Below are 139,689 nucleotides of genomic sequence, written 5' to 3'. Positions count from 1 at the left end.
ACTCCAACTTTTTCTTGTTTACTGTGGTCCTTCCTTATGGGGGAGGTGAAAGGACTCAGGAACATCTGTAGAAAGGAAGTAAAAATAGAACAGGGGAAGAAGCCAAAATGTGTAGTGTGCCCTCACAGAGGACAGGGGCACATCCCTGTGTTCAACAAGTGTGGTTGATGAGCCTGTCTTCTAAGTACATGGTCTTCTTTTTTTTTTTTTTTTTTTTTTTTTTTTTTGACTTCTGGATCACGCCTGGCAGCACTCAGGGGTTACTCCTGGCTCTATGCTCAGAAATTGCTCCCGGCAGGCTCGGGACCATATGGGATGCCTTACCTCCATGCTATCTCTCTGGCCCCATTAACAACTTTTTAACTCTATCTCACAGTGATCCAATATCTTTTATAATTTTTTTTGTTTTGTTTTTGTTTTTGGGCCACACCCAGCAGTACTCAGAGGTCACTCCTGGCTGTCTGCTCAGAAATAGCTCCTGGCAGGCACGGGGGACCATATGGAACACCGGGATTCGAACCAACCACCTTTGGTCCTGGATCGGCTGCTTGCAAGGCAAACGCCGCTGTGCTATCTCTCCGGGCCCTATCTTTTATAATTTTAATAATCTTTTAAAGGTATATTGCTGGAGCTAGAGTGATAGGACATTGGGTAAGGTGCTTGCCTTGCTTGTGGCCGGCCTGGATTCAATCTCAAGCATCCCATATGGTCCCCTGAGCCTACCAGGAGTGATTACTGAGCGCAGAACCACGAGTAACCCCTGAGTGCCACAGGGTATGGCCCAAAAACAAACAAAAATAAAGGTATAATGCTGTCATCCTTCATTTTTACCAGGAGCTTGTCCGTCAACGAGGAGTCTTAGAACACACAGAGAAGATGGTAGACAAGATGGACCAAGATTTAAAGACAAGCCAAAAACATATTAACAGCATTAAGAGTGTGTTTGGGGGGATTGTCAACTATTTCAAACCCAAACCTGCAGAGACCCTGGCCCAGCAGAATGGCATGCTCCCCTCCCAGACCAATAAAAGGTGAGTGAGATTTCAGCTATCCACATAGAGATAACCACATAGAAAAGAGACTGTCTACAAATGGCCTAGACTTTCAGGTTGCATCTAGTGCCTGAAAGGGTCCAAGATATCAGTGTTACCCTATAATCTACACTATTCTAGAAATTATAATTTTTCAAATTAGGGAGCAGACAGTTAGTATAGGAGTTAAGGTACTTGCCTTGCACACATTCCCTGAACTGCTATGGTCCCCAATCTCTCCCAATCATCCATTGGGAAAGATCCCTGAGCACAGAGTTAGATATAAGTTCTGAGCACCACTGGCCTGAAAACAATAAAATAAAACAAAAAATCCACACAGCCATGCCAAGTATCACTGGAGTGACCCCTAGACCCCATGACTAGGAGGATCCCCTCAAAAAAGTCCTATATTCAAAGCTAAGAGTTGAGTTGGAATGATAGCATAATATGTGGGACACTTGCCTTGCACACAGGACCCTGGTTAAACACCCCATATTCCATATGGTCCCCTGAGCCCACTAGGAGTGTTTCTGAATGCAGAGCTAGGAGTAACCCCTAAGGTTCACCAAAAAAAAGTAAAAGAGTTACAGTTTCAGAAGCCTGAGTGATAGCACAGCTGTAGGGCATTTGCCTTGCATACAGCCAACCCAAACCGTCCCGGTTTCAATCCCCAGCATCCCATCTGATACCCCGAGCCTGCCAGGAGTGATTTCTTTGTTAGGGTTTTTTTTTTTTTTTTTTTTTTGGGTGTTATTTGTTTGTTTGTTTTTGGGTCACACCCGACAGCACTCAGGGGCTACTCCTGGCTCTATGCTCAGAAATCGCTCCTGGCAGGCTTGGGGGACCATATGAGATGCTGGGATTCAAACCACCATCCTTCTGCATGCAAGGCAAATGTATACCTCCATGCTATCTCTCCGGCCCACCAGGACCGATTTCTAAGAGCAGAACCAGGAGTAACCCAGGAGTGCCTCCAGGTGTGGTCAAAAAGAAAGTTACAGTTTCCACTAACATAGATAACTTCTATTCAAGTCTCAGAATGTGGTCTGGTTTTTTCACAAACTGATATAGCTGGATTGGAAATGTGACTCAAGTGAGACTAGAGCACAAACCCCGCATGCATGTGGGCCATGAGATTCTCAAAATAATGGGTGACAAGGTGGACCTGCTCCATGCAAGATCAGCAATTTCAGTCAGCAGGATGGTCAGTGCCTCCAGGAGAGTAGCAATCTCATCCTTATCTAGAAATCGGACTAGTGGACTTTTATATGGGTTTAATCCTAGATTAGAAAAAAATAAGGGAAAAAAAAAAAAAAAAAAAAAAAAAAAAAAAAAGAAAAAAATAAGGGGCCGGAGAGATAGCATGGAGGTAAGGCGTTTGCCTTTCATGCAGAAGGTCATCAGTTCAAATCCCGGCATCCCATATGGTCCCCTGTGCCTGCCAGGAGCAATTTCTGAGTCTGGAGCCAGGAATAACCCCTGAGCACTGCCGGGTGTGACCCAAAAACCACAACAACAACACAAAAAAAAAAAAAAAAGAAAAAAAGAAGTACATAAATCAATAAAATAAGCAGATAAATAAATCTGACCTTTATTGTCTTGGTTTGGTTTTTGGGCCACTCAGTGGCACCGCTCAGGGGTTACTTCTGGCTCTGTACTCATAAATTACTCCTGGTTGAGGCCCGGAGCGGTGACACAAGCAGTAGGGTGTTTGCCTTGCACGCAATAACCTAGGACAGACCGCGGTTTGATCCCCCGACGTCCCATGTGGTCTCCCAAGCCAGGAGCGATTTCTGAGCACATAGCCAGGAGTAACCCCTGAGCATCACCAGGTGTGGCCCAAAAAGAAAAATAAAAAAAAGAAAGAAATTACTCCTGATTGGTTTGTGGGAACATATGGGATATCAGGGATCAAATCCAGGTCTGCTATGTGCAAGGCAAAATGCCTTACCTGCTGTGCTAACACTCCAGTCCTCTGTCCTTTTTTTAGGAAAAAAAAAAGAAATTAACTTAGCACCCCTGGGAAATGTACCTTTTTGAAATTAACAAGTAGAAAGCATCCTTTTCATTACACCCGTGGTCACTACCATCCCCCTGGAACATTTCAGCCCCTTTGCGAAGCACTGGTCTAATCAGTTGTCAATAGTTGTTTGTAAAATCCAGTCTCTGCTTCTCCTGTACAGAATCCAGTAGTGGCCCAGATTTGCTCCATGGGTAACAGTCATAATCTGTTTGGTCTCTGTTGCTTTCTTCCACTGGCCTTAATATTTCTATTTCTTGCTAATAGATAGGGGAAAGGTAGGATCATGTCCCAAAGATGCTAATGGAACCCCTGCTTTGCACAGAGGAAGCATTTTATTTTTCTCATCCAGGAATGATGTGAAAAAGACTGCTCTCTAACAGGTGATTTTTCCTTCTTTAAATTTTTTTTTTTCAATCTTTAGCCAAAGATTGCAAGAAGCCATCAGTACAAGTAAAGAACAGGAAGCAGCGTACCAGGCCAGCCACCCAAATCTCAGGAAGTTGAATGACTCAGGTCAGTGGCCACCCTGCTCCCAGACCATACTTGGATTCTCTGGAGGACTTCTGGGTATATTGAAACCACAGTGGGTAGGAGGCAGTGGAGACTCGGTGTGTTTAGGGAAGACAAGGTCAGGGGATTAGGGGAAACAGGATGTGTGCTCTGGGTACTAAAATCGGGTATGTGCTTAAGGTGATTAGCTACATCTCCCCCTTTTCTGTTAAACAAGATTTGAGACAGTTTGTTAAACTTACAAAAAAATAGAGAAGGGGGCCAGAGCGGTGGTGCAAGTGGTAGGGCGTTTGCCTTGCCTGTGCTAACCTAGGATGGACTGCATTTTGATCCCCCGCTCTCCACATCCTATATGGTCCCCCAAGGAAGGAGTGATTTCTGAGCGCATAGCCAGGAGTAACCCCTAAGCGTCACCCAGTGTGCCCCCCCAAAAAAAGAGAAGGGCTAGATAAATTGTGCTAGATTGTCTTCTGCTAGAGGCAGGAACCCCATATCAGAACTTACAGCAAAGTATTAAAAGTAGCTGTTATTTTGCATAGATGCAGTAAAAGCTGGGATAAAACCTTTTAAACTAGATTAGATTTAGAGCAGAGGGGTCTTTCTCAGGAACCACCAGCTCATACATTTTAATGCAGACCTCAGACCAGTTTTCAGTTTGCATAACCCCAGAGGGTTCTTCTAGGTATCAGGTAATGTAGGAGTTCTCTCTTCTTCATCTCTGATGGCTCTTGCTGTTAGGCATTGCACTAGAGTCCTTTAGGCTCTCACAAGTGTTAAGTCATTGCCAGGGCATCATAAAGAATACCCAGGTTTGGGGCCAGAGAGATAGCATGGAGTAAGGCGTTTGCCTTTCATGCAGAAGGTCGGTGGTTCAAATCTCGGCATCCCATACGGTCCCCTGAGCCTGCCAGGAGCAATTTCTGAGCATATAGTCAGGAGTAACCCCTGAGCACTGCCAGGTGTGACCCAAAAAGCAAACAAAAAAATACCCAGGTTTACAAGTCATTGACTATGTCATGAAGGATGCTTGGGTTTGCAAGTTATTGTCAGGATGACTTGGAGCCTGTCCTTGATTCCAGTGATGGGACCCAAAGTTCAAGGTTGTGCACTCAAAGCAACTGAAGCTTAAGTCAAGTCAATATGACAAATGTTTAGGAGAAAATACCCACCTAAAGCATATAAATTTTGGAGTTCCAGAGCAATACCACTGCAGTAGGACATTTGCCTTGCACATAGCCAACCTGGGACAGACCCACGTTCGATCCCCTGCATCCCATATGGTCCCCTGAGCCTGCCAGGAGCAATTTCTGAGTGCAGAGCCAGGAGTAACCCCTGAGGGCTACCAGGTGTGGCCCAGAACAAACAAACAAAAAATTTGGATTTCCTATTCCTAATAGGAACTCTGCCTTACTTAAGATTTTCCCATTTGGGGCTGGAGAGATAGCATGGAGGTAAGGCTTTGCCTTTCATGCAGAAGGACCGTGGTTCGAATCCCGGCATCCCATATGGACCCCCGTGCCTGCCAGGAGCAATTTCTGAGCGTGGATCCAGGAGTGACCCCTGAGCACTGCCGGGTGTGACCAAAAAAAAAAAAAGATTTCCCCATTTTACTGGGTCTATACAAAAATGAAAAAGGATAATGCCACCACCTGCTCGCTCGCTGCTTCCAGCAGTGAAAATGTAGGAAAACTCCGGTAGCATGTTGAACAGTGCTCCTTTAGAAGTGTTCATGTTCTCACCTCACATGCTGTGAGTAGGGCAGATTAGATGACCAAAGGAGAATTAAGAGTTACAGAAGCGGAGCCAGAGAGATAGCATGGAGGTAGGGCATTTGCCTTGCATGCAGAAGGACAGCGGTTCAAATTCCGGCATCCCATATGGACCCCCAAGCCTGCCAGGAACGATTTCTGAGCGTAGAGCCAGGAGTAACCCCTGAGCACTGCCAGGTGTGACCCAAAAACCAAAAAAAAAAAAAAAAAAAAAAAAGAGTTAAAAATGGAGGGCTGGAGCGATAGCACAGTGGCAAGGTCTTTGCTTTGCTCTCGGCTAACCCAGTACAGTTCAATTCCTGGCATCCCATATGGTCTCCCAAGCCTGCCAGGAGTGATTTCTGAGTACAGAGCCAAAAACAAAAAAACCAACAATAAAAAAGTAACAGATGGATTTGTAGTTGTTAACTAGCTGACCTTGAGATGAAATTTTGGGGTTATTTCCATGCACTAAGTGTAATCCAGGAAAGGGAGACCGAAGAGTACCAAAGTTAGACTTTTGCACATACTCTGCTGCTGACTTTGAAGTGGGAAAGGCAAAGTGATCTCTAATGGCTCAGAGATGCTAAGGATTTTGGACTCCATAAGAGCCCTGGAAGATATACAATCCTATTGATCATATCCCTGTTAAACACACAACACTTTTGCCTTCCAGAATTGCAGGTTTCATTTATGGCATTTGTGGTAGCCTATTACAGCAGCAATTAGAAACAAATACAGCCCCAAGCCCAAGCGAGTAGGGAAATGACATTGCATACTAGGAATTTGAGAGAATGTGGTTTTTTTTGTTTATTTGTTTGTTTGTTTGTTTGTTTGATTAATTTTGGGCCACACCCTGTAACACTTAGGGGTTACTCCTGGCTCTGCAATCAGAAATCACTCCTGGCTTGGGGGCCCATTTGGGAAGCCAGGGAATCAAACCTTGGTTCATCCTAAGCAAATGCCTTACCACTGCGCCACTGCTCCAGCCCCGAGAATGTGGTGGGGTTTTTTGGGGTGTTTTTTTTTTTGTTTTTTTTTTTTTTTTGGTTTTTGGTTTTTGGGTCACACCTGGCGGTGCTCAGGGGTTACTCCTGGCTGTCTGCTCAGAAATAGCTCCTGGAAGGCACGGGGGACCATATGGGACACCGGGATTCGAACCAACCACCTTTGGTCCTGGATCAGCTGCTTGCAAGACAAACACCGCTGTGCTATCTCTCCAGGCCCGGTTTATTTTTTTTTATTTATTTATTTTTTTTGAGAATGTGTTTTTTTGGGGTTTTTTTTTTTTGTTGTTTTTTTTTTGGTGTGGCTTTGGGTCACACCCGGCAGTGCTCAGGGGTTATTCCTGGCTCCATGCTCAGAAATTGCTCCTGGCAGGCACGGGGGACCATATGGGACGCCGGGATTCGAACCGATGACCTTCTGCATGAAAGGCAAACGCCTTACCTCCATGCTATCTCTCCGGTCCCAAGAATGTGTTTTTATGTCAACTCACCCCATTCCTGTTGAATGATGGACCCAGAAATACCACTTCTTTTAAAATGAGGCTCAAGCCTCCTGCTCAGCCTTACAGAATCCAACTCATCGACAGGGTGCTGAAAATCTGTGGTTTCTCTTTTGCCTAGGGGGACACAGATCACATCCTGGTTACATCAGATCCTGCCTGCCAGTGGTCAAACAGGCACACGACTCTGACAAGAGAGGTTTTTCTAGAGACCGGGTTTTTGTTTTTTTTGGTTTTTTGGTTTTTTGTTGTTTTTTTTCCCCACCCCCAAGACCAGGTTTTTTTTTTTTTTGTTTGTTTTTTTTTTTTGTGGTTTTTGGGTCACACCCGGCAGTGCTCAGGGGTTATTCCTGGCTCCAGGCTCAGAAATTGCTCCTGGCAGGCACGGGAGGACCATATATGGGACGCCGGGATTCGAACCGATGACCTCCTGCATGAGAGGCAAACGCCTTACCTCCATGCTATCTCTCCGGCCCCCAAGACCAGGTTTAATGGGGGAATAGGTAGGGTAGGGAAGTCAGGGGCTCTACAGCCAAACCCAAGGGCTTGGGGAAAAAGAGAGAAGTGAGAGAAAGCTGGGTTGGGAACCAGGGCAAAAACTCAATCAGATAAAGGATCACGGAAGAGGAAAAGGCAGGAGAAGCAACAGGGCAGTCCAGCCAGTAGTGTTTCCAGTAAATTCATCTGGGAAAAACACCTAGGAAAAAAGCACCAGGAAAAACAGTAGCAGCGCTAGCAATCACTCACCTCACTCGAGCTGGGAATTTATATCTTCCCCCCTGCCAATATACCAACTACCACTAAATGACAGTTACAGGGGGAGGGAGGCATATTAAAAGGACAGACTCTTTTATGGCCGTTTTGGCAATGTAATCCAAGATTGCCACTGTTAAGGGACACAGCCAAGGCCACAATTGACGGTGGAGCTAACGTCAGGAAAATCATTATACATAGTGACCTGTAATGGCAGCCAAGATCTGGAGCGACATGCCGCTGGGAACACTGCATCCCAAAGGCTTACCTAGAGAGAACTAAAGGGAGCTTGACTCACTGACACATAACTTGGACTTTGAAAAAGAAGGCGATTGGGGCTGGAAAGATAGCATGGAGGTAAGGCATTTGCCTTTCATGCAGAAGGTTCAAATCCCAGCATCCCATATGGTCCCCCAAGCCTGCCAGGAACGATTTCTGAGCAGAATCAGGAGTAACACCTGAACATGGCCAGGTGTGACCCAAAAACCAAAAAAAGAAAAAGAAGGAGATTGAGGTAGGCCCATGACAAAACCCCAAATTTGTTCCCAGTGCTTGAACACTATCTAGACAGCTCTGCTGTCTAGCACCCCCAGAAGTTCATCAATATGCAGTCCCTCAGCACACAGCCAGGTGGGCTCCCCAACTAAAGACTGCAACCGGGCCCGGAGAGATAGCACAGCGGTGCTTGCCTTGCAAGCAGCCAATCCAGGACCAAAGGTAGTTGGTTGGAATCCCGGTGTCCCATATGGTCCCCCGTGCCTGCCAGGAGCTATTTCTGAGCAGACAGCCAGGAGTAACCCCTGAGCACCGCCGGGTGTGACCCAAAAACCAAAAAAAAAAAAAAAAGAAAAAATAGACTGCAACCACAGTGAGCACCACAGCCAAGTGTGTGTGACCCATGGCTATGGCAGCGCAAACGGAGCAGAGGGGTCCAAAGAAAACACGGTGTTTTATGTCCAGTGGGCTGTGCTGGAGAAAATGTGCTTTTGCCAAACAGTCTTTCCCCAAACAGAGTCTTTCCCCAAAAGATGTAGCGGAGTGGCAAGTGGCTCTATTTTTAGACTCTGCATTTGGACACTTTATCTTTCTACATTTTAACCTGTTTTGTTTTCTTTGAAGTGAAAAGATAGTATGGAAAGGTTTTGAAAAAATAATTAGCCATTATCCATTTTTATAACCTCATTTTGATTGTAAAACCTTGTGTTAACTTATCACAAGCCTGTGTAGTTTTTCATTATCTTTGTTCTGCTATGTGAATCTCTCTTTCCTAAGTCTGCATACCACTCTTTGGCCAGGGTACCTATTACAAGTTAAGGGTCTTATGTTTTTTGGAGAGAAACCTCCCTATTACAGCAGAGAATTTTATGTGGCAGTGTTAAGGAAGACATTCCACGATTGTTGTAGATCACAGTCTTGAGAAGAAAAATGTCTGCCATAGAGGCAGGCAGGGGGAAGGGTAGGAGGGAAACTGAGGACACTAGTGATGGGAAATGTGCACTGGTGAAAGGTGTTATATTGGATGACTGAAGCTCAATCGTGAACAACTTTGTAACAAAGAAAAATAAAAGGCAACTGATCCATTTAATCCGGGGATTAAATTCAGCACCCTCTGCCTGCCAGCATGTGCTCCCGCCCTGTGAGCTATCTCTCAAGTCCCTAAGCTGAGGTCTTTGGTTTCCAGAGAGCTATCCTGCTCAGACAATATCTCTCCCTCCCCAGTTTCACAATTCTTGCTGGACTTCTCCCCTCCTGCATCCTCAGCAATTGTCTTTTGCGTGGTCTCAGAACTGACCACCACCTACCTTCCTTCCACCCATTTGCCAAATTAAGATTGCTTTGGAGGGCCGGAGAGATAGCATGGAAGTAAGGCATTTGCCTTGCATGCAGAAGGACAGTGGTCCAAATTCCGGCATCTCATAGGGTCCCCCGAGCCTGCCAGGAGCTTAGAGGCAGGAGGAACCCCGAGCGCTGCCAGGTGTGACCCAAAAATAAAAACAAGCAAAAAAAAAAAGATTGCTTTTGGCCAGAGAAACAACTCAGAGGGCTGATGCACACATGCTCTGCCTGCTGGAGTCCCAGGTTTGATCCTTAACACCACCTATTGCCTAAGAACCATTCAGTGTGCCCCACGAACAATAACAACAAAAAGATAACTTTTGTGAGGCAGCATTTCAAGCAATGTCAGCTAACCAGCCTGCTCTTTCTATCCTTAGACTCTGTCCCTGCCGGGACTAGTTCTGCAACGAGTTCCGAAACTTACCCAAAAAATGCTCAACTCCGTGCCTATCATCAGAAGATCGACAGCAATCTAGGTAAGACTGAGAGCTGCACAGCAACCTCCACTGAGCAGAACACTGGGCAAGCCCAAACTATCATATCTCCTTAGACCAGGGGCCGGCAACCTGCGGCTCTTTTGGGGGTTTATTTGTTTGGTTTTTGTTTTTGTTTTTTTGGGTCACACCCGGCAGCACTCAGGGTTACTCCTAACTCTGCGCTCTGAAATTGTTCCTGACAGGCCCAGGGGATCATATGGGATGCCAGGATTCGAACCACCATTTATCCTGGATCGGCTACTTGCAAGGCAAACGCCCTACTGCTGTGCTATCTCCCTGGCCCCCAATATATTTTACATTGTTAAGTGAAAAAAATTCGCTTTTTCTTCAGATGACAGCTAACCTCTGGATCCTGTATATAGATAGCATTAAGATAAGAAACAATGTATGCAGTGCTATATTTGTTTTATTTTAAATGTCGCAATGGTTTTGTGGCTCCCAGGTGTTTCTTTTTTCCTTTGGAAACGAGTCCAAGTGACTCTTTATGTCTTAAAGGTTGTAGACTCCTGCCCTAGACCCAAGTCCAGTCTACATGATGAGTCCCACTCTCTAGAGTCTGTCCACTTCACTGTCCTTGTCTCAGCTGGATCAGGATAGCATTGTGCAAGAACCTCTCAGAGGGGCCGTGCGGCACACTCTGCTCTCTCCACCTGTCACCTTGCCACCTGGAGCCTAGCTTTCCTCCTCCAGATATTGAGAACAGGGAAACAGAAGCCAACACTTCTGTATGAGTGACTACTGCTGCAAGCCTATAGTTTTTTTTGGTTTTTTTTTTGTTGTTGTTGTTGTTTTTGGTTTTTGGGCCACACCCGTTTGATGCTCAGGGGTTACTCCTGGCTCTGTGCTCAGAAGTCGCTCCTGGCTTGGGGGGACCATATGGGACGCCCAGGGATCGAACCGCAGTCCTTCCTCCACTAGCGCTTGCAAGGCAGACACCTTACCTCTAGCGCCACCTTCCCGGCCCCTATAGTTTTTTTAAGGAAGGTAATTTTTTGTTTTGTTTTTTTTTTGGGGGGGGGTCACACCCAGCGGCGCTCAGGCATTACTCCTGGCTCTGCACTTAGAAATCGCTCCTGACAGGCTCAGGGGACCATACAGAATGCTGGGAATCTATAGAACCAGGGTCTATCCTGTGTTGGCCACATGCAAGGCAAACGCCCTGTCGCTGTGCTATTGCTCTGGCCCTCTGCAAGCCTATTCTCCTGTGGCCACATGGCCAGGTCTTCACAGTTCTGCTCTACCCCAGCCTCTGACCCCACCTGCCTTCATCATTATGTCAGTCCTGTCCCTGTAGGCCTGCCCTGTCCTTGCTCCTTTGCTCTTGGCAGGCTACTGCTCACTTCACTTACTGACCCCCGAGAGTGCCACATTCCGCTGCAGTGACCAGCCGACTATGATAGTGTCTGTTCTCTTCATTACCAGACTGTGAGCATCAGGCCCACAAGAGTCTTTCTGTGCACACTTAAGCACTCTGAGCACTTTCTGAGTATAGAGAGAGGAATCAGTTATTTGAAGTTCAGGTGTAGCAGTGAGTGTCGGCAGTGGGCATGCCTGTGAATGGGTCCCTGAGTCTAGATAGAGTCTCAGTGGCTCCCTTCTCTGATCTTTGTTCCTACCTCTTCCTGGCTGCCTAGGACTTGTACCCTGTTAGGAGATAGCAGGATGGATGAGACAGAAGATCAGATCCTGTAGCAAGTCAGCCCCTGAAGAGGTTGACTGATGGTGGGATGGAGGATGAGGCCTTTCTCTTCCAGCTCGGAGCACGCGTCTGCCACCCTGTCTAGCCGACGGTTCTGAGGTGAAACGGCGCGTAAACAGGGTAAACAGCTCGCAGACAGTCAGGCTCGTGGAAATATTCGCTTTATTCGGTGGACAAGACTGAAGTCCAAAGACTCAGCTTCAGTTCCAGCCAAAAAGCCTCGGCCTTCCACAGACCCTTGTTTTTATCCCCCAGAGTCAGGTACCACCCCATGGTGGGATCAGATACCAACCAATGGTGGAAGCAGAATCAGGTCCTACCCTAGGGTGGGGGCAGAATGCCAGGTCACACCCTAGGGTAGGGCACAATCACCAATCAGTTTAGGGTGAGTAACATAATAATCCCCCAAAATATTTACATACACAACAAGATCCCCTTCTCCCTCTCTAAAAGAAGCCACTAGCGATAGAGCTGGAGTTTAGGATTCTGTGTGTAGGGTTCCTGTGTTCTTCACCTTTTGGGAGAAATCAAACCCTAGCCTTGGACTGCTCCCCCAAATTCCCCTCACTGTCCACGCCACAGCCTACAGCCTCCTTTTTTTTTGCTAACAATATGAACCCTTGCTCTGAGCACATTAATTCATCATATTAGATGATGGAGGTTAGGTAAGTGTTATGTCAAAATGGATACCCTTAACCCTCCTGTCCAGAAGCAGGCATCTTTTGGGTATCACTCTTGGAAATGCATGCATGGTCACTTGGTATATGCACATCTGTCACCTGACTTTTCCTTACATCCCAAGCACGTTTTTTTCCAAAAATTTCTTCAAAAAGTGCTACTTTAACATCTCCATCCTCGGGACTGGAGAGAGATAGCATGGAGGTAAGGCATTTGCCTTGCATGCAGAAGGACGGTGGTTCGAATCCCGGCATCCCACATGGTCCCCTGTGCCTGGCAGGGGCGATTTCTGAGCATAGAGCCAGGAGTAACTCCTGAGCACTGCTGGGTGTGACCCCAAAAACAAAACAAAACAACATCTCCATCCTCTACTCTGGACACTTATATTATTTCCAGAGATTATTCCTCAAATAATCTTTTAGCCAATTCCCTGAGGAAAATCTCTGTTGTAGCTGAGAGACTAGAGTGATAACAGCAAGTAGGGTGTTTGCCTTATACACAGCCAGCCGACAGGTTTCAATTCTCAGCATCCCAGATGCTCCTGCCAGGACTAAGAGCACAGAGCTAGTAGTAACCCCTGAAACACTGCCAGGTGTGGCCCAAACCCACACCCTCCTCCAACAAGAAAGGGGGAAAAAAATACACATTTTGTAGCTGAATTACTAGATATAAAATTATATAAGATAAAGTTTTCTTTTTATCTTTTTTTAATTTTGGGGACCAGAGCCCCTAAAGTACAATGGTAGAATATTTGCCTGATATATAGCCAACTCAGGTTTAATTTCCTGCACCCCATACGGTTCTAGAACTTTTCCAGGAATAATCTCTAAGCAAAGAGCCAATAGTACCAGGTGTGGCCCAAAAACTAACAAACAGAGTAACCCCTGAGCACTGCCGGGTGTGGCCCAAAAACCAAAAAAAAAAAAAAAAAAAACTAACAAACAAACAAAAAGACTAAAGAACAGACACAAAAGCAGAGAAATAAAGACCGTAATTCCACCTCCTGTCATTCCCTACCACTTCTGCCAGTGTACATGTTGTCAACTCTACCTCTTCTCAAGTCAGTGCCTGCAGCAGCAGGGCAAACAGCCCTCAGGGCTCTCAGGACAGGCAGGCTTCTACCCAAATCCCAGCTGCCCTTTGTCCTCAGCCTGAAGAAGCCCCTACAGCCACCCTTTACTTCTGGCTTCTGGACTCTGCCCTAGAGTCAAACTTGTCAGAAGATTCATCAGATTCTCGGAGTTGGCCCCTCCAGAGAGGGGGTGGAGCAATAGTATGGGGCCCTCTGTGGCCCCACTCAGCAAGGATAATAGTAGCAACATGGGGAAAGGGAAGAGCCATATGACCCAAGAGGGTGGCAGAAGAAGGAAAAATGATCCTGAGCTCCAGGCTGAGAACATGTAGTTGGCATGAGAATTAAGTAGCTGGGGTATTTGAGCAAGAAGCAGTGAGGTGTGGAGGAGGGCTAAGATGGCAGGGTGGTAGAAAGACCTTTCAGAGCACTACCAGGCACCCTTAGATAGATCCGGAGTACCATTGGCAAGTGAGAACTTTCTTTCCACACCCTTGATTTGAAAGTGGCCAAGTCTAAAAAAAAAGAAAGTGGCCAAGTCTGTCTCACTCTGAAGACAGCTCCCTGTCCTTTGCTGTTCTAAAACTGCCAGCGAGCTTTCCAAGACCTGACCTGGCCTTATAGGTTTTACTCTCCAGGCATATAGTTCATAGCTTTCATTGGACTTAAGAAGCCTAGAACATGGGGCCAGAGAGATAGCATGGAGATAGGGTGTGTTTGCCTTGCATGCAGAAGGATGGTGGTTCAAATCCTGGCATCCCATATGGTACCCTGTGCCTGCCAGGAGCAATTTCTGAGTGTAGAGCCAGGAGTAATCCCTGAGTGCTGTCGGGGGGGGGGGGGGGGGGGGGGGAATGAAGGCTAGAACTAAATAAAGTCAGTTTGTTGGGGTTTTGTTTGTTTTTATTGATAGGCCAAAGATACAGTACAGGGTATCTGGCATTGCCTTTTTTGTGACTGATCTCTGACAAAACGTGGCACCTCATGTTGTCCCCTGAGTATCATCAGGGGTCACTTCATTTGGGGGGGTTGTTTTGTTTTGTTTTGGGGGGCCACACTCAGCAGCACTTAGGGTTTACTCCTGGCTCTGCACTCAGGAATCACTCCTTGGCTGTGCTTAGGGGACCTTATGGAATGTACTATCACTCCAGCCCCCAGGGGTCACATTTTGGGGGGGGGCCTGGGGGATTGGGTTTTGGGCACACCTGGCAGCACTCAGGTTACACCTGGCTCTGTGCTCAGAAATCACTCCTGGCAGGCTGGGGGAACCATATGGGATGCCAGGTATCAAACCCAGGTCCGTCTCAAGTTGGCAGCTTGCAAGGCAAACACCCTACTACTGTGCTATCTCTCCAGTTCCAGAAGTCACTTCTGACCACAGGAATAGTCCCTGAGCATCTCTGCACATAGCCCACGTACTCCCAAATCTGCTTAGATTTCTTGTTCTAGTAGCAAGTGTGTATGTATGCTGATCTTTTTTTTGTTTTGTTTTGTTTTGTTTTTTTGTTTTTTTGGGCCAGACCCATTTGACGCTCAGGGGTTCCTCCTGGCTATGTGCTCAGAAATCGATACTGGCTTGAGGGGACCATATGGGACACTGAGATATCGAACCTCGGTTCGTCCTAGGCTAGCACTTGCAAGGCACATACCTTACTTCTAGCACCACCACTCTGGCCCCTATGCTGATCATTTTTTACTTAATCAGTTTATCTTTGATTCTTTTGTGGCTTGTTTTATAATGCTGGGGTACCACATGGTAGTTGGTATCAAACCTGCTTTTCTCACATGGAAAACTTGCATTCCAGTTCTTTGTGCTATTTTCCTAGCCATACAGTGGTGCTGAAAGCTTACGTCTGGCTCTGCTCAGGGCTCACTTCTAAAAGTGCTTTGGGATCTGTATGTGATGCCAATATCCAAACCAGGGTTGGCCACATGTAAGACAAGTGCTTCACTCACTGTCCTCTCTCTCCAGAGCCATAGCCTTCCTACCTCTAAATTCATCCACATTAAATTGGATATGCCAAAAAAAAAAAAAATTGGATATGCCTCACTACTTACAGATCCTGGCAGCCTGGGAACTTGAACTTGGACCTGCATATATTCAATCTCATGCTACTTATTTTGTATCTTTATGCACTGTGAACCCTGGCCATGATACCTTGGGGCTTTTCCATAGTCGGCCTGCATACCTCTCTGGAGCCTCAGATTGGTCACAACATGAAGTCTTCCCTAAATGACTCCAAAATTCTTTAGACACCACATACAGACAGCAGATTATAGGCACTCTTATGGAAACCACTGTTTTCAGCCTTCACACACCAAGCCCATCAAATAAAGTATAGTCAGCCTAATTGTCTGTAAACATTAACCCTCATAAAAATAAATATGAGGGCCCAGAGAGATAGCACAGCGGTGTTTGCCTTGCAAGCAGCCGATCCAGGACCAAAGGTGGTTGGTTTGAATCCCGGTGTCCCATATGGTCCCCCGTGCCTGCCAGGAGCTATTTCTGAGCAGACAGCCAGGAGTGACCCCTGAGCGCTGCTGGGTGTGGCCCAAAAAACAAAATAAATAAATAAATATGAGGAAGAGTGATATAGCTTTATGGGTAGCAGATTATGCTTCATATAAAGAAGACCTGGGTTTGATCTCTAGTATCACTAGAAATGAGTCTTTATCCATTCATCTTTTGGTGTGTATTTAACCTTCCATAGCTTGGCTATCATGAATAATGCTACAATGAACATAGGGGTACACCTACCTTTTTAAAATCTTTGGGGTTTTTTTTGGGGGGCCACACCTGGTGGCACTCAGAAGTTACTCATGACTCTGCACTCAGAAATTATTCCTACCAGGCTTAGGGAACCACACGGGATCAAACCAGGTTGGCAGCATGCAAGACAAACACCCTACTGCTGTGCTATCACTCCAGCTCCTCTTATTGAAATCTTTTTTTTTTTTTTTTTTTTTTTTGGTTTTTGAGCCACACCCAGCAGTGCTCAGGGGTCACTCCTGGCTGTCTGCTCAGAAATAGCTCCTGGCAGGCACAGGGGACCATATGGGACACCGGGATTCGAACCAACCACCTTAGGTCCTGGATCGGCTGCTTGCAAGGCAAACACCGCTGTGCTATCTCTCCGGGCCCTTTTGTTGAAATCTTAACTGTGTTTATTTGCACTTTGCTTGTTTTTGGCTTTTGGGCCACACCTGGCTATGCTCAGGACTTACTTCTGGTTCTGTGCTTAGAGATCACTCCTGGTGGACTTGGGACCAGTCCATGTGCAATCAAGCCTAGGTCAGCTGCTTGCAAGGCAAACACTCACTCCAATCCTTCACTTGCACATATTTTAGTATATGTGCTGCCGAAGCGAGCACCACGTGCACATATTTCAAAAGATGTAATCAAAACCATATAACTGAGCCTGTTTACTCTAGAGATGACTCAGATGTTTCAGTGGTACCAAGCGAAGTATTTCCCCTTGTTCTGTTTGCTCAGGTTTGTATCCTTTCTTCTTCTTCACAGATGAGCTCTCCTTAGGATTGGGCCGGCTGAAGGGCATAGCACTGGGGATGCAGACAGAAATTGAGGAGCAAGATGACATTCTGGATCGCCTGACAAACAAAGTGGAGAAGTTAGATGTCAACATACAGAGTACAGAAAGAAAAGTTCGACAACTCTAAAGACAAGGATATCTGCCCCCACTCTGATGAAAGAGATTTGAGATGCCCAAGAAATTTTACTTATTATTTTGTTATAATTTATGTCTTTGCAAATGTTATAAGAGTGGGTCTCAAGATGCCTTATATGTTCTACTTTCCTTAGAGCCAACATTTGAATTGTCCATTTAGAATTTTTGTTTTGTTTTGTTTTTTTGTTTTGGGGCCACACCCGGTGACGCTCAGGGTTTACTCCTGGCTCTGCGCTCAGAAGTTGCTCCTGGCTTGGGGGACCATATGGGACGCCGGGGGATCAAACCGCAGTCTGTCCAAGGATAGCGCAGGCAAGGCAGGCACCTTACCTCTAGCGCCACCGCCCAGCCCCCCATGTAGAATTTTAATCTGACACAGTAGCCTAACTTTGAAGATTCCCAAACTTTTGTCTACATAAAAAAAATGAGAAAAGTTAAATATTAATGAACAGAGGGAAAGATGTGTATGAACAAAAAGATCTGATGATCAATCTTAGGGGCCAGGTAGGTGGCACTGTACTGTAGGGCAAGCTTTGCATGCATGAGCCCTGGGCAGTTCCCGGCACCTCATGGTCCTCCACACAACATTTGTGAAGCAGCCTCACCACTGCCAAGTGTGGCCCAAACTCTTAAATACTCTTGAGCCTACCAGCCTTTCCCTATTGGCTGAATTCTTACACCTTTCCATGTGGGAGTGTCTGGTGACCCATGTGCCACTTATGCAGAAGAGGCTCCTTCCCACACTGTTTCCCTTCCTTACTTGTGTTTTAGTGGATACGTAGATCTGCACTGCTCACTTGGATACCTGAAAATAGGAAGGAAATTCAGTAAGACCTTCTTCCTCATATGCTTTTCTTTCTCTCTCTTTGTCTCCCCTTTCTCTCCCTGTATTGGCTTGGACAGAATACATCAACTAATTTGTGGATTTCTTTATTGGTACCTCCAAGAAAATTAATGAAGCCACAAGGACCTTTTCTTTAAAAATCAAATTAAAGGGGCCGGGTAGGTGGCGCTGGAGGTAAGGTGTCTGCCTTGCAAGCGCTAGCCAAGGAAGGACCGCGGTTCGATCCCCCGGCGTCCCATATGGTCCCCCCAAGCCAGGGGCGATTTCTGAGCACATAGCCAGGAGTAACCCCTGAGCGTCAAGCGGGTGTGGCCCAAAAACCAAAAAAAAAAAAAAAAAAAAAATCAAATTAAGATATATTGAAGATGGTGAAAGGAACTGATTTTAGTTTACCGCCTTTCACCTTAAACATGGCATTGGCTCTGTGACTTTGCTGATTTGATTTTGTTGCCCATAAATAAATCCCCTTAAAACAAAGGAAACTTCTTTTAAGTGCTACAGCAGTGCTTCAGTATTTATGTCCTGTAACACAACTTTTCTAAAAGTACTGACAGCCTCCTGTCACGTTTCAGACACTTCACAGTCTTACCCGTCCATGTCACTGAATACCCGCAGAGTGTGAAGGACATGATTCGAGGTTATCAAACTCAATCACTTCTTCAGTGGAGCTAATCATGACTCTTCTTTGGAGGACTGGTTATAGGAAGCAGTTAACTATACAACCCTTGCCACCAAGACTTGGTTGGGGCTCTGGGGCCAAAGGCTGCTTAGCTGCTGAGTGCCCGAATAACCCCTACCTCCATGTGTGTCCTAATTGCTTCCTGATCATCATCATCAGACATAGAACTGTGAAGCTTTGTCAGACTTGTTTTTGCAAGTTGTCCTCTGAAAGATAAAGTAAAGCTGCCACTCATATTCTTTTCCAAGGCCATCCCACTTAATAGGATTAGTGACTTAACCCAGTGAAGCAGGGTAGCAGCACTTCATGTATCTGTCCTGTCTGTTGTGGGTTAATCCAATCCTTCCCCCCCCCCCTTATTTTCCTCTATCCCAAGAATATGGAAGGAGAGTTGTCCCCCTTTTCCTAAAAAAAATTAGTTTCCATATTAGAGGGCATCTTACATTATGTTCTGTTCCTACTCATCTTCTTGAAAATTCTTGGCCAAGGAACTTTCTGAACTACATAAGTAGTAGTTTTTCTGTGTATATGTGCATGTAAGCACATGCATATGCATTAAGTGCACACACCTGCCACACCCAGTGGTGCTCAGAGGTTATTCTGCGATGCCTGAGGGTTACACTTGGGTGACCCTGGGGTTCTGGGAATTGAATCCAGGACTCCTACAGGAGCTCCAGCTCTCTTTTAGCTCTTCATCCCTGTGCCCATGCCCATGAAGAACTGATTATTCATGGAAACCATAAAAAAAAAAAGTGGCTAGGCTCTGGGAAAGTCTTGCAAACATGAGGCTGTGAATTTGAGCCTCTGTTGCCTCACACTTGTGCCAAGTTTGTGATCCCAGCACACAAACCAAGTGTGTCTGAGGATTGTGACTAGATTGCCGGAAGTGCAACCCCCAGCAAGCACAAGTGTAAACACCACAACCACACTACCAAGTGTGCAATTGCATCTTTTTAAACAAAAAGATTAAGGAAGAGGAATAAATTATACTTAAACATATACATAAAACAATTTTAGGTAATACAGGAAGACCTGAGGAGCTTCCAGAATCTTTATACTTGATATTAAAAAAAAAAAAAAAAAAATATATATATATATATATATATATATCCATTGGGTAGGGTACTTGTTTTACAAGTTGCCAACCCTAGTTCCAGGGTCTTGAGAGATACTAGATCAGGTAAGGCACTTGCTTTATATCTGGCTGACCTGGGTTTAATTCCTGGCATCCCATATGATCCCTTGAGCCCACCAGGACTGAATCCTGAGAGCCAGGATTAACTCCTTAGCATCTCCAGGTGTGGCCCAAAAGCAAAACAAAAAAACTGGGTTCCTGTACCCCATATAATCTGAGCCCCTCCAGGAGTGATCCCTGAGTGCAGAGCCAGGAATAAACCCGGCACACCACCATGTGTGGCCTGAAAGTCAAAAACAAATTTTTTTGAGGAAAAACCATGTCAAAGATGCTCACAGTTGCTAGGGGTGAATGGAATTGGCTATGTTATGAGTCACAGAAAAGACAAATGACCTTATCTTTGCCTTACTACATGGAGTCCTTAAGACATATTTGTGTATAAGCTGAAAACAAATCGTGCCTTCCAAAAAACGTGGCTTTTCTAACTTTAGTTTGAATATATGTTAAGTGTGCTACTAACTTAAAAATAAGCACATTCAGGGCCGGTGAGGTGGCGCTAGAGGTAAGGTGTCTGCCTTGAAATCGCTAGCCAAGGAAGGACCGATTCCCCAGCGTCCCATATGGTCCCCCCAAGCCAGGGCCAATTTCTGAGCGCTTAGCCAGGAGTAACCCCTGAGCATCAAACAGGTGTGGCCCCAAAAACCAAAAAAAAAATAAATAAATAAATAAGCACATTCTCTTTCAGAGGTCAACTACTTAACATCTAGTGATTTTTATTTTAACAAATGGGGTCTCCTTGCATGCTGTAGGAAAGCAGACTTGAACTCAAGTGGCAAATACAAAAATAAATACATGCATTTTAGTTCCCTTATGAATATGTAATTTTAAGAGTACACTACACCAGGGGCCGGAGAGATAGCATGGAAGTAAGGTGTTTGCCTTTCATGCAGAAGGTCATCAGTTCGAATGCCAGCATCCCATATGAGCCAGAAATAACCCCTGAGCACTGCCAGGTGTGACCTAAAAAAAACACACACACATACAAAAAAAAAAAAAAAGAGTACACTACACCTAACTTTAGTAAAAAAAAAAAAAATACTATACTTTGTCTAAATAAACCTTTGTTTTCCTGTAGTTTTCCTCTGTCACCCTCCACCCAAAAAAAAAAAAATTAAATATACCAACACTGATAGGACAACGGGGAGGGCATCTGTCTTGCACACAGCTGACTGGTTCGATCCCCGGTATCCCATATGGTCCCCATAGCACAGTCAGGAATGATTCCTGAGTGGTGTGGCTCAAAATCAAAAATATAGGGGCCAGAGCGGTGGTACAAGCAGTAAGGTGTCTGCCTTGCCCGCACTAGCCTAGAACGGACTGTGGTTCAATCCCTAGGCATCCCACATGGTCCCCCAAGCCAGGAGTGATTTCTGAGCGCATAGCCAGGAGTAACCCCTGCAGCCAAAAAAACAAAAAAAAAAAAAATATATATATAAATATATATATATATATATATATATATATATATATATATATATATATACCAACACTGTTACCACCTTCAGTTCTAATGAATGGAATGCCTTTTTACAATGAGCAACAGGCTGGAGTGATAGTATAACGGGTAGGGTGCTGGCCTTCTTGCATACAGCTGACCTGGGTTTAATCCCTGGCTCCCATATGGTCACCCAAGTACTGCCAGGAATGATCCCTGAGCATAGAGCCAGAAGTTATCCCTGAGCACCACCGGATATAGCCCAATAAAATGATGAGCAAGATCTTAAGGAATGAAGGGTCTTTTTCTGTAATGTTTTCTATCAAGGTAACAATACATCATGCCTTCAAGTCAATAAATGATTATTATTCTATCAAATAAAATGTGAAGTTTCTAATCAGATTGTCTACTGTTTTCAGAGTTGTTGGAAAGGATCATCTTTGTTGAATTTCACGTGTTTAGTCTTTGCAGCCATATTTAGCCCTATGAATGAACCTTCTGGAAACACTCATCCCTTCCATTGGACCATTTGTTGTCTCTTGCCTCCCTGCCTATTCCAACACTGAGATGAAGACTAAGCAATTTTAAAGGACCAAAATGGAAATATTTAGGCTCATAGGCCAAATGATCTATAGTAACAGCTTACCTCCACCAAATAGCACAAAAGCAGCCAAAGTCATGAAATGGAATGAGAGTGACTGTAGTCCAGTAAAACTGGGGATTCTGAAACATTTACACTGTAAATAATACTGTTTAAGTTATCGCAAATATTACTTCATTCAGGAGCTGAGGAGATAGTAAAAGAGCACATGTCTAGCAGATACAAGGTTCTGAGTTTCATCACTGGCACTGGTTTCCCAAGCATGATTGGTATATATCTAGTGCCCCTCTGCACTGCCACAAAGGTGTTGATCTATGAATACTGCAGACCCAAGCAGTAAACATCAGGTCTTACCCCCAGGCCTAGCATGGTGGGAAATGTCTTTACCCACCTCTTCTCCTCCTACCTGCTCTGTGTTATCCCATCTTAAAAGATAAGGGTGGGGGCCAGGCGGTGGCGCTGGAGGTAAGGTGCCTGCCTTACCTGCGCTAGCCTAGGAGACGGACCGCGGTTCGATCCCCCGGCGTCCCATATGGTCCCCCAAGCCAGGAGCGACTTCTGAGCGCATAGCCAGGAGTAACCCCTGAGCGTTACCGGGTGTGGCCCAAAAACCAAAAAAAAAAAAAAAAAAAAAAAAGATAAGGGTGGGTGCTCGCTTCGGCAGCACATATACTAAAATTGGAACGATACAGAGAAGATTAGCATGGCCCCTGCACAAGGATGACACACAAATTCGTGAGGTGTTCCATATTTTTTGTTATTTCAAAAAAATAATTTGTAGACCCTGAAAAAAAAAAAAGATGAGGGTGGGGGGGCGAAGAGATAGCACAGCGGTAAGGCATTTGCCTTAGACGCAGAAGGAAAGTGGTTCGAATCCTGGCATCCCATATGGTTCCCCCAAGCCTGCCAGGAGCGATTTCTGAGTGCAGAGCCAGGAGTAACCCTTGAGTACTGCCAAGTGTAACCCAAAAACAAAAACAAAACAAAAAAAACACAAAAATGAGGGTGGGGGGCTTGAGCCAGACCTGGTGGTGCTCAGGGGCTAATTCCTGGCTCTGCACTCAGAAATTACTCCTGACAGACTTGGGACCAAATTGAGATGCCAGTGATTGAATCAGGGTTGGCCATGTGCAGGGCAAACACTACATGCTATTCTATTGCTCCAGGCCCTAAAAGACTTTCTTTAGGATCCAAAGAAGTCATACAATTGAGTGCATGCTTTAAGGTAGAAGGCCGGGGCCGGAGAGATAGCATGGAGGTAAGGCGTTTGCCTTTCATGCAGGAGGTCATCGGTTCGAATCCCGGCGCCCCATATGGTCCCCTGTGCCTGCCAGGAGCAATTTCTGAGCCTGGAGCCAGGAATAACCCCTGAGCACTGCCAGGTGTGACCCAAAAACCAAAAAAAAAAAAAAAAAAGGTAGAAGGCCAATGTTTGATCCTCAAGCCACCACTAGGAATAGTCCTTGAATACTGCCAGGTGTGGTCCAAAAATACTTAGAGGTGTGAAACAATCACTGGGCTTCATTGGACCACAGCTTGCCACATCTGTTGAAACCTCCTGTGATAAACAGGGTAACATAGGTAAATGAGTTCCACACCAGGATGGAAGGCCTTGCTCCTGAACAATCAGCACACAAAGACATGCAGAGCACAGACAAAGACCTTAAGTTCCACTATTTGCCTCATCTTTTTTTTTTTTGGGGGGGGGTCACACCCGGCAGCTCTCAGGGTACTCCTGGCTTCACGCTCAGAAATCGCTCCTGACAGGCTCAGGGAACCATATTGGATGCCGGGATTCGAACCGATGACCTTCTGCGTGAAAGGCAAACACCTTACCTCCATGCTATCTCTCCGGCCCCTATTTGCCTCATCTTGACCTCTGAACACTGACCTAGGAATTGTATCTAGACCTGAAAACTTGCTAAGCCAGGTAGGGTCATTTAGAAATCTTCCCTTTCCTGGCATTAGACACCCGTGTCCCAAGCAGATATCATTTTTGGACATCACTATAAATGAGGAATGATGAGGCTCTGAACATGAGTAGTAAACTTCAAGAAAGATGTTTTGAGCCATATCAAAGATCAGAACACAGGGCTAGAGTGATAGCACAGCGGTAGGGTGTTTGCCTTGCATGTGGCTGACCCTGGACAGCATCCCATATAGTCCCTAGAATCTACCAGGAGCAATTGTTTTTCTTTTTTGTTTTTGTTTTGGGGCCATAACTGGCAGCGCTCAGGGGTTACTCCTGGCTTTGCACTCAGAAATCATTCTTGGCAGGCACAGGGGACCACATGGGATGACAGTAATCTAACCACCTTCAGCCCTGGGTTGGCCACATGCAAGGCAAACACCCTATCACTGTGCTTTCTAATTCTCTGGCCCCATTCCAGGAGCAATTTCTGAGCAAAGAGCCAGGAGTAACTCCTGAGTGCTGTTGGGTGTGGCCCCAAAATAAAAACAAACAAAATAAGGTTAGAACACAATGGCCAGAGCCATAACACAGTGGGTAGGGCTGTTTGCTTTATGCAGCCAAACAAGGGGATCCTGCTTCCAGTATGGTCCCCTGAGCCTGCTGTTGGGTGTGCTGCTGGGCGTGGTGTAATCCCCCCAAATTAGAACACAGATTTTAAGAATGAAAAATTACACAGGTTCTAAAGGAGTATGACATGATCAGTTTTGCATTTCAAATGAAAAGAATAAGAATGTAGGGTTACTAGTACAACTAGTAGGGTGCTTTCCTTGCACACAAGCCAACCCAAGTTCCATCTTCGGTATCCCATATGGTCCTTTGAGCATCACCAGGAATAAATCCTGAATGCAGAGCAGGAGCATCCCCTGAGCACCATTGGGTGCAGTCCAAGAACAACAACAAAAATATCAGTGTTATTTACGGCAGGGCAACGCCTACTAGAAAAATTAAATGATAATTAAGTATAGTCATTTACAGCTGCCATAAATGATTGCAGTTAAAAAGTTCTCAAAGACAGCGGTAGGATGTTTGCTTACAAGTGGCTGACCCAGGACCAACAGTGGTTCAAATCCCGGCATCCCTTGAGCCTGCCAGGAGCAATTTCTGAGCGTAGAGCCTGGAGTAACCCCTGGGCGCTGCCAGGTGTGACCCCCCCCCCCACACACACACACACAAAGAATAACAAATGGCCCAAAGCAACCGAATCTGTGGACCAGGGGCCAGGAGAGATAGTACAGTGGAGTTTTTTTTGTTCTTTTTGGGTTTTTTGTTTTTTGTTTGTTTGTTTGTTTTTGGGGGGGCACTTCCAGTGACACTCAGGGGGTACTCATAGTTATGTGCTCAGAAATCGCTCCTGGATTGGGGAAACCATATGGGAGCCCAGGGGATCTGACTGCAGTTTGTTTTTTTTGGTTTTTGTTTTTTTTTTTTTTTGGTTTTTGGGCCACACCCGGCGGTGCTCAGGGGTTACTCCTGGCTGTCTGCTCAGAAATAGCTCCTGGCAGGCACGGGGGACCATATGGGACACCGGGATTCCAACCAACCACCTTTGGTCCTGGATCGGCTGCTTGCAAGGCAAACGCCGCTGTGCTATCTCTCCGGGCCCAAATTTTTGTTTTGTTTTGTTTTGTTTTTTTGGTTTTTGGGCCACACCCGGCGGTGCTCAGGAGTTACTCCTGGCTGTCTGCTCAGAAATAGCTCCTGGCAGGCACTGGGGACCATATGGGACACCGGGATTCAAACCAACCACCTTTGGTTCTGAATCGGCTGCTTGCAAGACAATGCCGCTGTGCTATCTCTCCGGGCCCCTGACTGCAGTTTGTTCTAAGTTAGCCCATGCAAGGCAGAACCCCTATCGCTGTGCCACCGCTCTGGCCCAGGAGTGATTTCTAAGAGCAGAGCCAGGAGTAACCCCTGAGAGCCGCCAGGTGTGACCCAAAAACAAAACAACAACAACAAAAAGAATCTGTGGACTAGGAGTTCACAGATTTTTGTTGTTATTATTTTGGACCACACCCACCTCATGTGATGCTCAGTGATCAGGAGTGGAGAACTAAGGGACTACCAACACCAGGGATGAGCCCAGGCTCCTGCATGCAAAGAATGTGCTCGGCTCTTTGAGCCATCTCCCTTGCTCTGATTGTAGCAGAAGGATTGCCTTTCTGCTAGTTGATACTTTATATTCCACCTCCACTGCAAAGAGTAAACATTTGTTAAAATTACTGAGTTCTGGGCCCGGAGAGATAGCACAGCGGTGCTTGCCTTGCAAGCAGCCAATCCAGGACCAAAGGTGGTTGGTTGGAATCCCGGTGTCCCATATGGTCCCCCGTGCCTGCCAGGAGCTATTTCTGAGCAGACAGCCAGGAGTAACCCCTGAGCACCGCCGGGTGTGACCCAAAAACAAAAATAATAATAATAATAATAATTACTGAGTTCTGTTGGTGTTGCAGGTATAAACTAGTTACCTAATCCAAAAGGATTAGACATTGACCTAGTCCATGAATCCTTTTTAAAGACTTTTTGCCCTCCAAACTGAATGAAGGAATTCCATGAAATCTGGGGGGTTTAAGAGGAAAACAATGTCTTAGATTGAACAATTAAAGACATTAATCAAACTAAAGACATTAAATCAAATCAAAGACATTTAAAGGGGTCGGAGAGATAGCACAGCAGTAAGGCGTTTGCCTTGCATGCAGCTGACCCAGAACACATAGTGGTTTGAATCCAAGCATCCCATATGGTCCTCCGAGCCTGCCAAGAGCGATTTCTGAGTGCAAAGCCAGGAGTAATCCATGAGCCCAGTCGGGTGTGACACAAAAATAAAAACAAAACAAAAAAGACATTTTAAGAAGACCACTGTTGGGAAGGAAATAAAACAGGATTATTAGAGGATTAGAGCCCCAACTTCATGCCGGTCTGGGATCTAGGGAGAACGTTTTCCTATGTAGCGATAGAAGCAAGATTTGGGATTAACATCTTCTGTCCAGGTGCTGGAGGGGTGGTGCAAGTGGTAGGGCGTTTGCCTTGCACGCACTGATCTAGAATAGAACACTGTTTGATCCCCCAGTGTCCCATAAGGTCCCCCAAGCCAGGAGCAATTTATATATATACCTATATATATACATATATATATATATATATATATATCACTCCTGGCAGGCTCAGAGATCATTGGGATGAGGGAGATCGAACCTGAGTCCGTGCTGGGTTGTCTGCGTGCAAGGCAAACACCCTATGTGCTCAGAAATTGCTCTTGTCTTGGGGTACCATATGGAGATCGAACTAAGGTCTGTTCTGGGCCCAGGAATGATTTCTGAGCACAAAGCCAGGAGTAACCCCTGAGCACTGCCACTTGTGGCCCCAACACAAAACAAAACAAAATGGTAAATGAAATCCTCTGATTCACCTTAAAGTGTGCCATGTGACTTATCAAGTACATAAAATGGAACAAGAATTTCATTTCTCTCAGGCTGTAGTTAACTGCTAATTGACATTTGCCAGCTCTCGGCCCTAATTCAAGGGACTGCTTAGATAAACTATAGTACATCTTTGCAATGGAATAATATGCAAGTATGAAAATAAACCAGGCACAGGGCTGTCAAGACAGTTTAGCGGGTAAAGCACTTGCTTGCACATGGCATTCCCTTGCATGGAGCTTCATTCACTGTGGCCCCAATTTGAATCCCAGATACGGCATACAGTCCTCTGAACACCACTATGAGTTATTCTATGTACATAACCAGAATAGCCACAAAACACCCTAACACACACACACACACACACACACACACACACACACACACACACACACACACCACACACACGCCCTATATTTCAGCCTTTTTTGTTTGGTTGGTTTTTGGGGGGGTCACACCCAGCAGTGCCCAGGGGTTACTCCTGACTCTGCACTCAGAAATCACTCCTGGGGGGCCGGGCGGTGGCGCTAAAGGTAAGGTGCCTGCCTTGCCTCCGCTAGCCTTGGACGGACCGCAGTTCGATCCCCCGGTGTCCCATATGGTCCCCCAAGCCAGGAGCAACTTCTGAGCACATAGCCAGGAGTAACCCCTGAGCGTTACCGGGTGTGGCCCAAAAACCAAAAAAAAAAAAAAAAAAAATCACTCCTGGAAGGCTCGGAGGATCATATGGGACGCCGAGATTTGAACCACCATTAGTCTTGGGTCTGCTGCTTGCAAGGCAAACGCCCTACTGTTGTGCTATCTCTCCAGCTCTATACATCATATATTAAATGAAACAAGGGGTGAGAATAGTGAGAGTAGTTTTTATGTTGTATGGGTAATGTTTGGCCTTTGCTCATTTAGTCCCTAATGAATGCAATACTCTATCTCCATGAAGAAACCCATCTGAGATAAATGCTGGAAGGTGTATGGTCTGTTACAACAGATCATATGCTGGGATATGAGGGATGGGAGCGATATTGAAATAAAGAGGTGGAGGGAGAAAAAAAAGAAATAAAGAGGTCATAAATATGCCTTGAAATGCAAGCCATGAATTCATTCATCTGTGTGTGTGAGATAATCATTAGGGGGCCATTTTTGATTTTGTTTTGTTTTGTTTTGTTTTAGAGCAATACCCATCAATGTTCAGAGCTGACTCCTGGCTCTGTGCCCAGAGATCACTCCTAGGAGGGATGGGGTGCCAGGAATCAAACACTGGTTGTCCACAAGCAAGGCAATGTCTTTCCTGCCATACTACTGTTCAAGCCCTAAGAAGGGGGCATACTTAGAAAAGAAGTCTCGGGGCCGGGCGGTGGCGCTAAAGGTAAGGTGCCTGCCTTGCCTGCGCTAGCCTTGGACGGACCGCGGTTCGATCCCCTGGTGTCCCATATGGTCCCCCAAGCCAGGAGCAACTTCTGAGCACATAGCCAGGAGCAACTCCTGAGCGTTACCGGGTGTGGCCCAAAAACAAAAAAAAAAAAAAAAAAAAAAAAGAAAAGAAAAGAAAAGAAGTCTAGCAGTTTGGTAGTAGCTGTATCGAATAATGATACTGGGAGACAAACTAAGGCAAACAAAAGGAAAATTTCTGGTATGAAGATGACACACAATGAACCATGGTCAAAACCAAAATTCATCCTACTGATAAATTTTGTATAACCTGTGAGCAAAAAGAGAAAAAAGGGGGCTATCTTTAAATGGCAGGTGATCAAAGAATATTTCAAAATATGAAAATGATATTAAATTCAAAATTCATAATAAAAAATATTTTTCAAAGGGGGCCACCATGATGCTCAGGGGTTACTTCTATCTCTGCATTCATTAATTACTCCTAGCAGTACTCAACCCTTCTTCCAGGCCAATTTATCTTATTTTTGTTGGTTTGTTTTTGTTTTGGACCCACACCCGATTATTCTCAGGGATAACTTGCACTCAGGATTCACTCCCTAGCAGTGCATGGGAGTCCATATGGGATGCTGGGGACCAAACCTAAGTCAGTCACATGTAAGGCAAGAGCCCTACCTGCTGTATTATTGCTCTGGCCCCACCAATCCAGTTCAATTGCTAAAGCACACCTATTTCAAATGAAGCAAAGTGGACTTTGAATCTCACACTTTAAGCAAAAGCAGAGCGTAGATTATTCTGTATGCACTAGAAGACAAACACTGTTTTACTGTGCAATAACATGCTTTATCTGTGCTTAAAGAACCTATCAAATTAGTCTAGTCAATTATCATAATAACCCAATTCACAGGATAACAAATAAAAAATTTTCAGACATGGTCAAAGTTTAAAGAACTGGAGCACACGCATTGCATGCAGGAGTCTCATGTTCCATCCCAGGCACTGCATGATCTCCTGAACACAACTGGTAGCAACCCCTGAAAACCAAAGCACCATCAAGCATGACCCCAAAAAACAAGCAGGGGCTGGAGAAGTAGTACAACAGGTACTTTGCATTTGGTCTACCTGTGTTCGATCCCTGACACCCTACATATGGTCCCTCAGGGCCTGGCAGGAGGGATCCCTGAGCACAGAGCCAGGAATAAGTCTGAGGACCGGGGCCCGGAGAGATAGCACAGTGGCGTTTGCCTTGCAAGCAGCCAATCCAGGACCAAAGGTGGTTGGTTCGAATCCCGGTGTCCCATATGGTCCCCCGTGCCTGCCAGGACCTATTTCTGAGCAGACAGCCAGGAGTAACCCCTGAGCACTGCCGGGTGTGCCCCCCCCCCAAAAAAAAAGTCTGAGGACCACTGGCCATATTTCAAAAAACACAAAATCGGGGGCTGGAAAGATAGTGTGGAGGTACGGCATTTGCCTTACATGCATGACGGTGGTTTTAATCCTGACATTCCATATGGTCCCCCGAACCTGCCAGGAGTGATTTCTAAGTGTAGAGCCAGGAGTAACCCCTGAGTGCTGCCGGGTGTGACAAAAACAAAACAAAACAAAACAAAAAAAGCACCACAAAATCAAAAGATTCAGATGGAATATATTCAGAATGTATTCACAAAAAATAAAAACTGAAAATGAGGGACCGGAATGATAGCACAGCAGTAGAGCGTTTGCTTTGTACGCAGCCAACACAGGACAGACCTCGTTTTGATTCCCAGCATCCCAAATGGTCTGCGAGCCTGCCAAGAGTGACTTTTGAGCACAGAGCCAGGAGTAACCCCTGAGTGCAGCCCAACTGTGACCCAAAAACAAACAAACATAAAAAAATTGGAAATGAAGCTGCAACCAAAATATGTTTCCAAGTGACATATCAGTCAAAAAAAAGTCTGTACACTGATAGTGAGTTAATTAAATTATATTTAATTATTGCAATTGAACAAATGTTCCTGAAGAAAATTAATTTGTTTAAGACTTATTAATCATTCAATGAGAACTGTTGCTCATAAACTTGAGAATCACTGGGGACAACATCAAGTCAATTAAAAAAAAAGATGAGGGCCTGGAGAGATAGCACAGCGGTGTTTGCCTTGCAAGCAGCCGATCCAGGACCAAAGGTGGTTGGTTCGAATTCCAGTGTCCCATATGGTCCCCCGTGCCTGCCAGGAGCTATTTCTGAGCAGACAGCCAGGAGTAACCCCTGAGCACCGCCGGGTGTGGCCCAAAAAAAAAAAAAAGATGAACTGGCCAGAGTGATAGAGTGATAGTACAGCCCATAAGGCATTTATTTTTCACATGCCGAGGTTCAATCCCCAGACTTCCATATGGATCCTTGAGCTGAGCCGGGGAGTGATTCCTGAGTGCAGAGCCAGCAGTAACCTCTGAGCATAGCTGCCTAGGGTCCCCAAACAAAAACAAACAAATAATCAAACAGGACTGGAGTCATAGCACAGCAGAGAGGGCTTTTGCCTTGCACATGGTCCACCCGAATTCGATCCCCAGTTTACCACATGTAAAACCACCCTAGATGCAGTAGCTCCAACCCCAGGTAAATGAGTCTAAAGCAGAGTCACTGCATGAAATAATCCAGATCAGGGGCCGGGTGGTGGCGCTGGAGGTAAGGTGCCTGCCTTGCCTGCGCTAGCCTAGGACGGACCGCGGTTCGATCCCCCGGCGTCCCATATGGTCCCCCAAGAAGCCAGGAGCAACTTCTGAGCGCATAGCCAGGAGTAACCCCTGAGCGTCACAGGGTGTGGCCCAAAAACCAAAAAAAAAAAAAAAAAAAAAAAAAAAAAGAAATAATCCAGATCAGGCTGAGGGTGAAACACAGGTATTCTAGCCATCTTCTACCTTGTATCAAAAGGAATGGGGCCAGGGCGGAGGCACGAAGCGGTAAGGCATTTGCTTTGTCGGCGCTAGCCTAGGACAGACCACAGTTCGATCCCCTGGCATCCCATATGGTTCCACAAGCCAGGAGTGATTTCTAAACGCATAGCCAGGAGTAACCCCTGAGCGCCACCGGGTGTGGACAAAAAAAAAAAAAAAAAAAAAAAGAAAAAGAAACAAGGGGCTGGAGAGATAGCACAGCAGCATTTGCCTTCAAGCAGCTGATCCAGGACCTAAGGTGGGTTAGTTCGAATCCCGGTGTCCCATATGGTCCCTCGTGCCTGCCAGGAGCGACTTCTGAGCATAGATCCAGGAGTAACCCCTGAGCGCGGCCGGGTGTGACCCAAAAACAAAAAACAAACAAACAAAAAAAAAAAAAAAGAGAGTTGCCTGCCTGAACAGTCATCTTTATTGGGTACAGAGTTGGTCTCCAGGTGGGGAAGTAAGGACAGAATAAGGACAGATATTTCAGGCTAGCCTGAGACAGGCCCACCCAGGTTTACATGTAAGACAATCTCTGTTTTGAGGCAAAACCAAGTTGTAAACAAGGAGATACCAGGGATATAAAAAAGGAACCAGGGATGATCTTTTTGGGTGAAACCAAGTTGTAGGGGGTCATAGTGATAGCATAGGGTAAGACGTTTCCCTTACACGTGGCCAACACAGGACAGACCTCGGTTCGAATCCCCGCATCCCGTATGGTACCCTGAGCCTGCCAGGAGTGATTTCTGAGCACAGAGCCAGGGGTAACCCCTGAGCACCTCCAGTTGTGGCCAAAAAACCAAACAAACAAACCAAGTTGTAAACTACAGATACGTTTTGGATAAAATAAGATGTAATCTAACAGTCCCCTGAACTGTTTAAAGAGGTTGCTTGGGCCCGGAGAGATAGCACAGCTGTGTTTGCCTTGCAAGCAGCCGATCCAGGACCAAAGGCGGTTGGTTCGAATCCCGAATCCCGGTGTCCCATATGGTCCCCCGTGCCTGCCAGGAGTTATTTCTGAGAAGACAGCCAGGAGTAACCCCTGAGCACTGCCGGGTGTGGCCCAAAAACCAAAAAAAAAAAAAAAAAAAAAGAGGTTGCTGTGTAAATGTCAATGCATCTTTAAGGGGTGATGATGACACCCCTATAATGGCCAATGGGTGGGGCTCCGGAACCAACCGGCTACAGGAACATCTCCAGGAGTAATTCATGAGCAGAAAGCTAGGAGTTAATTCCAGAGCACTGCCATATGTGGATCCCCCAAAAAATAAGCAAAAAAAAAAAAAAAAAAAAAAAGATAAATGGTCTGCAAGAAGGATTAAAGGACTAGCACACATACTTTGCGATCTTCAAACATAGAGAATGGTCCCTGAACACTGTCAGGCATGGTCAAAAACCAATAATAGAAATAGGGGCTTCTGGAGGGGCCAGAGCAGTAGGGCATTTGCCTTGCATATGGCCAACCAGTACAGACCAGGGTTTGATTCCCAGCATCCCATATGGTCCCCAAGCCTGTCTGTCAGGTGTGACCCAAAAAACAAAAAACAAAAAAAAAAAAAGAAAGAAAGGAAGGAAGGAAGGAAGGAGGGAAGGAAGGAAGGAAGGAAGGAAGGAGGGAAGGAAGGAAGGAAGAGGAGGGAAGGAGGGAGGAAGGAAGGAAAAAGAAAAAAAGAAGAAAGAAAGAGGGCCCGGAGAGAGCACAGCGGCGTTTGCCTTGCAAGCAGCCGATCCAGGACCAAAGGTGGTTGGTTCGAATCCCGGTGTCCCATATGGTCCCCCGTGCCTGCCAGGAGCTATTTCTGAGCAGACAGCCAGGAGTAACCCCTGAGCAACAAAAAAACAAAACAAAACAAAAAAAAAAGAAAGAAGAAAGGAAGAGAAAGAAGAAAGAGAGAAAGAAAGAAAAAAAGAAGAAAGAAAGAGAGAAAGAAAGAAATAAAAGAAAGAAAGAAAGAAAGAAAAAGAAAGAAAGAAAGAAAGAAAGAAAGAAAGAAAGAAGGTAGCAAGAAAGAAAGAAGATAGCAAGAAAGAAAGAAAGAAGATAGCAAGAAAGAAAGAAAGAAGATAGCAAGAAAGAAGAAAAATAAGATGTTTGTCTTGCATGCAGATGATCCTGGTTCAATCCCCAGTATCACATATGGTCCCTTAAGGACGGCCAGAAGTCATTCTCTAGCACAGAGATAAGAATCGCCCATAAGCACTGCTAAGAGAGTCCCAAACATGCTCCTCATAAAGACACACATCATACACATAAAAATAAAACATCATAAAGAGGAGAAATGGGACTGAGAGAAATGGGACTGTGAAATAGTCTTCCTCCCTTTATTTTTGGTTTGTTTTTGTTTGGGGGGCCTCACCCAGCAGATTTCAGTAAATACTCCTCATAGGGATTTGGTAAAGGGGGGACAATACTGGTACCCAGATCAGCTGCAACCAAGAAAAGTGCTTTCTGTTATACTACATCTCCATTCCTTAGCTTCCATTTATGAGAACCCATATTTGATCCCTGATACTGCATGGTCCACTGAGCATTCTAGATGTATCCTCAGTGCCCTCAGCACTGGTAGGCCTGAGAAAAATTTTACCAGGAAAAATATGGTTAAGTCCAAAACCAAAACAAAACAAAACAAAAATGGGGAGGGTGAGGTGGCGCTAGAGGTAAGGTGTCTGTCTGCCTTGCAAGTGCTAGCCAAGGAAGGACCACGGTTCGATCCCCCAGCGTCCCATAGGGTCCCCCAAGCCTGAATCACATAGCCAGGAGTAACCCCTGAGCATCACTGAGTGTGGCCCCCCAAAAAAAGTATACTAGGTCAATGGGGCCAGAGTGATAGCATAGCGGTAGGACGTTTGCTTTGCACGTGGCCAACTTGGGATGGACCCAGATTCGATCTCCTGAGCCTGCCAGGAGTAATTCCTGAGCACAGAGCCAGGAGTAACCCCTGAGCACCGGCCAGATGTGGCTCCCCCCAAAAAAGTATACTAGGTCAAGCCCCCCCCACAAAAATTTGAGTGATTTTTTTCTTGTCTATCAATGAGTTGCTAGATATTACTAGTCATTACTACACAGTTATTGATATTTATTTGAGATTTCAAGTATGACATTACTAAAGAATAAGACCTTGTGAAGAATCTGCTTGGTGCAATTGTAGGCAAGAATATTGTCCAGGGCCGAGTGATATTACAATGGTTAAGGCATTTGCCTTGCATGCATTCAACTCAAGTTCGATCCCCAGCATCCCAAATGGTCCCCTAAGCACCACCCGAACCAGAAGTGATTCCTGAGTGCAAAGCCAGGAGTAATCTCTGAGCACCAATGGGTGTGACCCAAAACACACACACACACACACACACACACACACACACACACACACTAAAAAGAGTATTTCCAGGGCCGGAGAGATAGCATGGAGGTAAAGCATTTGCCTTTCATGCAAAAGGCCATTGGTTCTAATCCCGGCATCCCATATGATCCCGAGCCTGCCAGGAGCGATTTCTGAGCATAGCGCCAGGAGTAATCCCTGAGCGCTGTCAGGTGTGACCCCCCCCCCAAAAAAAAGAATATTTCCATGGGTCCAGAGAGATAGCATGGAGGTAAAGCATTTGCCTTGCATGCAGAAGGATGGTGGTTTAAATCCTGGCATCCCATATGGTCCCCTGAGCCTGCTAGGAGTGATTTCTGAGCGCAGACTCAGGAGTAACCCCTGAACACTGCCAGGTGGGGCCTCAAAACAAACAAAAAATGTGCAAAGAAGAAAAATTCTAGGGCTAGAGCAATAGTATAACTGGTAGGGTGTTTACCTTGCATATGGTTGATCTGGGTTTGATCCCTGGCACCCCACAAGTTCCCAAGCCCACCAGGAGTGTTGTACTAAAAACAACAAATTGCTCATTAGAGGGGCCATTGTGGTGGTGCGGAGCAGTAAGGTGTCTGTCTTGCCGACGCTAGTCTAGGACGGGACTGGGGTTCAATCCCCCGGCGTCCCATATGGTCCCTCAAGCCAGGAGCGATCTGAGCGCATAGCCAAGAGTAACCCCTGAGAGTCATCGGGTGTGCCCCCCCCCAAAGAAAATTGCTCATTAGAAATTAATCCAAGTGGGGCCGGAGAAATAGCATGGAGGTAAGGCGTTTGCCTTTCATGCAGAAGGACAGTGGTTCGAATCCCAGCATCCCATATGGTCGCCAGGGGTGATTTCTGAGCATAGAGCCAGGAGTAACCCCTGAGCGCTGCCGGGTGTGACCCAAAAACCAAAATAAATAAATAAATAATAAAAAAAAATGAGGGCCCGGAGAGATAGCTCAGCGGCGTTTGCCTTGCAAGCTGCCGATCCAGGACCAAAGGTGGTTGGTTCGAATCCCGGTGTCCCATATGGTCCCCCGTGCCTGCCAGGAGCTATTTCTGAGCAGACAGCCAGGAGTAACCCCTGAGCACCGCCGGGTGTGGCCCAAAAACCAAAAACCAAAAAAAAAAAAAAAAAAGAAATTAATCCAAGTAAAGATTTGAATCTATTACTAAAGTGGACTAATCAATGAATCTTACCTTATCAGGTCTATGAAATTTTGTCAGAAGCTTAATGTCTAGACATATTATGAGCACTGCTGAGATATGCACCCCCAAAAAACGTTAAAACAAGGTTTCTTTTTTTATTCTTTTATTTCTTTCTTTTTATTCGAGACAAAATTGATTAACATAATGAGGTAAACTAACGTAACAATATAGTGACCTAACATAACATATAATATAATTGATATAATAATAAATAATACATGCAAGTCAAAGAAAGTTTCTGATTAAAAACACATTTTTCCATAATGGCTTACATATCTTTCACAGTAGTATTTTAGGTACATATTAACATTGATTCAGGGGAATACCCATCACCAACTATGTCCTCCCCCCATTCCAGTTCCCTTTCTACAACCCATATACCCCACCATCACCCCCTGGGCTGCTAGAGTAGGTGGACCCCTCTTTGTCTGGCTTACTATTAGTGATCACATATCTGTTTGGTCCTGGAACCCTCCCTTGTTTCCCCCTCTATTTAAGAGGCAGAGCTAAAAAAATTGAGGTATGTGGTTTTGTTTGAAGGCAAGAAAAGCAGTAGAATGGGGTACAAAATAAGAGGGGAAAAAAAAAAGAAGTCAAAAGTCAAATACACTGAAAATGGGCTGAGTCCCTCTAGAGGCTTCCAACCTCAGTTTGAGAGAGGATGTGAAAAAGGTAATTGAAATACCACAACAATACAGAAAAAAATATTGAATTAAATATCCGGTGAGCACTACAGCAATAAAGACAGGCACCACACAATAGTCTCAGTTCTGAAATCAAATCATGTTTGAGTGCAAAAAGAAAGAGAAAGACAAGACAAAATAAAATAATATTGGAGACATCAACCGTAATCGCCACACCAAAATAAAGACGTCAAAAAAATTGATCAATCGATAAACATGTGGAAAAATGATTGTGTTGTGCTTTTTTTTCCCTCCTTTTCTTTATCCCCCTGCATAGGTACAGTAACTATTGGGGATATTGTAGAGGGAATTCCCTTGACCTAGGAGATACAGGGTTTCTCCACCCCTGAAGTATACTGTCATGGGATTAACTCTAGACTCCTTGCATGATCATTTACTCTCCCCTTGCTGCTTTCGTGGTGTGTGGAAGACTTCTGCTTTGTCTTGGATGGTAAAATCAGACCTCTGTTTCTAGAGATCTTGGTCGCTGTGCAGCTCAGGAAATGGAGTTTATGAAGTCTTTCTTTGTGGTTCTAGCAGTTATGTTTCTTCAGTGTTGTTTTAATCCATCTTCTGTAGTTGGTGTTCTTGGTTGTTATGTTGCTCCTAGACTGGAGCCTGAGAAAAACAAGGTTTCTAATCCCATAAAAATTTGGAACAGGGGCCCGGAGAGATAGCACAGCGGTGTTTGCCTTACAAGCAGCCGATCCAGGACCAAAGGTGGTTGGTTCGAATCCCGGTGTCCCATATGGTCCCCCGTGCCTGCCAGGAGCTATTTCTGAGCAGACAGCCAGGAGGAACCCCTGAGCATCGCCGGGGTGTGACCCAAAAAAACCAAAAAAAAAAAAAATTTGGAACAGAGGGGCCAGAGAGATAGCATGGAGGTAAGACGTTTGCCTTGCATACAGGAGGTCTGTGGTTTGAATCCCGGCATCCCCTATGATCCCTCAAGCCTGCCAGGGGCGATTTCTGAGCATAGAGCCAGGAGTAACCCCTGATCGCTGCAAACAAACAAACAAACAAAAAAACAACAAATAAAAAGAGGCTGGAATAATAGCACAGTATTCAAAGGATCGGAGCTGTCACTTGCTCAGACAGAGCACAGGCTTTTCATGTAAGAATCCCAGGTTTTCTTCCTTCCCTGTCACCACATGCTTTCCTGAGCATTACCAGTAGTGATCCCTCAGTATAGAGTCAGGAATAACCCTTGATCAAACTGAGTGTGGTCCCCCAAAAAACAAAAACTAAATATGGGCCCGAAAAATAGTACAGCATGTAAAGCACTTTCATTGTATGTGGCCAACACAGGTTTAGTCCCTGGCATCACATTTGGTTTCCTAAGGATCTCCCAAGCATCTTTCTTTTTATTTTATTTATTTATATATTTTTTTGGTTTTTGGGTCACACCTGGCAGCACTCAGGGGTTACTCCTGGCTCTACGCTCAGAAATTGCTCCTGACAGGTTCGGGGGACCATATGGGATGCCGGGATTTGAACCATCGTCCTTTTGCATGCAAGGCAAACACCTTACCTCCATGCTATCTCTCCGGCCCCCCAAGCATCTTTCTTGAGCAAAGAACCAGGAGCAAAGGCCTTCAAACTTTAGTGTGGCCCTAAACCTCTCCTTTCCCAAAAAGAAAAAAAACTGGAAACAAGAATATAAATAAAATAAAACCCTAAATTAGGACAGAGAGATAACTCAAAGGGATGGGTCACAAGGCCCGGAGTGCAATCTCTGTCACTGGTCAGCACCCTTGCATTGCTCAGTGTAGCTCTGGTGGCTCTCAGAACTGCTGGGTGTGGCCCTGGCAGCTCCCAAGGAACAATGGCCTGAATGACTAGGAGTGGCCCCAGGATTCAAACTATTTTAGGGGTGGGTGGGTGGGTGGGGGGAGAGAGAGAGAGAGAGAGAGAGAGAGAGAGAGAGAGAGAGAGAGAGAGAGAGAGAGAAAGCACTTTGCTTATAGGAGGCCAGAGGTCAGTCCTCTGGTCTCCTGTAGGTAGTTCCCTGAGCAGCACTAAGAGTAACTGTTGAGAGCCATGATGCAGATGGTAGGGCGTTTGCCCTGCATGCGATAACCTAGGACAGACCACGTCCCATATGGTCCTCCAAGCCAGGAGCAATTTCTGAGTACATAGCCAAGAGTAACCCCTGAGCATCACTAGGTGGGCTCAAAAATCCAAAGCCCGCCACCCCCCAAAAAAAAAAGAGTAACTGTTGAATACTGATCCAGGAGTCGCCCCTAACCACTGATAGGTTGTAGCTCAATGAACCAAAAAGAAAACTGGTCTGGAGTGATAGTACAGTGGTTAAGGTACTTGCCTTGCATGTGGCCAACCTGGATTCGATTCTCAGCATCCCATATGGTCCTTTGAGCACCGCCAGGAGTGATTCTTTTTTTTTTTTTTTTTTTTTTTGGTTTTTGGGCCACACCCGGTGGTGCTCAGGGGTTACTCCTGGCTGTCTGCTCAGAAATAGCTCCTGGCAGGCACGGGGGACCATATGGGACACCGGGATTCGAACCAACCACCTTTGGTCCTGGATCGGCTGCTTGCAAGGCAAACACCGCTGTGCTATCTCTCCCCGGGCCCAGGAGTGATTCTTAAGAGTCAGTAGTAACCCCTGAGCACTGTCGCATGTGACAGCCCCCCCCCCAAAAAAAAAAACAAGTTTGAAATATAAGAGCTGGAGAGATAGCTTAGTGTATATATGTATGGATGTAAGCCTGAGTACTTTTTGAAAGATTCTTTTCCCCCATCCAAGAAAAGGAACCTGAAATCTACGCTTGAAACCAATCTGACATTAGTTTCTTTTTAAAAAGTTAAATAATTGCAAATAACACTTTGAAGTCTTGGGAATTTGATTTTATATTTGGTTATTTTGGGGGTATATATGGCAGTGCACAAGGGCTCCTAATGGCTTTGTGCTTAAGGGTTATTCGTAGCAGCACTCAGGGGACTATGTGCTGCAAGGGATCTATTTGTTTTGAAAAAAGTAAAGAATGTTATATGTCAACAGATTGAATGCAGAGATATATCAGAACCCAGGCATTTTCTATTAAATCTTACATTCAAGATGTAAAATGTAAAATATTTTCCTCATTGCAGATGCTCTGAAAAATAGTTACTTCTCAGAACAATGCTATTTCTTTTTATCTTGAACCACACCCCAAATGCTCTAGGGTTACTCCTGGCTCAATGCTCAGGAATTAATCCTGGTGTTGAAAGACCATATGGGATATCGAAGATCAACCTCTGGTCAGCCACATGCAAAGCAAGTGCCTTGTCCATCGTAGTATTGCTCTAGTCCCATAACAATACTATTTTTGTCATCATTTATTTCCCCCTTACCACCTCCCTGGCCTTTGATTTTGTTTGTTTGTTTGTTTTGGGACCACACCCAGTGGCTTTCAGGAGTTACTCCTGGCTCTGCGCTCAGAAATGGCTCCTGCAGGCTCGGGGGGCCATATGGGATGCTGGGGATTGAACCTAAGTCAATCCCAAGTCATCTGCCCACATGGCAAACACCCCCTCAGCTGTGCTATTTCTCTGCCCCCCTCCCTGGCCTTTAATCACACACCTTTTTTGTGGGGGAGGAAACCACTTAGTGGTATTCAGGGCTGACTCCTTGCTCTATGCTCTGGGCACAATATGGGATACTGGGAATTAAACGTGGGTCAGCTATGTGCAAGGCATATCGCCCAACCAGACCCAGAAGAGAATAACACAAGATTCTTCTACTCCACCCCAGTGAAAATGTGCATTCTAGAAGTATGTGAATATAAACTTTAGGGTGTGTATAAATTTTACAGTTTAGGGGAAAGTAAAATTTACATTTTAGCAGGGCTACATGTGCTGCCCTCACCATGCACACATCCACTCCTGCCTAAAAACCTGCTCTGCTTTCTCTAGGCATCCCAGAGAGAAGGAAGATAAGATCTGCACACTGTGTAACGTAAATAAAACTTTTTTTTGGGTCACACCCAGCAGTGCTCAGGGGTTACTCCTGGCAGGCTCGAGGGACCATATGGGATGTCAGGATTCGAACCACTGTCCTTCTGCATGCAAGGCAAACACCCTACCTCCATGCTATCTCTCCAGGCCCTACATGAACATTTTTTTTTGTGTGTGTGGTTTTTTGGGGTCACACCTGGCAGTGCTCAGGGGTTATTCCTGGCTCCAGGCTCAGAAATTGCTCCTGGCAGTCACGGGGGACCATATGGGACGCGGGGATTCGAACTGATGACCTCCTGCATGAAAGGCAAACGCCTTACCTCCATGCTATCTCTCCAGCAACATGAACATTTTTAAAGATGTGCGTAAATGCGTATTTTGGTATTGGAATATACGTAGATTTTTACACTTTAGGGGTTTGTGAAATGTACATTGAGGGGTGTGTAAATTTTACATTTTAGGTGTGTCTGTAAATGTATATTCTACAGCGTGTGCAAATGTACATGTTAGGGGTAGATGTAAATTTTTTATATTCTGAAGCTGTGCAAATGCATTTTTACACGTGTACATATTACATTTCAGAGATGTATGCAAATGTATGTTTTACACGCGCAAATCTTACATTTCAGAGGTGTGTGCAAATGCACTTTTTAGGGATGGGCGTGTGAAAAATCTGAGCAAAGGAATGATAGGAAGCAGAGAAGCTGACGAAGAGGCCGTGTGGGTGCGGCAGGCCCGGGGCCACACCCGAGAGGCTCTCACAATTCTGGGAGCCAACAGTCACACCTGCTTCTTTTTTTTTGGGGGGGGGGGCCACACCCAGCGATGCTCAGGGGTTACTCCTGGCTGTCTGCTCAGAAATAGCTCCTGGCAGGCACGGGGGACCATATGGGACACCGGGATTCGAACCAACCACCTTTGGTCCTGGATCGGCTGCTTGCAAGGCAAACACCGCTGTGCTATCTCTCCGGGCCCACACCTGCTTCTTCTGCCTCACGACCATCACCCAGGTCCTCAGGCCCATCAGGCCTGTCAGATCCCTTTAGAGGTGTCTTAGTCCCCACGATCATCACGTTCCAGAAGCTGCCTTGAAACTCCAGGTCCAGAGTGTGTGTGTGTGTGTGTGTGTGTGTGGCGACCATTGTGTGTGTGTCCAGTGTGTGTGTGTGGCGACCAGTGTGTGTGTGTGTGTGTGTATGTGTGTGTGTGGCAACCAGTCTCCTTTACTGACTGAGGTGTGTGTGTCCAGTGTGTTGTGTGTGTGTGTTCCAGAAGCTTTCTTGACTTCCCAGGTCCAGCGTGTGTGTGGCAACTGGTCTCCCTTGCTGAGGTGTGTGTGTGTGTGTGTATGTGTGTGCGCGTGTGCGACCGGTGTCCCTCACTGACATGTGTGTGTCCAGTATGTTGTGTGTGTGCATTCCAGAAGCTTCCTTGACCTCCCAGGTCCAGTGTGTGTCCAGTGTGTGTGTTCAACGTGTGTGTCCAGTGTGTGGGTGTGCAGCGTGTGTGTGGTGACCGGTCTCCCTCACTGACTGACTGACGTGTGTGTGTGTGTGTGTGTGCATAGCAGACGCTTCCTTGATCTCCCACGTCGAGCGTGTGAATCCAGTGTGTGTGTGTGTGGTGACTGGTCTCCCTCACTGACTGACTTGTGCGTGTATCCAGTGCGTGTCATATGTGTTCCAGAAGTTTCCTTGACCTCCCAGGTCCAGCGTGTGTGTGTGCCCAGCGTGTGTCCAGCATGTTGTGTGCCCAGCGTGTGTGTCCAGCATGTTGTGTCCAGCATGTTGTGTCCAGCGTGTGTGTGTCCAGCATGTTGTGTGCCCAGTGTGTGTGTGGCGACCAGTCTCCCTCACTGACTGACGTGTGTCCAGTGTGTGTCCAATGTGTGTGTGTGTCCAGCATGTTGTGTCCAGTGTGTGTGTCCAGCCTGTGTGTGGCGACCGGTCCCCCTCACTGACTGACGCGTGTGTGTGTCCAGCGTGCGTGTGTCCAGCGTCCACCTCCCTCCGGGGAGGCCCGCTCGCCTCCCCAGGCCACGCCTCCGTCCAGGGCGGGAGAGAGGTGCGCTCGGGCCTCCACTCCACTCCACTCCTCTCCTCTCCGCGTTAACGCTTTGTTCCCGGAGCCGCTCTCCGTGACGCAACGCCGCTCCCTCTCAGCTCCGGCCGACGGCGGCGGCGGCGGCGACAGCGCCCCTGGTGGCGGTGGCGGTGGCGCAGCTCGGCCGGCCCAGGAAGGGAGTGCCCGCCCCGCTGCACTCTCCGCGCCGCCACGAGCGGGTCCCCTCGGAGCCTCCGCCCGAAACAGGCGGGAACAGCTGCCGAAAGCGGCGCCCGCGAGGCCCTCGCTCCGGATTGGCTGCCCTGGTGCGACGTCACGGGGGGCGGGGCTCCCGCCGCCCGCGGGGAAGCCGGAGCCCGCGCAGGCGCATGCGCGTGCGCAGACGCAGAGCGGCGCGCCGAGGCGGAGGGGTGGGGAGAGAGAGGCGGCCGGCTGCTTCTCTCCGCGTCCGCCATTTTGTCGCTGTGTGCCCGCGGCTCCCGGGAAGCGAGAGACAGAGGGCGAGAAAAGCGCCTCGGAGGAGCCGCGGAGGGAAGAAGCGTCGTGCCACGGGAGGCGCCTGGGAGCGGGGCCGTGAGTGCTCAGTTTGCGTCGTAGGCCCGAGAGACACACACACAGACAGAGAGCGAGCGAGAGCTCAGCCCCTGCTTCGGAGAGAGAATCGGTGCAGCCTGCGGCGGCCTTGGTGCGTCGGGGGGCGCCTCGGGGGCGACGTCGGGTCGGAGGATGCTGCGGGCTCGAGGCTGAGAGCGAGTGGACGGAGGAGGAGGCGCGATCGAGGTGTCGCCCCGAGGCCCCCCGAGGCCCGATCGCCCCCGAGTCGCCCCCAAGTCGCCCCCGGGTAACCACCGCCCCAGCATGTCGTCCGCCAGGTTCGACTCGGCGGACCGCTCGGCCTGGTACCTGGGCCCCGTGTCGCGCCAGGAGGCGCAGAACCGGCTGCAGGGCCAGCGCCACGGCGTGTTCCTGGTGCGCGACTCGTCCACCTGCCCCGGCGACTACGTGCTGTCGGTGTCGGAGAACTCGCGCGTGTCGCACTACATCATCAACTCGCTGCCCAACCGCCGCTTCAAGATCGGCGACCAGGAGTTCGAGCACCTGCCCGCGCTGCTCGAGTTCTACAAGATCCACTACCTGGACACCACCACGCTCATCGAGCCGGCGCCCAGGTACGCGTCGCCACGGGTGGACGGGGCCCAGGGCAGGGTGGGTGTGGGTTAAGGGGGACGGCGGGTACGGTAAGTGTGGACGTTTAAGGGGCGATCGAAGCGTCCGAGGGGGTGTGGTTGGAGCCCATTTACTCCCTTCGTAACCATTTTGGCTTTTTTTTGGGGGGGGGTCACACACACCCGGCAACACACCCAGGGGGTTCCTCCTGGCTCTCCTACGCTCAGAAATCACTCTTGGCAGGTTCCTGGGGGAGCCTATGGGATGCCGGGATTCGAACCACCGTCCTTCTTTCTGCATGCAAGGCATGCACTATATCTCTCCATGCAACCCAATTCTTTTCTTTTTTGGTTTTTGGGCCACACCCGGCGGTGCTCAGGGGTCACTCCTGGCTGTCTGCTCAGAAATAGCTCCTGGCAGGCACGGGGGACCCTATGGGACACCGGGATTCGAACCAACCACCTTTGGTGCTGGATCGGCTGCTTGCAAGGCAAACGCCGCTGTGCTCTCTCTCCGGGCCCATGCAACCCAATTCTTTTGCAACCCCTAGGTCTTGAGGTCTTGAGATCCGGCCTTGCAGTCCTCTTCCCCCCACCCCACCCCCTAGCAGGAGGAGGTTGGCGGCGTTGCAGACTTAGGGAACGATCTTTGCCTTTCGTCGCTTCTTTTTTCTTTTTGATTATCAGAGTAAAGCAAGCGAGGTCTGTCTGTTAAAAATAGCAAAACAACCCACCAACCCGCTCCGATGCAAGCACCCCGCCCGCCCCCTGCCTGCCTTACCCCCGGGATCATGCATGCACACGCAAGCTTGCACACTGCGTTCAGGAATCTGGCTCTCCCTCCCTGCAAGAGCTCTCTGCGCTCTAGGTTAAAGGATCTAGACTGCATGCCTGCCTGCCTGCCGCACTCCCTTAACCTACCAACAAAAGAAAATGTTTTCGTGCCTGAAAATACAAGTCTTTTAGCTGTGAAATAGGATGATAGATGAATAGCGCGCTGCTAAATTTGAGATGAGCCAGGCGCCTTCTATTTTCTAACACATTGATTATATATATGTACACACATATATTATACTCTATCCCCCGCCCTCTGTTGGACCATTAATGAAGTAGAGAGTCTTTTGGTTAAAATTTCAAGGATGGAATAAAGCTAGATTGTTGGTTGTCTTGGTTAGTCAGCGGCTAACCTGGGCTTGATCCCTGGCATCCCATGCAGTGGTCCTCAAACTATGGCCCACGGGCCACATAATGTATTTGTATCTGTTTTATTTCTTCATTGCAAAATAAGATATATGCAGTGTGCATAAGAATTCGTTCATAAGTTTTGTTTTTTCTATAGTCAGACCCTCCAATGGTCTGAGGGACAGTGAACTGGCCCCCTGTTTAAAAAGTTTGAGGACTCCTGCATGGTCTCCCACACGCTGCCAAGAGTAACCCCTGAGCATCACTGTTTATGCTCCCCTCAAAAGCTAACCTGTTGCTTACTAGGAAACTTGGAATGGCATTTTATTCCACTCAGTGTTGGGTGTACTTCTGTGTCATCTGTCTGATGATAACTTAAAGTCAAGACCCAAAATGGTACAAGTAAAGAGCATTGTCTTTTCCATTAAAAGGCACTATTTGGATTATTTGTTTCAGTATGCCTTACTTACCAGATTGGTTATGCCAAGTTTGTCCTCAAGTATTTTACAGCCAGAGAGATAGATAGCTCAGTGTCAAGTGCATATTTTGTATGCAGGATGCCCAAGTTCCTTCTTGTCACAACCAAGGTGATGTGTGTAGCAGTGTCAGTGTCACCCAAATGAAATAAAGATGATAAGTTCCATTGTTCATTTCTTTTTTTTTTTGTTTGTTTTTGTTTTTGTTTTTTGGGACACACCCAGCAGTGCTCAGGGGTTCCTCCTGGCTCTATGCTCAGGAATTGCCCCTGGTAGGCACGGGAACCTTATGGGATGCCGAGATTCAAACCACCGTCCTTCTGCATGGAAGGCAAACGCCTTACCTCCATGTTCATTTCTTTTTTTTTTTTCATGTTCATTTCTTTTTTTTTTTTTTTTTCATGTTCATTTCTTAAACATCTGTTTATAAAGGAGAGATGGCTGATGCATATTTTTTCAGGAGATGTTTCTGAATGTTGATTTGACAATTCTGAGCTTTAAACATGAAAAATTAATTCAGGAGCATCCACTGAATGCCTAAGATGTTGGTTCTGTAGAATAGAGATAGGTGAAATAACAATAATAAGATTAAGATTTACTACAAAACTGAATGCACTTAGAAACTGGAGGAAAGTGATTGTACGTCACATACTGTATATAAATAAGATCTAGACACCAGGAACTTTTCAAAACGGTCAGGTTTCTGAGGAAGTTGATAATGGAGTCAACATCAAGCATAACTTAATTCCAATATAAGAAATTGGAGAGAACTTTAGAACCCACTGTATGGAATGCTGTCTTAAGTAGATTAACTGGTGGAGGTGAATCACATAATTAATCTCTGACTTTTATGAAGCCATGCTGTGAAAAACACTATAATAAAGCTGCTTCAAAAAGTGTGGACTGATGAGGCCGGAGAGATAGCATGGAGGCAAGGCGTTTGCCTTTCATGCACAAGGTCATTGGTTCGAATTCTGGCGTCCTATATGGTCCCCCCAAGCCTGCCAGGAGCAATTTCTGAGTTTGGAGCCAGGAATAACCCCTGAGCACTGCTGGGTGTGACCCAAAAACCAAAACAAAACAAAAAAGTGTTGACTGATGACTTGATTCTCTTCTAGAGGGAAAATGAGAATACACTGATGAGTAGCATTATCTACAAAATATCAGTCCATATTTTCTGTGTGTGTCTGTCTTACCACATACCAAATCAAACTTTGTCTTTGATGCCTGTCTTTTTTCCTTCTTATCTTATTGATGCCCAACTGGGCTGAATCTTCTTTGCTTGATAGCTGTTCCTACATACTTCTTTAGATGTTTTTGTACCTTGCTCTAGCTTTAGTGCTTAACAGATGGCCTAACTCCATCCACTCTTCATTTACTGAAATCGTTTTAGGTTGTACTCAGGGCTTACACCTCTGCCTTCAAGGATCACTCCTGCCCCCCCCCCCCCCCCAATCATTCTTATAAGGCTTGAGGAATATAACTATCCTAGCCTACCTGCTGTGCCCTCTCTCCAGCCCCACACCTATTAAAATCTTAACCTATTCCCTGTCCCTCACAGATAATAGGACTTTTCCCAGAATTGTCACAATTCACTTTTGAATTTCTTTTTTTTTTTAATGTTCCCACAATAAGAATGTTGCTATAACTTAGGTTTTTATTTCTACTGGTATTTGGGAGGACACTCAGTTACTAAGCTTAAATTAGATTCTGAGGGCCCGGAGAGATAGCACAGCGGCGTTTGCCTTGCAAGCAGCCGATCCAGGACCAAAGGTGGTTGGTTCGAATCCCGGTGTCCCATAGGGTCCCCCGTGCCTGCCAGGAGCTATTTCTGAGCAGACAGCCAGGAGTAACTCATGAGCACCGCCGGGTGTGGCCCAAAATCCAAAAAAAAAAAAAAAAAATAGATTCTGAGTGGTTTTACTTTATAATGAATTGTTGGATTGCTTGTCTTATCCTGTAATTCACAGATTTGTGCCTTTGTAGAGAGCTAATAGAGAGCTAATACAGTGCAAAAAGAATCTAATACTTCCTGGTGTCCCAAACTGAACATATTAAATGGATTAGCACCTTAGGCATCACAGTTGAGCTCAGTTTCATGCCCCTGATAAAAAGATTCCTTTTTATTTTTTTTTATTATTTATTTTTGGGGGAGGAATCCACCCGCAGTGCTCAGGAGTTACTCCTGGCTCTGTGCTCAGAAATCGCTCCTGGCGGGCTCAGGGGACCATATGGGATGCCAGGATTCGAACCACTGTCCTTCTGCATGCAAGGCAAACGCCTTACCTCCATGCTCTCTCTCCGGCCCCAGTTCCTTTTTATTTTTAAATTCTTATGTTTGGTGATGGGATTGACCCTTTGTCTTCAAACAAATGATATGTATCCTACTATTGTGCTAACAGATCCCTGTACCTTGTTTGTTTATTTAAGGATTGGTGTTTTCTTTGTTCTATCTAGTCCAGTATTTTTTATTGAAATGTTTTCTCTTTTTTTGGCCTGGGGGTTTGGGGGGGTCAGCCTGACAGCATTCAGGAACCACTTCTGGCAGTGTTCTGTAGACTCTATGGGATGCTGGAGAATTGAACCTGGGTCAGCTGGTGCAAGGCAAGTAAGTGCCTTACCTGCTGTACTATCTTAACTACTGTATTTTCCCCGCGTATAAGACGACCCCCTAATTTTGCAGTTAAAACATAGGTTTAGGCCTATATTTGCTGTATCAGACAGAACGTTCCTGTGCTGCATGTGTTCCTGTGCTCTTGTACCACAGTGAGTCAATCACAACAAGCAAAGGTTTAAAGGTTATACTGTAATAGACGTCCTCTCTGACTCTGGCCAATTTGAGCAGGCTTTTGACAGTGTAGATTCAGGCCCAGAACATTGTCTAATTTGCATGCATAAAAAGCCTGCTTAGATTGGCTGAGTTAGAGAGGCGGTCCGAGCAGCCTTGCAGTGAGTGGTGCAGGATCGAGTTGGAAAATTTTGTGGCAATATTCAGACAATTTTCATTTAGTGGCATATTGAAATATTTCTGGGATATTCCTGCGTATAAAACGACCCCCAATTTTCGGTTGACCTTTTTGTTTCAAAAGTCGTCTTATATGCCGGAAAATACAGTACCCCTTCCTCATTTTTTTGGGTGAAGGGGTTCCTGGGGAATCTATTCCAGAATATTACATGTGAAAGCCATGTACTTTACTGTTGTGTTAAATCCCCCAGATTGTTCCCTGACTTTTTTTTTGGTTTTTGGGTCACACCCAGCAGCACTCAGGGGTTATTCCTGGCTCTCTGATCAGAAATCGCTCCTGGCTGGCTCAGGGGACCGTATTGGATGCCAGGATTCGAACCACTGACCTTCTACATGAAAGGCAAATGCCTTACCTCCATGCTATCTCTCTGGCCCCTGTTCCCTGACTTTTAAAGGAAGAGACAGATTGACTAAAAATTGGTAGAAAAGTAAAAGTTAGGATTAATATAAGGAGAGTAAACCTAGAAAATAATAAATGGAAGGGTATATACATAGAAGCGTTCAAGAGATCGTAGTTTCAGGCACTTGCCTTCATTTACACTGTCAACCTCATTTGATCCTATGAGCCCCACGAGGAGTGATCCCTGAGCACAGAGCCAGGAGAAAGCTCTGGAACACCACCCTATGTGGCTCACCCCCCAAAAAAAATAAAATAAGGGGGTTGGAGCGGTAAGGCATCTGCCTTGCTGGCGCTAGCCTAGGACAGACCATGGTTGGATCCCCGGCGTCCCATATGGTCCCCCAAACTAGGAGCAATTTTTGAGCGCATAGCCAGGAGTAACCCCTGAGCGTCCCTGGGTGTGGCCCAAAAAAAAACAAAAAGAAGAAAAAATGTAAAAGGAGGCTACCTCAGATAGTGATCAGAAGCAGGAAACAAGGTATAGAGAAGAGTAGTTCTTAGAAAGACTTGACCTAAGGTGAGGGATAACAGGGCCTCTGTGTGACTTTACAGTGATTCAAAATAAAAATCCAGGAACTTTAGAAATAAATAAGTAAATGAAAGGGGGCCGGAGAGATTGCATGCAGAAGGACAATGGTTCGAATCCCGGCATCCCATATGGTCTCCTGAGCCTGCCAGGAGCTATTTCTGAGCGTAGAGCCAATAATAACCCCTGAGCGCTGGCAGGTGTGACCCAAAAACCAAAAAAATAAAATAATAAGTAAATGAAGGGGAAATCATCCTCCAAGCAAAGCAAAAACTTTATGTAATCAAGTTCTAAGGGGGGAAAGTTGGCTATTGTGTTGGAAAAACAAGTCAAGTCTTAAAAAGAAAAAAGAAGGGGCTGGAGCAATAGCATAGCGGTAAGGCTTTTGCCTTGCACGTGACTGATCCAGGACAGACCTTGGTTCAGTCCCTGGTGTCCCATATGATCCCCCAAGCCAGGAGCGATTTCTGAGTGTCAGTGGGTGTGGGCCCCCCCCAACATAAAAAGAAGGGACTGGAGTGATAGTACAAGCAGAGGTAGAGTAATTTGCCTTGTACACCACGGACCTGGGTTTGATCCCCAGTACTTAAGGGTGTAGCCCCCCCCCAAAAAAAAAACAAGGGAAAAAATTAAAAAATAATAAAAAAAAATAGGGGCCGGAGAGAGAGCATGGAGGTAGGGCATTTGCCTTGCATGTAGAAGGACGGTGGTTTGAATCTCAGCATCCCATATGGTTCCCCAAGCAGGCAAGGAGCAATTTCTGAGTGTAGAGCCAAGAATAATCCCTGAGCACTGCCGGGTGTGACCCAAAAACCAAAATAATAAATAAATAAATAAATGAATAAATGAATAATAAAAAATAAGTCACATAAGGGTATAGCCCAAAAAACAAAGGAAAATTTTTTTAAAAATAATAAGTCACATAAGAGGACTGGAATGATAGCACAGCAGTAGGGCATTTGACTTGCATGTGGATGACCCAAAATGGATTCGTGTTCCATCCCGGTTTCCCATATGGTCCCCCTGCTTGCAGGAGCAATTTCTGCATGCAGAGCCGGGAGTAACCCCTGAGCACCGCCACTGAGTGTGGTCCAGAAACAAAACAAAACGGAAGTCAGCATAAGGAAAGTTTGGAAGTAAAATGCCTAAAGTTTAAAAAGAGAGATTTTAGGGGCCGGGCGGTGGCGCTGGAGGTAAGGTGCCTGCCTTGCCTGCGCTAACCTAGGACGGACCGCGGTTCGATCCCCCGGCGTCCCATATGGTCCCCCAAGAAGCCAGGAGCAACTTCTGAGCGTATAGCCAGGAGTAACCCCTGAGCCTCACAGGGTATGGCCCAAAAACCAAAAAAAAAAAAAAAAAAAAGAGAGATTTTATAGAAAGTGAAGGATAGAATGGCTGTAAAAGGGATTTTTGTTTGTTTGTTGTATTTTTGGGGGGGGACCACACCCGGTGCAGCACTCGGGTTTTTCCTGGCTCTGTGCTCAGAAATTGCTCCTAGCAGGCTCGGCAGACTATGGGATGCCAGGGATCAAACCTGGGTCTGTCCCGGGTTGACCGCGTGCAAGGCGGACGCCCTTACCGTTGAAGAAGGGTTTTTTTTTTGAGCCCGGAGAGATAGCACAGGGCATTGGCCTTGCAAGCAGCCGATCCAGGACCAAAGGTGATTGGTTCGAATCCCAGTGTCCCATATGGTCCCCCGTGCCTGCCAGGAGCTATTTCTGAGCAGACAGCCAGGAGTAACCCCTGAGCACCTCCAGGTGTGGCCCCAAAACCAAAAAAAAGAAGGGTTTTTTTGAAGTAGGGTAATGAACTGGTGTGTTACTGTGATCTAGATACAAAACAGTTGTATGACCTGGCATATATCATCCATTCAGCATTATGTAGAACAATAGGCTCTCAAAATTCCTTGTCTCAGTAGCACTCATTCTAATTGGGTTTCCTGGGGGCATTGGAAGACTGTATGATTTTGGTTTTAGGGCCACACCTGGTATGCTCAGAGCTTACTTTTGACTCTGAGCCCAAGGATTACTCCTGGCAGTCCTGATGACCAAGTGGGATCAGGAATCTGGGCATGTGCAATGCAAGCACCCTGCTGTATATCTCTCCAGCCATGGGAGATTTTGAAGTAGTGACAAACTAGATCTATGGCTCAGTAGGTGTGTATTTGGTTTGTTCGGTTTTATTTTTTGTTTTTGTATTGTTTTGGGGCCACACCTGTTGACGCTCAGAATTATTCCTGACTATATGCTCAGAAATCGCCCTGGCTTGGGGGTCCATATGGGACACAGGGGATGGAACCGTCCGCGGTCCGTCCTAGGCTAACATTTGCAAGGCAGATGCCTTACCTCTAGCGCCATATGTGTTCATTTGGGAGGTAAGATTGCTGCTGCTGAAGGGAAAATTAGTGTAAGGAAAGAGAAAAGAAGACACAAAAATGACTTGATTTATTTGTAACTGTTCTCTGGATTAATTTTATTATTTACTGTGATGCCAGAAATCAAACCAAACCTCACATGCTTAGCCAAGTATTCTACCACTGAACCACACCTCCAACCCTAGTTTTATTAATTGATTTTTATAATTGTAGTAGTTCTGTGGTGTGTTTATTTTTGCCTGTGTGTATATGAGAGAGAATATGAAGTTTAAATTTATTTTTAAATTTAAAGAATATCACATCAGATAGTTTGTTCTGGGGCCACATAGGGCGGCACTAAGAGGTAAGGTGTCTGCCTTGCGAGCGCTTGCCAAGGAATGACCGCGGTTTGATCCCCGGCATCCCATATGATCCCCCTAAGCCAGGGGCAGTTTCTGAGCCCTTAGTCAGGAGTAACCCCTGAGCATCAAACGGGTGTGGCCCGAAAAAAACAAAACAAAAAAATATTTTATATATTTAAAAAAAAAAAAAAAAAGGTTGGGCCCGGAGAGTTAGCACAGCGGCATTTGCCTTGCAAGCAGCCGATCCAGGACCAAAGGTGGTTGGTTCGAATCCCGGTGTCCCATATGGTCCCCCGTGCCTGCCAGGAGCTATTTCTGAGCAGACAGCCAGGAGTAACCCCTGAGCAACGCCGGGTGTGGCCCAAAAACCAAAAAAAAAAAAAAAAAAAGGTTACTCTGGCTCTGTGCTCTGAGATCGCTCAGAAATTGGGGACCATATAAGATAAGATGCTGGGGAACGAACTGGGATCTGTCCTGTGTGTTGGCTGCATGCAAGGCAAATGCCCTACTGCTGTGCTATAAGCTTGGGTACAGCTTGTTGATTTTTGAATGACTAAATAAAGAATTCTCTTCCTATACATGAGTATAATATATTTCAAGTCATTTGATAAACAAGTTCTATCCTGGTTTTTATGTCTTTTTTTTTTGTTTTGTTTTGTTTTGTTTTTGAGTCACACCTGGCGGTGCTCAGGGGTTACTCCTGACTATGCTCAGAAATCGCTCCTGGCAGGCACAGTGGATCATATGGGATGCTGGGATTCGAACCAACCACCTTAGGTCCTGGGTCAGCTGCTTAAAAGGCAAATACCTCTGTGCTATCTCTCCGACCCCCCCCCCATTTTTTTAAATTTTGGGCCACACTCGACTACTCAGAGATTACTCCTGGCTATGCGCTCAGCAACCACTCCTGGTTTGGGGGGGCATATGGGATGCCGGGGTAGCTAGCACGTGCAAGGCAGATGCCTGATGGCTTGTGCCACTGCTCTGGCCCCCGGTTTTTATTTCTACTTTGTTTTATTTTTTTCTTTTGGAGCTGCACCTAGCAGTGTTCAGGGGTTATCTCTGCATTTAGGAATTACTCCTGGCACTTCTCTGGGGACCATATGGGATTCCCGGGATTGAACTGGGTCAACTGGGTTCATGGCAATCACATTATTCTCTGTATTATCATTCAACGTTTGTGTTTTTTTTTTTTTTTGTGGGTGGGGGGTCACTCCTGGCTTTATGCTCAAATCGCTCCTGGCAGGCTCAGGGGACCATATGGGATGCTGGAATTTGAACCACCCACCATCCTTCTGCATGCAAGGCAAAAGTCTTACCTCCATGCTATCTTTCTGGCCCCAAGTACAAACATTTTTAAGATTCTATTAAGTTATATTTAATATTCAAGTTAAACATCACTATTTTTGTGTCTGTGTTTGTTTTTGGTTTTTGGGCCACATCCAGTGACGCTCAGGGGTTATTCCTGGCAATGTGCTAAGAAATAATTCCTGGTTTGGGGGACACTGGGGGATCGAACTATGGACTGTCCTGGGTCAGCAGTGTGCAAGGCAAACTCCTTACCACTGCGCCATCACTATGGCCCCATAAACACTATTTTTTTTAGTTAGATGTTATTTCAAGTTTAACAGCAGAGTATTTCAGAGTAATTGTTAGGTATCAAATACATTTTTTATTTTTTAATTCAAATACATTTTTCTATGATTTGGAACTTAAATTCTTGTTTTATGTCATTTGCTTATAAACTTTATTGGTTCTTGGGGGGGGGACAATAGCTGGTGGTACGCAGAATCTGTTCCTGGTTCTGTGCTTAGTAGTACCCCCCTGGTGATGTTCAGGAGATCATATGTGGTCTTGGTGAATTGAACCAGGGCAAGAGTTGTGGCCATCATAGTCACATGCAAGGTGAGTACCTTATCTCCTATACTAACTCTTGCCCAAAATTTCCAGTTCTATGAAGACTCGAAGAAAAAGTCATGAGAAAAAAACTCTAAGACCTGGGCCAAATTGATCTTTAAACAATATTTTATTATGGAGCTGGAGAGATAGCAATATGTAAAGTGTTTGCCTAGCATGCAGAAAGATGGTGATTCGAATCCCAGTGTCCCATATGGTCCCCCAAGCCTGCCTGGGGTGATTTCTGAGTGTAGAGCCAGGAGTAGCCCTTGAGCGCTGCTGGGCGTAACCCAAAACCAAAATATATATATATATATATATATATATATATATATATATATATATATATGTGTATGTATATATATATATGTATATATGTATATGTATATTACTCAGCAAACATCTGTATGAAATATGAATCATCAAATAATCGGTTTTTTTGGGGGGGTGGTTTGGGTCGCACCTGGCGATGCTCAGGGGTTACTCCTGGCTCTGCACTCAGAAATCGCCCCCAGCAGTCTCCGGGTACCATATGGGATGCCAGGATCCGAACCACCGTTCATCCTGGATCATCTGCATGCAAGGCAAACAAACGCTCTACCGCTGTGCTATCTCTCCCGGCCCCAAATAGTCAGATTTTTTGTTTGTTTTGGGATTATCCCCAGTTCTCAGATATCATTCCTGGTAGTGCTAGGAATCGAACCCAGACTTTTCCAGATAAAGCATGTTCTTGGCCCTAGAGTTTTCTTACTGGCACTTCCCTGTCACATTCTTTAGGAGCTTACTGGTTAATGAGATGTTTTGAAAGATCATCCGCTGGGCTGGAGGAGCGATAGCACAGTTGGGAGAGTGTTTGTTTTGCATGCAGACAGCCAAATTCAATCCTCACATCCCATACGGCCCTCCTGTGCTGATTCCTGAGTACTGATGGGTGTGGCTCAAAATGAACAAAATTATATTATTAAATATGGTAAAGTGGTTGTTGGAGAATTGAGAAAGATGGCTAATTTGTATGCCCAAAACATGACAGTTTATACCCATGAAACAATCCAGGCTCTGTTTGGACAGAGTATAATATAGAAAATATGGGGCTGGAGAGATGGCATGGAGGTAAGGCATTTGCCTTGCATGCAGGACAGTGGTTCAAATCCCGGCATCCCATGTGGTCCCCAAGCCTGCCAGGAGTGATTTCTGAGCATAGTGCCAGGAGTGGCCCCTGAGTGTGACCCAAAATGCTCTCAGGCCTCATCTCTTAGAGGTTAAGGTACTTGCTTTGCTTTGCATATGTCGAATCTTGGTTTAATTCCTGGCAACATATCGTTTACCAAGCACTCAGGTATGACCCAGATACACTCCCCCCCAGGAGGGACTCAAGTTTAATTCTTTTTTTTTTTCTATTCCTTGCTTGCTTTCTCTTCTCTTGTTTTGGAGTACTCAGGCATTACTCCTAACAGGTTCAGGAATTATGTACTCCTGGTGGAATGGGGGACCCATAAGGGATGCCAGGAATAGAACCAGGGTCACTGTGTGCAAGGCAAGTGCCCTGTCCACTATACTATTGCTCTAGTCCTCATCAAAGTCCTACTTTTGAGGTGGGTTCACAAGCAGGTTAGGGGGCTCAAGAGCAATTCATAGCGATACTCTGCAAATCAGCTTTGTTCATTCTTGCACTGCAGCACCATTCTGGCTGGATCAGCAGTGCTGGGGTGAAGGGTGCATTGTCCCTAAGACAACATTTAGAGGTGCTTAGGGTACAGTGTAGAACCAAGGATTGAACTCAGGTTCTTGAACATGCCATATATGTACCCCAGACCCCTGAGATTACTCCCCAAATCTGAATATTTAAAATTAGATGTAGGAGGGACAGAGAGATGTCACAGCAGTAGGGTGTTTGCTTTGCATGCAACCCATCCAGGACAGACGGTAGTTCAAATCCCGGATTTCTGAGCGCATAACCAGGAGTAACCCCTGGTCACTGGGTGTGACCCAAAAACAAACAAAAAAACCCAGAATCTCCTGGTTGAATGCTTCCTTCCATCACAGTAGTTGTCCCCTCCCTATCCTATCCTCTAGCCCCCTTTTTCCTACTGGATACCAGTTCTCTCTCTCTCTCTCTCTCTCTCTCTCTCTCTTTTTTTTTTTTGGTTTTTGGGCCACAGCCAGTGGTGCTCAGGGGTTACTCCTGGCTGTCTGCTCAGAAATAGCTCCTGGCAGGCACGGGGGAACATATGGGACACCGGGATTCAAAGCAACCACCTTTGGGCCCGGATTTGCTGCTTGCAAGGCAAACGCCGCTGTGCTATCTCTCCGGGCCTGGAAAACATAGTTTCTAAGGTGGTTCCTTAATGCTAAAATATTTTAGTGCAGTGCTTAATTAATGGGAACTCATGTTATCCTAGAGTTTGAGTTGATTATAACAAGCAAGGTTAGGCCTCCAGACTTGTGAGAACTAGTCTGGAATGATGGCTGAAAACTGAAGAAGAAAAGTGGGGCAGTGGTAAGGTAAAGAAGACTCGAAAGAATTTTCTTGTCTTGCAGCCAGAGATAGTAGAGGATAAGGCGCTTGCTTGCCTTGCATCGCATATAGGCCTCTGAGCACAAGGGAGTGATTCCTGAGTGCAGAGCCAGGAGTAATCTCTGAACTCACTGATATGACCCAAAAACAAAGTTAAAATGACAGTACTGGAATGATAATATAGAGGTTAAGGTATAAGAAGCATGTGATTGGCTAGTTCCCACAACCTGGGTCAACTGCGAGCAAGGCAAGCAAGCATCCTACCTGCTGTATTCTCACTCAGCGCCCCACTCCCCAAGTTTTTGTAAAGAGGTTTGTCTTTGTCAGTTGTACTTCCTAGAAGCTGCTCTCTATTATGAGATTGAATAGGGAGAGAGTCTGGAGGGTGTTTGTTTTTGTTTGTTTGTGGGCCACACCCGGTGGCGCTCATGGGCTATTCCTGGCTTTGCACTCAGAAATTGCTCCTGGAAGACTCAGTGGGATGCCGGGTATCCAACCCAGGTCCGTCCCGGATCAGCTGTGCTAGCACCCTGGTTCATGGATCATGCTTCTTTATTTTATTTTATTTTTATTTTTTTTTTTTTTTTTGGTTTTTGGGCCACACCCGGTAAAGCTCAGGGGTTGCTCCTGGCTTGGGGGACCATATGGGACACCGGGGGATCGAACCGCGGTCCGTCCAAGGCTAGCGCAGGCAAGGCAGGCACCTTACCTTTAGCGCCACCGCCCGGCCCCTTATTTTATTTTTTTATTATTGTAAGAATTTATTCAAAAGAGAAAATTGATTAGCATAATGAGGTAGACTAATATAACATAATATAGTGACATAACATAATATATAATATAATTGATATAATAATAATACATGTAAGTCAAAGAAAGCTTCTGATTAAAAACACAATTTTTTCTATAATGGCTTTCATATCTTTCACTGTAGTATTTCTTCTTTATTTTTTTTTTTTGGTTTGATTTTAATTCATTATTCCCCAGATTCTTAGTACCTAGGCAGGCCAATGATTTTCTTGGTATATAAATTACATGAGATATGTAGAGTATTCCTCAAACTTTTCTTATAACTATGTGACCAACATTAAGGAAGAAGGTATACTTTTAGGTGTAGGGGGAGTTAATTGACTACTCAGAGCAAATCAAAGTATTGCTGAGAATTTCTCACATATTACAACATTAATTTTTTGTTTTTGCTTTTGTTTGGCCATACCCAGCGGTGCTCAGGGTCTTCTCCTGGCTCTGCACCTAGGAATTGTTCCTGGCAGGCTCTGGGGACCATATGGGGATACTGGGGATCAAATCCAGGTCCATCCTGGGTTAGCTGTATGCAAGGCAAACACTATTGCCGTGCTATTGCTATGGCCCCATATGAAATTGATTTTAAAAAGTACAAGGTTTGGGGGTTGGAGAGATTGCATGGAGGTAAGGCGTTTGCCTTTCATGCAGAGGGACGGTGGTTCCAATCCCAGGGTCCCATATGGTCCCCCAAGCCTGCCAGGAGAAATTCCTGAGCATAGAGCCAGAATAACTCCTGAGCACTGCCGGGTGTGACCCAAAAAACAAAAAATAAAAGTACAAGGTTTATATCTGAGCTGAAGAGGTTATGAAAGCTGAGTGAAAAAATTGAAACCCTGTTTTGGCTCCTTAATCTGTAAAATGGGGATAATAACACCATCTACCCCACAGTTTTGCTTTGAGTCCTCACGGATTTACTCTCCGTAAAGACTGCATTCACTGCGTGACAGAGGTGCCTGTCAGCTCCTTATTATTGTTGTTCTATTTTTTCTTTTTCAGATGTACTGATAGTAAGCAAAGTGACCCTTAGTTAGCAGTTGTTAATAAGTAATAAGGTCTTTGAGATTTACAATCAACTCTTAATCATCATGCCTTTCTGACTACTCTGAAGCTGGTATTTATTTTCTAGCCTTATTTGGACTTCAGGCATCCTAGGCATTTGCTCTGTGGAGCCTCATCCCTCAGCTATTTGTTTGTTTGTTGGTTGGAGGACCCCACCCAGTAGTGCTCAGTGGCAACTTGTAGTTAGGTTCTTCAGGATTACTGCTGGTATGGCTTCTGAACCATATGGTGCCAGAATTGAACCCAGGACTTAACACATTGAAGGCAAGTGCCCCACCACTGAGTCACCTTCTCCACTCTTGTATTCCATTTTAATAGATGAAGTCTTGGGGGCCAGAGAGATAGCATGGAGGTAGGGCGTTTGTCTTGCATGCAGAAGGACGATGGTTCGGATCCTGGCATCCTATATGGTCCCCTGAGCACTGCCGGTGTGATTCCCAAAAGGGGGGGGGATAGGGAGAGTTCAGTGCCTTGTGTGTGCATGTAAGCTGGCCCTAGGCATTCTGTTGTTCCCCAGGCACTGCCAGGAGTGATCTTCAAGACAGTGCTGAGAGTAGTCTATGAATACTATTGTATGTAATACACACACGTGTGCATACAAATTAAATTAATACTTTTGGAGGGTCCAAAAATAAGCAAAAGGCACGTATTTTGTCCAGTTGCAAGAATCGTCCTATGGAAAGCAATGTGGCATACATATTTTAGGCCTTGAAAGTGTTCCTACTGGAGAGACTTAGGAATGGCTCCATGGCATACATGAGACTATGTGATTTGATCCAGCAGCACTACTTTCTGGGACTCTAGTGCTGTAACAAAAGTGTACAATCTTTTCTTTTTTGTTTTTATCTTTGTTTTGGTTCACTCTGGGTAACACTCAGGGATTACTCCTTGCAGACTCTGGGGACCACATGGGATGTCGGGGATCAAGCCTGGGTCATTTGCATACAAGACAGATGCCCTACTCACGGTGCTATTGCTCCAGCCTCCAAAGTGTACACTCTTGGGCCCGGAGAGATAGCACAGCGGCGTTTGCCTTGCAAGCAGCCGATCCACGACCAAAGGTGGTTGGTTCGAATCCCGGTGTCCCATATGGTCCCCCGTGCCTGCCAGGAGCTATTTCTGAGCAGACAGCCAGGAGTAACCCCTGAGCACCGCCGGGTGTGGCCCAAAAACAAAAGAAAAAAAAAGTGTACCACAAACAGTGTGAGAAAGTCTGAGTGGTGATTGAATGAAAAGGAGAGTAGAAAAAGTATTCAGAAACCAGGAATTCATCATTGCAACAAAGCTCACAGAATAAAATGTCACCTTGCCTTAAAAGTGACTCTGGGGACCAGAGAGATAGCAGAGTAGATAAGGCATTTGCTTTATACAACAATCTCAAATGGTCACCTGAGCCCCTAAGTGATCACCAAGTGCAGAGTCAAGAGTAACCACTAGCCATTGCTTGGTGTGGCACAAAAACAAAAAAGTGACTGTGAAGATGTGGGGAAACACTTGTATGCTGTTCACAAGTATACGTAAGATTCCGAGGAAAACTTAAACTTCTGGGGATTGTTCAATGGCACAGTGTCTGCCTTACAAGTGTGAGACTGAGAATTCAATCCTGGCAGCTCTGTTTAGGGCTGCTTCCGTGCGTCAAAGTATACAGTACCTGGGGCCGGGTAGGTGGCGCTGGAGGTAAGGTGTCTGCCTTGCAAGCGCTAACCAAGGAAGGACCACGGTTCGATCCCCCGGCGTCCCATATGGTCCCCCCAAGCCAGGGGCGATTTCTGAGCACATAGCCAGGAGTAACCCCTGAGCGTCAAACGGGTGTGGCCCAAAAACCAAAAAAAAAAAAAAAAAGTATACAGTACCTGACAGCCACTATATTTGAGCATTATGACGAAAATGTTTAACCACAAATGAGCAGTACTCAACTAGCATGTGTGAGCATCACAAATAAGAAAAAGAATACTAGGGGGCCTAAGAGAATCCATGGAGGTAGGGCATTTGCCTTGCATGCAGAAGGACGGTGGTTTGAATCCTGGCATCCTAGATGGTCTCCTGAGCCTGCCAGGAGCAATTTCTGAGCATAGAGCCAGGAGTAATCCCTGATCCCTGCTGGGTGTGACCCAAAAACCAAAAAGAAAAAAAAGGAAAGTATACCTGCATGTGGAAGCCATACAGTCAGGCATGTGTGTAATCCTCAGTTATTGTAACAGCAAAGGAAAAGGAAGACTGGAGCTATTGCAATGAGAGGGGAAAATGGGTGAAGGATAATTGTAATTACAGTTGGGACAAGAGCTATGGTGTTTTTGTTAAATGTTGTAATATGGTGGGTGACTTTTTTGTGTCTGTTTTTTGGGTTACACTGGGCAGTGCTCAGGGATTACTTCTGGCTCTACACTCAGGAATTGCTCCTGGTGGGCCCAGGGGACTGTAATGAATCCTGGGCATTGAACCCAGGCCAATTAGTAGCACAGCAAGTGCCTTATCCACTGAACTATAACTCCAGCCGAATTGGTGACATTTGGGGGGAAGGTTGGGGTGATGCCCAGTGGTACTCAGGGCTTACTCCAGGCTTTGCTCAAGCATCGCTCCTGATGGTGCCCCGGGAACTACATGTTGTACTGGGGATTGAACCAGGATTGGTCATATAAAAATTTAGCATTTTAGTGAGGCGGAACGATAGCACAACGGTAGAGAGTTTGCCTTACACGTGGCCAACACAGGACAGACCCGGTTTGATTCCCAGCATCCCATATGGTCCCCCGAGCCTAGCAGGATTGACTTCTGAGTGTGACCCAAAAACCAAAAAAAAAAAAAAAAAAATAAAATAAATAAATAAATAAATAAATAAATAAAGTTAGCATCTTAATTCCTATAGTCTCCATTTGGGGGAGGGGGTTTTTAGGCTACACCCAGCAGCACTCTGGGTTACTCCTGGCAGGCTTAGGGGACCATATAGGATGCCGAGAATAGAACCTGATTCCATTAAGGGTTGACCACATTTAAGGCAAATGCCTCCTTACTGCTGTGCTATCACGCAGGCCCCAGTCCCTGTATTCTCTCTGGCACCTATTGGTAACACTTTCTACTATTACAAGTGAATTTCAACAATAAGAGCCCACACTGTTATAGCAAATAACTTATTTGATCTTTAGTTGGAGAAGAGAAAAAATCTGAAATCCAAAAAGGGCTAGAGTGGTGGCACAAGCCGTAGGACATTTGCCTTGCATGTGCTAACCTAGGACAGACCACAGTGGATCGTGGTTCAATCCCTTGGCATCCCATATGGTCCCCCAAGCCAGGAGCAATTTCTTAGCACATAGCCAGGAGTAACCCCTGAGTGTCATGGGGTGTGGTCCCCCCAAAAAAAGATCCAAATAAGTAAACATATTTTGGGGGCCAACAGAGAAATAATACCAAGCCAGTGAGGACTAGATTTATTGCAGTCTTCTTTTTGCTTCACGGCCTCTCTCTGCTATGTGGTGTATATGTCCTTCCAAAGACAGTACTGCATTCTTTATTCTCCGGAACCCAATCCACTAGGGTGGGGGAAGGTCCTATCCAGGTGGGCTTTCAAAGGGAGAGGTTGCTGGGAAGAGGAGTTGGGGAAACACCTTTGTTTAGGATTTCAGCTAGGTTCACCTTGTATCGCTCAGGTTATTCCTGGAATCACTCCTGGCAGGCTTGGGAGACCATATGGGATGCTAGGGAATCAAACCCAAATCAGCTGCATGAAAGCAAGAACCCTACCTGCTGTACCTATCTATTGTTCCAGCCCGTACATCAACTCTTAAAGTGATAGAGACTAAGATGAAGGCCTGTACTTGTCACTCCAATGTGGTTTCCATAAAGGAAAAAATGATGTGGGATTAAGTGATAGTACAGTGGATTTGGGACTTTCCTTGAAGTGACCAACCCAGATTCAATCCCTCACACGCCATATGGTCCTTTGAGCTCATTAGGAGTGATCTAAGTGTAGAGCCAGAAGGAATAACCCCTGAGCGCCACCCTGTGTGGCCCAAATAACACCCCCAAAAATATTAAAGAAATCAGGACAATGGTAGGGTGATCAAATGCTCAGTTTTTTACCCCACAAACTTGGTAGTTTTATAACTTCTCAGAAAAGCTAAATTTATTATTGCTGTAATGTACTTTACAGTAGTGCTTATACTCTTTTTTGGGCCACACCTGGTGGCGCTCGGGTTACTACTGGCTTTGCGCTCAGAAATTGCTCCTGGCTTGGGGGACCATATGGGACGCTGGGGATCGAAACAAGTCTCTCCTGGGTCAGCTGCATGTAAGGTAAATGCCCTATCGCTCTGCCCCCACAAGTACATATTTTTGGGGGGGCTACACCCATTGATGCTCAGGGGTTGTTCCTGGCTATGTGCTCAGAAATTGCTCCTGGCTTGGGGGACCATATGGGACTCCAAGGGATGGAACCGTACATCATAGGCTAGCACTTGCAAGGCAGATGCCTTATGCCTAGCACCACTGCTCTGGCCTCCAAGTACCGTATTTTCCGGCGTATAAGACAACCCTTCAACCCATGAAAAACTTTTTAAAAGTAAGAGGGTGGCGGATCACTTGCCCCTGAAGCTGGAATAAGTTTCAGCATGCCGTATACCAGCATATAAAATGACTCCCAACTTTAGGAAGTTTACAGTACATTTTTTTTTTGGTTTTTTTTTTTTTTTTTGGTTTTTTTTTGGGGGGGGGGGCCACACCCGGCGGTGCTCAGGGGTTACTCCTGGCTATCCGCTCAGAAATAGCTCCTGGCAGGCACGGGGGACCATATGGGACACCGGGATTTGAACCAACCACCTTAGGTCCTGGATCGGTTGCTTGCAAGGCAAACACCACTGTGCTATCTCTCCGGGCCCACAGTACATTTTTTTTTTTTTTTTTTTTTTTTTGGTTTTTGGGCCACACCCGTTTGATGCTCAGGGGTTACTCCTGGCTATGTGCTCAGAAATCGCCCCTGGCTTGGGGGGACCATATGGGACGCCGGGGGATCGAACCGCGGTCCTTCCTTGGCTAGTGCTTGCAAGGCAGACACCTTACCTCCAGCGCCACCTACCCGGCCCCCACAGTACATATTTTTAATGAAGGCAGCACAAGTTTGATTTCCCCTATGTTTCTCCAAGCCAGATCAAACCCTGACCACGTCTAGATTTATTTATTTATTTATTTATTTATTTATTTATTTATTTATTTATTTGGTTTTTGGGTCACCTGGCAGTGCTCAGGGACTACTCCTGGCTCTACGCTCAGAAATCACCCTGCCAGGCACAGGGGACCGTATGGAATGCTGAGATTCGAACCACTATCCTATTGCATGCAAGGCAAATGCCTTACCTCCATGCTATCTCTCTGGCCCCTGGATTTATTTTTTTCTTTAAGAAGAAGGGTGGCGGGGCCGGGCGGTGGCGCTGGAGGTAAGGTGCCTGCCTTACCTGCGCTAGCCTAGGAGACGGACCGCGGTTCGATCCCCCGGCGTCCCATATGGTCCCCCAAGCCAGGAGCGACTTCTGAGCGCATAGCCAGGAGTAACCCCTGAGCGTTACCGGGTGTGGCCCAAAAACCAAAAAAAAAAAAAAAAAAAGAAGAAGGGTGGACTGGACCCTGGAGAGGTGGCGCAGCAGTAGATCGTTTGCCTTGCCCTGAGCGTGACCCAAAAAACGAAAAAAATGAAAAAAAAAAAAAAAAAAAAGGATAGACTTAGAGATTGTGCTATGGTTAGGGTTCATGCTTAGCATGTGTCTCACTTACATTAGATCCCCGGTAAACGTAGTCCGTCCCCTTAGCATTGCTGTATACAGCTCCTAGGATCCCATGCACCACCAGGTGTTGCCTTGTTAATCCTCAGCACAAGGTAAAAGAACACTTATTTTTTTATTTTTTATTATTATTATTATTATTATATATTTTTTGGGTTTTGGGTCACACCCGGCAGTGCTCAGGGGTTACTCCTGGCTCTATGCTCAGAAATCACCCCTGGCAGGCACGGGGCACCATATGGGATGCCGGGATTCGAACCACCATCCTTCTGCATGAAAAGCAAATGCCTTACCTCCATGCTATCTCTCTGGCCCTGTAAAAGAATATTTGATTTTGTTCGTTGGTTTTGTTTTTTAGACCACACCCATTGACTCTAAGGGGTTACTCCTGGCCCTGCTCAGCAATCACTTGGCAGGCTCAGGGGACCTTATGGGATGCTGGGCATCAAACACAGATTGGCTGCATGCAAGACAAACATCTTCCCCATAGTGTTTATCACTTCAACCCCGTCTTTATTTTTGTTACTTGGTGCTGGGGCTTATTGAACACCAAACGTAAGTCAAAGTGATCTCTGAGTGTAGGGCCAGGAGTAAGCAATGACCACCGCTTGGTGTAACCCTCCTGTGTTTTTTTGTTGTTGTTGTTGTTGTTTTTTTGGTTTGTTTTTTTGGTTTTTGGGCCACACCTGGCGATGCTCAGAGGTTACTCCTGGCTGTCTGCTCAGAAATAGCTCCTGGCAGGCACCGGGGACCATATGGGACACCGGGATTCGAACCAACCACCTTTGGTTCTGCATCAGCTGCTTTGCAAGGCAAACGCCGGTGTGCTATCTCTTCGGGCCCCTCTCCTGGTTTTTTTGTTGTTGTTTTGGTGCAGCACAACATACCCAGTTGTGCTCAGTGCTTGTCACCTGCTCTGTACTCAGGAATCACTCCTGGTGGGGCTCAGGGACTAAGTGGGATGCTGGGAATTGAACTCAGATTGGCTGCATGCAAGGCAAGTACCTTACTCAATGCACATCTTAAGTTCCACAAAAACATTTTTTTAAAAGATATATTTAGGGGGCAGGTGATAAAAAAAAAAATTTTGTTTCATTTTGTTTTGGGTTTTTTTGTGTCACACCCAGTGGAGAATAGGGGTTACTCCTGGCTCTGCGCAGAGAAATAGTTGCTGCCAGGCTCGGGGGACCATATGGGAAGCCGGAAATCGAACTACCGTCCTTCTGCATGCAAGGCAAACACCTTACCTCCGTGCTATCTCTCCAGCCCCTGTGCCCTTTTTTTGGGCCACACCCAGTGATGCTCAGGGGTTACTCGTGGCTGTGTGCTCAGAAATCGCTCCACTTGGGGGACCATATGGGATGTTGGGGTATCGAACCGTGGTCCAACCTAGGTTAGCGCTTGCAAGTAAGATGCCTTTATCGCTAGCACCACCGCTTCGCCCCCTTCCCTTTTATTTGTTTGTTTGTTCGTTTATTTATTTATGGATTTTTGGGTCACACGACAGCACTCGGGTTATTCCTGACTCTCCGCTCAGAAATCGCTCGTGGCAGGCTCAGAGGACCATATGGGATGCCGGGGACTTGAACCACTGTCTTTCTGCATGCAAGGCGAATGCCCTACCTCCATGCTGTCTCTCCGCCGCCCCCACCTTCCCTTTTATTTTTATGGTTTGTGGGGGGCTACACTTTGCTGTGACCAGGGCTTTCTCCTCTGTACTCAAAAATCACAGCTGGGGTACCATAAGGGATTCTATACTGTTACTCCATCCCTAAAATATGTGCTTTTTACAGAAACATAATACCATTTATATATAATAAATTATATATTAAAATGTGAATAATTTTTTTCTCTTTTTAAGGTATCCAAGTCCACCAATGGGATCTGTATCAGCACCCAACATGCCTTCAGCAGAAGACAGTTTGGAATATGTACGGACTCTCTATGATTTCCTTGGCAATGATGCTGAAGACCTACCCTTTAAAAAGGGTGAGATCTTGGTGATAATAGAGAAACCTGAAGAACAGTGGTGGAGTGCTCGAAACAAGGATGGCCGTGTTGGGATGATTCCTGTCCCTTATGTGGAAAAGCTTGTGAGATCATCACCACATGGAAAGCATGGGAATAGGAATTCCAACAGTTACGGGATCCCAGAGCCTGCTCATGCATATGCTCAACCTCAGACCACAACTCCTCTACCTACGGTTTCCAATACTCCTGGGGCCGCAATCAATCCCTTGCCTTCCACCCAGAATGGACCTGTCTTTGCAAAAGCAATTCAAAAAAGAGTACCCTGTGCTTATGATAAGACCGCCTTGGCATTGGAGGTAATATCTTATTAAAATCCAGTTCTTTGTGTCTTTTGATGTTTTTTGTTTTGTTTTGTTTTGGTTTGGTTTTTGGGCCACACCCGTTTGACGCTTAGGGATTACTCCTGGCTATGCGCTCAGAAATCGCCCCGGCTTGGGGGGACCACATGGGACGCCGGGGGATCGAACCACTGTCCGTCCTATGCTAGCGCTTGCAAGGCAGACACCTTACCTCTAGCGCCACCTTCCCGGCCCCATCATTTGATGTTTGAGTTGTGGGTTGGGGTTGGAGAATCAAGGTGTGATAGACTTTGCAGTGGTACTCAGGAGCTACTCCTAGATTTGTGCTTAGGGATCACTCCTAGCAGTACTTGAGGGACCATATGTGTATATAGTGCTGTGGATGAAACTCTGGTTTACCACATATAGGGCAAACACTTTAATCCCCTGTGATTTGTTTGTTTGAACATATCCAGCAATGTTCTGGGGAGACATGGAGCCAGTGATTGACCCCTGAGCTCCATTATGTTGTAATGTATGCCCTTTGAGCTTTCTCTCAGACCCTTAGGTTTTGTTTGTTTGTTTTTTGTCTTTGTTTTTGTTTTTTTGTTTTTGTTTTTTTTTTTTAGGCCAAACCTGGCAGTTCTCATGAGTTACTCCAGGCTCTGCGCTCAGAAATCACTCTTGGCAGGCTCAGGGGAACATATGGAATGCTGGGGATCTAACCAGGATATTTTTAGATCTGCCATGTGCAAGGCAAACGCCCTATTGCTGTGCTATCGCTCCAACCCCTTAGTTTTTGTTTTTAATTTCATTTCTACAAAGAAATGACTATTAAGGTATAGTCACAGGTATATCGTAGGCATTCCAGTTCCACATGCTTTTTTTATCCTTTACTATTTCTTCATTCTCATAAGTTCTTAGCCTCAATACTCTTACTATTCCTAAAGTCTCAGGGACTTAATCTTACAGTGCTTTCTGTCCCCCAGTATGGAATATTATGGTTAAGATCCAAAACCTAGAAATGCCATTAAAATTTAGAGACATAGTCACTTGTGCAGTTCAGTATTTCTATTCTAGCATTATGATCAATTAAGGAGAAAGTAATAGTAAAACCATCATAGTCCAGGATGCAGTTTTGCTCTAGAGGTTTTGTATTGCATATTAAGGCCCTGATTTTCAGGTGGTTTTTTTTTTGGGGGGGGGGGGGCCCACACCTAGCAGTGCTCAGGATTTACTTCTGGCTCTGCACTTAGGGATCACTGCTGGCTGAGCTCAGGGAAACAGGAATCAAATCTGAATCATTCACATGCAAGACAAGGACCCCACTGTGTTATTAATGTAGTCCCAGGTTCAAGTGTTTAAAAAATCCTCAGAATGGGAGAGTGGCAGGGCGTTTGCATTGCAAGCAGCTGATCCAGGACTGACGTTGGTTCCAAACCAGCATCTCAAATGGTCCCCCGTGCCTGCCAGGAGCGATTTCTGAGCACAGAGCCAGGGGTAACTCTTGAGCGCTTCTGGGTATGGCCCAACCACCCTTCAAATTTTATTCAAACCTTGGGCCCAAGTACAGTACATTAGGTAATGTACTTTCTTTGCATGATTTGAACACCAATATCCCATGTGGTCTACCCAGATCTGCCAGCGTAATTCCTGAATATGGAGCCAGGAGTAACCCTTGAGTGTAACCCAGGTATGTTTCCCCGAAAATAAACAAAATAATTTCTTATGAAAATTATGATACTATAGGGGCCGGGCGGTGGCGCTAAAGGTAAGGTGCCTGCCTTGCCTGCGCTAGCCTTGGACGGACCACGGTTCGATCCCCCGGTGTCCCATATGGTCCCCCAAGCCAGGAGCAACTTCTGAGCACATAGCCAGGAGTAACCCCTGAGCATTACCGGGTGTGGCCCAAAAACCAAAAAAAAAAGAAAAAAGAAAATTATGATACTACAAGATGGTCATGTGCTGCATTACAGGGTTTTTATTTTGTTTTTCTTTTTGGGCTACACTCTGTGACACTCAGGGCTACACTCTGTGACACTCAGGGACTACACCTGGCTATGCATTCAGAAATCTCTCCTGGCTCAGGGGACCATATGGGACATCAGGGATCAAATCAAGATCCGTCCTGGATCTGCCATGTGCAAGGCAAAGTCCCTACCTCTGTGCTGTCACTCTAGCCTCCACATAACAGTTTTAGTCAACAGCCATGTATATGCAGTGATTCTAAAATTTCTTTTGTCTAATATTGCTGTAGCTATCATAACATTGTAATCATCAACATCACAGTATTTTACCCTGGAAGTAGCATTATATATCTCGTGTTTGCCTCCTTTTTATCTATTGTTTGTTTTTTACCTTATTGCCCAGCAGTGACTAGTCATTGCTCCTTGCAGGCTCTTGACTCTTACCTGGTTTGGTTTGGTTTTTGGGCTACACTTGACAGCATTCAGTTTACTCCTGGCTCTGCACTCAGAAATTGCTTCTGGCAGGCTTGAGAGACCATATGAGATGCCAGGGAGCGAACCTGGGTCTGTCCCAGGTTGGCAAAAGTGCCCTTCTGCTGTGCTATCACTCTGACCCCAGACTCGACTCTTTGCAGGCTTGGGGGACCACACAGGATGTCAGGAATCAAACTGGGTGGACCATGTATAAGTTATTGCCTTACCTGCTACACTATCATTTTGTTCCCCCCCCCCAACCTACCTCTTAATATTATATTTCCTTGTGCGTAATTTAAAATGTTCATTTTGGCTCCCAAGAGTAGAAAATCCACTGGTAATGTTAACTATACAATAACAAAATAACAAAAAACTAATAACACATTTCTCAAAACATATCGCCATAATTAAGTGACATGTAACTGTACAATTTGAATATTTGATCACTGAGCCATGTTTCTTCTAATGAAGCATTGCCTTTAAAATACTCTGTTGGGGCCGGAGAGATAGCATGAAGGTAAGGCATTTGCCTTGCATGAAGGAGGTCGGTGGTTCGAATCCCGGCATCCCATGTGGTTCCCCTGAGCCTGCCAGGAATGATTTCTGAGCATAGAACCAGGAGTAACCCCTGAGCACCGCTGGGTATGACCCAAAAACCAAAAAAAAAAAAAACAACTCTGTTTTTTGGGGCCAGAGCAATAGCACAGCATTAAGGTGTTTGCCTTGCACACAGCTGACCAAGGACAGACCGAGGTTCGATCTCCCGGTGTCCCATATGGTCCCCCCAAGCCAGGAGCAATCTCTTGAGTGCATAGCCAGAGTAACCCCTGAGCGTCACCGGGTGTGGCCCAAAAACAAAAAGAAAGGATAAAATATTTTGATGTTTTTGGCCACACCTGGTGAGGCTCAGAAGTTACTCCTAGTCCTACACTTAGGAATTGCTCTTTTTTTTTTTTTTTTTGGGTCACACCCGGCAGCGCCCAGGGATTACTCCTGGCTTCATGCTCAGAAATTGCTCCTGGCAGGCTCGGGGGACCATATGGGACGCCGGGATTCGAACCGATGACCTTCTGCATGAACGCCTTACCCTCCATGCTATCTCTCCGGCCCCCTTTTTTTTTTAAACCCCACCCAGGAATTACTCTTGGTGGTACTTGGGGAATCATATGAGATACTAGGAATTGAATCTGGATCAGCTTCAGGCAAGCACCCTACTTACGTTATTTCTTTAGTACCGAATCGCCTTTTTTCAAGACTCTAAATCTGGGGGGGGGGGGTGTTCATTGTAGAGCCACTTGCCTTGAATTGTAAAGCCCTGGTTTTGATTCCTAACACAACTTCAACATTTGGGGGGTGGGCACACTCGGTGATGCTCAGGGATTATTCCTGGCTATGCACTCAGAAATCACTCCTAGCTTGGGTAACCATATGGGGCGCCTGGGATTGAACCCTGGTTTGTCCTAGGTTAGCATGTTTAAGGCAGACAGACACCCTATGCTTGCACAAACCGCTCTGGCCCCTCAACATTATTTTTTAAACTTTTTTTTTTTTGGTTTTTGGGCCACACCCGGCGATGCTCAGCAGGGGTTACTCCTGGCTGTCTGCTCAGAAATAGCTTCTGGCAGGCATGGGGGACCATATGGGACACCGGGATTCGAACCAACCACCTTTGGTCCTGGACCGGCTGCTTGCAAGACAAACACCGCTGTGCTATCTTTCCGGGCCCTAAACTTTTTTTTTTTTTTTAATTAGAAATATTTAAGCATCAAGGGGCCGGAGAGATACCTCAGCAGCGTTTGCCTTGTAAGCAGCAATCCAGGACCTAAGGTGGTTGGTTCGAATGCCGGCGTCCCATATGGTCCCCCGTGCCTGCCAGGAGCTATTTCTGAGCAGATAGCCAGGAGTAACCCCTGAGCACCACTGGGTGTGGCCCAAAAACAAAAACAAAAAAATATTTAAGCATCATGATTTGTAGTTGGGTTTCAACATTTTTTTATTGTTTGTTTTTTGTTTTGTTTTTTAACATTTTTTTGGGCTAACCTGGCAGTGCTCAGGGATACTATGAGATACCAGGGTTCAAACCCAGGTTCATTCAGGTCAGCCTCATGCAAAGCAAGTGCCCTCCTTCTTTGCTATCACTCTGGCCCCTGATTTTTGTTTAGTTTTGGTTTTGGTTTTTGGGCCACAACCGTTGATGCTCAGGGGTTACTTCTGGCTATGTCCTTAGAAATCGCTCCTGGCTTGGGACCATATGGGAATCGAACCAAGGTCCATCCTAGGCTAGTGCTTGCAAGGCAGACGCCTTACCTCTAGCGCCACCACTCCAGGTCCCCTTTTTTGGGGGGTGGGGTCACACCCGCAGCGCTCAGGGGTTACTCCTGGCAGGCGTTACTCCTGGCAGGCGTAGGGAACCATATGGGATGCCGGGATTCGAACCACTGTCATTCTGCATGCAAGGCAAATGTCCTACCTCCATGCTATTTCTCCGGCTCCTGAGTTATTTATTTTTGCTTTATTTTTTGGGCCTCTCCTGGTTGTGCTCAGGAGTTCTACTGACTGACTTCACTCGGATAGCTTCTGATGGATTCTGGAGATTGTGGGATTGAACCTGGGTCAGCCATGCCTGAGCATGGCAAACACCTTAACCCCAACCTCACCTTTCTTTTCTTTTCTTTTCTTTTCTTTTCTTTTCTTTTCTTTTCTTTTCTTTTCTTTTCTTTTCTTTTCTTTTTGAGTCTGATGATTTCTTCATTATGTTCACTGTAGAGTAGTAGTGAGTATATTTTAGGAACCAGGATCTGGGAAGGACTGGGTTATTTTTTTACTTCCCAGTTGAAGAGTTGGGTAGAAAGAAAGAAAAGAAGCTGGGAAAAAATTCCCATATTTTAGTTTTATTTTGGTGGAAGAGGTGGGAGGGACTTGGTGTTGTTGGATAAATCCTTACCCAGCAGTATTTGGTTGAATCCTAATTTTATACTTAGGAGTCACTTCTAGAGGTGCTCATTCCATGGACTTTTTACAATGGTCCTGAGACACATGTATAAGTGGAATAGAGATGACCGTTGACAAATTTCATTTCCCATTCTTTACATTTAGATGAGACTTTATAGCATAAATGAATATTTTTATTAATGTATTATCTTCTAAGATGGTCAGAATAGTGTTGTCTGTCTTATGTTGTTAAAAGAAGTCTCTCTTAGGACTGTTGCAATTAGGTTAGCGGGAAAAGAATTAAAATTAAAACGAGAAAGGTGAGACAAGTAGGACAAAATGTGCCAGTAATTGAAGCTCTCTTATTCCCCTTGGTAGTATTACAGGAGAACAGTGAAGTAGATTAACTTTATTTCTTCTTATATTAGTGTTATAGGGTTTTTAACCCATAGAACTTGATTTACAAAAAAGTAAAGAGGTGTGTATCTGGGCCGGAGAGATAGCATGGAGGTAAAGCATTTGCCTTGCATGCAGAAGGACAGTGGTTCGAATCCTGGCATCCCATATGGTCCCCCGAGCCTGCCAGGAGCGATTTCTGAGCCTAGAGCCAGGAGTAACCCCTGAGTGCTGCCAGGTGTGACCCTCCCCAAAATCTTTCCCTTCCACCTGGTGTTGGGAGAATCAAACTCAGGGCCTCAGACTATGCAAGATAAGTAATACTCTATTGCTAGTCAGTCTTCATCCCCATCCCTTAAAAAATATTCCAGACAGGCCCTTATTTTGCCTTTTTTTTCTAGCTTACTATTTTCAAAAAGTGAGTTATCCTGGGGCTAGAGCAGTGGCACAAGTGGTAGGGCATTTGCCTTGCATGTGCTAACCTAGGACAGACCGAGGTTCAAATCCCCGGTGTGCCATATGACCTCCTGAGCCTGCCAGGAGCAATTTCTGAGTGTATAGCTAGGAGTAACCCCCGAGCATTTTTGGGTGTGGCCCAAAAACCAAAAAAAAAAAAAAAAAAAAGGAATGATAAAAAGTGAGTTATCCTTTGGAATTTTATCTGAAGGAAAATACTTGGCATCTTTGTAAAGTAAATGTCAGACCGTAACATATTTCTATGTACTTGGAGTGTTAGAACTAGAATTCTAGTAAACAGGTAAGACCCTACAAGAAAATTCTCTTATAAGGAGGCAAGCATACCTGGCTCAGCACTCAGAAATTTTTGTTTTGTTTTGTTTTTCGGGCCACACCCATTTGATGCTCAGGGGTTACTCCTGGCTAAGAGCTCAGAAATTGCTCCTGGCTTGGGTGGACCATATGGGACGCCAGGGGATCAAACCATGGTCTCGATCTTTCCTTGGCTAGCACTTGCAAGGCAGACACCTTACCTCTAGTGCCACCTTGCCGGCCCCAGCACTCAGAAATTACTACTCATGGTACTTAGAGGATGCGAGAGAACTAGTCCAGGTTGGCCTCAGGCAAAGGCAAACATACTATCATCCACTGTGCTATTGCTCCGGACAAAATTTTTGTTTTGTTTTGTTTTTTGCCATACTGGAGATGCTCAGGAGTTACTCCTGGCACTGCACTCAGGAATTACTTTACTATTGATGGTGTTCAAGGGACTATATGGGATGATGCCGAGATCAAACTTGGGTTGGCTGTATACAAGGCATATGCCCTACTCACTGTACCATCCACTCCAGCCCTATAGAAGAAAATTCTTTTTTTTTTTTTTTTTTTTTTTTTGGTTTTTAGGTCACACCCGGCCGTGCTCAGGGGTTACTCCTGGCTCCATATTCAGAAATGGCTCCTGGCAGTCTCGGGGACCATATGGGATACCGGGATTCGAACCAACCACCTTTGGTCCTGGATCGGCTGCTTGCAAGGCAAACGCCGCTGTGCTATCTCTCCGGCCCCAGAAGAAAATTCTTTTTATTTTATTTTATTTTGTGGTTTTTGGGTCACACCTGGTAGTGCTCAGGGGAATCTCCTGGCTCCATGCTCAGAAATCGCACTTGGCAGGCACGGGGGGCCATATGGGAAGCCGGATTTGAACTGATGACCTTCTGCATGAAAGGCAAACGCATTACCTCCATGCTGTCTCTCCAGCCCCAGAAGAAAATTCTTAACATTGAGGGAATCTTTTCCAAAAGTACATCATTGACCAGACAAGAATGTTTGGAGCATTGATCCTAGTATGATTATAAAATAATCTGTATGGAAAGTTGTGTTCTAACACAGTGGAGAAGCAATAAATAAAACAAAGATCATGGGAGCCAGGGTGATAGCACAGCAGGTAGGGCTCGTGCCTTGCACACAGCTGACCTGGGTTCAATCCCCAGCATCTCATATGGTCCCTAGAACCTGCCATGAGTGATTTCTGAGCCCAGAGCCAGTAGTTACCCCTTAGCACCACCTGATATGACCCCAGAACCAAAACAAGAGAACATGGACATTGTAGCCACAATTTGGCTTTCCTGGGGTGGGAGAGGTGGTGCTAGAGGTAAGGTTGTGAGTTACAAATTACAAACTCTTTCTGTTTTTGTATTGAGTATACAGTAAACCAGGGGTGTCGAAACAAGTTTGACACAAAGAGCCAAAATTTTAAACTGAGAGAGTCAGAGAGCCACACCACACAGTGACCCACCAAAACAGACAAACAAAAGCATATAATTTTAACAATAATCTTTTAAACACATACTGCATTTTGCCATTTTGAGTGAGGGTCAAAATGCTGCAGTGATGGTGAGGGTGTGCTACGTCCTCCACACTAAGAACTAACGGCAAGATGTGACCCAACAGGTGACACACGGGTTCCCCTCCCACCCTGGGGGCAGGACTCTGTGCTCAGAGATCTCTCCTCAGAGGTCCCTCCTCAGAAGCAGCATAACAAAATCCAAACTTGGCAAAGAGCCACAGAACAAAACGGGCCAGAGAGATAGTATAGCAGTGTTTGCCTTGCAAGCAGCCAATCCATGACCTAAGGTGGTTGGTTCGAATCCCGGCATCCCATATGGTCCCCCGTGCCTGCCAGGAGTGGCCCCTGAGCAACGCCGGGTGTGGCCCAAAAAACAAAAACAAAAAACAAAGAATAGTTGCCTTTTTCCCAATGACTACAGAATGGACAAGGAATGGACTAGTTGGTGAGCTGGCATGATCAGAGGTCTTGTTGACAGTAGTTACAGCCATGCATTAAAAAAAAAAAAAAAAACCCTGGGGCCTGGAGAGATAGCACAGCGGTGTTTGCCTTGCAAGCAGCCGATCCAGGACCAAAGGTGGTTGGTTCGAATCCCGGTGTCCCATATGGCCCCCCGTGCCTGCCAGGAGCGATTTCTGAGCAGAGAGCCAGGAGTAAGCCCTGAGTGCCTAACCCTTGAGCACCGCCCGGTGTGACGCAAAAACCAAACAAACCTTTCTTGGGGCTGGAGCTGTGGCGCAAGTGGTAAGGTGCATAGCCAGGAGTAACCCCTGAGTGTCACCAGGTGTGGCCAAAAAACTAAAAAAAAACTTTTCTCATTTCATATGACATTTTCTTAGCATTCACTTTGGAGTTAGTAGTATATGATGAATGGGAAAAGAGCTGATTTGAACTAGGAGCTGCTTTACTTAACACACTAGCTGAGGAAAGCAGCTAATACAACTGGGCTTATATTAACATTATATGTCCTTGTCACCTCTAAGAAAATGAATCCTATAAAATTTACAGGTTCTGGGTCGGATAGATAGCACAGCAGTAGGGCTTTTGCTTTCTTTGTACACAGCCGACCCAGGATGGACCTAGGTTTAATTTCCATCTTCCCTTATGGTCCCCCAAGCCTGCCAGGAGCGATTTCTGAGCACAGAGCCAGGGGTAACCTCTACGCACTTCGGGGTCTGGTCCCCAACCCCTGCCCCAAAGTTAGTTTCCAATGGGCAGGAGACTAAGATGGGCAGAGCATTTGCCTTGCACACAGCTGTCCCAGGTTTTATTCCTGGCATTCCATCACTCTGAGTGCAGACCCAGGAGTATAGATAGGTGTGGTCCCAAAATCAAATAAATAAAATATACAGGTTTAGGGCTAGAAAGGTAGTTTAAGGGTTAGAACACTTGCTTTTCATACAACTGACCTTTGTTGAATCTCCAACACCCCATTTGGTCCCATTTGAGCACCACTGGTGCTATAGTCCCAAAGCTAAGTGTACTGATTCCTCTGGATAGGTTTCATATGATTTTTTTGTTGTTGTTGGTTTGGGTTTGGTTGGGATTGGAATGTGCAAGGCAAATGCTCAGCCCAAAGTACTATTGTTCTGGCCCCAATACTGTATGTGATTTAATGTAAATCTTTTTTTTTAGTTTGCAGAAAAATGATTGATCCTGTCTGCTTTCTCTATTCTTGCAGGTTGGTGACATTGTGAAAGTTACAAGGATGAATATAAATGGCCAATGGGAAGGCGAAGTGAATGGGCGGAAAGGGCTTTTCCCCTTTACACATGTTAAAATCTTTGACCCTCAAAACCCAGAGGAAAATGAGTGATTATTATCGCCCTGTTTCCTGCTGCTTCTTTGTTCTGCTTGTCATAGTCTCCTTTGAAGTGGGAAAGCATCCTCTCAAAGGCAGGCGATACTGCATTGCCAATGTCCAGCTTTCTGCAGACTGGCAGTTTCATACACATTTGGAATGCACACAGTGACTGCCTCTGATGTATCATAGTCGTATTGTCAAAAAACAGCCAGTTGTAGAATTCTTTGTTTCATAAACTGGAAATGCTGGTGGAAGCACACAAGTGAAGAGAAGTTGACAAGGAATGGATCTTTTCTTGTCATCACTACTCTATTAGTGTTGTGATCGATTCTGTCATGATCATCAAAGAACCCTTGAGGCCATGGCAAGACACTGCATTGGTGTTCCACAAAACAAAGACCCAGCCACCATTTTGTTCTCCCTTTGAATAACAAGTGAACCTTACACAGGGAATTCTGTGGTCCAAAATTCCCTGGATCTGATGCCCTGATCTGAATTTCTTTCCTCCTTTTCATTTGGTTTTGGAAGATGTAATTAATTAGACTTGAGCATTCTAAATAGTTTTGTTTTTACATAGTATGTTGGACTTCTGTGATATTACAAGGAGCAACCTGTGCCTCTGGACATCTAACCTATAGCTGCTGTAACATGAGGAATATGAAAAACAATCCTGAAGCAGAGGCCTTTATTCTCTTAGTTGCTGGTCTTACCTTGTTTTGCCATGTTGCAAACAACACAAAACTCAGCAGAGCTGGAATCCAGTCTGTATGCTTAGTCTCTTAGATTACATTTTCCCTCGAGCATCATTGGTGTGTGTATGGGGTGATTTGGGGAGTCTTTGCTTACCTTGTTTGTTAATGGCAGGGAGTATTTGGCCAGTTTCCTATTTATCATGTTAGTAAATGCACCCTTTTAAAGTAATAGAATTTCTTTTAAAAGTCAGTTAAAAACATTTTTTAATTCATTAATAAATGTTCCGCTTCATTAAAACCCACATTAGTTTGGGGCAGGCGAGGTGGCACTAGAGGTAAGGTGTCTGCCTTGCAAGCGCTAGCCAAGGAAGGACCACGGTTCGATCCCCCAGCGTCCCATATGGTCCCCCAAGCCAGGGGCAATTTTCTGAGCGCCAGGAGTAACCCCTGAGCATCAAATGGGTGTGGCCCAGGAAAAAAAACAAAAACATTAGTTCACCATGCTGCCAGAAAAACATGGTACTTAATACTGATTTCAGGGCCCAGAGTGATGGATAGCACAGCGGCATTGCATTTGCCTTGCATGTGGCTGACCCTGGACAGATGTAGGTTCACTCTTTGGCATCCCATGTGGTCCCCTGAGCCTGCCAGGAGCGATTTATGAGTACAGAGCCAAGATTAACCCCTGAGTGCTGCCAGGTGTGGCCACCCCCCCAAAAAAAAAAAAAACCACCTGATTTCACAGTCTATGTATCTTATCTTGTCCCAAGGAGAGAAAATGCAAGGTGCAGAAATTAGTTAATATAATTGTTGTCTAATGTCTTGGTGACCACCACACACCATTAACCATTTGCCAGTTTGATGTTAAAATTTTCTCATTAGCTAAACAAAGTCTATTCATAGAAGTGATGTTGGGGGCCCGGAGAGATAGCACAGTGGCGTTTGCCTTGCAAGCAGCCAATCGAGGACCAAAGGTGGTTGGTTCGAATCCCGGTGTCCCATATGGTCCCCCGTGCCTGCCAGGAGCTATTTCTGAGCAGACAGCCAGGAGTAACCCCTGAGCATCGCCGGGTGTGGCCCAAAATCAAAAACAAAAACAAAAACAGAAGTGATGTTGGTACAAATGTCACCTATTTCACATTTGCTGTACATAGATCAGAATTCTGGATCTATTTTGTGTTTATTGTCTGGACACAGGTGAAGACAGGCTTCTGCTCAGAATTAACACAGCAGACCTGGAAATGAAAATATAGCAACCAACCTAAAGTGTCATGTACTGAATATGTCTGTGCTATAACCTGGCCCTGTCTTCCAAGGCTCTTATGTTTTGAAGGTTGGAGCAGTATATTTCTGTTGAAAGCACCACCAGAATAAGCATTTTTGGACTTCTTTTTAAAATCAGTATTTTTACCAGGTAGGTAAACTGCCATATTAAAAAATCTTGAGAGTATTTTTGTGACAAAATCAATGCTGTCAATAAGAGGGTGGAAAAAAACACTGTGACTGATCATGCCTGTCTTTTTTTTGTGGGGGGGCGTAAAGATTTTCTGCTCTTTCTCACCAAGAATTGTGCCCACCTCATGCTCTAAAAGGACCTGACATTTGCAGTTCTTGGGTTTGGGCACAAGCAGGTAGCACATGTCTGGCAGGAACTCCATTCTGCCTGGAAACATTTGCCCTGCAGCCAGTGACTTAAGTACCTAATGGTGTTATCTAGCAGAAAAAGGAACATAAAAGGATGTAAACACAAAGGAACATAAAAAGGATGATGCCTTTTAAGTTCAAGTTTAGGGTCTTGAGAGAGAGTACACTGAGAAGGGCACCTACCTTGCACACAGTTAACCCAACTTCAATCCCCAGCACCCTGTGTGTTTCCCCAAACCCTACCAAGAGTGTGTCCTGAGCACCACTAGTATGGCCTAAAAAAGATTTTGCTGGGAAGCTTGGTACCTTTTTTTTTTTTTTTTTTGGAGGGGGGCGTCACACCTGGCAGCACTCGGGTACTCCTGGCTCCATGCTCAAGAAATCGCTCCTGGCAGGCTCGGGACCATATGGGATGCCGGGATTTGAACCAATGACCTTCTGCATGAAAGGCAAACTTCCTTACTTCCATGCTATCTCTCCAGCCCCAGCTTGGTACCTTTTAATGACAGTTGGATCAGAGCACAAGATGTATATATAGCCATTTTTGAAAACAAGCTTTCCTTTTAGCCATGTCTACTGGCCTTTAGTAAGACCCACCTCATTTGGAGCACTTGAGAATCAGAATACACCATAAGCCTAATTTTATTTTCATAATACTGTTCATCACTCAAGCCCATATACATGTCACCAGGATTGCTCAAGATTCAGAGCCCAAAATAGTGAACTTTGAGTTCTGAACTCTTAAAATACGTGCCAAAAGTAGTAGCATTTTTACTTAGAAACAAGCTTTTTAATCATGCCGGGAAATTCTCTTTTTCACACTAAGTAAACAAAAAAAACAGCATCCCCACCTCAGCTTGGTGCCTGGGTTCTGCAGTGATCTGGGAAGACAAGGATAATGATGGATCCAGAGAAGCTGCCTGCCTTTCCGGGCAGGTTTCCCATGTAGGACTATTTATCATGGCAATTTGCTCAGCTCTGATGTGTGGTTCAAGAAAGAAAAAAAAAGGTTCATTAACTCATGAATGTTTTTGTATACGAAAGGGCATTGATAGGTTCATTAAAAACTTAATTACCAGGAGAACCATCTCCAGCCCCAGACGCATCCTTTTCATTCTTGTGCAGTATGGTGCCACCTGATGACATGGTAAATGGAGAGGACATGCTAGCTGTCCTGCAACTTTATGCTCATGGTTGGAAAGTGAAAAGAAGGAAGACTGGCTGCTCCCCTGGGGCACAAGCATCCCTGGCACTGTGCCAACTTTCTTTTACATCTGTTTACAAACAGGGCGGGCCAGGACAGACAACTGGCCACTGCTCTTTCAATGTTTGCTCAGAGGAATATGAACATTTTATTTTTGCAAAGGGATGTTGTTTCTGTTTTGTGCCAGGTGTTTATTTAATCCTTTAATATTCTGATCATTAACCTCTTACAATGAGTAAGTTCTTGATTTAACACAGTACCTAAGACTCGTGCTTTCTGTGGACACCACTGAGCTCTGTCTCGAACTCCACCCTCTTGGACCAGAGAACTCTGTCCTTGGTAACTGCTGTCAGTGTGGACACTGAGCTTGTTGTATATTCTTAAGAAGTAGAAGGAAAGTTCCCCGAGACAGGTCATTGTCTCTGCCGGAGGAACAGTGGCCTTGCTTCTAATGTAGACGGTCTTCACTGTGTGTTTTAAAACAACAACACAAAACTCTTTTGACCTGTAACTTAAAAGATCATAAATTTCAAGGCAATAATATTTTCTGTGTAAGCTTTTAAAATTATTTTTTGGATCATAGCTTGTTTTATTTTGTGCTATAAAATTAACAGTATTAAATGACTTATATTCTTAGAATACATTGAGTGTCTTTTCTTAACAGATTAGTGCCTTTTTATTTTTGTATTCCGTTTTACGTTACTGGTCCCAGCATCAGAGCCCTTGTTTCCATGGCCTGTTTGTACATTGTCTCAATAAAACATGCATCAGCTAGTGGTGGCTGCAGCTTCGGTGTTTCAGTATTTCTCAGGGCTGCCCGGAGGCGGCCCCTCCACCAGCTCTCAAGCAATACAGCACCTCATGAACGCCTACGGAACAGTGAAACACCTTGTGCTTCTTTAGCGGTCTGTAGCTCTGCTACTTCTCACCTAGAAACAGAGCAGGTACTGGCTGAGGTAGGTCCTTTCCCTCACTTGGGGTCTCTGGACAGAAAGAGCAGCTGTCTCCCAGCAGGTGCTTGAGGAGAACTGGAGCAGTGCTCAGTCTTCTGAACATGAGGCAATAATTAAAATCCTTTCCACCACCAGAATAAGTAACTTTATTCTAGACATTCATGCCTGTAGGCTTCTAGGAAGTATTCTGCACAAAGTAGTAGGCAGAGTTGGGTGAGAAAGTTGAACAGCTTAGCCTGCTCAATCTTAGAGGACATTGACTCAACTATATCCTTTTCTGTTTATCTGTAAATGTTCTGCCGATCAATGAAGAGGTCTTTAGGTAAGTAGTGTAAAGTATTGTTGAGTGCATTTACTTGTCCAAGGACTTTGGCACCCACGTTTCTGACGGGAGCCAAATTTTGTGGTAAACATCCAGAAATGAGTTTCAGGAAATACTTTTAATTTTTTTCCAGGAAATATTTGTAATCCATATTTATTCGTATAGTTCTGTCTGCTGAAATATGTACTTAAGCTTCTATGAGAATTCTACAGAATTTTTAGTTTGTTGGAAGCCACACCAGTAGTACTCAGGTTCCTGGGTCTTGCTCAGGGATCACCAATGGCAGGGCTTATGGTACCATGTGTGGTGCTGCAGATAGAACCCAGGTGTAACGCAAGTGCCCTACCCACTGTACTAGCACTTCAGCCTGGAGGGTTCTGCAGAACTTGGAGGAAAGTTTGCCTCTAATTGTCAAAATACTCGTGCTCAGATACCTTTGAAGAACTTAATTTTCAAAAAAAAATTTAATTAGGGGAGGAGGGCGAGCAGATATCTGCTCCAGTTATCCAGTTCCCTCTTTGATTCTGGAGGCCAGCTCTTGCCAGGTATGGGGTTTGGGGAGACTCCAGGCCATGGGCCTTCTCCCTAGCTTGGGGGTGCTGGGAGGCTTGGCAGGCCCCCAACTTTCCCCCTCTCTTCCCCTGGACTCCAGGCCTTCCCTGGGTGCTGGCCCAAGTGGCCAGAAGTGGGTGCCAGGGGTCCTCAGGCTTCCCCCCCCTGCACTGGGGGGAAGGGATTATAAAATTTAATAAAAGATGGGGCTGGAGAGATATGCATGGAGCTAGGGTGTTTGCCTTGCATGCAGAAGGACGGTGGTTTGAATCCCGGCATTCCATATGGTCCCCTGAGTGCTGCCGGGTGTGACCCTAAAACAAATTAAAAAAGAAAAAAAAGATGAAGGGCCAGAGTGATAACACAGCAGGTAGGATATTTGCCTTGCACGCAATTTACCCGGCTTTAATCCCCAGCATCCCATATGGCACCCTGAGCACAGAGCTAGGAGCACTGGTGTGCCTCCCCCCCCAAAATAAAAAGATGGAGTTAGGTATACCTCATAATGGCCACCATGCCAATGGCCCAACTTCACTACTAATCTCTGTAGACACCTAAATGACAAAATTCCAGGTATGCTGGTTGGATGCTGAGAATTGCTGAGGCTAGCAGCCTGCCCCAGTTCTTCCTTCTGGTAGCCCTGGCAGCCACAGAAATCCTACAGCCACACATCAGCTTCATGGCTCAGCTCCACAAAACTTGGAGTTTCTTGAATGTGTGGCTGCATATACATTTGGACACCTCCAAATGTTTCAGTGCTGGCACCCAAAGTAGGAATGTACCAATTAGATATCTAAGTAGCAAAGATGTCACTCAAGGCTAACAAAACCAATAAACAATACTTAGCAACAAAACAGCTTGAGCCACCTGACCATGACTCGACATTGTGGAATATAACAATTTTCACAAATTTTTGTTTGGTTTTTGGTGGTGCTCAGGTTACTCCCAGCTCCACTCTGAAATCACTTGGCAGCTACAGGGGACCATATGGGATGCCAGGATTCAAACCATTTGTCCTGGATCCACTGCATGCAAGACAAACTCCCTACTGCTGTACTATTCAGCCCCAATTCTCACAAATTTTACTGAATATTTTGTTTATAATTCCATTATCATTTTTTTTTTTGGGCCACACCCGGCGGTGCTCCTGGCTGTCTGCTCAGAAGTAGTTCCTGGCAGGCACGGGGGACCATGTGGGACACCGGGATTTGAACCAACCACCTTTGGTCCTGGATCGGCTGCTTGCAAGGCAAACGCCACTGTGCTATTTCTCCGGGCCCATAATTCCATTATCATATAGTTGTAACAAGCAATATAAAGTAAGTCCTATCGTCCCTGCTAAAGAGACAACTTGAGGATGACTGGGAAATGGAAATGGGACAGTGATGGAAGGAATGTTACACTGGTGGTGGAATTGTTGGAACACAGAATGCCAGAAACAACTTTGTAAACCACCATGTTTAAAGTGGAAAGGAAAAGATGGTGTTACAGTGCTGGGGAAGGTAGTTCAGAGGGTAAGGCCTTGCTTTGCAAACAGTTGATCCAGATTCACTTCTGAGCACCCCATATGACCCCAATCCCCATCTGGAATGATCTCTGAGCACAGAGGTAGGAGTAAGCCCTGAGCACCTTCAGGTATGGCCCACAAATTAAAAGATGGGCCTAGAAACTGAAGCGATAGTACGGCGGGTAAGGTGTTTGCCTTGTTTACAGCTATCCTGGGTTCAATCCTCAGCACTCATCCATATGGTCCTGTCAGGAATCACCCCAGAACTCAAAGCCAGACCTATGCACCACTAGGTGTGGCCTAAAACACGCAATGAAAGGCATCAGTTCCCAGAATCTTTCCAGTTTATTTGTATTCCCAGAATCATTCTAGGAACATTGAAGCAAGTCCACTTGCGAATATTTTTTCCATGTTTCATATACACAGAAGCAGGAGAAAGGAGCCAGAGAGATAGTAAGCAGGTAGAGGGCTTGCCTTGTCAGTTCTAGTGTGAAATATTAACAGCCACCCCTCACCTAACCGATGGGAACTGAATCTAGGGCTCAAAGGACTACACACAAAATTTTGCCTGAGCAGTCTCTGAGCACTGAACCAGAAATGACCCGAATACCACTGCGTGTGGCCCCAAAACAGATAACAAAAGACCATCCTGAACAGGCTGAGGTCCTACAGCAGACTGGTGAGAAAAGTGAGCCTAATGGGGGAAGTTAAAGGAAATAAATCTTAGGAGGAGGAGGAAGTGCTCTAAGGCTGGGGGGATGAGTTCCAGGGACAGTCCCTAACCCTAGGTTACCAGCTGCTCACACAACTCCCCCACCTATTTATCAGATTTTGGCAACCCCTTTCTGACCTTTGGGTATCTGCTAGGTGTAGAGGGGGCTTTCTGCTGCCCGTCAACTCATATTGCAACCTGGTATTCAGTTTCCCTCAGCTATCACCTCAACTTGATAGTAGTAAGGCTGAGTGAGGGGTGGGTGCTATTGTCCTCCCAGATCTTCCTTAGGTTGAAAAGTGCTCAAGCTGCCTGAGGTTCTGAATCCTTTTGGGTCTCTCTAGAGCTCCTTCACCTGATCCATCCCAGTCTTGCCCTCAGGCAAGGCAGCACTGTCACTTGGCTTTATTCTTGCTTTTTTGCTCGAGGGGTTCTTATCCACGCTGGCACCTGGGTTTCTGTGCGACACTTTCAGTTCATGTGAAAGTGCCTTTCTTTGATGGTCCCCCTGCTGCGCTATGCTTCTGGTTTTATCCCTGGCGCCCTAGCACAGTCCCTCTAGTCTACAGTTTGAGCGCCCTCTACAGTCCATGCCAGGCTCTGTAGTTTCATGGTGATCCGGTTAGGGGCACTGCAGTTACTCCCCCATGTTCCAAAGAACCTGAGGTAGAAAACAGGGCTCAGGGCCAGAGCAATAGAGCAGCGGTAGGGCGTTTGTCTTGCACGCGGCTGACCCAGACAGACCTAGGTTTAATCCCTGGCGTCCCAGATGGTCCCCTGAGCCAGGGGTGATTTCTGAATGCATAGCCAGGAGTAACCCCTGAGTGTCACCGGGTCTGGCCCCCAAGATCAAAAAGAAAGAAAACAGGGCTCATAGTACAGTAGGGAGGATGTTTGCCTTGAACGTGGCTAGCCTGGGTTCAATCCCTGACATTTCATGTGGTCTCTCCAACACCACTAGGAGGGAGGGAGAGAGAGATTCCCGAAAATGAAGCATTGAACTTCCAACCACCCAGCAATTCCACTTTTTTTTTTGGGGGGGGTCACACCCGGCAGCGCTCAGGGGTTACTCCTGGCTCTGTGCTCAAAAATCGCTCCTGACAGGCTCGGGTGACCATATGGGATGCTGGGATTCGAAACACCGACCTTCTGCATGCAAGGCAAATGCCTTAGCTCCATGCTATCTCTCCAGCCCCCCAATTTCACTTCTTGGCATCTACCCCAAGGGTCCAAAAAACACTTTTGAAAGGACATTTGTGGTTCTATGTTTTATGCAGTACTATTCAGAGTAGCCAAGACCCAAATATCTAAGATAAACTGTGGCATACATGCAAAATGCAGTAACTTGACTATAAGAAGAGAGAAAATGATGCCATTTTGCAACTTCGTGGATGGGATTAGACAGGTATCATGCAGAGTGAAGTCAGTCAGGAAAAGATAGACAAAGAATGAACAATCTCATATGTGGGATGCAAAGAAACAGCAAGGGAATAACAAATGGCAAAAGACAACAGGACCCAAGAGTTGGTCTACAGAACTGAGTTTGCCAAGGAGGGGTGGGTGGAAAGGAACCTTCATTGGTGGACAGAAGCAACACTGGTGGAGGACGAGGTTTTGGGACATTGTATGCATGAAGCCCTATCAATAGTCTTGTAAATCACGATGCCTCAGAAATTGAGGAAACGAGCAAAAACAAACAGCTCAAGAAACTGGCTTTTGCTCAGCCCAGACCTCTCTAGGCATGCCCACCCTTCCACAAGGCATCACGATGGGGAAAGGAGTGTTTGTGCGGCCACGTCCGTGTTCAAGGCATGTCCGGCTTTCCTGGATGGAAGGTGGGGCCTTGATGGGAATCAATGTAAAAGGGTTAGCAAGGGAAGCGACTATGGTTATGGGATCAGGAGGTGGAATGTCAAGGGCATTAACAAGCAGCACCCTCTGTCCCATGACAGGTCCTTCCTGTGTGATGATCTGAAGGGAGCCCATGATTTATGCAGGCTGCCCCTGGTGGGCTCCACCCAGTAGCTTTCCAGTACTAAAATGTACTGTCAGTCCCTCTGAGGGGTGGGCATGTATGAACTGCTCCCTCAAACCCCCTACATGGCGGACTGTCTCTGTTTTCACTCTGGTCCTCCTGGGAGCAGCAAAGTGCTTTCAGAACCAAGGAGCTCAGAGGCTGGACAGGCGCTTTAAAAACAGGAGCCCTGGGTTCCTTCCCCAGCATCCCATGCTCTTCCCGCACTGCTGGAGCACTGAGCCAGGAGTAGCCTCTATGGCCCATCAGTGTGGCCCCAAACCTCCACCCCAAAACAGTGCACCCAACAAGAACCAGTCCCTGCTGTGCTGCCAGAGGAGACATCACTCCTTAGAATGTTTTTTTTCTCCTTCATTTCCTTTTCCATTCCTGAGTTGATTCCAGTGTGCTCGAAGAGAAAGCCCTACGTGACCAAACGCAGATCTCTGAACACCCAAGACAGGGTCTGGGTTTTGCGTGAGCCTGAGTGAGAAAAGTTGGTCAGAAAGGACTTTCTGGAGGAAAAGGGTCATCCTACTATTGCGCTGTGCTTGTTGGGGTCCCAGGAAGTTCTAAGTGTAGTAACGAATTGGGGAGAGAAGATGTCATGAAATAGGATTTGAGGGGCCAGAGAGATAGATGGAGGTAGGGCGTTTTCCTTGCATGCAAGGAGCGATTTCTGAGCATAGAGCTAGGAGAAACCCTTCAGTGCTGCTATGTGTGACCCAAAAACAAAAAAACAAACAAACAAAAATAGGATTTGCAAACAAAACGCATTGACAGAAGTGGGGAAGGAAAGGAGCCAGGAGGCCTGGCAGGTGCTGTTCTAATCCGGGTGCAGCACCCTAAAGTACTTTGGCTCTCCTTCTTGAAACCCTCCACGAGTCCACTCCTCCTCTCCTCCAAGGTTCGGTTCGGAGACTTAAAGAAAGAAGGAAAAAGAAGGGGCTGGAAAGACAGCACAGCGATAGGGCGTTTGCCTTGCACGCTGCTGTCCAGGGGTTCGATCCCCGGCGTCCCCTATGATCCCCAGAGCCTGCAAGGTGCAATTTCTAAGCGCAGAGCCAGGAGGAACCCCTAAAAAAATGTTCAAAGAACCCAAACCCAACTGCGGCCCACTTGGGCACCTCTCCAGAAGTGGGGAGGGGGGTGGTCACCGAAGTGTCCAGGCCCAGAAGTGCAGGGGCAGCCCCCCAAGTCCAGATCAGGGCCGGTGTCGGGACTTCAAGCCCCGGGCCGGGCCGGGCCGGGGAGCCGAACCGCCCCGCACCTGCGGGCCCAAGGGGCGGCGCTAGTGCGGGCTCCGGGCCGCAGTGTCGCCGCAGCGCCGGCCCCGCCCCCGCTCCTCCCAGTCCCCCGCGGCCGCGGCCCCAGAGGCTCCCGAACCCCGGGCCGGCGCGGAGCCCAGGTGAGCGTGCGCCCGCGGGGACCCCAGCTGCACCCCGACACCCGCCCGGGCTATGCGGGGCGGGCGTCCGGGCTGAGCTCTCCTCGCTTTTGCTTTCTCCCCTGATCCGGACTCGCCGGACTCGAACTCACCCCAGGGTCCAGCTGGGCGCGGTCCCCCCCTTTTTTTGGGGTGCCCCGGTGCAAGGAGGGGGACACGAGGTGGAGGTCCCCAGGCTTCAGGAAAGCGCGTCCCGGGCAGCGGAGCGGCAATTGCACCGGCGGGAGGTTTGCACCTGAGCTGGATTTGGGTTGGGGTGCGGGTGTGGGGTGCCGGAGGGGGAGGCGAGGTGAGCACCCCTAAACTTGAATGCTGGGACTGAGGCACTCGGATGCCATCTGCAGGAAGGTTGGAAGCCGGAGGGAAGTTCAAGAAAGTCGAATTTGGGTTGGGGGGGAGAAGAAGGGGTGTGGGAGGTGGGGGGAAATAAGGAGTGATGGGGGGGCTCTGCTGTAGAGCCAGTCAAAGAAAGGAGCCCCCTTGGGACAGGACTCAGCCTGTTGGGGGGTAGTTAGCACTCTCTCATTTTAAGGAAGAAGTTTCCGGTCAGCATTGGCCAGCTCGTGGCAGGAGGCAGCTCTGGACAACTTTGGGGGGGCTCCCCCCTGTTGTGCCCCTTGTCATTATTTTTTTGCCTCTGAGGAGACACTAGGAGACAGGAGGGCTGCAGGGAGCAGGCTTGGAGGAGAGCCCTCCCCAGCAGACCATGTGTGTGTGCCACACCCGGCAGTGCTCAGGGGTTACTTCTGGCTCTGTGCTCAGAAATCGTCCCTGCCAGGCTCAGGGAATCATATGGGATGCCGAGAATAGAACCTGGGTCAGTCCTGGGTTGGCTGCATGCAAGGCAAACACCCTACTGCTGTGCTATCATTCCGACATCCCCCCCACACACACACTTACACACACACACACACACACACACACACACACACACACACACACACACACACAGAAGCAGATTTTTCCACACCCTAACCTCTGTTGAGTGTGGACTCCAGCACCTGGGAAGAACAGCCAGACATCTATGGTGGCAAACCGTGGTCCTACCTTTTCTGAGCTGTGGAGCTCAGCAGAAGCAGGGTTCCAGGGTGAGCCCCAGGGTTAGCCCAGCTCTGGGAAGCAGCACCTTGTGCAAGGCCAAGCAAGCAAAAGCCAAATTTTACTGCCTAGGGATCCCGGGAAGTGGGCTCTGCTTCCTGTCTTTACCTATCCTGGGCACCTCTAGGACAATAAGATGAGGGGCCAATAAGAGCCATTCTCCTTCACCTTACCTCTCTGGTCTAAGCCCTGCTCTCAGATACCCGTCGGAGAGGCTGCAGGCCTCCGCCTACCCAGAAGACAGACTCTGGCAAGAACTTCCTTCCAGAAGGAGAAGGATGAGGTGGGGTGGGTGTAGGAAGGCCAGTGCAGGCAGTGTCGCTTCCACTGTCTGGGCATCGATGGCCAGCTCTGGAAAGACCACGTTGGGGGCTCTGTCTGTGTCTGTGATGAGCTCCCAACCCCCCTATTCTAGCGAAGCCTGCAGGGAAGTAGTCATTAGGAGCTTTCTAAGTTCCTGTCCATCTTGAAACTAAGTAAAATAGGGGCCAGAGTGATAGCATAGCGGTAGGGCGTTTGTCTTGCACGCTGCTAACATGGAACAGATCTGGGTTCGATCCCCAGCATCCCATATGGTCCCCAAGCCTGCCAGGAGTGATTTCTGAGCATAGATCCAGGAGTTGATCTTCTCCCCCTCCCCCAAAAAAATAAGAAAAAAGAAACTAAGTAAAATGGTCAGGTTGAAGGGGCCATCCAGAGACCCCTTGCCTGTTCCTTGACCTTAGCGTGCCCTTGATGCCTCAGTTTCTTCATCTGCTGATTATACCAAGAGCCAGGTAGGCAAATGTAAAAAACCTGGGAGTGAGAGCCAGAGCTGTGCTAGCCTTCTTACACACACACACACACACACACACACACACACACACACACACACACACACACACACACCCCTCAGTTCCAGCTGTCTGGGCCAGCTGCCCACTTCTGCTCACCATGGAGCTGTGTTTCCTGGGGGACCAGGGCCTGGCCCAATCCCACCCCCTCTCTTGCCAGTGCTGGCACTCTGAGAGGAGTGGAGGCCCCTGCCTCCTGCTTCCTCAACTCCCTTGCTCTCACCCTCAACCACTGCTGGGCTGTGAGCCCAGGAAGAGGTGATGTCCAGGGATCATTGGTCTCTCAGGCAGCACTAAGCTTTGTTCCCTGTCCCTTCTGTGGGAGCAAACGAGGGAGGAGGCTGATCTGTTCAGGCCTCTTTCGAGAATGAAAGGTGCTGGGTTCCCAGATGGCAGAACTTTGAGGGGCCAGTCGACATCAGAGATTTCTTTTTTTTGGTTTGTTTTTGGTCCACACCCAGCAGTGATCAGGAGTTAACTCCTGCCTGGCTCTGCACTTAGAAATCGCTCCTTTCTGAGCGCATGGCCTGAGCGTCACCGAGTGTGGTCCAAAAAGAAAAAAAAAAAAGGAAAAAAGAAAGGATGGGGGCCAGAGAGATAGCATGGAGGTAAGGCATTTGCCTTGCATGCAGAAGAACGATGGTTCGAATCCTGGCATCCCCGAGCCTGCCAGGAGCGATTTCTGAGCAGAGAGCCAGGAGTAATCCCTGAGCACTGCCAGATGTGACCCAAAAACAAAACAAAACAAAACAAAAAAAAAAAAAAAGAAAGAAAGAAAGGAAAGGAAATCATTTGCTCCTGGCTTGGGGGACCATATAGGATGCCTGGAATTGAACCACTATTCATTCTGGGTCAGCAGCTTGCAAGGCAAACACCCTACCACTGTGCTACCACTCCAGCCCCTGGAGATTTCTTACACAACTGCTCGTTGGCTGGCATTGAAAGTGGCTGTGGTCAAAGCAGAGGGGACTCCCCTGGGGGGCAGACAATATACTCTGGCCCTGGGAGCACATTGGCATGGGCCAATGTGTCTCTGGGGGAAGGGTAGATGGATGCTAAGCCTGGAGGGCCTCAAAGATCAGGTGCCAGCCAGGATAGGGGCTCCCCTATTCACATTGGTTCCCAGCTCAAATGGGAGCGCCTCACCCAGCCTGTGTTTCTCGTGACATCCTCACAAATGTCCCCTGCCTCTCTGCCCCCACCCTAGGACCTTGAAGCTGCTCCAGCTGGGATGGCTGCTCCAGCATTGCTAACAGGTGCAGGGGGTCCAGCCGCACCAGGGGCCCCCTAGGCATCCTGCGATCCACCACCTGTCCGTCTGCTCCCACCACCCACTCACCATGGGCGGCTGCTTCTCTAAACCCAAGCCAGGTACAGCCTCTTCTACCCTGCCCCCCCCCTTTCCTCTCCCTCCTCCCTCACTCTCTGCCTCTGAAGTAGGTCATGCTGGGGAGCAGCAGGCTCCTCTGAATGTTAATGTGCTGCAGATTTGGTGGGGGCATGTGGGCCCCAAGTCCTCCTCTGGGGGCCTTCTTCCAGTGGGTCTCCCTCTTTGGGACTTTGGGAGCTGAAAGTGACAAAAGCAGTTGGATCTTTCTGGCCAAGGAAAAGGAGGGTTCTGCCCTCTGCTGTGTGGGAGCTGTGGGTCCCCCCCAGACTCAGGGACAATAGGGCTCCATGGACACCCTCAACCCAGGGCATGTCTTTTCATTCCCTCTTTGAGCCCCAGTTTTTCTCCTGACAAAAATTAGTCCAACCTCACCAAGTCTGAAGAGGGTGCAGTCTCCCAGCTTGGCATTCCCTTTCCCTCTCATCTCTTATGACCTTGAACCACTCTCTTCTTCCTCCTCCTCCCCTTCCTCCTCCTCCTGCTTCTCCTTCTCTCTCTGTTTCTCACTTGTCATTTATTCCGGAAATCCTGTTCCACATGGCCCAGCTGGTTCCAGCATCGCCTGGCACCCCCCAGGATGTAGGAGGGGAAGGCCCAGGTCCTTACTCCCTGGAGACTTTTTGCTGCCCATCTTGATCTTCCCAGCACCAAAAAGGGCAAGGGATGCTATGATATGATATCACACATGAGGAACTCCTAGGAGGCCAAGAAAGGGCCTGAGCCCTTCCACCTCCAACAGGCCGCCTACCTGGCCAGCTCCCTTTACCTGATACTGTCAGCTCTGTTACCTCAGAGCACAGGAGGCTTTTCTCCTTTTCCTGGGTCTTGGGGATGCATCTAGGCAGAGCTTCCTGTGTCTCCAGCTCCAGCCTAGGTCCCCATCCCATCACTCACTCTACCTGCTTCGATCGGTAAACAATGGCCATAATGGCCTTGCCATTTTGTTTGGTTTTGAGGCCATACTTGGTGGGCTCAGCAGTTACTCCTTGCTGTGAATGTGTTCCTAGTGCTCGGGAATTTAGGCAGGGTTGGGAATGGCACTCAGACCTCCTGCCTACAAAGACTGTGCTCTAGCCCTGAGAGTTATCTCTCCAGTCCCAGTGGCTGTGGTCTTGACTTCTGCCTTTACCATCAGGAATGTGTGGAAGTGGGCCAAAGCAATAGCACAGTGGTAGGGCATTTGCCTTGAACACGGCTGACCCTGGACGGACTCAGGTTCGATCCCCCGCATCCCATATGGTCCACTGAGCCAGCCTGATTTTGAATGCACAACCATTAGTAACCCCTGAGCACCACTGGGTATGGCCCCAAAACACAAAAAACTAAAAGAAAGAAAGAAATATGTGGAAGTTTCCCAATAGAGGACAGGAGGTAGCTCAAAGGGCTGTGGTGCATGCCTGGTTAATCCCTGGTACCATGCAACCTCCTTAGAACTCTGAGAACCTTGAGGTTTCCCAGCACCATGGGGAGATCCCTGAAATAAAGGACCCTTGTAGGCTGGTACATCTGGGAGCCCTGGCTCCAGATCTCACCACCCCAGAGGCAGTGAGTAGCTGTAAGTGATAAGCTTTCTTTTTGTTGTTGTTTTGTGGCCACGTACTCCCAGTGGTTTTGGGGGGCCAGGGTCATATTGGCAGAGCAGTGGTCTCCAGAGTCACCATCTGTGTTGCTGAAGGGGGATGGACTTCTGTTTGCTGTGCCAGGGATCAACTCTCACACACGCCGGGCACACACTCTACCCCTGGAACACAACCCTGACCACAGACACATAACCCTAGCCCAGAATTTGAACTTCTTTTGTGGGGGGTGGCCACAGTGGTGCAGTGCTCGGGTGCTATTCCTTTTATTTTTTTCCTGGCTCTGCACTCAGAAATCAGAAATCTGCACTCAGAAATGGTCTCCTCAGGAGACCATCCAACCCGAATCCATCCTGGGTCAGCCACATGCAAGGCAAAACGCCCTACTGCTATGCTACTGCTCCAGTCCCTCAGGTGCTATTCCAGACTTAGGAATGAACCCTGGCAGTTTTTTGTTTGTTTTGTTCTGTTTTTGGGCCACACCCAAAACACACACACTCAGGGGTTTAATTCTGGCTCTGCACTCAGAAATTGCTCTTGGCAGGCTCAAGACCATGTGGGATGCCAGGGATCAAACCTGGGTCTGTCCTGGATCAGCCGCATGCAAGACAAATGCCCTACCACTGTTCTGTCTCAAAGGCCCCATCTGACAGTGCTTTAAGAACCATTATGTGGGGCCGGAGAGATAGCATGGAGGTAGGATATTTGCCTTGCGTGCAAAAGGATGGTGGTTCAAATCCCGGCATCCCATATCCCAGCCTGCCAGGAGTAACCCTTGAGCGCTGCTGGGTGTGACCCAAAAACTAAAAACAAAAACAAAAACCATTATGTGATTGGTATCAGGTCAGCTGGATGAAAGGCAAAGCTCCTTGCCTCCTGTACTATCTCTCTAGACCCTAGAATTTGAACTCTTTTTGTTTTTGGGCCACACCCAGAATGCTCAAGGATATTTACTCCTGGCAGTGCTCATATGGTCCCTCACTCAGGTATCATATGGGATGCTGGGTATTGAACCCGGGTTAGCCTTGTGCAGGGCAGATGCCTTACCTGCTGTGCTATTTGTTCTCCTGTATGTGGTTATTGAAGGGGGCTACGCCCAGCAATGCTCAGGGGTTACTCCTGGCTCTGTGCTCAGGAATTACTCCTGGTGGTCTGAGAAAGCCATGTGGGGATCAAACCTGGGTTAACCAAATACAAGGCAAATGCTCTACCCGGCCTGAAAATAATTTGAATTTTGAGTGAAAATCCATTCCTACCCCTTCTTGGCTATGTAGTGTTGGGTAGGTGACTTATACCCCTCTGACTGTGTTCTCAAATGTAAAATGAAGGGACCGCAGAGATAGCACAGTGGTAGAGTGTTTGCCTTGCATGAGGCTGACCTAGGATGGACGTGGGTTTGATCCCCGTCATCCCATATGGTTCCCCAAGCCTGCCAGGAATGATTTCTGAGCACAGAGTCCGGAGAAATCCCCGAGTGGGGCCGGAGAGATAGCATGGAGGTAAGGCGTTTGCCTCTCATGCAGGAGGTCATCGGTTCGAATCCCGGCGTCCCATATATGGTCCTCCCGTGCCTGCCAGGAGCAATTTCTGAGCCTGGAGCCAGGAATAACCCCTGAGCACTGCCGGGTGTGACCCAAAAACCACAAAAAAAAAAAAAAAAAAAAAAAAAAAAAGAAATCCCCGAGTGCCACTGGGTGTGACCCCCCCCCAAATAAAATGTAAAATGAGACTAATAATTGTGGCCCTGTGAGACCTTTGTCCGTAGCACTTGCCCAGCACATTAGTGGCACTGCAAGATATAATGATTCACTCTTTTTTTTTGGGGGGGGGTGAACTCTGCCAGGGGTGGTGGCAGGTAAGGGTGGGGAGCAGATCCCAGCACCCATTCTGAGTAAGGTGGGGAGAGGTTTAAGGACTATTTGGGTGGAAGTGAGAGCACTTGATTATGAGGTTTCAGTGGGGTTGGAGGTGTCCTGAGGTGAGCAGACAAGTCTCTGCAGCTCCCTTCCTTGCCCTCTACAGAGCAACACATTTTCATAGCCCCAGGACAGGTTTTCACTATCTTCAGAGCTGGGGGAGATGGAACTCCCTTAGCCTCTGGTCATTTGTCCTTGATTAGGCCCTAAGTGCTGCTCAGACTTGCCTTCTCACTGAAACTGCCAGCTCCCAAGCTTCCATGATGACAATCCAACTTCCCAACTTTGTGTCTTGAATGTCTGCTCTGGGTTACATAATCTCCTTTGCCATTCCCTGTCCCTGACGAATGAGGTGGGCGCTGTGTTTGCTACTTTTTATAACAAAGGCATCTGTACCCAGGGGGATTCAGGCCAACACTGAGTGGGCAGCGGGGGTGATCATGGAGCTGGGGGTTGGTGGGGCTCTATGGACGGGCAGAGACACCCTGCTCTCCCCATCAGCCTTGGGCCCCAGTTCCTGGTTTCCCATTAAGCTGCATCTGGGAACCAGCAGGAAGGAAGCAGAAGCTGGTAGAGCCTGACTGGGCTATCAGCTGGGTCCTGTCCAGGCTGGCGCTGCGAGCGCTTCTCTTTGGCTCACGTACCGGCTGTCAGCAGAGTCCAAAGTATTTTTCTTTTTAATTCTTCTGAAAACATTCTAGCACCATTACATAAAATGTGAGGAATTGGGGGGAACCTCACCCACCCCACACCTGACACAACAGCCTCAGCATGGTGGGGTGCTCTGGACCCCCTCTTGCTCAGCTGTTCTCATGGAGTCTGACTTTCCCCACTCCCTGATGTGCCTGGGGGGCTGAAACATGAGAATGAGGGAGAATGGGCCTGCCCCCCAGTTTGAGGCCAGGTTGTTTGTGGGAGGAATAGTAGAGCATGTGAGGAGACACATGCAGGGGTGGGGGCAAGGAAAGGGGGAACACTCTCTAGCTGCTCTGGGTGAATGAGGAGTTGCGTTCTGCCGAGGTGCTGCTCTGACAGTTTGTGCAGGGTCAGGCCTGAAGGGAAGCCTGGGGCCTGGTCCATGGGAGGCCAGAGGCCCTTTCTGCACCACGAGGGCCCCAGCCGTGCCAGGCACCTAGCTTCCGTCACTTAGCCGTCTTCCCTGCGGCTCCAGCCCAGGAGGCCGGATTATCACTGCTAAAAATTCTGTTTATTGTTCCCTTCTAATGAGAAAAATACTCTGGGCATGTTCAAGGGAATTTGGAAAATGCAGCAAAGTATAAAGAAGAAAATAACCATCTCCAGTGAGACACACACACACACACACACACACACACACACACACACACACACAGACACACAGAGTTCTTTCCCTACTATCCTTTGATGACATTTGACACACACACACACACACACACACACACACACACCAGTGTAAGGCCCTGGCACATTGAGGGGAAATGTCTGATGTGAAAGCCAAAAGATCCCAGGACCCCCCTGAGACCTTTCTTTCCAAGGCCCCAGCCCCCTTGCACACAAACATCTTGAGACACTAATCCTTGGGAAATGATGGGCTTTTTAACTGGTGAGAATTACTGTTTTAAGAAATTGAAAACATGGGGTCATAGAGATAGATCAGGCAAGGCATCTGCCTTACATATGACCAACCAAGGTTCAATTCCTGATAATCCATATGATTCCTGAGAAAGAGAGAGACAGAGACAGAGAGACAGAGACAGACAGATGGACACAGAGTGACTGGGATAAAGGATAAAAGGAAGGAAGGAAGGAAGGAAGGAAGGAAGGAAGGAAGGAAGGAAGGAAGGAAGGAAGGAAGGAAGGAAGGAAGGAAGGGAGGGAGGGAGGGAGGGAGGGAGGTAAAGAAGGATGGAGGGAGGGAGGGAGGAAGCAAGGAAGCAAGGAAAGAAGGAAGGAGGGAAGGAAGGAAGGAAGGAGGGAAGGAAGGAAGGAAGGAAGGAAGGAAGGAAGGAAGGAAGGAAGGAAGGAAGGAAGGAAGGAAGGAAGGGTGCAATAAGCCAGGGAGGTAGGTCAAAGGGCTGAGATTGATCCCCAGAACTGCATGGTCCCCCAAACATGACAGGAGCAGCCTCTGAGTACTAGATGTGGCCCAAAAACAAAACAAAGAAGATGCAGAATGAATTCAGGCCAACCCAGCATGCCCCGCACCTGTGCTATCCCTGCTGTGCTGCTTGCTGGTTTTAAGGCCTGGCTGGTACAGCTGATGCTTTTCTCGCCACAAGAGAGATCCCACACTCAGAGACACCAGCCCTGCCTGGAGCACTTGGGGTGGCTGGGGAGATAGGCTAGCCAAGTCTGGCTCCCTCATGGCTTGTACCCTCCTGCAGTGGAGCTCAAGATCGAAGTGGTGCTGCCAGAGAAGGAGCGAGGCAAGGAGGAACTGTCGGTGTCGGCCAGCGGGAAGGGCAGCCCCCGGGCCTACCAGGGCAATGGCACAGCCCGCCATTTCCACGCTGAGGAGTGCCTGCCCGCTCCGCACCCTTATGCAGGCACTCAGGATTGTGTGGAGGCTGCAGTCTGCCACGTCAAGGACCTGGAGAATGGCCAGTGGGTACTGGGCTGGGTGGGGTGTGAAAGCACCTCAGGTGGGGAGCCAGGGAGAGATGGGCCCCAGGGAGAGGCTCAGAGGGCTGAGGTGTATGTTCCAGGTGAAGTTCCAGGTTCCATTCCTGGCACCTCACCTTCACCAAAAATAAATAAATGAATAATATGTCCAGGCCAGGGTGGGGCAGGCTGTTGGGTGGGGAGGCCTGGGACATAGTTCTGGGCAAGTTCTGGCCCATCACCACCTTTGGTAGCTTCTCATCTGGGTGCAGCACAGCAATAGGACTGGGGCTGGGGGGACTGGGGCTGGGGATCAGACCTGCTGCTGAATGCTGCTGTCCCCAGGATGCGGGAAGTGGAACTGGGCTGGGGAAAGGTGCTGTTGCTGAAGGACAATGGGGAATTCCATGCCTTGGGCCACAAGTGTCCACACTATGGTGCCCCCCTGGTAAAAGGTAAGCAGCTGGTGGGGGGCAGTTGGGAGGAGGGAATAGGATCCTAGGTGGGGGGGTCTTGGCCTGTGAGCCCCTCCAGTAGCAAGGTGCCTGGAGTTGAGGGGCAGGGTTGCCAGGCCTGGGACACACCTCCTTGCACATGGGATTTCACCCCAGATCTTAGACTAGTGCTTTTCCTACTTAGGCGTGCTGTCCCGGGGCCGGGTGCGCTGCCCTTGGCATGGCGCCTGCTTTAATGTCAGCACTGGGGACCTGGAGGACTTCCCTGGCCTGGACAGTCTGCACAAATTCCAGGTGGGACCAACTGTGTGGTAAGTGTGGGAGGCAGAGTTGGAGCACCCCCAAGGCTGGTCCTGAGCAGCACAATTCTTGCAGGTGAAAATTGAGAAGGAGAAGGTGTATGTCCGAGCCAGCAAGCAGGTGAGTGGGTGGCTTGGGTGGAAGAGGTGAGGAGGACACTTTGGCTCAAGTGCAAAGGCACTGTGGCTGGAGGGAACTGAGAGTATAGGGCTGGGAGCAATGAAGTCTTATCTCCTGTGGGGAGGAAGGGGATGGGAGAAGCAGAATATGAGAACCCCAATGTCCATCCAATCTCGGTCACCCCCAGGCTTTGCAGCTGCAGCGAAGAACCAAGGTGATGGCCAAGTGCATCTCCCCGAGCGCTAGCCATGGAGGCAGCACTAATGTGCTCATTGTGGGTGCAGGTCAGTGGTGGGTCCCATGGGCCAGGGTGGAGCAGGCTGGGCTGGGGCGTGGGTCCTGACTGCTGAGCCCTCGGCACAGGGGCTGCTGGCCTGGTGTGTGCAGAGACACTGCGGCAGGAGGGCTTCTCTGACAGGATTGTCCTGTGCACAATGGACCGTTACCTCCCCTACGACCGGCCCAAGCTCAGCAAGGTGAGGACACAGCACAGATCCCAGGACAGGCTCCAGATGTCCAGTTCTTTTTTTTTGTTTTGTTATGGGCCACACCAGTGACATTCATGGGTTACTCCTGGTATGCGCTCAGAAATCGTCCCGACTTGGGAGACCAGATGGAAGGAACGCTGGGGATTAAACCGAGGTCCATCCTGTGTCAGTCACATGCAAGGCAAACACCCTACCACTGTGCTAATGCTCCGGCCCCACAGATGCCCAGTTCTGCTGGCTGTCTCATGCAGGATTAATCTCAGCTCATGCTGGACTCACTAGTGATTACCCAGAAAGATCTAGATTTGTTGGTCTTCAGTTACTGTTTTGTGTGCAGAAAACCTTACTCGGCTGGTGATGGGGTAATGAGACAAGTGCTTGACTTTGGAATCACATTATGGTCCTGAGATTTAAAAAAAATTTTTTTAGGTTTGTTAAGTTTTGTCCAATAGTCCCTGGGACCTAGCTGGCTTCAGGTTCTGCTACAGGACAGAATCATGGCCTCGCAGTTGCCTCACACTTGTTCTCTCCTGCAGTCCCTGGATGCACAGCCTGAGCAGCTGGCTCTGAGGCCTAAGGAGTTCTTCCGCACCTATGGCATCGAGGTGCTCACAGAGGCCCAGGTACAACCAAGGATGGGGGTGGGAATGCTTAGCAGGAACCATGACAGGCAGTCTGGGAGGCCCCTGAGGTGTGGGGGAGCCCTGCTGCAGGCACTGGGAGGTGATTCTCCTGGCTGATCATGGCCACATCCAGGGTCCCCAAAGGATGAGGAGGACATGAGTAATTTACTTCTGGCCCAGGAGGAGAGTCTGGTGGGACTTTATAAATGAGGGAAAGCTGATATCAAAGCTTAAGAACCAGTGGTGCAGAGCGTAAGGCATGTCTGCCTTGCACATGCTAGCCTAGTATGGACCGCAGTTTGATCCCTCAGGGTCCCATATGGTCCCCCAAGCCAGGAGCAATTTCTGAGTGCATAGTCAGGAGTAACCCCTGAATGTCACCAGGTGTGGCCCAAAAACAAACAAACAACAACAACAACAACAACAAAAAAACAGGGCCAGAGAGATTATACAGTGGGTAAGGCCTTGCACATGGCCAAACTGGGTTTTATACTTGACATCCCATACTGTCTCCCCAGCCCACCAGGAGTGACCCCACAGTACAGAGCCTGGAGTATAGTTATGCCCTAAGCATAACCTTGTGTGGTCCTTCATAAAAGCAAAGTCCAGACATTAAGGCACTTCCCTGTCTTACACATGGCCTGCCCTGTTTCGATCCCCAGCACCAAGTATGGTTCCCTGAGCACTACCAGCACCAAGAGGGATCACTGAGCACAGAGCCAGGGGTAACCCCTGAGTATTGTGAACTGTGGCCCGACCATCCCCCCAAAAGTGATAACTGGGGAGAGAGCACGAAGGGCTGGAGTACATGCTTTGCTGAGTTCAGTTTCTGTACCTCATGATCACCTGAGCACTGCTGGAAGTGACCCTAAGCACTAAATTGGGTTTTGAGCTGTGGTCTTCACCATGTGTGACTCAAAAACAAAAAAGAAACAGGGCCAGCCGGAGTGATAGCACAGCAGTAGGGCATTTGCCTTGCACGCAGCTGACCCAGGATGGACCTCGGTTTGATCCCTGGCATCCCATATGGCCCCCCAAACCAGGAGCAATTTCTGAGCACATAGCCAGGAGTAACCCCTGAGCATCACAGAGTGTGGCCCAAAAACCAAAAAACAAACAAAAAAAAAAAAGAGTGATTGAGAACCTGGTAAGTGCAGGTGAAAGGTGCCCCGGAAACAGTTCCTGTGGGGACATTGGGTTGTTTTTTTTTGGGGGGGTTTTTGGGCCACACCCGGCATTGCTCAGGGGTCACTCCTGGCTGTCTGCTCAGAAATAGCTCCTGGCAGGCACGGGGGACCATATGGGACACCGGGATTCGAACCAACCACCTTTGGTCCTGGATCGGCTGCTTGCAAGGCAAACACCGCTGTGCCATCTCTCCGGGCCCGGACATTGGGTTTTGGGCATGGTGTAGGTCCCAGAAGAGAGCAGCCAGCCCAAGCTCACTGTCTGCTGGGTGGCTTGCAGGTGGTCACCGTGGATGTGAGGAACAAGAAGGTCGTATTCAAGGACGGCTTCAAGCTGGAGTACAGCAAGCTGCTTCTGGCACCGGGGAGCAGGTGGGGGCCCCCACTTTGCCCTCTGCTGGGAATCAGTCAGGATGAGGGAGGGCTGTGAGGAATCAAGGGCCCCTCATGAGAGTGGCCACCACGTCTCAGCCCTAAGACCCTGAGCTGCAAAGGCAAAGAGGTAGAAAACGTGTTCACCATCCGGACGCCTGAGGATGCCAACCGTGTGGTGAGGCTGGCTCGGGGCCGCAACGCCGTGGTCGTGGGGGCCGGCTTCTTGGGTGAGCAACAAGGCTGAGTTGGGCCCCTGGCATTCCACACTGGCCCCCGGCGCAGTAGGATGCCAGCCTGTCCCCTGCTGCCCTGGCCCAGGGATGGAGGTGGCCGCGTATCTGGCGGAGAAGGCCCACTCTGTGTCGGTGGTGGAGCTGGAGGAGACCCCCTTTAGGAGATTCCTGGGGGAGCGTGTTGGCCGTGCCCTCATGAAGGTGAGTCCCAGAGTCTGGGGGGACCAATCCCTCCTCCCGATCCCATGGCTCTTGCTCACTGCTCGCCTGCCCACGGCTCTGGCAGATGTTTGAGAACAACCACGTCAAGTTCTACATGCAGACGGAGCTGTCGGAACTGCGGGCCCACGAGGGAAAGGTGGGCCTAACTCCTTACTTTCCACTGCTGCCCCAGGGTGGGGCTCCTGCTCACTACCCCTCTCCCCTCAGCTGAAGGAGGTTGTCCTGAAGAGCAGCAAGGTCATACGGGCTGACGTCTGCGTGGTGGGCATTGGTGAGCTTGGCCATTGGACCAATCATGCTTTTCATGTTTGTTTTGGGCCACACCATACATGCTCAGGGGTTACTCCTGGCTCTGTGCTCAGAAACCACTCCTGGCAGGCTTGGGGGATTATATGGGATGCTGAAGATCAAACCCGGGCCTGTCCCAGTTGGCTGCAATGCAAAGCAAATGCCCTACTGCTATGCCATCGCTCTGGCTCCTAAACCATCCATGCTTAACACCACTGCCCACTAGTAACTGATTCCATGAGGGCTGTGGGGCAATGCTGGAAGGGGCAGCACTACAGGGCTAGGAGGTATAGCATGCTAAAGAAGTGTTTCCTGAAGGGCTTCATGGAGGAAGTGCTCCCTGAGGTCCAGGCAGAAGAAACAAGCCCCAAAATCCCACAGGATGGGTAGTCTGTGGAGAGTCTAAATTTGAGCATATGGGTGGGTAGGTAGTGAGATGGAGTAGGTAGGGGTTCAGGGAGCAGATCAAAGGCCAGGAGGGCAGAGGCCCCATTGCTCTGTCTTGTCAGGTGCGGTGCCCGCCACAGGCTTCCTGAGGCAGAGTGGCATTGGTCTGGATTCTCGAGGCTTCATCCCTGTCAACAAGGTAAGATGCATGCTGGGAAGGATGAGGGCTGTGAATGACCAAAGGGCTAGATCCGAGTCCAGGACTTCTCCACAGATGATGCAGACCAATGTTCCAGGTGTGTTTGCAGCCGGCGATGCCGTCACCTTCCCCCTGGCCTGGAGGAACAACCGGAAAGTGAATATTCCACACTGGCAGATGGCTCACGCCCAGGGTACAGCCAATCTGTGGTGCAAGCAGGGACTCTGGTCCAGGGACTCAGTGCTGGGTTTATGGCCGCCCTGTCACTGACTAGTCTCTGAAGGCTCTGAGGTGGCCTGTCAGGTCTGTCTCATCCTGGTGAGGAAGCCAGAGCACAGAGCAGGCTTTGGTGCCCGCTGCCAGAGACCTCCCTCCAGTGTTTGTGGGTGTACGCAGTCCCAGCCCCACCCTCCTTCCATCCCTTCCCTTCTATTCTCTAGAGAACTCACCCATACAGATGCTCCATGTGCTCCCAGCCAAGGGAGTTGAGAGGATGCAGAATGGTCCCACTCAGTGCCTAGGATCCCCAAGGGCTTTGAATCCAGTTGCTCCATGCAGGGCCTGGGAGGTGTGCACCATGCCCTGCAGAGCAGTTTCCTTTGCCTCTGGTGGTCCCTGAGCCTTGCCTGGCCCACTGTGCACATCTGGCTAGTTCATAAGCTGCAGGTACCAGCAGATTAGCTGCCTCAGAAAGTTGGGAACTGACTGCCCATTTCTGCAGTCTTGTGCTTCATGCACTGTCGAATCTACATGGAAACCAGGGGTGTGCCCATTCTTGCTCAGACCCACTGCTTCCGGGTTTGGCAGGTCTGGTGGCAGCACTGTTCTCTCATGCCATGGGTGCCACTGTCACCTCTGCTTCCCTGGAGCATCTGGGCTTCTCTGCCATCCTCTTCAGCCCCTGACTAATGAATTGTCTGAGTTCAAAAACAGGCAACTCTGCTATCCCCAGGAAGCCTGCCCCTCAGGCACAGGGTTCTGCATCCAGATTCCCCAGAGAATTCATCTAAGTGGCTCTTTTGCAGCCTGTGTCCACTGGGGCACTGGTCGGTTGCCCACTAGAGAGCGGACCTGTGGGCTGAGTGAAGGATGATGCTCTGGACCACAGGGGATGTGATAAGTGGTTCCACATATCGGGAGTGCCCAGAGAGCCAGTGAAGGCAGCGTGGGGCGGGTGAGGGCTGTGGTCAGGCTCTCACGGCCTTGGGTCCCGCAGGGCGTGTGGCAGCTCAGAACATGCTGGCGCAGGAGGCGGAGATCAGCACGGTACCCTACCTGTGGACAGCCATGTTCGGCAAGAGCCTGCGCTATGCGGGTACTAGAGGGGTCGAGGGGGCGGGCGAAGGACCCCCTGGAGGCGGTGCTACGGGCTGGGAGTGGGGCCTGGAGCTGGGGCAGGGCCTGGAGCATCCCGAGGCCTGGGCCAGGCCAGTCTTAGGCAGGCATCCAGAGCTTGCTGAGTGGTGGACCAGTTCCAGGGTTGCAGGTTGGAGCCAGGTCCGTCCTCTCCATCTGGCTCACTTGGTTGCTGTCGCCTTTCCGACCCTCAGGGTATGGAGAAGGCTTCGACGACGTCATCATCCAGGGGGATCTGGAGGAGCTCAAGTTCGTGGCTTTTTATACCAAGTGAGAGCAGCAAAGAGAACTCATTGGGAAGGGGGAATCATCCCAGAGAAGCTGCACTCCAGAGAGACTTGAAAGGCCGAACCGGGGCTTGCCTTGTGCAGACAACCTGGGTTTGATTCCAGGCATTTCAATTTTTCCCCTGAGTGATCCAGGAGTGATTCCTGAGCATTGCGAGTGTGGCCCAAAAACAAAAACAAGAAAGGTGGAATAGATGCCAGCGGGAGTAGAAAAAGGGAAAAAGTGGGGTAGTAACTCTAGCAGCCTCATATCCGAGCAGTTGGGGATAGGTATCGACACATGGTTTTTACATAGGTAGATATGCTTCTAGATAAGTGCTCCAAAAATAAGAGTCCAATCTTGGGCCCTTGAGATAAAAGCTGGAGATTTTGGAAGGTCCCAATGGAGCCCAGAGTCTATGTAGAGACCAAAGACTAAATGGAAGCAGAGAAGGCAGGTCCTTCTCTGAGGATGATCTCCACGTCCTGGTCTTATCCTTGCCAGTGGGCACCAGTGGACAGGCATGTTGGAGGGGAAGGGGCCACTGTCGATAGGCTTCAAGCTCTGTGGTCTTCTCTTTATCTGCAGAAGCGATGAGGTGATAGCTGTGGCCAGCATGAACTACGACCCCATTGTGTCCAAGGTGGCGGAGGTGCTGGCCTCGGGCCGGGCCATTCGGAAGCGGGAGGTTGAGTGAGTGTGGACACCGGAAGGAAGGGGCGAGGGCAGAGAAGTCCCATTAGGAAGTGGGAGGTGGAGTGAGTATAGGCACCGGAAGGAAGGGAAAAGGGTAGAGAAGTCCCCTGAGGAGCTGGCTTAGGGTGTCCACACAGCCAGCTGCCTCATAACTCTGCTCTCCACTCCCTCTGTCTGTCAGTCTGAAGCTCACGGGGTGGAGCCATGTGGGGTTGGGGTGATGGTATGAGAGTGGCATGGTCATAAGTGTTCTTGAGGAGATACACAAAAAGGGACTGTGTGCTGAAGCAGGGCCTGTGTGGAGGGAGGGATCAAGGCCTGGACACTTACCTGGACAAGCTGAATGCTATCTGCACACAATCCAGGAAATGGAGCTAGGGACATTTGAGGGGTAAGCTGATTATTTGGGGGGTATGAACCACCAGATTCCAGCCAGTGTCCTTATCTTGGCGTGGTGCTGATGGGATTCACTCCATCAGCTTGCCTTCCTGAATAGGAGCCCCCAACCTGGAGGCCATGGGACAGGGGTACACCTCAGTCTGGAAATAACAAGGATCCAGGAAGAGATGGGATGAATAACATGCTCTCTTCTTTCCTGGCCTCTTTCTCTTTCTCTCTCCCCCTCTTGACTTCGCAAAGGCTGTTTGTGCTGCATAGCAAGTACGTGGCTTGTCCTTCCTGCTGACATTTCTGAGCCTTTCCTACCTCAGCCCAGAGCCAACACCCAATGGCTGTCCCTCCTCTGCCCAAGTATCCGCCTGCTAGGACCAGCCTAGTGCAATGCAGGTCCCCTGCTATCCCAAAGGCCATTGCTCATGGTGCTGAGTGGGAACCTTTGTCTTCTTCTGGCTTGACTCCTCCCCTCCTTCCTGCAGGACCGGTGACATGTCCTGGCTCACAGGGAAAGGATCCTAAGCTCCAATGCAGCTGACTTGGGCATGCACCAGGGATTGAGGCCATGGCCTGGGGGTAGGTGCCAACCTCCAATTCCCAGGAACCCCCAGGGCAGAGCCTGTATTCCCTGTGCTTGCTTTCTGCTGCCTCCAGGAATGTCACCCACCTTCAGGCCTGGCAGTCATGGCTGGCTGGCAGCGGAGGGAGACCAGGTCCTATTTCATCCCCATCTTTTCAAACTGATCTCCCACAAGACACTGCATCATATTAGATCTCATCTTAAAATTAAAGCACACATTTGCAAATCTGTGTGACTTCACTGTAATTGGGCAAACACTCATGAGGTGGAAAATGGTGACCCGGGTACAATCATAGAATGATCAGCACCACATCAAAAAGTTCTACCTGTGGGTACTCAAAAGAGGTAGCCCTGCTTCTAGCCGGCTTCTCCAGTGTTTTGGATTTGGATTGGAGGTAGGCAGGGGTGGGACAGAGTACCTTGTAGTGTTCAGAGTTTTTATTTTTTTCTTTTTAAAACAGTCAAATTGAACAGTGGGGGGGTTTATATACCAACTTTTGTGATACTAACATTAATAAGTTCTGATAAACCACTGCCATCGAACCAGTCAGTGTTCGGAGTTTACTCCTGGCTCTGCACTTAGGGAACACTCCTGGTAGGCTTGGAGGACCGTATGGGATGCCTGGGATTGAACCCTAGTTAGCTGTGTGCAAGGCAAGTGCTATACCTGCTGTACAATAGCTCTGCCTCGAGTTTGAGTCTGAAGGAAAGGTAATCCTAGGAGAAGGGTTGTGGGTACTGTCAAGAACTTGAGACAGGAAAAAAATTTTTTTTCCACATCCATGTGGTACCAAGAATTGAATCCGGGTCTGCACCATGAAGGAAACCTCTGGAATCCAGGAAATGTTTTTTATAGGATCAGCGGTAGCACAGACTGACAACTTGGGGGCATTTGCTTACTCAAGATTTTTTTTTTTTTTTGGGCCACACCCGTTTGACGCTCAGGGGTTACTCCTGGCTATGTGCTCAGAAATCGCCCCTGGCTTGGGGGGACCATATGGGACGCCGGGGGATCGAACCGCGGTCCGTTCCTTGGCTAGCGCTTGTAAGGCAGACACCTTACCTCTAGCGCCACCTTCCCGGCCCTGCTTACTCAAGATTTATGAGCAGGGTCATGAGACAGCCTCATGCTTCTCATGGCATTCAGAACTTCCTGAGCTACCATTTGGCTGGTGAAGCCCAGACTCTGTTATTAAGCAGGTATTTTGTGTGTTTGGTTTGGGGGCCATACCCAGCGATGCTCAGTGGGGGTAACTCCTTACTCTGGACTCATAAATTTCTCAGTGGTGCTCAGGAAGTGCCATAAGGGATGCCGGTGATCAATTTCGAATTGGCCAGCATGTGCAACACAAAAGACCTACCTACCCACTGTGCTATCTCTCCAGCTCATATTTGCACGATTTCAAAAGCATGATGAACCCGAGTGCCGCTGGGTGTGACCAAAAAACCAAAAAAAAAACAAAACAAAACAAAACAAAAAACAAACGAAAAAGCATGATTGAGAGAGACAGAGCAATAGTACAGCTTGCCTTGCATTCAGCCGCCCAGGGCTTGATACCTGGCACCCTATAGGTTTCCCGGAGTAGGCAGGAGTCATTCCTGAGTGCAGTGCCAAGAGTAAACCCTGAGCATCCCCAGTGTGGGCACCCCTCAAAAAAACAAAACAAAACAAAACAAACTGCATAATTTGAATAATAAAAAACAATTTGAATAATTAAATTAAAATAATTTAAAAATAAAATAATTTAAAATTAAAATAATTTGAATAATAAAAACAAAATAAGCTGCATGATTTGAAACCTCAGTTGGATCCAGGGCACCTCATGGTTCCCCAACCGCTCCTAAAGGGGGAAAAAGATGAATATGAGGGCATTAGCGAGCAAGACTTGGGGCCTTAGCAACGAAAGACAGATTGATGGGCTTCTGGTAAGCAGGCGGAACCTTCCTTCCGGAGTCGGGGGAGCGGCGGACTCGCGAGCATGCGCACAGGGGGCGTGCCGGAAGTGCCTCCCATTTCCGGGAGGCGTGGGCCTGGCCGGAGCCGGGCGAGTGCAAGCAAGCTCTCCTTAAACGGAGCTGGGGGGCCGGAAGTAGCGCTCCTCGGAGCGGAGGGGGGCGGAAACTGGGCGCCCGGACTTTGCGGGAAATGCTACGCACCCACCCCGACACAGAGACGCCGGTGCGGTGGCTGCCGGCGCCGTCTGGACGAGAGGGGCGTTTAGGCCGGTTGGGACGCGCGGGCCGGAAGTGCCCCGCCGTCGGCGCGGTGCTTGCTGGGAAGTGTAGTTCTCGCGCGGGGCTTGCCGGGAAATGTAGTTCTTTTGGGTGGCCCAGGGCGGTGGCCTCCCGTCCCCAGGACCTGGTGGACGGTCGGGCATGGTAGACACGAGATGGCTGGGCCGGTGAGCTCCGGAGGCCCCATTGGGGCTGGGACTCTGGCAGGAGGAGCGCGATCCAAGGTAGCCCCGAGCGTGGACTTTGATCACAGCTGCTCTGACAGTGTCGAGTACCTGACCCTCAACTTTGGGCCCTTCGAGACTGTGCATCGCTGGCGGCGACTCCCGCCCTGCGACGAATTCGTGGGGGCCCGGTACGGTAGGGGTTAAAGGAATTGTTGTGGGGACGGGAAAGGGTCTCTGATGGATGTTCGGGGGTCTCAGGGTGAGGCCGGGACATGGTGTTCCCGCGTGTGCTCTGATCTGATGATGATGATGGGTGAGACCTGGAAGGGTGCAAGGGATGCAAGGGGTAGTTGAGTTGGGTTTGGGGTTCCCAGATGCTTTGCAAGTAAGTATGGAATTGAGAGAATCAAGGCAGTGCTAGTGATCCCCATATTAGGGTCCTTTGGGGTGCTGGTGTTATAATGGGTCCCTGTGGATCTTAGCATTGATCTGGATCTTAACCATCCTCCTTTGCTTAAACTCATTCTTTGACTGCTCCCTGGAGGAGTTCCTTCATGGCATTAATGCTCTCTCTCCATCTTCCTTTCTTTGCAGACGCAGCAAGCACACGGTGGTAGCCTATAAAGATGCAATTTATGTATTTGGTGGAGACAATGGGTGAGTCTGGGCATTAGGGTGTTTGCACCGGGCAGGGAGAATCCTCATGACTCTGCAGCTCCACCTCGCATCTAGACATTAATTAGTACAATATGCAGCCTGCTTTCCTGACCATGGAAATGTCCTTCTTTCCTGAGTGTACATAGTCTGGAAAACAGCACATCCAGGGGTTGGGGAGATAGCTTGTGGGTCAGTGGCGCCTGCCATGCATGCACAAGAATCCGAGTTCAATCCCTGGCACTATCAGACTACTTAGAACTTCTGGGTGTGTCCTCACAGATACAGAAGCAAAAAATTCAAAAGACTGGGCCCGGAGAGATAGCACAGCAGTAGGGCATTTGCATTTGCCTTGCATGTGGATGACCCGGATGGACCCATGGCATCCATGGCATCCATGGCATCCTGTATGGTTCCCCAAGCCTGCCAGGAGCGATATCTGAGTGCAAAGCCAGGAGTAACTCCTGAGTACTGCTGGGTGTGGCACAAAAACAACAAAACATTATCAAAAGACTGGTGTTTTGGTAATGGGTTTGTCTCCATTCCAATGAACTGTCCTCGGTTGGTTGTGTCTGTTTTCTTTGGTGAAAAGTAAGGCACCTAGCATGGACATTTGTGGCGTGATTCCCTGTGAAGCGGCACCCAGGACCTGGTCCTGCAGGGAGGGAAAGGGCTGGGCTGGGTATCAGCAAGACAGGGTCTTGCTCAGGGTAAGAAGGAAGTCTGCTGCAGTCAAGGAAGCCCTTCTACAGAAAGGCTTGAACGATGAGCCAGAGTGAACTTGGCCCATTGGTTGTGTGTTTTAAGGGAAATTGTGTTTCTTTGTTTTTTTTTTTTTACTTTATCATCTTAATTTATCATTCACTTTAACATTACAGACAGGAATGTTTTATTGTGAATGAAATTCAAGTAGTATCAATTGACCATATAATATTACATGAACTTCAAAGAACTTATGTTTTTGATAACAGTTTTGTTTTGTTTTGTTTTTGTGCCTCACCAGGCAGCACTCAGGAGTTACTCCTGGCTCTGTGCTCAGAAATCGCTCCTGGCAGAGTTGGGGGACCATATGGGATACTGGGGATTGAACCCAGGTCTGTCCCTGGTTGGTTTCATGCAAAGCAAATGCCGTACCGTTATGCTGTCACTCTGGCCCCCTATTTTTTTTTGGGGGGGTCACCTCTGGTGACTCAGGGGTTACACCTGGCTATGCACTCAGAAATCACTCCTGGCTTGGAAGACAATATGGGACAACAGGGGATCGAACCATGGTCTGTCCTAGGCTAGCGCACACAAGGCAGACGCCTTACCGCTAGCACCACCCTTCTGGCCCCTGGCCCCCTATTTTTGATAACTCTGGTAACAAATCTATTGCCCATTTCCAGAATTAATTGAAGTGATAAATTTTGAATCTTTAAAAAATACATACAGGGGCCAGAGAGATAGCATTGAGGTAAGGCGTTTGCCTTTCATGCAGAAGGTCATTGGTTCAAATCCCGGCATCCCATATGGTCCTCCGAGCTTGCCAGGAGTGAGCCAGAAGTAACCCCTGAGTGCTGCTGGGTGTGACTCAAAAACCAAAAAAAAAAAAAAAAAATACAACAACAAAAAAGAAATAGTATCCAAAAGTGTGCTGTTGCTGCAACTTTATAAAGATAGACTGGGTACAAAGAACTTGTCCCTGTGATTGGTTTAGGGAGTGGGCATACCCTGACATCTGTTTCTGGCTTCATGCCAGGACTTTGTGGGGGGCTTCCCCTTCTGGGCTTCTGCTCCTCTACTGGAGGAGGAAACTGAGTTCTTTAGGAGTGCTAGTGGGCTGGGCCTGTCTTCTCTTGCCAACTAGGGCTGTGTGGATTTTGTTTGTTGTTTGTCTTTGGACCACATTTAGTGGTGCTCGGGACCATTCAGTGTGAGTTGTCAAACATGAACCCCTCGAGTGCCAAGCATTTTTAATTACCTCCTAGCAACACCACCCCCTTTCATCATGTCTTTTTTTTGCGGGGGGGGGGGGGTTACACCCAGTAGTGCTCAGGGCTTACTCCTGGCTCTAGGCTCAGAAATGGCTCCTGCCAGGCTCGGGGGACCATATGGGATGCCGGGATTTGAACCACCGTCCTTCTGCATGTAAGGCAGACACCCTTTCTCCATGCTATCTCTCCGGCCCCTCATCATGTCTTTTTAACTGAGCACTTGCAGTGGCTTTGGGGTAGAATGACAGCTAGGTCTGGTGGCCTAGGGTGTGAGTTAGCACCACCTTGTGGTGACAGAGCTTCAGAGCTGGGCACACTGACACTGGAGCAGGGAGGCTGGCTGAGAGACTTGGGTGACTTGTGAGCTAAGTCAGCGTCTGGGGCTTTGGAGTGGAGCCCACTCCAGCCAGGGACTCTTCTTCATGTTCACCTATTTGTCCCTTGGGCATTGATGAGTTGCCTGGACTAGTTGGGGCTAAGTCCCTCCAGATAGTTTTCCTTGATCCCTGGGTTAGCGGTGTTCCTGTCTAGGGGTGCTGAGGGGACTTGCCTGGCAGAACTGCCAGGGGCCAAAGTCCTCTTTGCTTTCTTTCTTTTTTTTTTTTTTTTTTTTTTGGTTTTTGGGCCACACCCGTTTGACGCTCAGGGGTTACTCCTGGCTATGTGCTCAGAAATCGCCCCTGGCTTGGGGGGACCATATGGGACGCCGGGGGATCGAACCGCGGTCCGTTCCTTGGTAGCGCTTGCAAGGCAGACACCTTATCTCCAGCGCCACCTTCCCGGCCCGTCTTTGCTTTCTTTCAGGAAGACGATGCTCAATGACCTCCTGCGCTTTGACGTGAAGGACTGTTCCTGGTGCAGGTGGGTGGCCCAGGCTGAGCTCTCCTTTCCCATGGTGGCCGCAACTGCCACCACTCCCTGGAGGAAAGAGGTAGCCGGGCTGTAGCCCACAGCAGCAGCCGCAGCCTCTCTCTCTCTCTGCCTGGTTTCTGTTGCTCTTTGGGCCCTGGTGGATGGTCGAAGGGCATCTGTATGATCTCCTCACAGGTCTGCAGATCCTGTGTTCACCATGTGTGTCCCATATTATTCACGTGTCCCACGTGTTCTGTGTTCCCTATGTGTGCCCAGTTCTGTGTTCCCTGTATGTGTCCCATGTTTCCTGTGTTCCCTATTTGTGTTTATGTGTTGTGTTCCTCAAGTGTTTCTCATGTATCCTGTGTTTCCTGTTTGTTCTGTTGTGTCCTACTGTGTTTCCTGTATATGTCCTATGTATCCTTGTTCTCCATGTATGTCCTATGTTCCCTCTGTGTGTCCTGTGTGTCCTATGTTCCCCATGCATGTCCTGTGTATATTCTGTGTGCCCCACCTGTGCCCGTCCAGGAGCGGTTTGGCCTAGTGTGAAAGGTTCTGGACTCAGGAGACCAGCTGTTTCTGTAGAGCTCAGAACTCTGTGGTTCCCTGTGATTGATTCTTCCGGTCCAGCAGTCCTCGGGGGTGCAGTTTCTCTACACACACACCCCTTTCTTGTGTTGGCAGCCACCTCTAGCTCAGTGCCCTTTTACTAGTACACTATTTAAATGTATTTTTGTGATTATCCCTTTCAGTTCTTTATGGTGGTGGTGTGGGACACCTCACCCAGGTTGCTCACCGAGTTCTGCACACCTTCCATTGTGGTGCTTGCCCACATTCTCACTGGGGTTCGTGCTCTGATTGAGTTGTGCAGCTAGCTCTCCAGGCGAGCTCTCCAGGTGGGCTCGCACTCCTGGCCTGGCACTTGCACACCTTCTAATGTTGGCACTCACTGTGATTGTGGTGCTTGCACACTCTTGTCTGTGGTGCAAAGAGCAGTTTCTCTGATTCTGGGAATCACAGGCAGCAGAGCTTCCAGGATCTTTTGCTTGTGCAAGGGGAATTTGAACCTGTGGCCACAGGCTTGCAAGGCACTCTAAGCTGCTGCATGATTCCTCTGTGTCTTCACCTCCCCTTTGATAGAGAATGTGGGGATCCAGGACCTGGGGGTACTGGGATCTATTTGCACAAGAGTCAGCTATTTCTGTAGCACTCTTTTTTTTTTTTTTTTTTTTGATTTTTGGATTTTGGGTCACACCCAGCAGCGCTCAGGGGTTACTCCTGGCTCTATGCTCAGAAATCGCTCCTGGCAGGCTCGGGGGACCATATGGGATGCTGGGATTTGAACTACCGTCCTTGTGCATGCAAGGCAAACACCCTACCTCCATGCCATCTCTCCGGCCCCTGGAACACTCACATTCGTCAATGATAGAATGCTAGAATTTTGGGGTCCAGATAGTACAGTGGGTAGGTTTCGTGCCTTGCATGTGGCCAACCCAGGTTTGATCCTTGGCATCCCAATGACTCCTGATCCCTCTAGGAAGTGACCCTTCTATAGAGTCTAGAATAAGCCCTGAGCATTGCCAGGTATGGGCCAACCAAACAACAGCAACAAAAATATCACTCTTTATGATCTATTTATCCTTTACTAAAATTTGATTAAGTATAAAGTATAAAACTGACAGAATTTTATCCACAGGCTGTGGATGAAGCCTTTGAGCAAGACTTGACCCATTGCCAGCACCTATCGACTCTCCTAGCACTGCTGGCTGTTACCTGGGGTCCCCCAGTGACTCTAGGCCACAGAGCCATGTTGGGAGGGTTCCCTCCCCCAAAAGAATAGCCTGAGGAAAGTAGTGTAGTGTTTTACTTTTTCTTTCTTTTTTTTTTTGGGGGGGGGGGTCATACCTGGCAGCACTCAGGCCTTACTCCTGGCTTTGTCGTTCATGGCAGGCTTAGGTGACCATATGGGGTGCCGGGATTCGAACCACCATTTGTTTGAATCAGCTGTGTAAACGCCTTACCACTGTGTTACCTCTCTGGCCCCAACAGCAGTGTTTTTCATTCAATAAGTCAACTTTCATCATGTGGCTGCATGCTGTGTGCCTCAGACTAATTCCAGACTAATACTTTATTATTAAACTGGAAAGGCTGTTTATAAAATAAATACTACATGATTGAATTTTGATTTTGATTTTTGGGCCACACACTGTGGCATTCAGGTTACTCCTGGCTCTGTGCTCAGAAATCACTCCTGGAATGCTTCGGGGACCATATCTGGTACTGGGGATCGAACCTGGTTCTGTCCTGGGTTGGCTGCATGCAAAGCAAATGCCCTACCGCTGTTCTCACTCCCATGTTTGATTTTAATTAAAAAATAAAAAAGTCGGAGAGGTAGCATAGGAGGTTTTGATATGGTTGACCCTGGTTCTAATCCCCAGCTGGTGTGGAGATATGTGGTCATATGAGATCTTACCAAGGACCACCATTCCTGAGAACAGAGCCAGGAATAGCCCCTGAGCATGCTGGGAAAGACCCCCCTCCAAAACAAACATAAAAATTACTCAAGACATACAACTGTATAGAAAAGGCACAGGAGACAGACAAGATTTCTGTCAAAGAGGTTAGCTATAGAAGTTTTTAGTGTTTTGGGAGACTTCACTATCATTTTTTTTCTTCTGGGTGGCTGATCTCTGTGCGTGTATGTATGTGTGTGGAGTTAAAGGGAGGCACTCAGGACCTCACATATGTGAGGTCTTATGAGGCAGGTGCTTAACTGCTGAGCCATACCCTCACTGGCACTGTTTAAAAGGCTCTAATGTGACAGGTTTTGCCCCAAAATATAAAAATAAAGGAAGCAAGAGGGAGGCCAGAGTTTTTCCTGTGAGTGTGTGGACCTCTGTCTGACCCCACTGACTCCGACTCCCACTGTCCCTTATGCCCGCCCAGGGCCTTCACCACTGGGGCCCCCCCGGCCCCCCGCTACCATCACTCAGCCGTGGTCTACGGGAGCAGCATGTTCGTCTTTGGTGAGTGGCTCCCGACCTCCTTTATGCCTCCTGCCTGTTGGGCTTGCAGGTTCGGGACCCTCCTGGGCTTTTCCTTTAAGCTGAGCTCCCAGGGTTGAGCTGTCTGTCTTTGTGCCTGGGCCCTGCCCACCAGGCTTAGGAGCTGCTGCTGCTGCTGCTGCTCATTTCTGGCAAAGAGGCAGAGATGCTCAGGAGCACAGCCCAGGAATGTGGGGAGGCGTTTTCTCATTTCATTCATTTACCGTGGGACCTGTCAAGTGGTGTTCCTGGGTTCATTCCTATTGATACACAGCCAACCAGGCCAGTTTCATCTTAGGCCTGCCAATAGGACACTGCTCAAGCCCAGTGGTGTTTTTGGGAGGTTTCCAGGGTGTCCAGGGCCATACCTGATGGTGCTGGTGCAGGTGAGTGCAGATGTTATGCTGGGAGTCAAACTCAGGGCCTGACGCATTAAGATACGCTGCTGAGCCTGGAGCCATTACCCAGACTTCCAGAGTGCATTTCCTTGTGTTTTGGTTAGTTGGTTTTGGTTCTCAGGGGCTGCTTCTGGCTCTGCTAGGGAAGATCAGGATGTGTTTTCATGAATTGGATCCTGTCCTCCTGCCAGGGTGGGATATTGAGAACTACGACTTTCGGAAGTGACAGCTCTCTCCCTCTCGACCCAGGGGGCTACACAGGAGACATCTACTCTAACTCCAACTTGAAGAATAAAAATGACCTCTTCGAATATAAGTTTGCAACGGGCCAGTGGACAGAGTGGAAGATCGAGGGGCGGTGAGCAGCTCTGCTGGAACCTGGGCAGGGAGGGGGTGTGTGTTGCCAGGGCTTCATGCTGGGCCTGGGCATCAGGATAAAGGGCTGGGTTTTTCGAGGCTTGGGGTCCCCTGCAGCAGGAGTGGGCATTGGTGCTCATTCTTGCTGTCTACGGCCTCATGGCACTTGGGAGCTCCCTCCCAGTACATAGAGGGGCTCTTAGAGTCCTGCTCTGAGGCATTCCCTCTTGGGATGGGCTCTGTGCCATCTGTGGGTACCTTGTTCCTTATCAGCTTCTTGTAACCTCAGCCTGGGAAGCAGCCCCAGTGAGGAACCCAGAGCCAGTAGATATGGGCTTGATAGCATGCGCTGGCCCTTCCTAGGTTTGGGGGTGATGAGGCTCGAGGGACCCTGGCATTCTCTCATCATCATCTCTACATGCTGCAGGTTGCCTGTTGCCAGGTCGGCCCACGGTGCTACAGTGTACAGTGATAAGCTCTGGATCTTTGCTGGTTATGATGGCAATGCCAGGTGGGTGTGGCCCGGCCTCTGCACAGCCCTGCTCTGGCTGGAAGTGGGGAAGAAAAAGATGGACAGTCTGGGGGTCAGGGCCTCTGAGTGGAGTCCCTATCTGACTCCAACACAGGGAATGTGAGTCTTGCAGGGCTTACCAGCATCTTTCTCCTAAATTTAGAAAATGGACTTGGCTATATCCTTTCTTTTCATTCATTCATTTATTTATTTATTTATTTATTCATTTGTTTATTTTGGGCACACCTGGCAGTGCTCAGGGCTTACTCCTGGCTCTGCAGTCAGAAATCACTGCTGGCAGGCTTGGGGGACCATATGAGATGCTGGGGATTGAACCTGAGTCTGCCATGTGCAAGGCAAATGCTTTATCCATTATGCTACCACTTCGGCCCCTCTAATTTTGGGGGGGGGGTATATTTTTTCTGACTATAAGCATAGCCTGTGTTGCTGGCCCACACCTCAGCTTTGTAGAGGTCCATATGTTGTTAGTCTATGATGGGACCCCACTAGGGTCTTCTCCCCAATCCTGGAGGGGTGACAGGCAAGTAGCCTGACCTGCCCTGAGTGCCCCTGCCTGGGCGTGGTGTGTGAGGCCACTACTATGTGGTGTGTAAGCCCTACCTTACCAGCAGCTCATGATCCAACTTCCCTCTGTCCCAGCTCAGCGCCCACCTTGCAGCCGGCCACCTCTGAGGCCTTGACAAGAGTCCCCAGGACAAGATGTTTTGAGTCATCCCCCTTTGCCAATTACATCCGACTGCTCTGTTCTCACATAGGTTGAATGATATGTGGACCATTGGCCTCCAGGACCGGGAGCTCACATGCTGGGAAGAGGTGAGTAATGGAGGGGCAACCCTGACCTCAGCCTGCCTCTCCCTGGTCATTGCCACCAGCCCTCATGTCCCAGTCAGTCCAGCTGTAGTGACTAGTGTACCTTTGATGTCAGGCTGATGGGGACAGCTGAGAACTATCTATCTGCCTTGTTTGAACATACCCAGATCCACACTAGGTAGGGTCCTGCTCACTACTGCTTCTGGCTGCTGCTGTTGTAATTGTAACACCAGTTCTTCCATGTCAGGCCCATTTAGGTGGGTGAGGTAGGGTCTTAAACTGTTCTGCAGGGATAGGGCGGGGCTTTGTAGACTGAGCACATGCCTTATGTGCTGGAGTCCTGAATTCTATTCTCAACAAAACATGGTTCTCTGAGGACCATCACGTGTGGCCTCAAAACAAAAAAATCAACAGGGGCCAGAGAGATAGCATGGAGGTAGGGTATTTGCCTTGCATGCAGAAGAATGGTGGTTCAAATCCCAGCATCCCATATGGTCCCCTGAGCCTGCCAGGAGCGATTTCTGAGCATAGAGCCCAGGAGTAATCCCTGAGCGCTGCCCGGTGTGACTCCCCCCAAAAAAAATCAACAGAAGTTGTTTTGCAAACATTTTTCAATGGAGTCTTGAAGAAGGGCATGTCTGGCACATGGAAGTTTGATCCCTGGTGTCACATGGCCTGAACATCGCTGGGTGGGCCCTGATGGCCGCATCAGGTCAGCACCATTAGACTAGGACCTATTGATTAGTTGCTGTGAGGAGGCCTCTTCCCCACAAAAATAGGAAGGAGAAGGATCAGGGTATCCTTCGAGGTGATGCTGAGAGTACAAGGCAGACTGGACTGCCTTCTTTCCCTGGCAGGTGGCCCAGAGTGGGGAGATACCTCCGTCCTGCTGCAACTTTCCTGTGGCCGTGTGCCGGGACAAGATGTTCGTGTTCTCCGGGCAGAGTGGTGCCAAGATCACCAACAACCTCTTCCAGTTTGAATTTAAGGACAAAACGTGAGTGCCCGAGAGGAGCCTGGAGTCAGAACCCATTGTGTCTGGAGAGGACGCTTATTTGGGCTGATCTCCCCAAAGCACCTCCCATCCGGGGCGCTGTGTGCATGTGGATGTGTATGTGTGTGAGGTGCTATCAGTGTGAGTGTGTGGGGGCATGATTGTGTGTGAATGTGTGAGCGTAGATGTGTGTGTAATTGTGAATGATTATGTGTGTGAATGTGTCTATGCAGGATACTGTGAATATGAGCCTGCCTATGAGTATTGATGTGTAATTGTGAATGAGTGTATACGGGTGTGTGTGAATGTGTCTGTGCCTGATTGTGAGTGTGGGTATTTGTGAATGTGTGCATGCATCTGTGTGTGCAAATGTGTTGGGGGGTCCCTCAGTGCCCAGGGGGTGCTTCCTGTGGAGGGACCAGAGGCCCTGGCAGTGACTCCCGGTCATGGCCCTCCAGGTGGACTCGCATCCCCACCGAGCACCTGCTCCGGGGCTCCCCCCCACCTCCTCAGCGGCGCTACGGCCACACCATGGTGGCTTTTGACCGCCACCTCTATGTGTTTGGCGGCGCGGCAGACAACACACTGCCCAACGAGCTGCACTGCTATGACGTGGACTTCCAAACGTGGGAGGTGGTCCAGCCCAGTTCCGACAGTGAGGTACTCGCTGCCAGGCCACTGTGGCTAGTGGGGTCTCCACACCACCTGCTCCCTCCTTCCCCGAAGCTCCACAGTGGCTGGAGGGGTTCCCAGGGCTCCCACCAGCTAGTAGGAGCAAGCCCCAAAAGCCCAGGGTCTCACATCCTGGACACTTAGCCCTGGCTTGGCTCTGGGCCTGGGTCTGTCTAGCCTGCTCTGTCCTGTGAGCTCTCACTGCATTCCCTCGTGTTCCAGGCTGTGGCACATTTGGGCCTTTGTCTAGCAGTCTCAGTCGTGCTGAGAAGTCCTTGTCCCGTGGTTTCTGCTGTCTTCCAAGCCTGACTCCATGTTACTCTGGGATGGGAACAGCAGGTAGACTTGGGGCACCTGCTGGCCTTGACTGACTGCTGCCTGCCTGACCATGCCAGGTTGGTGGAGCTGAGGTGCCTGAACGAGTGTCTGCATCTGAGGAGGTGCCTGCACTTGCCTCTGAGGATCGCGGCGGCTTCAAGAAGTCCCGAGAGGTGTTTGGGCTAGACTTTGGCACCACCACAGCCAGACAGCCTGCCCCGCCTGCCTCGGAGGTGAGAGTTGGTTACCCTGATTCCGGAGTCGAGCCACACTTGACTTCTTTTGGGTCATAGCAAGTGAGCAGGAGCTGGTCCCAGGTACAGCATGCAGGACTGAGCCCTGCTCTGCCCACTCCAGTGTCACAGGGGCCCACTTGCCCACTCCTGCCATGCCCCAGGAACTGCACCTATCTCTTGCCCCTCCCTCTGGGCCAGTGATGTTGTGCCCTTGCTCATGGTCTGGCCACTCAGGCCTTAACCAAATGGCTGCAGAACGGCGCCCTCCTGACCCCTCTTCCCACAGCTGCCAAGCGGCAGGCTCTTCCATGCGGCTGCTGTGATCTCAGACGCCATGTACATCTTCGGGGGCACTGTGGACAACAACATCCGCAGCGGCGAGATGTATCGCTTCCAGGTAGGGCTCCTGGACCCTGGGCCAAATGGCAACCTCCCAGGCTTTAGGAGGGACAGCAGGGTAGATGTTGGGAAACCAAGCCCAGGGAGTGGAAGGCGCCAAGGGCCATGTTGGCCAGATAGGCTTCTCTAGGAGGTCTGGCAGTTTTGGTGGAGGGTTTTGGAGAGACAGTGATGCGCCTTCTGACCCAGGGACTTGGGCCTACAGTTCTCCTGCTATCCCAAGTGCACGCTGCATGAAGACTATGGACGGCTGTGGGAGAGTCGGCAGTTCTGCGATGTGGAATTTGTGCTGGGTGAGGTGAGTTCTCTGCCGGTGGGTAGCAGCTCTAGCCCAGGAGCATAACCTGGGTATATGTCTTGAGTTCCTGGTCCTGCGCCCTCTGCCCAGACTGTTTCTCCCGCAGAAGGAAGAGTGTGTGCAGGGCCACATGGCCATCGTCACAGCACGAAGCCGCTGGCTCCGTAGGAAGATCGTCCAGGTGCGGGAAAGACTGGCCCAGGTAAGGCGCCTGCCCTGTCCTGCTCTACCCTGTCCAGGCCCCTTGACAGCCTTTTATTTATCAGGGTATTCTCAAGCTCTCCTTCTCCCCACAGAAACCAGAGGAGGAAGCTCCTGGGGTGGCCTCTGGCAGTGTCCAGCTGCCCCTGCTGCGCGTGGCCATTCGTGAGGCCGAAGCCCGACCCTTTGAGGTGCTCATGCAGTTCCTGTACACAGACAAGATCAGATACCCCAGGAAAGGTCAGCCAGGGCTGGGCAGGGTGGGCCCACGGTTGGTGGGCAGCCTGAAGCTCAGGGCATCACATGCGACTGCCTGCTTGTGGCCAAGCTGCCGTCTGGGTCCCCCACCCCACAGGCCATGTGGAAGATGTGCTGCTCATCATGGACGTGTACAAGCTAGCCCTGAGCTTCCAGCTATGCCGCCTAGAGCAGCTGTGCCGACAGTACATCGAGGCATCTGTGGACCTCCAGAATGTCCTGGTTGTGTGTGAGAGTGCTGCCAGGCTGGAACTGAGCCAACTCAAGGTGCGGGGTGGGGCTTGCCAGGGTCCTGGCCTGCTGTGCATGCCCAAGGCCTGACCCTACCCACCTTCCCTGCCTGTCTGTCCCAGGAGCACTGCCTGAACTTCGTGGTGAAGGAGTCCCACTTCAACCAGGTGATCATGATGAAGGAGTTCGAGCACCTCTCATCCCCTCTCATCGTGGAGATTGTGCGGCGGAAGCAGCAGCCACCCTCACGTGCTCCCTCGGACCAGCCTGTAGACATTGGTAAGGAGCCCTGTTCGCTACCTAAGATGCCAGCCCTGATGGGATGGCACAGCTGAGGGGCCAAGGTGTGAGGTGCTCAGGATGCCAGTGACTTATCTCTGAGGTTCTCTCTAGGGGTCACACCCAGTAGTGCTCAGGGCTACTCCTAGCTGGGTGCTTCTGGATTGCATTTGGTGGTTCTGTGATATGGGGATTGAGCCCTGAGCATGCCTTCAGCTTGCTTTTTTGTTTTTGTTTTTGGGCCACATCCAGTGACACTCAGGGGCTCCTCCTGGCTATGCGCTCAGAAATCACTCCTGGCTTGGGGGACCATATGGGACACCAGGGATCGAACCACGGTTCATCCTAGGTTAGCACGTGCAAGGCAAATGCCCTACCACTTGTGCCACCGCTCCGGCCTCCCAGCCATTTTTTTTGGGGGGGTGTATATGATTAATTTTAAGATAGGGCACAGGAATAAAAATCTGATATTTCATTTATATTGCATAACAAGCTAATCAAACGATATTGAGGATAAATTATAAAACAATATTTTACTAAGGTTTCTTTTAATTATATATATTTTTTTTTGTTTTTGTTTTTGGGCCACACCCGGTAACGCTCAGGGGTTACTCCTGGCTACACGCTCAGAAGTTGCTCCTGGCTTGGGGGACCATATGGGACACCGGGGGATCGAACCTCGGTCCGTCCAAGGCTAGCGCAGGCAAGGCAGGCACCTTACCTTTAGCGCCACCGCCCGGCCCATATTTCTGCTTTTTCAAATAGGACTGGCACTTAGACTTTTTTATTTATTTTTATTTTTTTTATTTTTGGGTCATACCCAGCAGCACTCAGGGGTTACTCCTGGCTCTGTGCTCAGAAATCGCCCCTGGCAGGCACAGGGGACCATATGGGATGCCGGGATTTGAACTACTGTCCTTTTGCATGAAAGGCAAATGCCCTTCTCCATGCTCTCTCTCTGGTCCCAGCACTTAGACATTTTAACTCTTCTCCAGCTTGTTCTATTTTATTTTGAGGTTATGTTCATTGGTTCTTGGTGGACCTTGTGATGCTGGTTGAACTCGGGGCTTCATATGCAAGGCACTTCCAGCCCTTTGAGCCCCCTCCCTGGCCCACTTAATCTTCGTGGTGTCAGGCCTCACATTTAAGGCAAATGCTTCCCACTAGGGTGCATCCCTGACTTCGAGCCTCTTGGCACTGCCTGTGGAGTTGGGCGGATGGAAACTGCCTGCAGAGCTTGCGGCCCTGGGCGCCTTGCAGCTCAGGCACTGGTCTGGCTAATAGAGGAACAGGGCATTACTGGCCCAGAGTTGCATTTAGGGATCAGAGACTGTAGGGACAGCAGTCTTAGTGCTGTTTAGTACTTGAGGAAGAGGAGGAGAAAGCTTGTGCTTTGGCCTCTGGTGAGAGAGGCCTGACTGCAGCAATATGGGTGGATGTGAAAAGGTTGCACCCAGGCTTCCCAGGGCACAAATAGTGCCCTTAGGCCCATGTCACCCTGGGGTTGGAGGTGTCTGCTCAGGGCATTCCTCACTGTCCTTCCCTTTTTCCAGGTACATCTTTGATCCAAGACATGAAAGCATACCTGGAAGGGGCTGGTGCAGAGTTCTGTGATATTACACTACTGCTGGATGGGCACCCACGACCAGCCCACAAGGCCATCCTGGCAGCTCGCTCCAGGTGAGGGATGTGGCTGCAGGGCCAGGTAGCCCCAGGATGGGTGGTGTCATCTGAGAACTGCCCCTTGTCCGCAGCTACTTTGAGGCCATGTTCCGGTCCTTCATGCCTGAGGATGGGCAGGTGAACATTTCTATCGGGGAGATGGTGCCCAGCAGGCAGGCCTTCGAGTCCATGTTGCGCTACATCTACTATGGTGAGGTCAACATGCCGCCCGAGGACTCACTGCATCCTTGCCCTCAAGGGTATGCCCTGGGTGGTCTCAGCAACCCCTGGGGACTCTATGAAGCTGGGTGCCCTGCTGTCTCTGGGCTTCCCTGTGGACCCAGTGTGACTTGAGTGGGGTAAACCACTGAGGTGGTTCTGCAGATACACACACACAGAGACACAGCTTGTTATACTCTCACCCCTATACACAACCCCACAGACACCCCACAAACCCACATTCTCTGTGGATAGAAGCCCTGAGACCATACCTCAGGGTGGGGTCAGAAGCCAGTAGGAAGGAATAGCCACCTCTGGTTTTCTCAGTCCCTGGTAGCCTCTGAGTTCAGCCATCTGGGTGGAGGTGGCCAGTGGGTGGGTGCTCCTCTGGTCCACAGCTCCTTAACCAGCCTCCAGCTACCTGTTTGCGGCCCCCTACTACTATGGCTTCTACAACAACCGGCTGCAAGCCTACTGCAAGCAGAACCTGGAGATGAATGTGACGGTGCAGAATGTGCTACAGGTGCTCGGGGACTCAGCCCCTCATGCTCCCCATTTCCAGACCTTGGAGCTCCCTGGGCCTCTGAGCAGGGGGGTGGGTGAAGCTGGCAATTCCTCATGCCTCTGCCGTTCTAGATCTTGGAGGCGGCAGATAAGACACAGGCGCTGGACATGAAACGGCATTGCCTGCACATCATCGTGCACCAGTTCACCAAGGTGAGGCTCCACCCACAGGCCTGGCTCCCCATCTGGACTCAGGCCATCTTCTGTGGCAGGCCTGGGACTGACTGCCCACTACCCAGCTGCCCACCCCTTTTCCCATCCTCAGAGCAACCTAAGCTCTGAGTTGGTGGGCCCCTTTAGAAGTCTTCATTAAGCTACTGGACTTAACCAGATCCAGTCCTCTGCTTGTCTCCCACAGGTCTCCAAGCTGCCCACACTGCGCTCACTGAGTCAGCAGCTGCTGCTGGACATCATTGACTCTCTGGCCTCCCACATCTCCGACAAACAGTGCGCAGAGCTGGGTGCTGACATATGAGAGCCTCATGCTTTCAGTGGGTGACTGCACTGGCCCTGCTCTGCAACTTTTATCCAAAACAAAGAACTTTCATAGCTTCTTACATCTTCCTTACTTACCCCCTTTTTTATATGTAAAAAGCATACCTAGAGGGAAATAAGTTGGTTTTATTTTTGGGGTTGCTCAGGAGTTACTCCTGACTGCACTCAGAAATTGCTCCTGGCAGGCTTGGGGACCATATGGGATGCCGGAGATCAAACCAGGGTTGGCCGTGTGCAAGGCATACGTCCTACCTACTGTCCCCTCTGTCCTCTCTGTCCCCTCAAGAGAAGTCTTTTGCCTGCACTTCCTACTCAGCCTGCCGCCCTACGTCCAACCCCCGTTATATTTAATGAAGGTCCTTGGTTTTCAGGCAGGGAGATCAACCACAGGTTGAAAGCTCCTGACCCTTTTTTCCTCCTGGAAGTTTATTTCCCTAGGCAGCCCTGTTCCAGACTTGTTTTATTGTGTGGAACCCCACTCTGGCCCATGATCAGGCCTACCAGCCAAGGAAGCAGGATCCCCCAGGCCTCTGAAGGCAGCTGAGAGAAACGAAGCCTAAAGCCCACAACTGAAGACAGGTGGCTCGAGAAATTGAAGCATGCCCAAGTAAACACTGCCAGGAAGGCGTTTGTGGAGCCAGTGCTGGCCCTGGGTCCACTGTGGGGTCTCCGCACCCAGCAGGGCCCTGGACACTCCCTTTACTCTTGCCAAGGCCATCATAAGCCTCTCATGCCCTCCATAGCTGATACATAGCCAAGTGATGGGCAAAATCTAATTCAAGATGAATTTATTTTTTGGTGCCATACCTGGCAGTACTTGATGGAACATATGGGATGCCAAGGTAACGCAGTTGGGTTAACCATGTATAAAGCAAGCACCCTAATTCATGATGAATTTTGATGTGTGACTAGGAGCTCCAGTTTCTGAGTCAGATTTCTGATGGGGTTGAGGGAATTGTCCCCTCCCCCCATTACAGCCACTGCAGTGCCACACTGCCTCGCTGGCTAGCATCCTACTGTGTTCAGGTGCAGCACCTGGTCAAGTAGCTTGCCTTGTTATTGCCATGTGATAAGCAACCTGTGCCAGCGCCGAGACACCTGACTAGGTTGGCTCCTCCGCTGCTGAGGGCCTTCTGGAATCCTGGAGCTGGCCTGGCCGCTGTTCTTGCCTTGCCTCTGTAGGCTCCCATTAGGGACTACCTTATACGAGACAGTGTAGTGTAGTGTAGTGTCCTCCCTGTTGCCCCACAGAAGACCCTGGCAGCTCACTCAAGTTACAGAAAGCAGTTCCGCCTCCAGGAGACCCTCAGGAACCCCTCTGCTGACTGTGTTCCACCTGCAAACACTAATCTCTTGTGTAAGAGTCATGGGGCAAGTGGGTGCCTTTAGGCATGGGAGGCCCATCAATGCTAGAAAATGGCCTAGAACAAGAAAAACCTCCAGGTCCGAACAGTCCCATGCATCGAGGGACCCCTGTAACCCTATGCTTGATTCATGTGTGACATGAATAAATGAAATTACACAATTCGGATGTTGTGTGGTGATTTCCAAAACTGAAGAATTAATTAGGGGCTGGAGGGATAGCTCAATGGTAGAGCGTTTGCTTTGAACGCAGCCAACCCAGGACGGACCTACTTTGATTCCCGGCATCCCATATGGTCCCCCGATTCTGCCAGGAGTAACCCCTAAGCGCTGCTGGGTATGGCCCCAAAACAAAAATTATACTGGCTCTTAGAGGTGTGTGTGTGTGTGAGATCTTGGGTCTGGGGGTATTGGGGTGTGTATGTGACTTTGGGCCTGGGGGTATTGGGATGTCCATACCCAGGAGAGGTCATAGGGCTCAAGTGGCCTTATGGTGGCTGGAGACAAAAAAATGAAAAAGGTTGAGGCTTGATTGCTTTCAAGCTACCTGCTTGCCTCACTGCAGCCATACACATGGCAGCCTCAGTTCAAAGATGGCGATCCAGGTCCTGGTTTAGGGGGTTTGCGCTGCCACGCAGGAAGGTGGCTGACCTGCTGCAGAGTCCCCAGCCAAACCAAGGCTGTGTATGGACATGGGCTGTGAGTATTTCCAGATAAACAGTGCTTGCTCACATCAAGTTGGTTTCAGAGGCCAAGAAAAGGGTGCTTGGCCCACCAGGTTGAACTGTGTTGCCTGGCAGGGCACAGAACTGCACAGAGGGGGTTGTCTTCAGCTTTCCAGCGATATTGGGCTAGGACTAGAACCCCTGTAACCCCTCAGAGCCACAGTCCCTGCTTGGGGAAAAGAAACCTGGTACTCAGAGAACCCCACACCTAGCTGAGTCATACAGGTCCTACTAGAACCCACTTTATTATGGCAATTCATAGTTCTGGTAAATAAGGAAATGACCGGGTCCCTTAGTAAGTGGAGTCTGCGGGTGGCCCAAGCCCCAGTGAGGCAGGCTCTCCGTCAACCCTGGTCCAGCGTCCCCTCCCTCACCATGCTATTGCTTAGCTGCATGGCAAAGTCCTGCACATGCTCCTTCAGTGTCTGCCGGGCATCCGCCTGTGCTCGCTTCTCCCGTGCCCTCTCCTGCTGCAGCTTGGTCAGCCGCAGCCGCAGTCGCTGTTCCCGGCGCTTGCAGGCTTGCAGCTGGCGCTGAGCCTTGTCCAGGGCATCCAGGGCCGCTTCAGCCCGCCGCTTCCAGAGCAAGGCACTGCCCACCTGGTAGCTGTGTTCGTTTTGGATGTAGGCGCCTGCTGGCGGAGGGAGACGTAGCATGTACGCAGACGGGGAGACGGGTCGTGGCTCCAAGGGGGACGACTCCCGCTCCGGTGAGGGCGATGGCTGGGCACTGCAGCCTGCCTCATCCGCTTGGGCACCGAGGGGCCCCAGGAGGTCTGAGAAGGAGCTGCTGAGGCCAGGCTCCAGCCTCCCCACAGGGGAAGCAGGTAGAGTGGCAGGTGCAGAGGCCTCTTCCACAGGAAAACAGGCAATATCCGCTGGAGGAGGTGATGGAAACAGAGTGGTGGGTCCTCCTTCCTCAGCGCAGCTGGGGGAAGACATTGGAGGGGTTGGGTTCGGGGCCCCAAGGTCCCATGATGCCCTGCCCGGTTCAGCAGGGTGACAGGCAGCCCCACACCTACCGCTTCCTGCAACGCCGCAGTCGGCTGAGGTCTGGATAGCCGTGCCCCTTGATCTTACTGGTTCGGCGCAGCTTGGTGAAAGACTCAAATATGGTGGGAACGGCGCCCTCCTTCAGCCGATGATACCCGCTGGGAGGGAAGCACAGAGCATGAGATGGGGTGTATGAACCCTGAGGTGTGCATGGTGAGGGGGGGTCCAATACCAGAAGCTGATCATCTTTCAGTGTGGGAGCCCACCACCATCCCATCCCATTTCCTACCTCGGCCTGCAGGATGCAAACAGGCTCCCCAAAAGAGGTAAGTTTTGAAGGACCAGGATGCAAACAGGCTCCCTTAAAGAACCACTTTTGGAGGACCAGGATGCAAACAGGCTCCCCAAAAAGGCTAGTTTTGGAGGATCAGGACCCAAAGAGGCTCCTCAAAAGTACCAGTTTTGAAGGACCGGGATTGCAAACAGGCTCCCCAAAAGGGCCAGTTTTGGAGGACTGCAGAGATGGCAGCTCTGTGAGCACCCGGATTCAGCGTCCCCAGGGGTCGGTCCGTGGCCTTATGGAGAGGATGGGGGATCCCCCAAGACTAGGCCAGGTGCTCACCTGATGCCCACCAGCTCGAAGCAGGTGTCCTCGAAGTGCTTGGAGCAGAAGTAGATGTACTCGGATGAGGGGTCCCACAGGCCCTGGCCGCTGGGGTCCAGCCGTTGGCAATTGGCCAGCCACAGGCCTCGCCGGGGGTTGTCCTTTTTGGGGAGCCTGCGGAGCTAACTGCGCATGAGCAGCCATCGACCCCCCCCCCGACCCCACGTCCCCCCCCCCGCCCGGCCCCGCCCCCGGGGCAACTCCACCGCGCATGCGCGCTGACCTATGGAAGGAGATGCCGCGGTTGCGCGTCTCCCGCGTGTCCCGAGTGCAGCAGCCGGCGGCGGAGCAGTGACGCGGCATCTGCGGAGAGGCGCGAGCTGGAGGACTCCGCTCTAGTCGCCTCCGGGTCTCCCCCCAACCCCGATCTGACCTCGCCCGCACCCCCGTACCAGCCCCCTTCTCCGGACTCCCCGTCCGCGGGCACTCACGGTGTCGCCATTGCTGCGCCGCCCAAGTCTCGCGAGAAGTGATCCGCGGCGGAAGTGGAGACCATAGAGACGGACGAAGGGAGCGCGCGGCACCCGGAAGTAGCGGGAGGAAGGACTCTCTAGCTGGGCTTACTCTACTCTCCCCAACCTTGGGCTTTTTCTTTCATTCTTTCATGGTGAACTGTACCCGGGACTGCAGGATTGCTTGCGCCCGGATCGATGGAACCGTTTTAAGACTCAGACTCGGGTGGGCTTTTGGAAAGGAGACACCCCCCCCGGGAACTGGCTGGATGAATAAACCATGAGCAGGCCTAGAAGCAGCTAAGGCCTTGTCTTCACATCAAAGGAACATCTGGAGTAGTGGCGCAAGCGGTAGGGCATCTGCCTTGCACGCGCTGGCCTAGGACTGACCCAAGTTTGATCCCCCGGCGTGTCATGTGGTCCTCTAAAAGCCAGGAGGAACCCTGAGTGTCACCAGGTGTGGCCCCAAAACAAAAAAATAAAGGGAACATCGGGAGCTGTTGTATGGGGTGCTTCCCAGACCCCATAGACAAAGTAGTTGGTCCACCATCCACTAAGATTACTATTCTCCAGTTGCTGTCTCTTGCACTTGGCCATACTCAGTTCAATCATCCGGCACACCATACCTTCTCAAGCAAAGGATGCCAAGACTGGGAGAACTACAGAATGCTTATTGGGCCGGAATGATAGTACAGCACTTGTCTTGCACAAGGCTGACCCTCTAAACCTGCCAGGAGTGATCTCTGAGAAGAACCAGGAGTAGATCCTGAGCATTACAGGATGAAGTCCAATACAAAAAAAAAAAAAGCTCAATACTTATTTTTGACCTCACCTCACTGTAATCTCCAGCACTGTAAACTCAGTGTTGTGTTCAGGATTTGCTACTGCAGTGCTCTGGGAAAAATACCTGTGCTCACTTAAAATCTGGGTCTCCCTCATGCAAGTCTCAACCATTGAGCTATTTTTCTAGGCTCCAAAATAAAGTCTTCAAAAAATAAAATATGATTAACTGGAAGAGGAAAATAAAAATGACATTCTGAGACTGAAGAGATAGTACAGCAGAGCTTGCCTTGCACGAAATCAACCTGGGTTTAACGCTGTATCCCATATGTTCCTCCAAATACTGCCATGATTGACTCCTGACTGCAAAGCTAAGAGTAAACCCTGAGCATCTCCAGTTGTGGCCCCAAAACAAAACAAGAATCACAATTCATCTCCTAAACTATAAAGCCTCTTTCTGGAGTCATGCTTGGCATGAAGTCACCCTAGGTTTGACTCCTGAACAGCACTCACTGTACATGGCCCTACCAAAAAAAAAAATAACAAAGCCCTTTTCTCTCTTTTTTTTTTGGTCTTTGGGTCACACCTGGCAGCACTCAGGGGTTCCTCCTGGCTCTACACTCAGAAATTGCTCCTAGCAGGCTTGGGGGAACCATACGGGATGCTGGGATTCGAACTACCAATCCTTCTGCATGCAAGGCAAATGCCCTACCTCCATGCTATCTCTCCAGCCCCACCTTTTTCTCAAAATGTCTCAGCCATGTCATTTGAAACCTTTTGGAATACTAAACAATTATTTTTTTTTGTTTTTGTTTTTGGCCACATCTAGTGACACTCAAGGGGCTACTCCTGGCTATGTACTCAGAAATTGTTCTGGGCTTGGGGAACCATATGGGACACAGGGGGATCAAACCATGGTCCGTCCTAGGTCAGCCACATGCAAGGCAAATGCCTTACCACTTGAGCCATCGCTCCAGCCTCACTAAACAATTATTTCTGAGAGGAATAAATAAATGTGTTTTATGGAAAATTTCTTTTACAAGTCTGATTTCTTGGACCAGAGTAATAGTACAGGGCTTAGTGTGTTAGCCTTATGCATGACAGAACGTAGTTCAATCCTCATCACCACATGGTCCCTGAGACCTGAGAGATCCCTGAGCAGACTCCAGAATAGCCTCTCATTTTTGTTGGGTGTGACCCACCCCAATAAAGAGACAGTGTCTGTCAGAGGCTATTCCTGGCTCTGTGCTCAGGAGCAACTATTGGCACTGATCAGGGAACCCATCATGTAGTGTTGGGGCTTCAAACTAAGGTCATGACTGCCCTAAGTGACTTGTCTCATCCTATAAAATAATTACCTGGACAGGCAATTTTGTCAAAGTGAAGGCTTCAATACAGAAACTTTAATAGGAAAACCTGTTACAGCAGGAGGTACAAAAGGAGACCCTGCCAGCCAAGGGCCCTCCCTGTTCAATACTCCTCCCCTTCTTCGGCCTCTGCTTCCACAGAATCCACGCCCACCTCTTCATAATCTTTCTCCAGAGCTGCCAAGTCTTCCCGGGCCTCGGAGAACTCTCCTTCCTCCATGCCTTCGCCCACGTACCAGTGCACAAAGGCGCGCTTGGCGTACATGAGGTCAAACTTGTGGTCGAGGCGGGCCCAGGCCTCGGCGATGGCAGTGGTGTTGCTCAGCATGCACACGGCCCGCTGCACCTTGGCCAGGTCTCCTCCTGGGACCACGGTGGGAGGCTGGTAGTTGATGCCAACCTGCCAGGCAAGAAGAATATAGTATGAAGTTATGCTGTGACCTCAGAAGTGGTAACTTGTTTCTAAAATCTAGTTGTGGGGGTCAGAAAACTAACATAGCAGGCAAGGCAAATATTTGGCCTTACGTGGGACTAATTTAGCTTAATCCCAAACAAACTCCATATGGTTTGCCAAACCCTAACAAATTATCTCTGGGAGCAGAGGAGCCAGGAGTGAACACCTGGATTATGATCCAGAAATCAACTACAACTGTATCTGTGAACTTAGTTTAAATAATATTCTATGGAAAAATTGGTCTTTTTGAGAAGATTTCTCAAAAAGGGTTCAGGGAGCTGCAGATAGCTGAAATCATCGCAGAGATCAAATTTTGTTCCTTGCACATGCACCCCGGATTCCTGCTCCCTGATCCTTTTGTTTGGACAGTAACTATCAACATTTAATATCCTTGGCCTATGCTTTCTTTCACTTTTGGTTTGTTTTAGGGGGACCAAATGTGCAGTACCAAGGATCAAGCTCAGGTTGGCTACATGCAAAACAGCACCTTCTTGTTCCAGGCCGATTTCACTTCTGGATTCATCCACATCAGAGAATAAAAACCATTCACTTTAACTTTCACTCTGGGTGGACCTGTAGCAATTACCAGGCCCCCTCCAGCAATGATGGGGAGGCCAAGAAGTTCTGGGGATCAAACACTAGGCCCACTTAAGAGAAGTGCTCCCAGGGGCCAGAGAGATAGCATGGGGTCAAGGCGTTTGCCTTTCATGCAAAAGGTCATTGGTTCGATCCCGGCATCCCATATGGTCCCAAGCCTGGCAGGAGCGATTTCTGAGCCTAGAGCCAGGAGTAACCCCTGAGCACTTCTGGGTGTGACCCCCCCCCAAAAAAAATGGAAATAAAAAAGAGAGAAGTAGGGGCCGGGCGGTGGCGCTAAAGGTAAGGTGCCTGCCTTGCCTGCGCTAGCCTTGGACTGACCGTGGTTCGATCCCCTGGTGTCCCATATGGTCCCCCAAGCCAGGAGCAACTTCTGAGCGCATAGCCAGGAGTAACCCCTGAGCGTCACTGGGTGTGGCCCAAAACAAAAAAAAAAAAAAAAAAAAGAGAGAGAGAAAAGTGCACCCAGACCATACCTTTATCTATATAATTTAAGGTTCTATTTTTGTTGTTGGGCTTTTTTTTTTGGGGGGGGGGTCACACCCAGTGACATCAGGGGTTACTCCAGGCTCTGTGCTTAGAAATCGCTCCTGGCTTGGGGGACCATATGGGATGCTGGGGGATAGAACCGTGGTCTGGGGGCTGGAGAGATAGCATGGAGGTAAGGCATTTACCTTTAATGCAGAAGGTCATCAGTTCGAATCCCGGCGTCCCATATGGTCCCCCGTGCATGCCAGGAGCAATTTCTGAGCACGGAGCCAGGAAAAACCCCTGAGCACTGCCGGGTGTGACCCAAAAACCACAAAAAAAAAAAAAAAAAAAAAAAAACCGTGGTCTGTCCTATGTCACCATGTAATAAGAGGCATGCATGATAGGCTTGAGTGTGGAGAAAGCATCTCTTAAAGTTGTCCATATCATAAGAAGGGGGAAGAAGGGGACCAAAGCGGTGGCACAAATGTAGGGAGTTTGCCTTGCACGCGGCTAACCTGGGACAAACCCTGGCATCCCGTATGGTCCCCCAAGCCAGGAGTGATTGCTGAGCACATAGCCAAGAGTAAACCCTGAGTGTCACCAGGTGTGGCTCAAAAACAAAACAAAAAAAAAAAAGGAGGAAGAGGACTTCAATTTTTTTTTTTTTGGGCCACACCCAGCGGTGCTCAGAGGTTACTCCTGGCTGTCTGCTCAGAAATAGCTCCTGGCAGGCACGGGGGACCATATGGGACATCAGGATTCGAACCAACCACCTTTGGTCCTGGATCGGCTGCTTGCAAGGCAAACACCGCTGTGCTATCTCTCCGGGCCCAGGACTTCAACTTTTTAACCCTCTGCACCGAGCAGTGTGAACACTAAGCAAATGGCTATTAAAGGAAATAGAGTATAATGTGTTTGGACTGACAGAAGGCACTTGCTGAAAGGTCAGTATGGTCTGCTAGGTCTGAACCAGGAGCTGTGGAGCTTTGGGTGCCTTTACTCCTCATAAACAGGCTCCCTACTACCTCAAGAGGATTAAAACACTCAGGAAAACATGGGGCCAGAGTGACAGCACAGAGGTAGGGAGTTTGCCTTGCATATGGCTGACCTAGGACAGAACCGGGTTTGATCTCTGGCATTCCATATGGTACCCCAAGCCTGCCAGGAGCTATTTCTGAGCACAAAGCCAGGAATGACCCCGAGTACTTCCTGGTATAGCCCAAAAAAAAAAAAAAAAAAAAAAAAAAAACACAACTCAGGAAACCCTGAAAGGTGCAGCACCTCTCACACTGTCTCTCCCTCTCCCAAAGGTCGCCACAATGAAAGAACATTTTCTCATCTTTCATCTAGAGCTTGGTAATTAAACAAAGAATGAAAGACATCGACTCCAACTAACAGCCTCTAAGGTTTTCAAGCCTCCTATGTAAGATCATTTTTGGGAAGGGTGTTTGGGCCACACCTGGGTGTGTTAAGGGGACTACATGTGAGGCTGGGGATTGAACACAGGTTGACTACATGCAAGCTAAGTACCTTACCGGCCATGCTGTCTCTCTACCCCCGCCTATGTAAGATTTACAGGGTATTTTCTTTTTTCTCTTTTTTAAAAGGGAGAAAGGGAGAGAGAATGGGAGGGGAGGAGGGCGGGGTGGTGGAAGGGGGAGGGCACAGGGTATTTTCATACTCATAAAACCTATTTACTCAGGGCCGGAGAGATAGCATGGAGGTATGGTATTTGCCTTGCATGCAGAGGGTCAGTGGTTCAAATCCCGGCATCCCATATGGTCCTCCGAGCCTTCCAGGAGCGATTTCTGAGCCAGGAATAACCTCTGAGCGTTGCTGGGTATGACCCAAAAACAACAACAACAACAAAACAACCCTATTTACTCTTATCTACTTCTGTGATGTACTTTAAATGTCAATTTGGTGGCACTACAATGACTTGGGATTGGACAACCTAGTATGCCTGGAGCCTAGAGTTGGTCTTATGCCAGGAAACTTCAGGGGTAGGGTGTCCTTGTATTTAGGCAAACGGTTTTCATTTCCATGTCCCCCCATATTTTGGTGGGCCTATGCAAACAATAATTGCCACTCTAACACTGTTTTTACTGTGCCCCTTTAGCTCTAATCCCTTAAAAAAAACTTTTGAGGTTAACTTAAACTAATATGCATGTGCATGGAACTGTAAAAGCAATATTATGCCTTCAATGTTTAAGGAGTTACATAAATTTTATGGCTTTAGATTGCTATGTGTACTGCTAAGAAATGTTATAATGTACTACAATCTGGGGACTGGAGGGACAAAGTAGTTGTGCACGGTTTCTGTTTTATTTTTCTTAACGTGCTTTGGCTAAAAGTTCAAAATTAAGGTGTCAGCAAGGGAATTTCTTCTGAGAATTTTGTTTATGGGTAATTATCTTCCCACTGTAACTTTACATTGTCCTCTTTCTTTGCATTTTGTTCTCATAATTAAAAATAAAAAATTAAAAAAAAGAAGTAAAACAGGGCCGGGCGGTGGCGCTAAAGGTAAGGTGCCTGCCTTGCCTGCGCTAACCTTGGACTGACCGCGGTTCGATCCCCCGGTGTCCCATATGGTCCCCCAAGCCAGGAGCAACTTCTGAGCACATAGCCAGGAGTAACCCCTGAGTGTTACCGGGTGTGGCCCAAAAACCAAAAAAAAAAAAAAAAAAAAAAAAAAAAAAAGAAGTAAAACAATAAAAAAATATGTCAGTTTGGGGTTGGGAAGACAGCAAGGGAATAAGGCTACTATAATCAACCCTAATTTGACTCAAGCCAGCACTGCATATGGTCCCCTGAGCAGTGCTAGGAATGATTCCTGAATACAGAGCCTGGACCACAGATGAGTGAGGCCTAAACTGCCCCCCCCAAGTTATCTGTCAATTTGGGATTAAAGGAGGTAATATAGAGAATTAAGGGCTTGTCTTATTTTGGCATATGTTCTCATAAACACTAGAAATGATCCCTGAGTGGAACGAGGAGTACTGCCAGGTGTGACCCCCTGCCATTCTGTCATTTTTATACCTCAGAGATGAGGCTGACAGGTTCAACAACTTTCATTTAGACAGAAAGAAAGCTAGGCCATTTCAGGTTTTTTTCTTGGGGGGTGCCATACCCTTCGATGATCAGGAATCACTCCTGACTGCACTCAGGATTCACTCCTAGCAGTGCTCCTAGGACCATATGGGATGTGAGGGATTGAACCCAGATTAGCTGCATCCAGGTCAAGCACCTTACCTGCTGTATTATCTCTCTGGTCACAAAAATAAGCATTTCCAAGTAGGAAAAGACAACACATTTGACAACTTCTCACATCCCAAACACCTTAGGCATTTGTCAGGCCTTAAAAATGCAGGTGTGGGGCCCGGAGAGATAGCACAGCGGCGTTTGCCTTGCAAGCAGCTGATCCAGGACTAAAGGTGGTTGGTTCGAATCCCCGTGTCCCATATGGTCCCCCGTGCCTGCCAGGAGCTATTTCTGAGCAGACAGCCAGGAGTAGCCCCTGAGCACCGCCGGGTGTGGCCCAAAAACCAAAAAAAAAAAAAAAAAATGCAGGTGTGTGTGTAATGCTTTTACATTAAGAAAGGAGGGCTAGTGGCCCGGAGAGATAGCACAGCGGCGTTTGCCTTGCAAGCAGCTGATCCAGGACCAAAGGTGGTTGGTTCGAATCCCGGTGTCCCATATGGTCCCCCGTGCCTGCCAGGAGCTATTTCTGAGCAGAGAGCCAGGAGTAACCCCTGAGCACCGCCAGGTGTGACCCCCCCCCCCCAAAAAAAAAAAGGAGGGCTAGATATATAGTACAGCAGGTAGGGTACTTGCCTGGCTTGTGGCTGACATGGTTTCAATCCCTGTGAGCACTGCCAGGAGTAAACCCTGATCACAGAGTGGGGAGTTAACTCCTGAGCATTACTAGGTATGGCCCCCAAACCCCTCTGTGAATCAGGACTTTGAACAGATAGCACAGACTATATGAATAAACCTAGGCATGGGAGGCACTGAGCCCGGAGCCTGGCATTCTAACCCCAAAACAAAAAAGTTCTCTTTACAGAAAACAAATGTTCCAGAAAATTCAACTATGACAGGTGGTAGATAGCCACATAAAAACCTAAAAACCAAGTTTTTTTGGGGGGGCTGAGGAGCACACATAAAGGTGCTTAGGACTTACTCCTGGCTCTGTTCAAGGGGCAAGAATGGATCTTGGGGCTCAAATCCAGCCACGTACAAGGCAAGCACCTTATCCACAATTCTATCTCTCTAACTCTAAAGCCAATTTTTTTTTTGGTCATACCTGATGGCACTTGGGGGTTACTCCTGGCTCTGCACTCAGAAATCGCTCCTGCAAGCTTGGGGGATCTATGGGATGCCTGGGGTCAAACCCAGGTTGGACATGTGCAAGGCAAACACCCTACCTACAGTACTATCCCTTGATCCCAAAACCCATTATTTCTAACATAAAAAGAAAAAAAACCAGTTCCACAGACTTTGGTACTCAGTGAACAGCAGAGAGAAACAGCAGCCAGACCAGCACCTCAGCTTCTTAGGCTTTCAGAGGCTATTAAGACTATTAAGACTGGTCCCAGAGAGATAGCATAGTGGTGTTTGCCTTGCAAGCAGCTGATCCAGGTCCAGGTCCAAAGGTGGTTGGTTCGAATCCTGGTGTCCCATATGGTCCCCTGTGCCTGCCAGGAGCTATTTCTGAGCAGTCAGCCAGGAGTAACCCCTGAGCACCACCGGGTGTGGCCCCCCCCACAAAAAAAAAAAAAAAGACTATTAAGACTAACCGAGGAACAATACAGGGTGTGTGTAAGCTAAAAGGTACTTGGAAAGGACTAGAGCATTTTGGGATCAATGTGTGGTTCAAACTTGTGGTAAAGCACAAGTTTTGCATGTGTGAGCCCTTGGGTTACTTGCCTGTATCAACTGCCTTGACACACACCCCAGTAAAATAGGATTCAACCACAGAATAATATAACAATCATAATACCACACTTTGGAATTAATTACTCGGCATATTCCCCTGCAGCCTAGCAGCCACCAGCAAGGACAGTCTCTGCAAAGGGGCTGCACTCCAGGCCGGGGCTGCCACCAGACCTACCTTAAAGCCAGTGGGGCACCAGTCCACAAACTGGATGGTGCGCTTGGTCTTGATGGTGGCGATGGCCGCGTTGACGTCCTTGGGCACCACGTCACCCCGGTACAGCATGCAGCAGGCCATGTACTTGCCGTGGCGAGGGTCACACTTGACCATCTGGTTGGCCGGCTCGAAGCAGGCGTTGGTGATCTCGGCCACGGACAGCTGCTCGTGGTAGGCCTTCTCGGCCGAGATGACCGGCGCATAGGTGGCCAGGGGGAAGTGGATGCGCGGGTAGGGCACCAGGTTGGTCTGGAACTCGGTCAGGTCCACGTTGAGGGCCCCGTCGAAGCGCAGGGAGGCGGTGATGGAGGACACGATCTGGCCGATGAGGCGGTTGAGGTTGGTGTAGGTGGGCCGCTCGATGTCCAGGTTGCGGCGGCAGATGTCGTAGATGGCCTCGTTGTCCACCATGAAGGCGCAGTCCGAGTGCTCCAGGGTGGTGTGCGTGGTGAGGATGGAGTTGTAGGGCTCCACCACGGCCGTGGACACCTGCGGGGCCGGGTAGATGGCAAACTCCAGCTTGGACTTCTTGCCGTAGTCCACCGACAGGCGCTCCATGAGCAGGGAGGCAAAGCCGGAGCCTGTGCCGCCACCGAAGCTGTGGAAGATGAGGAAGCCCTGCAGGCCCGTGCACAGGTCCGCCTAGGAGGGAGGAAGCAGGGAGGTGAGGAGGCATCTTTGTGGAGCCCCGAGCAACCACACAACCCCTCTCCCAGGCCCACGCTGACCCATCCCCGCCCGCCCCACCTGCCCCACTCACACCCGGACTCGCCACCCTGGCCCGGCCCGTTCTGGCCTCTCCTCACCAGCTTGCGGATCCGGTCCAGCACCAGGTCCACGATCTCCTTGCCGATGGTGTAGTGGCCCCTGGCGTAGTTGTTGGCTGCATCCTCCTTCCCGGTGATGAGCTGCTCCGGGTGGAAGAGCTGCCTGTAGGTCCCTGTGCGCACTTCATCTGCAAGAGGGACAACATGCGTGTTGAAGACTCTGGGCCTTCTGGGAACCCCACACATAGAGGGAGCATTTCCATCAAATAAGGTCTGCCTTGGGGATCCCATGGATCCTGTGAAATCATTTCTGGATGACTAGCTGGTCAATGGTACTTTTTGCTTCCAGGCAGGGTCCATGGCCTCTCCATTGGGTGTCAGCTCTGCGGTCTCAGACATGACCCTACACACTTGCTGGGGCACTAGGTCTCACGGCCATTACCAGGCAGCTGTGCTGGGCCACGCTCTGTGACTAGTCAGGCTGTAGGCCGCCGACCTCTCATCCCTGGGGCCACTGGAAGGCCACTCTGACAGCTCTCTGTGGGGCCAATCTGCTTCTCACCTGGAAGAAGCCAAGCACTGTGCACTCTTGCCTTCCTCTTGTCTCAAAGCAGGTCAGGCCCCCAATCAGCAGAGGGGCCAGTACCTATACCAAGAAGGACCTTGGGGCAAGGTTCCTGGGGCTGAGCTATCGCTAGTGCCCAGAACACTGAGGCTTTTCCCCCTCAGGTTTCCTGAGGTAGAGGGCCTCTGTCCTACGCTCCTGCCAGCACTGGCCTTGCTCACCCCATCAAATGTGGCTTCCCTGCCTGCGTGTCCTGTCTCTTCTGCAGAGGGACTTCTAGGGCATGTGAGATGACGTTGCACCCACACTCCCACCAGGTTGCCCCAGTGCTTACCGACCACAGTGGGCTCTAGGTCCACGAACACCGCTCTGGGCACATGTTTGCCAGCCCCTGTCTCACTGAAGAACGTGTTGAACGAGTCGTCCCCACCGCCGATGGTCTTATCGCTTGGCATCTGGCCGTCAGGCTGAATCCCATGTTCCAGGCAGTACAGCTCCCAGCATGCATTACCGATCTGGACCCCTGCCTGTCCCACGTGGATAGAGATGCACTCGCGCTGGGAAAAGGGACAGAATTGTGAGACCCGCTTGTTATCAAGGCAGTAGACATGATTGCAGGAAATATGACTCACTATACTCATAATTATATTCATTTATACTCATAATTTGCTGCCACACCCAGCAGTTCTCGAGTTACTCCTGGCTTTGTACTCAGAACTTATTCCTGGGAGGCTCAGGGGAGCATATGTACCGGGGATTAAATCGGTGACCACTTGCAAGGCAAATACTCTAGCTGTGTGCTATTGCTCTGGCCCCTATACTCATAATATGCAAAATATTTTTTAAAATTTCCTCAGGCACCCATCCCACCAACCTCCAAATATCTCTTTATTTCAAAACACCTGTCTGATGTGTGGATTGAGACAATATAGAGATAGCATCATTATAAATGTACATTCCAAGCAATTTAAAACTGTTAGAATATATGGGGCTAGAGAGATTGTATAGTCAGTGGATAAAGCTCTTGCCTTGCATGTGGCCAAACCCAAGTTCAGGATCTAGTATCCCATATGGCCCCCCCTAACTCCCAAGGAAGGTAAGATTTCTGAATGCAGAGCCAGAATTCCTGAGCACCACTGGATATGGGCCCAAAACAAATCAAATTAGATGTTAGTATATAAAAAAATTAAATTAAATGTTAGTATATAAAAACATGGCTTTAGGGGCTGGAGAGATAGCATGGAGGTAAGGCATTTGCCTTGCATGCATAAGGACGGTGGTTCAAATCCCATAATCCCATATGGTACCCCGAGCCTGCCAGGAGCGATTTCTGTGCATAGAGCCAGGAGTAACCCTGGGCGCTGCGGGTGTGATCCAAAAATCAAAAAAATAAAATAAAATCATGGCTTTAGGGGCCAAAAAAGACACAAAAGCTACAGAAGGGATCATGTCAAATGTCTGGCATGCCCCCACAAACCCCCATCACTGCTGGGTATGACCCACAGCATCAGTTAGCTTGAGTGTGGAACTGTGGGGCCAGCTCTGTGGATCAGGCATGGCTGGGAGCAGTCCCTGGATAATTGGGGAGCTACCTCACAAACACACATGGAGCAAAAGTGTTCCTCCTGGCAGCTGCTCTCCTGATACTTATCGAGGCCTTAGAAAGCAAACAAAACATCGAGAGCAGCTGTCAGCCCCAGAACACAGGTACCCTGGTAATTGCTCACAAGCCCCCAACATTCCTGACTCCTACACAAAACAGACTCAGAAATGACAGATGTGGATTATTAAACAAGAACATTAAAATTGTTCTTGAGGGACATGTTTGCTATGGAAGAGACCTAAATCAAACTGTTAATGTAAAACGACAATGTCCCTTCGTACGTGAAATGGGACTAGCAGCAGGTGCGGAAAGATTAGAGGGTGATTTCTTTTTTAAGTTCTGGAAATGTTGCTGCTGATTGTGTAACACATAAACATATTTTAAGACTTCTTAGACTTGGAATACAATTGTGAAAGGCTTGTAATTCACAATGGTCTCAATAAAAAATTACAGGAAAAAAAAAAGACTTACTTGGAAGTCAGAGAAATAGAACAATGGGTATTGCCACTTGCCTTGCACAAGGCTGACTTGAGTTTTTTGTTTTGTTTTTGGGTCACACCCAGCAATGCTCAGGGGTTACTCCTGGCTCTTTGCTCAGAAATCGCTCCTGGCAGGCAAGAGGTACCATATGGATGCAGGGATTCAAACCACCATTCTTCCTGAGTCGGCTGTACACAAGGCAAACACCCTACCACTGTGCTATCTCTCTGGCCCCCAACCTGAGTTTGATCCCAGTATCCCATACGATCCTCTGAGCCCCGCCAGGAGAAATCCCCCATCATAGAGCCAGGAGTAAGCCCTAAGCACCATAGGTGTGGCCTCCCCCCCCAAAAAAAAACACAAAC

At 48.4% G+C, this 139,689-nt stretch overlaps 6 protein-coding genes, 1 non-coding gene and 1 pseudogene across 11 annotated transcripts in view; 5 read left to right on the top strand and 3 right to left on the bottom strand.

Annotated features, from left to right (window-relative positions):
* SNAP29 (synaptosome associated protein 29) overlaps positions 1 to 17,070 on the top strand; it is a 28,178-nt gene extending 11,108 nt beyond the window's left edge. The window contains exons 2-5 of the mRNA XM_049790730.1: positions 835 to 1,031; positions 3,476 to 3,567; positions 9,786 to 9,884; positions 16,875 to 17,070. Coding sequence (XP_049646687.1) covers positions 835 to 1,031; positions 3,476 to 3,567; positions 9,786 to 9,884; positions 16,875 to 17,032 — 546 coding nt within the window. The 3' untranslated portion in view covers positions 17,033 to 17,070. The remainder of the gene's footprint in view (positions 1 to 834; positions 1,032 to 3,475; positions 3,568 to 9,785; positions 9,885 to 16,874) is intronic.
* LOC125995528 (uncharacterized) lies at positions 15,586 to 15,715 on the bottom strand (annotated as a pseudogene).
* A 5,372-nt stretch (positions 17,071 to 22,442) lies between the features above and the next one.
* Positions 22,443 to 22,549, top strand: LOC125995228 (U6 spliceosomal RNA). Its single transcript, XR_007490781.1, has one exon. It is a non-coding gene; the product is annotated as a U6 spliceosomal RNA (small nuclear RNA).
* A 21,031-nt stretch (positions 22,550 to 43,580) lies between these two features.
* CRKL (CRK like proto-oncogene, adaptor protein) lies at positions 43,581 to 77,432 on the top strand. The gene is made up of 3 exons (XM_049790722.1): positions 43,581 to 43,892; positions 66,117 to 66,582; positions 76,316 to 77,432. The coding sequence occupies exons 1-3, from the start codon at positions 43,582 to 43,584 to the stop codon at positions 76,448 to 76,450; spliced, it is 912 nt and encodes a 303-aa protein (XP_049646679.1). The 5' UTR covers position 43,581; the 3' UTR covers positions 76,451 to 77,432.
* Positions 77,433 to 80,841: 3,409 nt separating this feature from the next.
* AIFM3 (apoptosis inducing factor mitochondria associated 3) lies at positions 80,842 to 105,274 on the top strand. Of its 4 annotated transcripts, none has more exons than XM_049790676.1 (21): positions 80,842 to 80,883; positions 90,624 to 90,787; positions 96,663 to 96,882; positions 97,225 to 97,334; positions 97,519 to 97,628; positions 97,710 to 97,754; positions 97,942 to 98,038; positions 98,118 to 98,230; positions 98,779 to 98,865; positions 100,333 to 100,424; positions 100,524 to 100,654; positions 100,746 to 100,861; positions 100,947 to 101,018; positions 101,090 to 101,153; positions 101,680 to 101,756; positions 101,832 to 101,949; positions 102,973 to 103,071; positions 103,307 to 103,382; positions 103,968 to 104,072; positions 104,715 to 104,735; positions 104,951 to 105,274. In XM_049790676.1, exons 2-21 carry the CDS (start codon positions 90,757 to 90,759, stop codon positions 104,988 to 104,990), a joined length of 1,824 nt encoding a protein of 607 aa, XP_049646633.1. In that variant the 5' UTR covers positions 80,842 to 80,883; positions 90,624 to 90,756; the 3' UTR covers positions 104,991 to 105,274. The 4 variants fall into 4 exon arrangements, with proteins under 4 accessions (XP_049646633.1, XP_049646631.1, XP_049646634.1 ...); XM_049790674.1 differs by lacking the exon at positions 80,842 to 80,883 and adding an exon at positions 87,327 to 87,446; XM_049790675.1 differs by lacking the exon at positions 80,842 to 80,883 and adding an exon at positions 87,636 to 87,712.
* Positions 105,275 to 107,070: 1,796 nt separating this feature from the next.
* LZTR1 (leucine zipper like transcription regulator 1) lies at positions 107,071 to 122,917 on the top strand. Of its 2 annotated transcripts, XM_049790655.1 has the most exons (21): positions 107,071 to 107,638; positions 108,045 to 108,107; positions 110,882 to 110,938; positions 113,876 to 113,955; positions 114,621 to 114,729; positions 115,156 to 115,239; positions 116,016 to 116,073; positions 116,928 to 117,067; positions 117,523 to 117,724; positions 118,132 to 118,287; positions 118,577 to 118,687; positions 118,895 to 118,987; positions 119,094 to 119,189; positions 119,284 to 119,428; positions 119,544 to 119,713; positions 119,800 to 119,956; positions 121,510 to 121,636; positions 121,711 to 121,860; positions 122,255 to 122,360; positions 122,474 to 122,554; positions 122,760 to 122,917. In XM_049790655.1, the coding sequence occupies exons 1-21, from the start codon at positions 107,439 to 107,441 to the stop codon at positions 122,874 to 122,876; spliced, it is 2,502 nt and encodes an 833-aa protein (XP_049646612.1). In that variant the 5' UTR covers positions 107,071 to 107,438; the 3' UTR covers positions 122,877 to 122,917. The 2 variants fall into 2 exon arrangements, with proteins under 2 accessions (XP_049646612.1, XP_049646611.1); XM_049790654.1 differs by lacking the exons at positions 122,255 to 122,360; positions 122,474 to 122,554; positions 122,760 to 122,917 and having other exon boundaries at positions 119,097 to 119,189; positions 121,711 to 121,973.
* A 2,362-nt stretch (positions 122,918 to 125,279) lies between these two features.
* On the bottom strand, positions 125,280 to 127,127 carry THAP7 (THAP domain containing 7). Its single transcript, XM_049790721.1, has 5 exons — positions 127,071 to 127,127; positions 126,863 to 126,942; positions 126,598 to 126,753; positions 126,005 to 126,133; positions 125,280 to 125,910 (listed from the first exon to the last, which is right to left on the bottom strand). Exons 2-5 carry the CDS (start codon positions 126,940 to 126,942, stop codon positions 125,328 to 125,330), a joined length of 948 nt encoding a protein of 315 aa, XP_049646678.1. The 5' UTR covers positions 127,071 to 127,127; the 3' UTR covers positions 125,280 to 125,327.
* A 2,214-nt stretch (positions 127,128 to 129,341) lies between these two features.
* On the bottom strand, positions 129,342 to 137,711 carry LOC126033730 (tubulin alpha-3 chain). Its single transcript, XM_049790740.1, has 4 exons — positions 137,576 to 137,711; positions 136,716 to 136,864; positions 135,871 to 136,551; positions 129,342 to 129,638 (listed from the first exon to the last, which is right to left on the bottom strand). The coding sequence occupies exons 1-4, from the start codon at positions 137,694 to 137,696 to the stop codon at positions 129,342 to 129,344; spliced, it is 1,248 nt and encodes a 415-aa protein (XP_049646697.1). The 5' UTR covers positions 137,697 to 137,711.
* Between the last annotated feature and the right edge of the window lie 1,978 nt (positions 137,712 to 139,689).

Source organism: Suncus etruscus, chromosome 17 (genome assembly GCF_024139225.1).
Source record: "Suncus etruscus isolate mSunEtr1 chromosome 17, mSunEtr1.pri.cur, whole genome shotgun sequence".
NCBI lineage: Eukaryota > Metazoa > Chordata > Mammalia > Eulipotyphla > Soricidae > Suncus > Suncus etruscus.
This window is presented reverse-complemented; position numbering and strand designations above follow the sequence as displayed.

What these genes read in the sequence shown, in the direction of transcription:
- AIFM3 (XM_049790676.1), top strand. Translation starts at nt 90,757, where the DNA reads ATGGGCGGCTGCTTCTCTAAACCCAAGCCAG. An exon ending in TGGTGCCCCCCTGGTAAAAG is followed by an intron (nt 97,335 to 97,518) that starts GTAAGCAGCTGG and finishes TTTCCTACTTAG; the next exon opens with GCGTGCTGTCCCGGGGCCGG. An exon ending in CAAGAGCCTGCGCTATGCGG is followed by an intron (nt 103,072 to 103,306) that starts GTACTAGAGGGG and finishes TCCGACCCTCAG; the next exon opens with GGTATGGAGAAGGCTTCGAC.
- THAP7 (XM_049790721.1), bottom strand. Translation starts at nt 126,942, where the DNA reads ATGCCGCGTCACTGCTCCGCCGCCGGCTGCTGCACTCGGGACACGCGG. An exon ending in CGCGGCATCTCCTTCCATAG is followed by an intron (nt 126,754 to 126,862) that starts GTCAGCGCGCAT and finishes TTAGCTCCGCAG; the next exon opens with GCTCCCCAAAAAGGACAACC. An exon ending in CTGCGGCGTTGCAGGAAGCG is followed by an intron (nt 125,911 to 126,004) that starts GTAGGTGTGGGG and finishes GTCTTCCCCCAG; the next exon opens with CTGCGCTGAGGAAGGAGGAC.
- LOC126033730 (XM_049790740.1), bottom strand. Translation starts at nt 137,696, where the DNA reads ATGCCAAGCGATAAGACCATCGGCGGTGGGGACGACTCGTTCAACACG. An exon ending in CCTAGAGCCCACTGTGGTCG is followed by an intron (nt 136,865 to 137,575) that starts GTAAGCACTGGG and finishes TCCCTCTTGCAG; the next exon opens with ATGAAGTGCGCACAGGGACC. An exon ending in TGGACCGGATCCGCAAGCTG is followed by an intron (nt 136,552 to 136,715) that starts GTGAGGAGAGGC and finishes CCTCCCTCCTAG; the next exon opens with GCGGACCTGTGCACGGGCCT.
- CRKL (XM_049790722.1), top strand. Translation starts at nt 43,582, where the DNA reads ATGTCGTCCGCCAGGTTCGACTCGGCGGACCGCTCGGCCTGGTACCTG. An exon ending in CTCATCGAGCCGGCGCCCAG is followed by an intron (nt 43,893 to 66,116) that starts GTACGCGTCGCC and finishes TCTCTTTTTAAG; the next exon opens with GTATCCAAGTCCACCAATGG. An exon ending in AGACCGCCTTGGCATTGGAG is followed by an intron (nt 66,583 to 76,315) that starts GTAATATCTTAT and finishes CTATTCTTGCAG; the next exon opens with GTTGGTGACATTGTGAAAGT.
- LZTR1 (XM_049790655.1), top strand. Translation starts at nt 107,439, where the DNA reads ATGGCTGGGCCGGTGAGCTCCGGAGGCCCCATTGGGGCTGGGACTCTG. An exon ending in GGACCAGCCTGTAGACATTG is followed by an intron (nt 119,957 to 121,509) that starts GTAAGGAGCCCT and finishes CCCTTTTTCCAG; the next exon opens with GTACATCTTTGATCCAAGAC. An exon ending in ATCCTGGCAGCTCGCTCCAG is followed by an intron (nt 121,637 to 121,710) that starts GTGAGGGATGTG and finishes CCTTGTCCGCAG; the next exon opens with CTACTTTGAGGCCATGTTCC.